The following is a 125,058-nucleotide window of genomic DNA, read 5'->3' on the forward strand; positions in this document are numbered from 1 at the left end:
ACAGGGTGAACAGGACCGGAGAGAGTACGGTTCCCTGTGGCGCTCCTGTGCTGCTGACCACCGTGTCAGACCTACAGTCTCCCAACCACACATACTGAGGTCTATCTGTCAAGTAGTCCACTATCCAATCCACCATGTGAGAGTCTACTCCCATCTCCGTTAGTTTGTGCCTTAAGATCTTGGGCTGGATGGTGTTAAAGGCACTAGAGAAGTCAAGGAATGTAATCCTCACAGCACAACTGACCCCCTCTAGGTGAGAGAGTGATTTGTGCAGCAAATACGTGATAGCATCCTCCACTCCCACCTTCTCCTTATACGCAAACTGAAGAGGATCCTGGGCATGCCTGGTTTGTGGCCTCAGATTCTGTATTATCAGCCACTCCATGGTCTTCATCACGTGCAACGTCAAGTTTGCACATCTCTCTGTAACCGTGTGAGCTCCTTCCAAATTTACCACTGAAGACCTGCGTATTTCTAGGTTAATTGGTGTGAATAGTAGTATTTGGGAGAGTTAATAGGAAACTGGGGAGAATAGATCTCTGGAAAAATAAGTGGTAAGTAAAATTGATCTTGAGCCAGCATAGACTCAACGGGCCGTCTCGGCCCAAAACGTCAACAGTGCTTTTCCTTATAGATGCTGCCTGGCCTGCTGTGTTCCACCAGCATGTTGTGTGTGTTGTTGTTTGAATTTCCAGCATCTGCAGATTTCCTCGTGTGGGCCAAAATGGCTTCCATTTATGTTGTAAGGCAGTGGTTCCCAACCTTTTCTATGCCCCACACCCCTAGGAAATGTTTGATTAATGTTCGCACCCCCTACAAAAGTAATATCACATTTGAAGATGAAGAAGTCTAATTTCTAATTTTTGAACCACAAATTGAACTACATACAATACTGCGGGTGAATAAATTGAACTTAAAAAAAATAAGCTTTCAACTCAGCGCTTAAAATGCAAATATAAATCAAGCAATTAGATTCTAATTTATTCAGAAAAAATTGTAAACAGTAAAATCAATCCCAATTGTGAACATAAAATTCAATGACTTCTTTGCTCCTGCTTCTCATTCATGATTTTGTCAAAACGTGGAACTTTCTTGCTGACTGCGATCCGCAGGTCTGCCTGTGGATTCAGGCGATTCCTAGATTTTGTCTTGATGGACAAAAGAGAACTGAATCCAGATTCACACAAGTATGTTGTTGCAAATGGAATAAGGACACGGAGTGCTTTTCCACCAAGTCTTGGGAACATATCCAGTGCTGCACACCAAAACTCCTCCAAAGTCTTGCTTTCAAATTGCATTTCAAAAGCTTGATTTGTCCACAAATCAATAAGATCTTCCTTCAGCTCTTCATCATCTGACATTTTCATCAAATTGTAGCAATATGGATTCATGATCCATTCTTCTGAAATCTTCAGGTCTCCAGCAGCAAAATATCCATCAAACGATTCTGACAGCATTTCCAAATGAGCCACTTTTTTTGAAGATCATATACTTTTTAACTGATATCCCTGATTCTAACTGGTTGAGAAAAATGCTTGCCATTATTATATGAAAATAAATTGCAGGCTCATTAATCATTGACAGAGCTGATTGTGGATGAGAGCATGCTAATCGTCACTCTGTTCGGATATGGCTCAAGTGTGGAGTGAGAGACACCGAAGCAAGTTGATAGCTCACAGACTTTAATGCAAACAGAGTTAGAGGGAAAAGTGTTACGTACCCGTGACACGTGACAGTGGAACCCTTGTCCCATGACTGGGGTTGAAGTTATACTGGACTTGAGGTAATGGTCTTGTGATGGTGGAGTGATGTCATTTTCCCGCCAGTAGAGATCATGTGACAGGATTTTTTTTACAGGGTATAAAAGGAGGACCCCTCCCTGTGAGGAGGGGCAGTTTGTGGCTGGATTTGCCATGTTGACTTCATGCCACTGCGTGATTTAATGTGATGACGCAGTTTAGTTGAAAGATGAAGTTTTATCTAATGCCTAAAGTTTAAAAGGTCATTGCCAGCAGTTTCTTTACAATACTGCTAGTTGAGAATCAGTGGAGAGTGAAGATCGGAGTTCGGGAGTTAAAGATCGAGGAGAATCGATTTTGACAGTGAAACGGGTTCGACCTTGTTTGATCCTTATTCAGAAGGAATTTGTTGACTGTTCTCGTGTTAATCTCTGGGAAATACCAGAAAAGATTGAGGACAGTGTGATAAAGGAAAGGTCAGTGCCTTTAAGCCGTTTCGTTTCGTAAAATTCTTCGTGGGAAGAGTTCGACTTTGGAAACTGAAACAAAACGACGTGAAAGAGAATTTAAATCGTCTTAAAAAGTCTCTCCTTTTAAATGGACTGTGAGCATTTTGAACTTTTGGCAATACCACTTTAAAGAACTGTTCTTGCAACATCGCTTTAAGAACTGTTAAGCTGCCGCACAGCAGCTGATTTCCGGTTACGTTAGTGTTTGTTTACTTTTGGGGGGTTTGTTTTCAGTGTTTAATAAACGTGTTATTTGTTATAAATACCCTTGCCTAACTCATATATTTATTGTTGCCTGAAAACATAACAAAAGAAAACAATAAACATTAGGCCAAACAGGGCTGTTAACTAAAACACCCAAATGTAAAACAAAGTCAACACTGTCCAAACTGAAAGCCCAAAGCTGCTGAGATCATTCTTCAGGGCCATTTGCATTTTCTACTTGTACTATTCAGCAGTCTTCCACTAGACAGGGCACAAACACTGGAGTATAAATGTCCTGGAGCAGGAGGATAGATAAAGGTGGTTCAATAACGCAGCTGACAGTGCCTGCATCCTGGGTTCAATCCTGGCCCCCGGTGCTTCCTTTGTGTAGCTTACACATCCACCCAGTGATTCTCCCATTGTTTCATTTGGTTGCTCAGACTTCCTTGTGCATCCCACAAATTTACAGGTTGGCCCGTTAGTTGGTCTGCTTTCCTACTTTAGGATTCATATACCAACACACTGAATCTAAATGTAAATAAATATAGCAATTTTTTTAGTAAGTTTTTATTAGTTTGTAGCATTTATATTAGTAAGCAGTGAAGTGAAAAATTTCCTCTACTGTATATTATTAATCCTTGAATTATGAGCATTGCTGTTGATGCAGAAATTTACTGACCAAATCTAGTTTCTGTAATAGCTTTTAAGGGACAGTTCAATTAACATAGTGATGTGGAATTTGAGTCACATACAGTCAAACCTTGGTATCTGTAGTCAGTTGCTTTCCCAGAAGGATTTAAGAGAACCTGGTAGGTTCTTAAGATATCCAACAGTTTTGTGGAAACTGTTTCCTCTAAGCTGTGCGAGTGCACATCCGCGCAGTAACAGAAATCCTCTTGCACACATAGTCCTTGTTACCAGGCAGCTGGAGTAAAGACAGATGAGAAAAAGTTGATGAAACATGAAAGATTTACGGTATTTCATTATGCCCTTCAATTAATAAATAAAATCAAAAAATATATGAATTTTTCATTTTCATTCTAAATATTAATAAATGCATGTTATAAAAATAAAATCTGAAGTTCTGCGCAGTTTTCAAGCCATGTAAAAACTTCCTGCTCTGGTCTGCGCACCTGTAAAAAAAATTGGAGGCAATGTTGTTCGTGAGTCACATTTGCTGATACTATTTTTTAAACATTAAATTAAACTCTTCATACCACCAGAGAGGGATTTCAACTGGCTTCCCCAGGGTCAATATATCTAGCTTGTTTTCTCTAGGAAAGCAGAAATTGGTTCAATTAATCAATTGCCACATTCATGAACGATGCATATTTATACATATCAGCATTCAATCATGTTTTTATGCAATTCTTTTTTTCTTAAAGTTGAATACTACCTTTAACTTTTTTTGGTAACCACCTAATAAATTTCATTTCTATAATGTATTTTTGTGTGTATTCCCTGCATTTTGATTGACTCACCTAAATGAATCACAAGTTCTCTTACCCACTTTTCCTTTACAGTATATGGTCTCTTTCATGACCCTAGGATATTCCAAGCACTTAAAATTACTTAGAATCCTTTGTTTTAAAATATACTGTTTTTCACCCTGTAGGAGGGAGAGCATTTTTCAGGAAATCAATCCTAGCTCAATGTGCTAGTTGACCTCATTATACACTGTTAAAATATTAGGCAGGTCAGCTAGAGAATTTGCCTTTGTCAAGCAGTGCATGAAATTTTTAATTATGAGAGATGAATCAGACACACCATGACATCTCTTGCATCTTCTTTTCTATTAACAGTACTCACATAAATAGGTAAATGGGATTTTGCCCAGTCTTTTGACAGGAACTGACAATTTAGACAGGTCTGATAATTAATTCTTGTCACAGAATGCAGAGGAGGCTTGACCCAGAGCAGCGGAGATGATTTATCAGTAAATGGTTCTTTACTAATGAACTGCAAACTAACAAGCTACAAGGGGCCACAAAACAAGAGAGAAAATATACTTGACGCAACAAGACAGCAAAGTAAAGAAAGGCTAGGAGCAACTGGTTGAGGCTGGCTGTTCCGATGGGTGAACTAGTTGATGCTGGCTGCTCTGATGGGTGAATAATGATTGAGGATGAGAGCTGGATTTAAATAGGCTCCAGATGATGAATTGGAAATGGGTGGCAGGCGACCCTTGTTAGCTGGGCGGAGACTGTGAGGTGCCTGCCTGCACAAACCTGACAGGGTTGACATCTTGCCTGACAAGGGGGATCATTCTGCTTGATAGGTGAGACCTATGGCTACAAAACAATCTCAGCTTCTGGGGTCTTGATGCACCATCAATAACTCTCGGAGACGTGAGGCGAGATATAGGCTTTTATTGGCTCGAAGAAAGAACAAGCAGCAATTGACCATCACACTACATCCTGGAGACTGAGGCCGATGCTGTGTCTCCAATCGCCTTTATACCGGGGTCCGTGGGAGGAGCCACAGGAGCAGTCAGCGGGGGGGCGTGTCCAGACAGGTATATGTAGTTCACCACAGGTCTCCTCCATGGTTGTTGTAGGAGTTGACTAAGTGGTTCTGACAACTCTGAACACCTTTCTTCTCTACAATCGCCTCTGCTCCTCTCAACTGATTGATGTGTCGTCTACAGATGATATCTGATGCAAGCTCCGCTGTGTGGGAGAGTGGTCCAGTTTTGTCCTTAATATTACCAAGTACCCACTTTTCATCGCGTCTGTAGTCCCTTGCCAGTGTTGCTTGTCCAGAAGTGAAAAATCAAATCTCCCTGTCTGAGGTGCCTTCAGTTTGTCTCAGCCGTTTGTCTTATGTACTCATTCTGAGATTGGGTTTGAGGAGGTCCGAGCTCTAATGCAGCGAACATCCCAGGAACAGTGCTGCTGGTGAGCTGTTGTTTGCAGAATGTGCTGCATTGCGATATGGAAAGAGGAAAATGGTGAGCTTCTGATTCAGTGTCAGTGTAGTGTGTTCTGCTGATGCTGCTCGCAGTGCATATGGCCTCTCCTACACTACTGTGCCCACAGCTACACCTTCATGTGGCGTCCCTTTTCTTACTGAGTTTGCTATGTCATGCCGCGACCGAGGGTCCAGCGGTTTCACTGGGTGGGCAGGCTGGGCTCAACAGCCTTGGCTGGCAGCCAGCTTAGGAGAAGGACAACTCCAATTCCAAACCTGGGTGGATGGGATTTGTTGGCCTTGCCAGACAGTCTGTCCAGGAGAAGGAAATCTCTGACACTTTGTGGTTGCCGCAGTCATCACAGCTTTTTGTGCCATTGTGGATCGTGCCCCAGCCTAAAGAGTGGAAGTCCACACACACTGATCCTCACTATAAATCTACGCAGCGTAGGCGGGAGGAGAAGTCCTACAATAGTGGTCACCAATCCGTCAATCGCGATCAACTGGTTGATCTTTGAGACTTTCCCAGTAGATCCCGAAAAAAACTGAAAAATAAATACACAAACACTGTTGAGAGATTGTTTCCGGGTTGCAGGGTTTTAGTTCCGTTCTTTCTGCGCAGTGCGCATGCATGTAGCTCCCCCGCACTACACAGTGTACTTCAGTGGTCCCCAACCACCGGGCCGCGGGGAAACGATATGAGTCAGCTGCACCTTTCCTCATTCCCTGTCACACCCACTGTTGAACTTGAATGTACGCGAGGTCATCAGTCGCCTAAACGCAGTGACACCCTCACGCCAGGGATCACTGGTTGGCCTGACGTGGCTGGCAAGAAGTGCCGTTGCTACTGGCCAGAAGTGCGGACAGATGGGTGCCGCCTCTAAATCTGTTCAGCACACCGAATGTTCGTGGGGAACCCGGTGCTAAAATATTCGCAGACGACCTAATTCAGGCTCAGCGTTTTGTAAGTAGCAGAGCAGCTAACTCGCTGAAATCTACTGAAAGTCATCCCTCGAGACAAACTTCTGTCGGCCGATAGATCCTACAAGGGGGTCGGGCACACACCCCGTCACACTCCTCAGTCAGTCGCTCGCTCTCTCTGGACTGCGACCGCCATGGCCCCGGCACGGGGACCTCTGGGCCTGACCTTGTCCTCTCACCCACCCATGACCAGCCGCACCTGGCCAAAGCGTCTGGGGGGCGCAGGCGGGTTGCTGGATTTCAGGCCTGGAGGCTGTCTGATGAGGCAATGAAGCCCTCAAAACTGCTTCGGTACCCTGAGTCCAAGCACCCTGCACTTAAAGACAAACCCATTGAGTTTTTTCAGTGGAAAAAAATACAAGCAAGCAGGACAGAAGCTAAGTGCTGAGAACCACGTAAACTAAATTGTGGAATAGACTGGACATAAAGAACCTGCTTCGAGTATCGCTGTATTCCCGTCATGTTTAACTCCCCCCCCCCCCCCCCCCCCCGTCGGCCGGTCCGCAAGGATATTGTCAATATTAAACCAGTCCACTGTGCAAAAAAGGTTGGTGACCCCTGGTATTCATACATTATTTCTTCTTCCGGGTTGTGGGGTTTTACTTCCGGTCTTCTCTGCCCGGTGTGCATGTGTGTGACTAATCGATTTAATAGGTCAATCTTGCCTTTCACTAAGGCTGAGGTAGGGGATCTTGGGCTTAAAAAGGTTAATGACCACTATCCTACAGCAATGGAGTTCTCCCCTGATCTTTGCAAGCAAAGAACCAGCTATCGCTTTATGTTTGATATGTTTAAGTTTTCCAATGCCATCATTGAAAACTGCAGTGGCATCATATAGAACCTTTCAGCTGACTCTATTGCAGGGGATGTGGCATGTAAATGGTGGATGGATCTCCAATCAAGTTGTAGTTGTGTCAGCCACTCACAGCCCCATAATGCTGGCCCTTCTGTTTTTACCACCTAGCAAGCTCAATGTGGCTTGTTGGTTGTTATGAATGTCATTCCCACGGAAATAATCTTTTCTCCAGCTTAAGTTCTTAGTTGGATATCTGCAAGCTTCAGCTCAGTATCTTTGAAATGGCATTCAAACTTATTTTGTGGAATGACTGAAACAGCCCAACCAGTGCCCAATTCAATAGTAATTAATTTGCTGTTCATTTCTGGTTTAAGCCACACTGCTTTTCTTAAGTCAGTTTTCACATCATAAATCTCAAGGTTACTCAGTCCTGTGTCACTGTCATCATTTTCAAATTTTTCATCAATAGCATGCACTTCAGTGCTTATTTTGGAACTACAACTTGAATTTTTAACTTTACTCTTCTCTGTACAGACCACTTACTTCCCCTTTCTGAAATCCACAGTCAATTCCTTAGTCTGATATGTTTGAGTGCAAGGTTATTGTTACGACACCACTCAAACAGCAGATTTATCTCTCACCTGTACGCCTCCTCGTCACCATCTGAAATTCTGACAATAGTTGTGAATTAGCAAATTTATAGGTGGCATTTGTGCTGTGTCTAGTCACGCAGTCATGGGTGTAGAGAGAGTAGAGCAGTGGGCTAAACATGCATCCTTGAAGTGCTCCAGTACTGATTGTCAGTGAAGAGGAGATGTTATTTCCAATCCACACAGACTAAGGTCTCCCGGTGAGAAAGTAAAGGATCCAATTGCAGAGGGAGGTACAGAGGCTCATGTTTTGGAGCTTGTTGATTAGAACTAAGGGTTTTATTGTACTGAACGGTGAGTTGTAGTATTGCTAATGCCCAGGTGGTCCAAGGCCGAGTAGATAGTCAATGAGATTGCATCCACTGTAGACGTACTGTGGTGATAAGCAACTTGCAGTGGGTTGAGGTCCTTGCTTAGGCAGGAGTTGGTTCTCACCTTGACCATCCTCTGAAAGCACTTCATCACAGCAGATGTGAATGCAACTGGGTGATAGTCATCGAGGCAGCTACCCTGCTCTTCCTGGGTGCTGGTATAATTATCGACCTTTAGAAGCATGTGGGAACCTCCAAATGCAGCAGTGAGTAGGCATAGTTGGCTGCTAGGATGGCCCTCTGTGACCTTTTCTAAGCATTCTGGCATCAGCGAACCAGGGCCCTGGTGGACTGAACCTTTTCTGTTGACTCCTCTGTGGGGAACAATGGGGGTTGGTGGCCAAGAAGCACTTCCAAGGGTGACATACCTATAGCAGAGGAGGTGTGTAAATTCTTGGGCAGTTTAGCCCAGACCATGTGGAAGGGTTAGAGGCAGTGAAGCATGGCAGAAACATCTCCGTTTGCTGTTTAGCTCTATCCGATTGACCGTCAGTCTGTGAATGATAGCCAGAGGACAAACTCACTGAGGTGTGGAGAAGGAGGAAGCAGAAAGCTCACAAGAAACAGGAGATGACTTGTGTGCCCAGGCTCAACACAATGTCCTGAGGGAAACTGAGGAGGTGAACTACATGTTAGAGAACCAGGTCCTCCATCTCAGCAGCTGATGGAAGTTTGGGAAGTGCAATGAAGTGGGCTGTCTTGGAGAAGTAGTCCAGCACTGTCCATGGCAAGGTGGGACCACGAGTATCAGGGGCCAGCTAAAAGCTTTGCCTGGTGGCCTGAGATAGATCAGCAGATCAAGCAGCTTGCCATGCACTGTGTGGGATGCTAACACGTACAGAAGCTACCCAGAGCAACGCTTCTCCATCCCTAGGAATGGCTGCATTGCCCAGGCAGAGGATTCATGTGGATTTTGCCGGAATATTTATGGGCACAAATTTCTTAGTAGTAGTGGATGCAGCTACAAAATGGCCAGAAGTGGTCCCAATAACTTCCACTACAGCCTTGCACATAGTTGATGTGTTGAGAAGACTCTTCTGAAGGACTGGTGTTCCTGAACACTTAGTCAGTGACCATGAATCACAGTTTGTGGTGGAACAGTTTCACTCATTCTAAAAATGAATGAAATAAGACATATTACATCTGCACTGTACCACCCAGCTACAAATGGCTTGGCAGGAAGGTTTGTCCAGAGTCTACAGAATACACTGCTATCAACATCGGCAGAACACACTATTAATGAACCAGAAGCTCGTCAATTTCTTCCTTACATATCACAATGCAACACATTCTGTAACAACAACTCACCAGCCATGCTGTTCCTGGGTCATCCCTTGTACTCCTGGTTGGATCTTCTCCAACCCAATCTCAGAAGGAGTATGCAGGGCAAACAGCTGAGACAAACTGAGGGCTCCTCAAACAAGGAGTCTTGATGTTTTACTCCCAGGCAAGTAGTCCTGGCAAGGGACTACAGAGGTGATCAAGAGTGGGTACTCGGAAGGATTACGGACAGAACTGGACCACTCTCCTTGTCATCAATGTCATCTGGAGATGACACATTGACCAGTTGAGGGGAGCAGAGGCAATTGTTAAAGAAGAAATTTGGCTCCCACTGTCAGAACCATTTCCTGCAATCTCAGAGTCGACTCTTACAATCAACATGGAGGAGGCCCCAGAACTTGATTTTGTTTCACAGCCACAAATCTCACCTGCCAAATGGAATGAACCCCTTTGTCAGGAAAGTTGTTATCCCATAAGTATAAAAAATCCTCCACAGTGATTAAATCTTCCGGCCTGAATGAAACAATTTAAATTTAATTGTGCTGTGGATGTTAGTATATTGTAGTTGTATGATATAATATACTGTGTATATAGTTGAGGTGCTTTCTCTATTGAGCTGAAGTTTATAGCTAAGCAAGGGGGAGTGTCATGTATTTAATATTTCAATAATGTTTGAATAATCTTGTATATATTGGTTGACTAAGCATTCTTGTTCTTTTAAATAATTAATTACGTGTTATATGTAAAAATACATTAATTGCATACATCATCACGCTACCACGAGATATATGCGTGCTTCGCTTTAAGTAATGTTACGTACCCCGTAACTGGGTCACTTACCAGCAAAGATAGAGAGGTCCGTTGAAGTCTGATGGTACTATTTTTAACAGTATTTATTGATAAAATACACAAAAATAATATCAATGCAAACATACAGATAATATACGTCGTCAATACTAAATCTAAAAGCGCGGGTATAATAATAATCAATAAGAAATAGCTCTATCGTTGTCTAGGGGATAATGTATTGTCCGATGGAAATATAAAAGTCACTTTAGTTCAGTCAAGCTGTAGGCTGCAGCCTTTTTGGTTGGAGAGAAAGATGGAGGTTTAACTTGCCCATTCCTTTTATGATGTCAATCCTTCGAGAGTCGTTGGGGGACTGATTTCCCCTTCGAGGTTAGCTAAAGCCGTGCTTCCGTGGCAAGACCCACCAATTCCGGGGCAAATGGAAAAGGACGCACGTGGGCTGGTTCCACCGGCTTTCGCTGTTACGCTGTTACAGGAGTTCTAGCATTTCTTCTGGTGCATCTCAAGGGGCTGTTCCCTGGACCCTCTTTTATCCTGACTCACAGGGTCTCAGATGTCAATCAGGTTGGGATGATGCAATCCCTCCACCAACCCCCCCCCCTCGGTTCATTGCCTGGGGGGCTTCGATGCATCGTACAGGATTCAATACACAATTCCGTCTCCAAGAGACAATAGCCGTTATCAATGGTTCCGCCTTTCGGAGGCCAGGACACATTCCAAACTCTTTGTGGATTCTGCATGTCTTTCTCTCATTTCCTGGGTCTCCTGAACTGACTTAATAGTGATCTTGCGATTCTCAAAAGGAGGGGGCTACTTTGTACCCTTTGGCCCCTCAGAGTTGTGGTACATTCGTAACAGTAAACACAAAGTCTGACCCACATTTCTGGACTCCCAGGTCTTCCTTCGAATTAGTTTAATATTTTGAAGCTACAAAATGTAACACATCTGACAATAATAAAGCAATTCCAATTCTGTTTTGAAAACTGAGTTTGGATTATGTATTCCCTCTTCACTTAATTAGACTGACCTGCTGTGCATGTCATACAATCTGTAATGCAGACAGAGAAGCATAATTACCCATAACTCACATGAGCTGGGCTCACCCTATCACAGATATTCCCTCTAGCTTATCCACTCCTGCCACCTTTACTGAAACTTAGAGGAATGAAGAACCAATAATTACGTGAAGACCATGGAAGCCTGTGGCAACGAAGAAGGTGGTTCCGTAAATGCCGTCAGCAAAATTACATTTTTTCACCATTTTCTGAGTTTCATCAATTTTTGTCCCGATTTCTACTTCCGAGATCTAATGAAAAATTTCCAACCTGAAAGACTAACTCTATGTCTCTTTCCGGACATGCTGCCTGATGTGCTGAGTGTTTACAGCATTTTCTGCTGTTGCTTCTGATTTGCAGGATCTCCAGTCTTCGTTCTAGGCGTTTGCAGGCTCAGCCACATTGGTCGTTTGTTCCACAATGCTATTAATAATCTTTAGAAAAATACTTGCTTAACTACCTCCCATTGCACTTTTTGGTGATAGTTATAACTTGTGCACACTAAAATCTGAATGGTGAGCAAAATAAACTAATGGACAATGACCTCCTTAAACATTTCAAGCCTTTTAGAATGTTTTTTTCTGTGTGGGTGGGAGTGGTGAACAGAGGGGTGGGCAGGTGGTAGCAACAAGTATCATAGGGCAGTATTAAAGTCAAAGCAACCAGCAAGCCTATACTTCAATGAGATTATGAATTAAATATTTTAACCTACTGTGACTCCACGATCATCAGCAAATGTTGAGAAGTACGAAGGATCGTTCCGAATTAATTAGCTCCACATGTCAATTTATTTTGTCTAAAAATAAGACTGTTGGATTTTGATCCATAAGTTCCTGAGAAAGATCTCCTGTGGCTGGAGGATTTTTTTTTTTGCCAGATGTTAAGGGAGGAGAGGGAAAGGAATGATTATATTGCATGTTGTCTAAAATTCTACATTTGAACTACATTTTATTTTTCAATTACATAAGACAGAAGACATTTTGCAATTTTTGAATTTTGCAAGCTTCGGTACACATCAACAGTGAGGAAGCCTGTAAACAGCAAAGTGAGATCTCATGTAGAATCATTAACTAAGGCTAAGTTTTCTGCTAAGATTGTGCTGGGAACCAAGATTTGGAGGATAGCTAAAAGGACAATTATTTCTTAAATTGCTGTCTAAGTCCCATAAAGAATCCAAAGCATTTTGACAATGGTATTTGATTAATACCTTCTCCTGACAATGGACAGCGGATTGGGAGTAAACTAGTCACTGTAGAATATCTCAAGTACCACATAATCATTTATCATAATTTACTACTGGAGCAATTCCAACTTCCAGTGTAGTCCATTGGAATTTGAATGTTCTCTCTCACTGCATAAGCTTCTCATGGGTGTTTCAGTTACTTCCCACATCCCAAGGATGTCCTAGACGGTACGTTATTTCACTATTCTTCAAATTCTCCAGAGTATGTAAGCACCTGAAAAATCAGGAAGGAGATGACTCTGCTTGGTCTGTGGAGCATTTTCTGTTCTTTCCAGCGATATAGCACTTCCAACGTACAAAAGTATCCTGAAGTGTTCGTAAGTAAATGATCGAGCAAAAACCAGACTGCACTAAGCTACATAAGATGATTTTGGGGTAAGAAGTTAAAGATATAGTCATGGACAATTTTTTAAATAACATTTATCATATATTATAATGTCATAAAGAAGAACACAACAAATTCCTAATTAAATGTATATGGAGAATAAAGTTGATCCTTCAGGGAAGGAAGGAGCTAAATTGGTATTGAGAAGGAGTACTTGAGCTTAATGACAGAGCAGAGGATTAAATTTGGAATGCACAAGAGTCCAATGCATGCAAATATCCTTGGTATTTATACAAGGTGAGAATTTTCTGACATAAAGCAGGTTTTGTTCAGTTTCTGACGGTTTTCAAAGAGAAAGATGAACCAGACAGTACAGACAAAGGAGAGTCAGTGGATATTGTTTATTTGAATTTTCCGAGGCCTTTGACAAGGTGCCGCACATGAGGCTGTTTAACAAGATAAGAGCCTATGGTATTACAGGAAAAGTATGAGCAAAAACAGAAGTTTGGCAGAAGTAGGAGGAAAGAGTTGGAATAAAAGGCACCTATTCTGGTCGGCTGCTGGTAACTAGTGGTGTTCTGCAAGGTTCAGTATTCCGATCGCTTCTATTCTTATTATATGTCAATGACTTGCATGATAGGATTGATGACTTTGTGGCCAAGCTTGGGATGATATGAAGATAGGTGGAGGGGCAGGTAGTGTTGAGGAAGCAGGGAGTCTACATAAGGACTTAGACATATTGGGAGAATGGGCAAGAAGTGGCAGATGGAATAGAGTGTAGGGAAGTATATGGTCATCCACAATGGTGCAAGGAATAAAGGAATGGAGTACTTTCTAAGTGAGGAGAAATTTCAAAAATCAGAGGTGCAAAGTGACTTGGGAGCCCTTGTTCAAGATTTTTTGAGGCTTTAATGAATACTTTATTGGATTTCCCATTACTTTTCATTCAGTCCGGGGTTAAATACAGTTTTCACCTTCCCTGGCTTATTAAACTCTATATCAAAACTGATATTTTCATGCACAGATCCCTTCACTTCTACTTCACACACACACAGAGCAAATGCTTTCAGACCCTCATGAATAAGGTTAAATATCTACCAGGTCTTTTAATACATAAAAACATCACAAGGCAGGTAAAGGAGCCAGAGGAGACTGGAAGAAGGGTCATTAGCAGCTTAGGGCCCTCCCTGCTGAATGCTTCCCATCAATGTTAGGGCAAAAGGAACTCTTGATGTGCGTTCAACAGAAGTTAGATGAACGCAGTTTTCGGGGAGAGATAACAAGGGCAGGAAGGTTTGAAGCAGTTATGCAAGCTGATTTTGATTCAATGAGCCAATGTAGTTCAAGGTCTGGATTGGAGAGGATGCTTCCAGTAGTAGAAGAGTCTAAGACCAGAACGGACAGCTTCAGAATAAAAGGACACCCCTTTAGAACAGAGATGAAAAGGAATTTTTTTAGCTAGAGGGTGCTGAATCTGTGAAATTCATTGCCACAGATGGCTATGGAAGCCAAGTCATTTGGTATACTTAATATGACAGTTGTTAAGCTCATGATTATTAACGGTGACAAGTTTATGGAGGGGGATGGCAGGAGTAAGGAACTCAGGGGAAAAATAAGACAGCCATTATTGAATGGCAGAGCAGGCCTGATGGATCAAATGGCCCCTTTCTGCTCCAATACCTTATGGTCTTATAATGTAAGAGTGATGGGTCTGGAGATTTTGTGAGCTGAAATTCTTAAAAAAGATCAAAGGTTTCAGTGGGATGTGTGTGATAGGAGCATGATCAGGATAATCTGCATATTTAAGTCTAAAGACATCTACGATCTTAATAAAAACTGAAAATATTGGGCATATTCTGCAGGACAAACAACAGTGGAAAGAGAGAAACCGAGTTCACGTTTCAGGTTGAAGGTCTTTTATCTGAGCTGCAGGGCATGTATTCAAGCTGCATAATTTCAGAGTACGTATGAAGGCTGACATTAAATTTTTAAAAGGTCAGAATTAAAAGGGGCTCAAGAACTCAGATTGTGTGGAGAAGTGCCTGAAGATGCTTCTCCACCAATGACTGGTTTGTCGAACTGCGATCAGGGCAGTATTCTAAGGGAAGATGACAGGTTTACAATGTGCGGGAAGGTCAAGAAGACTGAAGGGATCACATTTTCAGATTACTTTAGAAGAAGGTGGTATTTTTATATTAGAGTCATAGACATCTACAGCACAGAAACAGGCCCTTTGGCCCATCTAGACCATGCAAAACTTTTATTTTGCCTAGTCCCATTGACCTGCACCTGGACCATAGCCGTCTGTACCCTTCCCATCCATGTACTTAACCAGACTTCTTTTAAATGTTGCATTCAAACTTCCATCAATCACTTCTGCTGATAGCTCGTTCTATACCTGCACCACCCTGTGAGTGAAGGTTCCCCTCAGATACCACTTAAACACTTCACTTTTCATCTTTAACGTATGACCTCTAGTTCTATTCTCACCCCAACCTCAGTAGAAAAAACCTGCTTGCATTCACCCTATTAAAACCTCTCACAATTTTATAAACTTCTCTCAAATCTCCCTTCATTCTCCTATACCTCAGGGAACAAAGTCCTAACCTATTCAGCCTTTCTTTATAACTCAAATCCTGGCGACATAATTGTCGATTTTCTTTGTACTCTTTTAATCTAGTTGATATGTTTTCTGTTAGTAGGGGACCAGAATTGCAAATGATACTCCAAATTTGGCCTCACCAATGTTTTATACAACTTCAGCATAACATCCCAACTCTTGTGCTCAATACTTAATTTGCCGAAAGCTCTCTCTTTATTACCCTATCTGCCTGTGACAACTCTTTCAAGGAATTATGTATTGGTACTCCCTGATCCCTCTGTCCTGCTGCACTCTTTAGTGGCCTACTGTTCACGGTGTAAGTCTACCTTGGTTGGTCCTCCCAAAGTGCAATACCTCACACTTGTCTGCATTAAACTCTATCTGCTATTTTCCAGCCGGTTCAGATCATGTTGCAATATTTGACAGCCTTTCCCTACTACTCACAATGCCCCAAACCTTGGTGTCATCTGTAAGTTTATCGTGCGTTGATTACGATTGAAATTGTGTAATACTTTGGTAAAGCCTAATTTGGAGTATTGTTTGCAGTTTGGATCTCCTAACTACAGGTAAAATGTCAGTAAGATTAAAAGAGTGCAGAAAAAATTTACAAGGATGGTGCCAGGACTTGAGGACCTGAGTTATAGGGAAAGGTTGAATAGGTTAAGACTTTATTCCCTAGATAGTAGAAAATGGAAAGGAGATTTGGTAGAGGTATGCAAAATTATGAGGTGTATAGATAGGGTATATGCAAGCAGGCTTTTGGTAGGTTAGACTGAAAACAGAGGTCATGATTTAAGGGGGAAAGGTGAAATGTTTACAGGGAAAATAAGGGGAAACCTCTTCACTCAGAAGGTGGTGAGAGTGTGATACGAATGACCAGTGCATGTGGTGAATGCAGGTTCGATTTCAACATTTAAGAGGAATTTGGGTAGGTACATGGATGGCAGGAATATAGAGAGCTACGGACCAGGTGCAGTTTAAAAGGGACTAGACATATTAATCATTTGGCATGGACTAGATGGGCCAGAGGACCTGCTCTTATGCTATATATTTCTATGACTCTATGATTCTATAAATTTGATGATTAATGATTACCACATCATCATTTAAATCATTAACAGAGCTGACAAACCCCTACCATCGACCCTTGCGACACACCACAAGTAACTTGCTTCCAGTCGGAGAGGTAACTATCTAGTGACCACTCTCTGGCTTCTCCCACTAAGCCTTTATGGAATCTAATTACTACCTCATCCTGAATGCTAAGCGACCAAAACTTCTGGGCCAGCCTCCCATGCAGGACTTTGTCAAAGGCCTTGCTAAAGTGCATGTAGACTATGCCCACTGCCTTTCCTTCAACTTTCCTAATGACCTCCTCAATGGTTAGACATGACCTACTACACACAACACCATGATATTTATTCCTGACTATCGAATATTTATATAACCTTAGAATACCTCCCAATAATTTAGCCACTACTGATATCAGGCTGTAATTTTCCCACTTATTCGTAGAGACTTTATTGAACAATGCAACATTAACTATCCCCCAGTCCTCTGGCATCTCACCTGTGGCTAAGGATGTTTCAAATAGCTCTGCCAGGACTCTTGCAATTTCTCAATGACCTCCCACATGGTCCAGGGGACATCTTGTCAGGCCTTGGGGGCTTATCCACTCTAATTTGCCTCAATATAGAATGTTTCATTCATTAAATACAATTTTAACTATTTTAAGAGTTTTAATGCTTTAATTATTAATGTTTTAAAATTGATTTAATTAATAGTTCTTAGTTTTTCTTAAATGTTTCTGAGCATCATTAATATTCTACATGGTTTTTGACTGTATGACAATTCAATAAAATAGAAATTAGTTTAGCCAGTTATTGAAGGTTTCGTGTGTTACCAGTGGACAAGGCTTGCTCTGACACTGATTCAATGATAGAGTGTTATATCAGGGAGAACCCTGTTTGCCAAGGTGCTGATTACATGGCTTCCATCCTTTCGTTGCTAACTTGGAGATGTAAATTGGACCATTTTGTGTAGTCATTGGCAAATACAGACTTCTTCCTGATGACTCTGGTCCACTAATTCAGGAATTACTAATCAATCTGGAGTTAAACACTAGAGTATATTTCATATCAGGACTATAATGTGCAGGAATTCTAAGCTACAAATTCTGAATCTGTCAATACGCTGAAGTTTTACTTTTCCCAATGCTAAATACCTTGGCCTGGTACTAAGCCATTCAAACATTGTGAAAACAGAACGATACAGCACAATGGCGCAATTCATCCCAATGATACTGAAATTGGATAAAAGGTACAGTGGTAGGAGATTGGCTACAAGTTAATAAGTCCCCATGGACTTGTGTGATCAAACATTTCCCCTGACATGTGAAATATCATAGATCTGTGGGCTGCACAAATGATGGGCTTCTTTTATTCTAAAGTAGAAGCTCATTATCTATTCTTGAATGCAGTCTATGGCTGACCATTGAATACCCCTCTCACCACCAATTTTCCTGTCACCTGCACACTTACTAATCAATCCTTCTACAGTCCAGGGGTGTCAAACTCATTTTAGGTCACAGGCCGGATTGAGCAAAATGCAGCTTCATGCGGGCCAGATCAGTCGGACGCGTGCGAACGCAGCTTTCGTTGCCTCCGTTTTTTCAGCCTGCTCTCATGTGTCTCAGTCTCTGCTATAACTACAAAGTGTTTCACTTTACAAATTCCTTTTCTTATGAAGAAGACTGCCGAGCAAGACTGCCGAATAAACACTAAAAACCCTGAAAACCTGGTACCTGAATAAACTCAGCATTAGCCATATCATACGCCATAGGCGCTTCGATTACTGGGGCCAGCTTTAATAGTAATTAGATATTATCTCGCGGGCCAAAGATAATTCCACCGCGGGCTGGATTTGGCCTGCGGGCCTTGAGTTTGACATATATGTTCTACACCCATATCCAGATCACTCAGGTATAAAACAAACAGCAAGGCCCCCAGCACTGATCCCTGCAATACAACACTACCTGCAAGTTTCTAATCACAAAAAGCAACACTTGACAATCACCAAGCTCATTTTAGATCCAATTTGCCAAATTGTTTTGAATCTTGTGGACCTTTTGGACCATAATATTCTGAACCATAATCAGCAGGACCAGCATGGGAAGCGGATCTCATGTGGACTGTGCCAATTAAAGGAAGGTAAAATAAAACAATTTGAGAGCTATGTAAAATATATGTTGGCCTTTATGATACCAGCATGTCTCCACTTTTAAAAGACAGTCACCATTGCCATGTGGAGACTACACAGTCCACAAACTATGATGACTTCTAATTTAATTTATTTTCTTGCTAATGTTATTCATATTAAGAGTTTGTTCCAGATATAGGGAGACACATATTATATTTTTATTAATGTTCATCCAAGATATATACATCCCTCTATATGCTGTCTTGTTTAGTTTATATTCCTGGCCTGAGGCTTAATACATAACCTGCTGACAATGTCAAGGTTGAAACCAAATAAATTTGAATGCAGTTATGATACTTTTAATACTATTGAAATAACCCTAAAGTCTGAAAGAAGTATGTTAAAGACGGTGTTACTGGCATTTAATAAATTGCTTGTACAGTTACTCACATATTTATCTGCTATTGATTCCCAGTAAAGTTTAGAATCCTGACTTATACTGAGTGAATAGATTACATTAGGTCATCAATATTTTGTGGAGGAATATTAATATCATTTTCAAATTTAATGGTCATATTTGGATGTGTGGAACTCTAAAATGATTTCAATTGTTTGATACTCAACAACCTTATCAGACTAAAAATTGAAAGCTTTGACTGTAACTAAATTAAAAGTACACTTCTTCTACCCTGCCCAACAGTACAATAAAATACCTCAACCGTATCCATGATCAGATCAGGACAAAAGAGAGATTGATAGATAGATAGATAGATAGATAGATACTTTATTCATCCCCATGGGGAAATTCAACATTTTTTCCAATGTCCCATACACTTGTTGTAGCAAAAACTCATTACATACAATACTTAACTCAGTAATAATATGATATGCATCTAAATCACTAACTCAAAAAGCATTAATAATAGCTTTAAAAAAAGTTCTTAAGTCCTGGCAGTTGAATTGTAAAGCCTAATGGCATTGGGGAGTATTGACCTCTTCATCCTGTCTGAGGGCCAGTGTTTGGAGTCTTGATCAGGGCTAGGTACTGGAGAACAAGATCCAATCTCTCCACAAGGGGATTTGTGCATGGGAATTGAGTGGTGGGATTGGTGACATCATTCAAGGGTCTGGCCATCATGGCCAGAGCCAAGTGTGGTCAGTGTGCTTCTTCTGGCTATCAAATGCTCAAGCCAGTTGACTGGAAGATTGCCACCTTAAGGGCACTTAGTATGAAAACTTGGAAAACAGGGTCAGCATCAGAGTGTCAGGTTCCCAGGCTTAGAAGGGCTAAGGCCTCAAAGGACGCCTTGGCCTCAAAGACAGGGAATCAGAAGGTCTGGGCAGTGGGAGAATCAACATATCAGTGAATGAGATTGGAGACAAAGGGGTCAGCAATAAATATATCAGAGAAAGACTGGATGGTCACTGATCAGAGAACTGGAAGCTTGTAACTGTCAGAGGGTTGAGGTAGGTGAAACCGGAAAGTCAGGGACCTTGGGCGCCACTTTTGGGACCATCATGGTATTGGATGTTTGCCATCCTTGGGGACTGGAAAGACTGGGACCAGAAGATCAGGTGACAGGAGAGCAGAAGCAATGAGACTCAGTGTGAGCAGGAGAAGTAAATTGTTCCTGTTTAGCAGGTGGTTGCTGTGAGAAAAGAATGGTACCAAAAAAAAAACATTTCAAAGGGAATGACATCACTTAACAGACATCTGATATACGAATACCTGTAAAAATCAATGTTCCTCTGACGATGAAATTCTGATCAGAATGCGTTCTGTCGTTAAGGAAATCAATGATAAAGGGATCAATGGCAGTAAATGGAGTTCGTCTAATTGGCGAGGCTCCGGGACTGAAGAACCTGCTCCTGTTTCCAAGTTCCTATATTCCCCAGCTCTTCACCCCAGAGCACACAGAATGAAACAAGACTTACCTGTAAGCTAACTCTCGAAATACTCCCATGTAAACAGCACAGGTTGATGCAAAATAAGAATGCTGTGAAAACAGAAACTTGGTTGTTTTAGTACTAAAGGAATCTGCCAACGCTCTTTGCTTTGTTGATTGTTGTTGGTCTGCAGTCTGTGTGTAAAAGGAGACGTGTTTAATTAATTAATGATTTCCCCAAGGTGCAGTGCAGGCCCTCTGTTCCGTGAAGCTGCAAGAGGCAGGCGACTCAGGGACAGATGTGAATTCTGTCAACCCGGCTTCAGTTCATCAATCACACAGCTCCCTCATGGTGTGTGTATGTGTGCGTGTGTCTGTTTGTGGATGAACGCACACCGTGACCGGCTGTGGCTCAAGGGGAGTGTCCGAGGGGATGGCGTATTCTGAAGACCAGCGCTGGTGCATTTCCATCCTCGGCATTATCAGCTCCATCAATGTTCGGCTCTCTCTGTTTATCTCAGCAACATCTTCCCAGTTTTTGGACCCAGACGTGAGTTGTCCTCTGATTTCTCTGACTACCTTCTGCATTTTTGTTTGACTGAGCTGCCTTGATGCTGTTGGTAACCATAGATTGTGCTGTAACTACCAGCAGAGGCCTGGATACATCATAAGAGAAGCAAATTCTTGGTACAGAGAAACTCCAGGGGGTCATAGAGTCTGCATTGCTCACATTGAGTCAGATGCTGGAAACGGTTTCTGCTTTTGCTTCAGCTCATTGCTGCTGCATAGGAAGATTTATTCTCCCCTCTATTGTTATTCTTTGCCTCGTTGTTTAAAAGCATCTTACACTTGGCAGCTTATTCAACTTACTTTTGTACTGGTGGAGAAAGATAAGTTAGAAAAATGGTGCTGGGGAAGAGTATACAGGAGAGTGGAAGGTCCAGAATTTTTCAGCAGTTTATATCAAATGACAACTTAAGCCAGCAAAGGATATGTTAATAAAATATTATCATAGCTGATATGAGAAAAGTAACAGAGAGATTGAAAAGCATCCAAAACATGAAAGGCTTTGACAATAAATAATGAAACTTTCCACCAGCAGCAGAGTTGGTAGGCAGGGAATTCAAAACGTAAGGGAATTGGTAAAAGAGCAAGTGAGGGATATTCGATCATACATCTGACTTGTTGAAGGGTGAAAGGCTTTGGGGAATCAGGTGTGAGTCAATTTTACATTTAATCCTTCTTTTGCTTTCTACTTCATTTGCGCAGAGATGGTAGGTGGCAATTTCAATGTTCCAGTAACTGGCAAATAATGCTTGGCTCTCACCTAAACCACAGTTCTCCATTTCTCCATTACAGAACAAATCTTCACCTACCCAGGCTTGATGAAATGATTTGCTTTTACACAGTGAACAGATGGCAGAAATTGATTCTTTAGTTACTCTGAAAAGGGGGACACAAGACAGCAGATGACAGAAACTGGAACAATAGTGTAGTGTCTAAGGCCATGCAAGTAAACGCAACTGATATAGTTAAACATTGTTCAACAACTGTTTCCTGTCCCAATTAAGTAGCATAGTGTCCCAAATAAATGAAGAAAACCCCAGCTAATCCCTCAATTTGATTTTGTTCTTTAAGAGTTCTCTCAAATAATTGAAACAAATAAGTGGAGAAGCATAATATGATTAGGAATAGTCAGCACGGCTTTGTCAAAGGCAAGTCATGCTTTACGAGCCTGATTGAATTTTTTGAGGATGTGATTAAACACATTGATGAAGATAGAGCAGTAGCTGTAGTGTATATGGATTCCAGCGAGGCATTTGACAAGTTACCCCATGCAAGGCTTACTGAGAAAGTAAGGAGGCATGTAGACAGGTCATATTCCGCATGGATGTCGGTGACCAGTGGTGTGCCTCAGGGGTCTGTTCTGGGACCCCTTCTCTTTGTGATTTTTATAAATGACCTGGATGAGGAAGTGGAGGGATGGGTTAGTAAATTTGCTGATGACACAAAAATTGGTGGTGTTGTGGATAGTGTGGAGGGCCGTCAGAGGTTACAACGGGACATTGATAGGATGCAAAATGGGCTGAGAAGTGGCAGATGGAGTTCAACCCAGATAAGTGTGAGGTGGTTCATTTTGGTAGGTCAAATATGATAGCAGAGTATAGAACTAATGGTAAGACTCTTGGCTCTTGGAGGATTAGAGGGATCTTGGGGTCTGAGTCCATAGGACACTCAAAGCTGTTACGCAGGTTGACTCTGTAGTTAAGCAAGCATTGGCATTCATCAACTGGGCATTGAGTTTAAGAGCTGAGAGGTAATGTTACAGCTTAATAGGACCCTGGTCAGATGCCACTTGGAGTTCTGTGCTCTGTTCTGGTCACCTCACTACAGGAAGGATGTGGAAACTATAGAAAGGGTGCAGAGGAGATTTACAAGGATGTTGCCTGGTGAACGTTGAGTGAACTTTTCTCCTTGGAGTGACGGAGGATGAGAGGTGACCTGATAGAGGTGTATGAGATGATGAGAGGCATTGATCATGTGGATAGTCAGCAGCTTTTTCCCAAAGCTGAAATGGCTATCAAGAGAGGACACAGTTTTAAGGTGCTCGGAAGTAGGTACAGAGGAGATGTCAGGGGTAAGTTTTTTTACACAGAGAGTAGTGAGTGCGTGGAATGGGCTGCTGGCGATGATAGTGGAGATGGATACGACAAGAGACAACTGGATAGGTACATGGAGCTCAGAAAAAAAGAGAGCTATGGGTAAGCCTAGGTAATTTCTAAAGTAAGTACATGTTAGGGACAGTTTTGTGGGTCGAAGGGCCAGTATTGTGCTGTAGTTTTTCTATGTTTCTAAGTACTTAGGCACATACGGTAGCTAGGATGTATAGAAATTACTCTATTTGTTCATGTGGAGCAGAGAGCGAGTTTGTAAATCTGGTGGGAGCAAAGAGTGTTTGGAATGGTGAGGGTGGATTGCTGTGGGAGTGGTGTGGAACAGGTGGCAGAGAAGGAATGCCATGGGCTGGGGGGGTGGCGTGTGTGCAGACACACCCAGCCCTGAGACACAAGGCAAGGTCATTTGATTCCAAACAATTGGTTTATTGATCATTACAGATGTCTTTATGGTGTCTCCCACTCCCTCCCCTTTCCTTGTCCCCTGCCCACTCTCAGTCCACAACAGAGACCCATATCAGAATTAGGTTTATCATCACTCACATATGTCATGTTGTTTTTTTAACGTGGTAGCAGTACAGTGCATAGTAGCAGGGTTTAAAATGCAGGCAGGGACAGGATACTCTGAATGGCACAACCAACTTGCAAAATCGTGTACAGGAACATCTGTGCTGAGTATGGATTGGACACTCCCACGTTCAAATGGGAAATACCCGAGAAGGTAGTGGAGAATGACAGAGCCAAGATCCTGGGGACTGATAAGCAGGTACTGGCCAGCCAACCAGACATGGTAATTCTGGACAAGAAAGAGAAGAATGACAGTAACATCAGGAAGAGAGAATGTGAGAAGCTGGAGAAAAGAGCTTGAAAGAGCAGGCAGAAAGGATGAGGAAGGTAAAAGCCAGAGTAATCCCGGTGGTGATAGGAGCATTTGGATCTGTGACATCTGTACTAGGAGAATGGCTCCAACAAATCCTGGGAACAACATCTGAGATCTCAGTCCAGACAAGTGCACTACGAGGTACAGTAAAGATACTGTGCCAAACCCTCAAGCTCCCTGGTCTCTGGTGGTGGACCCGAGATTGGGGGAAAAATACACATACTCACCAACTATAAGACTTTGTTTGCAGTGTCAGCAAGAGAAAGGAATCCCCATTCTATGTGGGATTTTGCAATAAGTTGTACAAAGGTCAGGAGCACAGAGACAGACATCCAAGAATGAGATAGGGATAATCTGTCTGAAAGAATGGTGATGCAACAGAAGAACTCTAGTTGTTTTCATTTCTTTCAAGGTGTGATGGACATTGAGGGATGAAGTTTTATTCTTTATTGAAGACATGGATGACAGTAGCCTAAGGGGGAGCCAAGCATATTGCTGGAACATTGAGCTTTGAGTTGAAAATGGCCCCTACCATCCCGCTGCAAAAAAAAAGGATTGATTGTATTGTGTGACTCCTCCTGATTCCCCAGTGCCTTTCCACCTTCTACACATCAGACATCTGATAGAATATTCTTCACTTGCCTAGATTTGTGCAGCATCAACACTCAAGACCAAGCAAGATGTTTAGCACCCAGCCTAACAACCATTCCTTCAGCACTGGTTGCAAAAGCTGCAATAAGCACCGCTTACAAGAATAATCTTCAGTTACTTGTCCAGGTTACTTCAATTGCCTTTTGCAAACCCACGACCACTACCACCAAGGACAAAGGCACCAGGGTATGGAAACACCATCATGTCCAGGTTCCTCACCAGGTTGCATACCATCTGGACTTTGAAATATATTGTCACTCCGAAGCTATAGAAGTCCCTATCTGGACAGAGTGTGCAAAATACCTTTACCTGGAGGACTGCTAAGGTTCAAAAAACTAGCTCACCGCCATTTTCTCAAGCGTAGTTGGGGATGGGCAATAAATGTTGGCATTAGAAGCGACGCCTACAAGCAGTAAATGAATTAAAAAGGAGATACTGTTCATTACTGTCTTTGCTGGTTCATGGTCATAAGTCTAGTTTTGCAATAAGTATTGAAGTAATAACACATAGTTTGGATAACAAGCTTTGAATTTAAATGGAAGTTGTGAATTGCTCACGGGCAAAATAGATGCTGTCAATGACACATGAGAAGTTTGGTGTTGTGAGAATGCAGCTTCAGCAGTTCCACAGCTGTTCCACAGTGCTCCCCAATCTTCCATAGCTATATACTCCTGTCTCTGTGATCCTTTCCAAGCCTCCAGTACTTCTGTATTACCTCCCTACCTACCTCAGCAATGCCTACGGTTTGCTGGTTCTCTACGGCTTTCCCTTGTGGATCCTAGATCCTGCCGAAGGGTCTTGGCCTGAAACGTCAAGTGTACTTTTTTCCATAGATGCTGCCAGGCCTGCCAAGTTCCTCCAGCATTTTGTCTGTTTTGCTTGGATTTCCAGCACCTGCAGATTTCCTCTTGTTTGAGATTCTGGAAGTATCTGGTCTCCCTCCTGAAGACATTTCTTAATGCCTACCTATTTGACCCAGCTTGTACTGATCTACTCTAACGTCACATTTTGGTTAATGGCCTCTGAAGAGTGTTGAATTTTTCTTCTTTTCAAAGGAAGTATGACGCATTTCACAATTTCTAGCCAAATGACACAGAACTAGTAAATCTGATCCCAGGATTAATAGAAATTAAAAGCCATTTAAAATCCAAGGACGAGACTTTTCAAAACAGGATTGGGAGCATTTTAGATTTCAATTAAAGGAGACTGAGAAACAGATTAAAGAGGATAGAATATGAAAATAAATTGGTAAGAAATATAAATACAGTACTGACTTTGAGAGCATCTATAATTATACAGAAGAGTGTGGTAATTGTGGGGCTCTAATGGGAAGTGATGTGAAAATTTATAACAGGGGATAGGGAAATTGCAGAGAAATTAAAAAATTATTTTTTGTTTGTGTTCAAGGAAGAAACACAATAAACCCACTGCAGGTTTGAGAGAATTAAGGGTTTAGAGAATATGAGGGACTGAAGTGTGTAGCAGTAAAAATTAACATGAAAAATTGGTGAAACTAAAAGCTGATAAATCACAAGTAATAATATCAAAAGAGGTGGTTATCAAACTTTCAATATTTTATAGATTCCACAATTTGTTCCTGAAGATTAAGGAGCAGAAAATATGACTATACTACGAAATAAAGGAGGAAGTAAGAAGGAAAATGCCGGGATTTATAATGACCTCAATAAAAACAGAACATAATAACACCTAGAGCTACAGCACTGAGTAGACCTTTTGGCTACGCTGGCCAGCAACCCATCTATTTAACCCTAGCTTAATCACAGGACAATTTACAATTACCAATTAACCTACTAACTGATATGTCTTTGGACTGTGGGAGGAAACCAGAGCACCCGGAGGAAACCCAAGCAATCATGAGAAGAATATACAAACTTCTTTTAGATAGTGCTGAAATTGCTCTGAAGTCCAACACCTCGAGCTGTTATAACCTTGCCCTAACCATTACACTGCTGCGGTGTTCTTGCCATAAAGAGTCTACAATGACAAATCACTCGTCCAGGATTGATGGGTTTTCCATATGAAGAAAGATTGTATAGAATTGGCCTTGATGCTCTTGAGTTTTGAAGAATAATAGTTTGCATTGAAGCTGATGATATTTTTCTGAATGCAGTTAGGATGTTTCCCCTGGCTAAGGAGTCTAGAACCAGGAGTCACAGAAAAAGGATAGGATGCTTATGATTTAGATGGGAAGAAATTTCACCATTAGAGAGTGGTGGGTGGCCTTTGGAGTTCTCTGCTCCATAGGGTCATGGATATTGTTATTTAGTTCATTCAAAACAAAAAAAACAATGCATGGATTAAAAATATGGCTATGGTGCAGAAAAATGATGTTGAGATAGAAGAATAGCCATGAGCTTTATGAATGACTAGCAGGCACAAAAGGCCAAGTGGCCTATTCCTGCTTCTATTTCTAATACACTTAGTCTTGTTAGGATTGTTCAGGACAATCAGGATTCTGAACTCAATCTCAAATACTTAGGACCAAAGTAACGATTGTTGCAAAAGTCCAACTAATAGCCGTTAGGCACTGTGACCTGCCTTCAGTACTTTGTCCAGGATGCACCATCAATAACTCTCAGAGACGGGAGGCAAACGATAGGCTTTTATTAGCTGCAAGAGACCACCACACAACATCCTGGAGACTGAGGGAGGAGCAGTGCCTCCAATTGCCTTTATACAGGGGTCTGTGGGAGGAGCCACAGGAGCAGTCAGCAGAGGGGCGTGTCCAGACAGGTATATGTAGTTCATCACAGTCCACGCTTCACATTATTTCTGGCTTAAGGCAAGCCTGGTACCTTTTACTTGACTCTGCAGCAGTTGAGTGAGCCTCCCAGTTATATCAATGATTCAGGAAGAAGGCCGACCATCATAGCCAGAAATGGACAACAATTGCCCACTTTAACAACAATTCCAAGAACAGATATTTACCCAAAAATTCAAACACAAATAAATGAGCAAAAGTAAGGTGACTAAGACAATTTGTAAACCACATTTATGCACAGAATGAAAGAGGCTTCCGGTAAAGTGACTGATCTCATGGTAATGCGATGACAAGGCAAAAGGACAGATGGCTCCTATAATGTACCAGAGTACTTCTCCCAACACTTGGACTGGCACATTTACATGAGTCACTAATGGTTTTGATATCACTCTAATTGCATTGCAAAAGAGGTAACTTCCAATTAATTGTTCAAAAAAAGCAACCTGATTCCCGTGGGGCAGCCACAGTAATGGATGTAATTTTGCTTAACGAAAGTAATTAGCAATTGTCTCCAATTCTGTCGTTGTAAACAAAAAGCATTTAAAAAAGTGACACACACAAAATGCTGGTGGAAGGCAGCAGGCCAGGCAGCATCTATAGGAAGAAGCACAGTTGATGTTTCGGGCTGAGACCCTTCATCAGGACTAACTGAAAGGAAAGATAGTAAGAGATTTGAAAGTGGGAGGGGGAGGGGGAGATCCAAAATGATAAGAGAAGACAGGAGGGGGAGTGATGAAGCTAAGAGCTGGAAAGTTGATTGGCAAAAGGGATTCAGATCTGGAGAAGGGAAAGGATCATGGGACGGGAGGCCAAGAGAGGAAGAAAGGGGGAGGGGAGCAACAGAGGGAGATGGAGAACAGGCAAGGATTGATTGCGAGAGGGACAGAGAGAGAAAAAAAGAGGGGGAAAAGGGAGAGAAAAGGGGAAAATAATAAATAGGTAGATAAATAAATAAATAAATAAATAAGGGGTGGGGTAACAAGGGGAGGGGGGCATTAACAGAAGTTAGAGAAACCAATGTTCATGCCATCCGGTTAGAGGCCACCCAGACGGAATATAAGGTGCTGTTCCTCCAACCTGAGTGTGGCTTTATCTTGACATAGAGGAGGCCATGGATAGACATATCAGAATGGGAATGGGACATGCAATTAAAATGTGTGGCCACTCTGGTGGACAGAGTGTAGGTGTTCAGCAAAACGGTCTCCCCGTCTGCGTCGGGTCTCACCAATATATAAAAGGCCACACTGGGAGCACCGGACGCAGTATACCACACCAGCCGACTCACAGGTGAAGTGTCGCCTCACCTGGAAGGACTGTCTGGGGTCCTGAATGGTGGCGAGGGAGGAAGTGTAAGGGCAGGTGTAGCACTTGTTCCGCTTACAAGAATAAGTGCCAGGAGGGAGATCAGTGGGAAGGAAGGGAGGAGGGGGAACGAATGGACAAGGGAGTCACGTAGGGAGCAATCCCTGTGGAAAGCAGAAATGGAGCAGGAGGGAAAGATGTGCTTGGTGGTGGGATCCCGTTGGAGGTGGCGGAAGTTATGGAGGATTATATGTTGGACCCAGAGGCTGGTGGGGTGGTAGGTGAAGATAAGGGGAGCCCTATCCCGAGTGGGGTGGCGGGAGGATGGGGTGAGAGCAGATGTGCGTGAAATGGGAGAGATGCGTTTGAGAGCAGAGTTAATGGTGGAGGAAGGGAAGCCCCTTTCTTTAAAAAAGGAAGATATCCCCTTCGTCCTGGAATGAAAAGCCTCATCCTGAGAGCAGATGCAGCAGAGAAAGAGGAATTGCGAGAAGGGGATCGCATTTTTTGCAAGAGACAGGGTGGGAAGAGGAATAGCCCAGGTAGCTGTGAAAAAACAGTAGATGCCAAGAGTCTGAAATAAAAACAGGAAAAGCTCCAGCAGGTCAGGCAGCAGGTGTTGAAGGGGAAAAAACTTAAATGTTCAGCTTGATGACCTTTCATCAGAACTAGGACATTAAAATTCAGCTTATGTAGGTGAACACACCTTTCTTAGTGTCATCAACAAACTCCACTTCAGCCCAAGTCCTGATGAAGGGCCTGGGCTAAAATGTTGACTGTTTACTCTTTTCCATAAGGTTCCTGGCCTGCTGAGTTCCTCCAGCATTTACTGTGTGTTGCTCGGATTTGTAGCATCTGCAGATTTTCTGTTTGTTTACTACAGCAGACTGGGATCCTTTATGTATATCAGTAATGTGAATAGTTGAGTGAGTGTATTGCCCTCAACATCATGTAATTTTCCTTTACATAACCTTTTACCTTATTGGATGCCTTCTGGAAATCCAAACACATGACATCTTCTGGTTCCTCTTTATCCACCTGTTAGTTATGTCTCCAAAGAAGTCGAGCACGTTTGTCAAAGAGAATTTATTTTTTATAAAACCATGATGCTATAGCGATGAGCACGATGCAATTGCAGCTTGGGGCATTGGAATTGGGAATTCAACTCTGTAAGGAATTTGTACGCTCTCACTGTGATCACATGGGTTTCCTCCGAGTACTCCAGTTTCCTCCCACAGCCCAAAGTAAGTTCATTGGTCATTGTAAATTGTCCATAAGGCACAGGAACAGAACTAGACCATTCAGCCCATCCTATCTGCACTGCCATTTGTTCGTGGCTGATCACTTCCCTCTCAACACCATTCTCCAGACTTCTCTTCATAACCTTTCACACCCTGACTAATCAAGAACCTATCAACCTCAAACATAAATATACCCAATGACTTGACCTCCACAGCTGCCTGTGGCAATGAATTCCGTAAATTCACTACCCTCTGGCTAAAGAAATTCCTCCTCATCTCTGTTCTAAATGGATGTCCCTCTATTCTAAGTTTCTGCACTTTGGTCCTAGAACCCTTTCCAATTTCAGCATATCGTTTCTTAGATAAGGGGCCCAAAACTGCTCACAATCCTCCAAGTGCAGCTTTACATAGTCTCAACATTACATCCCTGTCTTTATATTCTAGTCCTTTCAAAATGAATGCTAGCATTGCATTTGCTCACTTCACCACCAATTCAACCTGGAAACTAACCTGCGTGAGGACTCCCAAGTCCCTTTGTACCTGAGAGTTTTGAGTTTTCTTCCCGTTAAGAAAATAGTCTACACTTCTATTCCTTCTACCAAAGGCATGACCGTGCAATTCCTGACATGGTATCCATCTGCCAGATCTTTGCCCATTCTCCTAATCCATCTCAGTCTTTTTGCAGCTTCCCTGCTACCCGCCCGTCCACCTATCTTTGTATCATCCACAAACTTGGCCAAAAAGCCATCAATAGCATTATCCAAATCATTGACATACAACATAAAAAGAAGTGGTCCCAACACCAATGCCTGCAGAACCCTAGTCACCGGAAGCCAATCAGAAAAGGCTCTCTTTATTCATTGGCCTCCTGCCAAGCAGCTAATGCTCTATCCACGCTTTCTTGTAATAAAATTTCTCAACTTGCTAAGCAGCCTCATATGCAGTACCTTGTCAGAAGCCTTCTTATAATCCAAATACAGAAAATCTATCAATTATCCTTTGTCTATCCTTCTTGTTATTTCCTCAAAGAATTCCAACAAATCTGTCAGGCAAGATTTTCCCTTAAGATAACCATGCTGACTTTGGCCTATTTTATCAGGTGCCTCAAAACCTTGCCCTTAACAATCAACTCCAATATCTTCCCAACCACTAACGTCAGGCTAACTGGCCTATAATTTCCTTTCTTCTGCCTCCCTCCCTTCTTGAAGAATGGAGTGACATTTGCAATCTTCCCATCCTCTGGATCCATGATTCAATTGATTCTTGAAAGATCATTACTAATGCCTCCTCAATTTCTTCAGCTACCTCTTTCAGAAACATGGATGAAGTCCATCTCGTCCAGGTGACTTATCTACCTTCAGAACTTACAGCTTCCTAAGCACCTTCTCCTTAGTACAGTAATAGGAATTACACTCACTTCTGGCCCCGGACTCTCTTGAACTTCTGGCATACCGTTGGTGTCTTCCATGGTGAAGACTGATGCAAAATATTTATTCAGTTCATCCGCCATTTCCTTGTCCCCCATTACTACCTCTCCAGCATCATTTTTCAGTAGTCCACTCTTCTCTCTTTATATACCTGAAAAAAATGTTTGGTATCCTCTTTGATATTATTGGCTGGCTTGTCTACAAATTTCACCTTTTCCTTCCTTATAGCTTTCTTCAGTTGCCTCCTGTTGGTTTTCAAAAGTTTCCGAATCCTCTAACTCCGACAAATTTTTGCTCTTTTATATATCCTCTCTTTAGCTTTTATGTTGACTTTGACACCCCTTGTCAGCCACAGTTGCGTCATCCTGCCTTTAGATTTCTTCTTTAGAATGTTTCTATCTTGCACCTTCCAAATTGCTTCCAGAAATTTCAGCCATGCTGCTCAGCCGTCATCTCTGCTAGTGTTCCCTTCCAATCAACTTTGTCCAGCTCCTCTCTCATGCCTCTGTGATTTGGTTTACTCCACTGTAATACTGATACATCTATCTTTAGCTTCTCTGTCTCTCAAATTGAATGAATTATATGAATTCTATCATATTATTATTATTCATGCTTCCTAGGGGTTCCTTTACCTTGAACTCCCTAATCAACTCTGGTACATTACACAACACTCAATCCAGAATAGCTGATCCTCCAGTGGACTCAACCCACAAGTTGCTCTAAAAAATCTCATTGGCATGCTACAAATTCTCTCTCTTGGGATCCAAAATTAGCACCAACCTGATTTTCCCAATCTAACTGTATATAAAAAACCCCATGACTATCGTAACATTGCCCTTTTGACATGCATTTTTTATCTCCCATTTTAATTAGTAGCCCACATGCTGGTTACTGTTCAGAAGCTTGTATATAACTCCTGTCAAAGTCTTTTTACTCTTGCAGTTCCTTAACTCTACCCACGACAATTCTACATCTTCTGATCCTAGGTCACCTCTTTCTAAGGATTTGATTTCACTTTTTTTTTAACCAACAGAGCTATGCCACCCTGTCTGCCTACCTGCCTGTCTTTTTGATACAACATGTATCTTTGGATGTTAAGTTCCCAACTATAATCTTCTTTCAGCCACATCTCAGTGATGCCCACAATGTCATACCTGCCTATCTCTAACTGCGTCACAAGATCATCTACCTTATTCCATATACTCGTGCATTCAAATATAACACCTTCAGCCTGTATTCATCATCCTTTTTGATTTTGGCCCTCTGTTCCATCGCAACTCATCCCACTGAATGCAATCTTGCCCTATCATCTGCCAGTCCTTCCTGACAATCTCACTACACACTGTCTCTGCTTGTGTACCAACTGCACCATCTTCAGCCCTATCACTCAGTTTACCATCCCTCTGCCAAATCAGTTTAAACCCTCCCCAACTGTTCTTGCAAACCTGCCCACAAGGATATTGGCCTTGGGTTTAGGTGTCCCTGTCCCTTTTGCACAGGTCAGAGATTGTCCTGTGGTTAGTCTAGTGTTAAATAGATGGATTTTGGGTGTTGCAGCTTGTTGGGCTGGAAGAGCCCGTTCCATAGTGTATCTCCAAGTAAAAAGATAGATAGGTAGGTAGGTAGATACATAGAAATAAAACCATTTTAACTCTGCTTGATTACTTTGATCGAGCTGCTAATACTTTCACAATAATGGATCCCAGCATTTTTCCAAAGGCTATTGTTAGGCTGCTTGGCCTGTGGTTGTCGGCTTTCTATCTCTATCTTTTCTAGAATAGTGCCATTACATTTGCAGTGTCCAAGAAGTATCGGTAGATTCTACCCCATGTACTGGATGCACGACACCTGCAGTCATGTCCATTAAGGTCTGCCAATGCAAGTCATCAGGTCCAGCAAACATGTTGGTCTTTTGCCACTTTACTCTGCTAAGTTGATCTTTACAGCATTTGTTTTAAGTTTCTTCCTTCTTAAATAATCTGATTTTCTATATTTAGGACTATTTTCTGATCTCTATCATGAGGACTGATCCAAAATAATTAATTAAGCTCTCTGCCATTTCCTAATTTCTCCTAATTAATTCCCCATTTCCTCTGAGTGATCAACTTTATCTACAACCTTTGTTTTTAAATAGCACTCTCATTGCCTTTTTTCACCTGGTTTACTGATTTACTCTCATTCTTGGTCTTTTTCTTTGTTATAGATTTTTTTATTATCCTTTCCTGTTTCTAATTTTTTTTAATCTTCTGGCTTACTACTAATCTGCACAGCATCACTTCCTTCCTCTCTCAGTTTAATACCTTGCTTAATTTCCTTGGTTATCAGCAAATGATCCATCCTTATCAAAGAGTATTTCATATTTTGAAATGGATGACGTATTTCCTTGAAGGTTCACCATTGAGTTGTAACATCTTACCAGTGTATTTTTCCAGTTACTTTTGCTACCTCTGTACTCAAATGATACTTTTATTTGCACTTAAGACACCACTTTAAGATCTAATTATACTCACTATGAAACAGAATTTGAAATTCTACCACGATATGGTTTCTAAGAGAACCTTCCCCACAAATTTCTTAATTAGTTACATCCATGGCACAATGACAGATTCCTGGTGATCCTGACTCACATCTTCCTCTCACCTCCTTTAACTGCCCATTTCCCTTCTATGTTCTCAGTCCTCATGCAGAGATTTGATTCAGAACATCTCATCCTTTGCCTCCACAGATGCTGCCTGATCCACTATATTCTTCCAGCAGTTTGTTTTTCACTCCGTGTTACTGCAGCTGCAGTCTCTTGCTGTCACGGTCCCAACTGAGCAAGTTTTAGTGCTCCACTTCCCCAGAGAATGGCTAGCTGCTGCTTCCCCTTTAAGACTCAGACTGCCATTTATTTCCTGCCACATTCCTTCACGGAGATGTTGTACTTAAAGGCCTCATGCTGAGCACTTAGTTCTCAATTGTAGGAGTTCATTTCTAATAGCTACTGTTTGTGATTGAATCTTTGTTTATTTTGAGTCTGAGTTAATTCTAGACCTTACTCTGCACTTGGGTACATCACCATCCACAGCTCTCTTGTTACAGTTCTGTCTCCAAATTCACCTCAACATTTTGTCCTAAGAAGTCATCCCAGAGAAAATCTATGTACTTCTCCTCAAGGCAATCCCTGCCAGTGTGATTTGTCCAGTTTAGTGTATATAATGATAAACGTCACTCAGGATCATTGGAGAACTTCTCTTCCTAATTCCCATTATTTCTTGATTTAGACTTTGTCCTACAGTATAGTTACTACTAGTGGAGGTATCTCGGTGTGACTGTGATCAAAGTCACTGGAGAGATACGGAAGCTGGTGATGTGGACGTCTTTATTCAGCCCAGCAAGTAGGCATCATTCTGGAGGTGCTTAAGTCAAAGGTAATAGGTGGTTCAAAAGTTACAATGATATTGTTTACTTCAATACTTTGGGTAGACAAAATGGTTCCTTTGAGATAGATATTGTAATTGATAAGGCACCTTTGAAAGTTCACTTAGGAAAGGAGAAACTAACTAACACAAATATACTAAAAACCTCCGATGACAGAGAGCCAGACATCCAAAATTAATGTTGTCAGCGTTGTCTCTAGGTACACAAATATAATTACACAAAAACTATTGATTGTCTATCCCTGTGACTATTGTCTATCCATTTGGTCTGCCAGTTTGAACTCAAGTCACTTGAAAACAGAGGAAGTAAAAATCCTAAAAACTGCAGAATGAGCGGTCTCAAGAGTTTAAACACAGTGCGAACAGAGCCCCTGAGGCCCCGAGAGTTTAAACACAGTGGGAAGAGAGGCCCCGAGAATGTAAACACAGTGGGAAGAGAGGCCCCGAGAATTTAAACACAGTGGAAATAGAGACCCCGAGTGTTTAAACACACAGGAAATAGAGACCCCGAGAGTTTAAACACAGTAGAAGTAGAGACCCCGTGAGTTTAAACACAGCGGAAGTAGAGACCCCGAGTGTTTAAACACAGTGGAAGTAGAGACCCCGAGAGTTTAAACACAGTGGAAGTAGAGACCCCGAGTGTTTAAACACAGTGGAAATAAAGCCCCCGAGAGTTTAAACACAGTGGAAGTAGAGACCCTGAGAGTTTAAACACAGTGGACAGAGAGACCCCGAGAGTTTAAACACAGTGGACAGAGAGACCCCGAGAGTTTAAACACAGTGGAAGTATAGACCCCGAGAGTTTAAACACAGTGGAAGTAGAGACCCCGAGAGTTTAAACACAGTGGAAGTAGAGACCCCGAGAGTTTAAACACGGAGGAAATAGAGACCCTGAGAATTTAAACACTGTTGGAAGTAGGGACCCTGTGAGTTTAAACAGTGGAAACAAAAGTGCCAAGCATTTAAACTCAGCTGGATTACAGACCCTAAAGGTTTAAATACTGCTGAAAAAGAGATGTCAAGAGTTATTAAATACTGTGGGAACAGAAGCTGTGAAAGTTTAAACACACTCGCCAAAGAGAAACTGAAGATCCAAACCCAACATGAACAGAGCACTGGAAGTCTAAGCACAGCAGGAAGAGAGATCCAAAGAGTTTAAGCATAGCAGGAGAAAAGAGTGAGAGCTTAGATACAGTGGGAACAAAGGCCACAGGAGTTTAAAAACAGTCCTGATAGTCTAAGCAGAGCACTGAGAGAGTTTGAACACAACAAGAATAGAAAATGCAATAGTTGAAACACAACATGGATCTGGAAGTGGTTTGAGGGTCTGATATGAGTGAAGTGGGCAGAATAGGAGTCTTAGCTTGGTGACTGGACGGTAAATAACCTCTGCTTCACAAATTATAAACTGTAAAGTTAGGAATGACAGAGCCGCTCAGGAGAGTGCAATGAACATCATGTGCAATGTGGGAAAGCTGTAGATAGCTCCATTGACCTAGGAAACCACAAGAGCAGGAAGTGTCTGCAGATGCAGCAGTTTAAACTCTGGTTTTCAGAGTTACCATCAGGACAGGTCAACAGCAGTTCCATTCCATGGGCTTTTCACTCTATCCTGGAACATCTGGTCGGAGAGTTGCATGCATCAGGATGCTATTCATTGTCTACAGCTCGTCATTCAATACTCTCATTCCCTCAAAACTAATATAGGCCTCCTTAGCTCCTTGTGCAACTGGATCCTCGATTTCCTCCCTTGCAGACCCCATTCAGTTCAGATTGGCAACAACATCTCCTCCATACTCTCCATCAGCACAGGAGCACCACAAGGCTTTATAATTATGCCCGTGAGGCTAAGCACAACTCCAATGCCATACTTGAGTTTACTGACACCACTGTTGTTGGCCAAATCAAGGGTGGTGACAAATCATCATATAGGAAGGGAATTGAAAATCCGCCTGAGCGGTGCCACAACACAACTTCTCATTCAATGACAGCAGGACCAAGGAGATAACTATTGACTTCAGGAGGAGGAAACCAGGTTGCCCGCAAGAAAATTAATCTCAGGATTGTATGTGGTGACATGTACTTTATCAATTTTAAAAGCTGATCTGATTTATCAACTTCACTTTGGCATTTGAAAGTATGACAGGATTTACTGTGGTTAAAATGTTTAAGAGTGAGCGGACAAAGAGGGAGTGGGTTAGTACCAGGTCAAAGTGACGAAGTAGGTAGGTGGCCATTCAGCCCATCTTGCTCATAAACAGTCTCCCTTTGAGTATAGCTGAGGGTGATCATTCCTTAGGGAGTCACGTCTGTGACATCACAGTGACTCAGCAGCACAGGACAGAATGAAGAAGAGAGCAATAGTTGTCACCTCTGTGCTCATAAGTGCAAGTCTAGAATGGGGTGTTGTCTCCCTGGATTTCAGAGAGTCCTGACGAGACTTATCTCCATAGATTTGTATTCCCTGGTTATTCTGTCAAAAGTACTTCCAAATTTTAACATCTTTCAAATCTCTGAAACTTAGGCTGCAGATTCTTTGTTTCCCTGCCTTCAATGTCAGTGACATACTGAAATAATAAAATAAGTCATATTAATTTTTAAACTTCAAATATATAAAAGTACTCTGTAACTTTTTTCATCTTTAAAAGCTGCTCTTTATGGCATGGATTCCTTTCATAACAGATGTTAGTATTTATAATGTTAGTTTATATTTAGTCAATAACTGTCTTCCCGTACTTCTTTCCATTCTTACCTAGTTTGTACCCAGCTATCAGTTCATGTACCATCAAAGTGTAATACAGCATAGAAACAGACCCCTGGAACCAATAGAAACAGCTCATTGAATCCACGCTGACCATCAAGTACCCATCTATACCAACCCATTGACCAGCATGTGTGAAGTCACAGAGTTTTAAAGCATAAAAGCCACTCTTTGGTCCTCCATACCATGCTGCTATTACACCATCCATCTGAATTCCATTTCCTCACATAAGTACTTGGATACTTTTTCTGGATCACTATTAAGTTAATTACTTCAGTTTATTTTCCACACTTAGTGTATTATTACCTGTTTCCTTTCCAAGCCCATTTCATGCTGTATAGGTTCATTCATCTCTACAGGTCTTGTTTCTATTTATAACTCATCCATTTAAATTCATTTAATTACACTGACACTCATTACTTAATTGACCTTTACTGGTTTTGCTACCTTGGCCTCAAGCACTTTAATTACTTTCACCTAGAAATCTAATAGTCCCAGGAAGTTCATGACAACTGGACAAAGTCTATCAAACATGTTGTTGGTTGCAACTGCATCCAGTGCACAGAAGACCCAAAAGGAAAATTGCAGACTGCCTCCTATTTCCCAATTCACTCTCTCTGACACTGTAAAGGTGTGCCCATCTCACTTCGCCAGTTCTTGTAGGCTTATAACAATTTCTTGTACATTTATTTTTGTTGCCTTTCTGTTATTGGGAATTGAGTTCAACTTCTTGTGCTCGTGAGTCTCTGCACAAGACTGCTCATTGGTCATTGAATTCCAGTATGGCCGAAGGGTGAGATGCTCAGATAGGATGATGATTCTCAGTTAGCCTTCTTCAATGCTTCCTTTTCCTTTTCAGTCTTGCCTTTACTCCAAGAAAGTGACACTATAATCAAACTGGCAGTCCTTTAGGAGCCTCACAAAGTTGTCTGCGATAAATTCTGATCAGCGCTTCAGAGACTAACGATCTAGCAAACTAGCAGTTGATTTTCTGAATGTTCTATCACTCAGATATTTGAAATATTTCTGGTTATACATTCCCCTCTGGATGAAGCTGGTCCAGTCTGTTGTTTACCCAGCGGTAACTGGTAGGAAAGATATGTTTCCTTTGCTGATTCCTTTCTAGGGATCTTCAAGACTCAACTTTTGCATTTGATCACAGGCCAGTAGACAACTTCTCCCTGTTCCTGGTTGTGTGTAAATAATTGTTAAATATTAATTGCTTTATTACCAGCAGGTGTAAAGTGTGATAGGACTCATAACTGATCTCCTTGGGTGTCATTTGAAGGCTTTATTGTCCAGTGTAATTCTTCATCTTTGTAACCAGTGAGATAACCTTTACTTTCGCATGCTCATCTTCATCTGCTGTAAACATTTCAATGTACAATGTAAAGCCTTCCTTCCTCACTCTCTGTTCATAGCCATAAAATTCACTGGTTTGGGCAGAGTTATTCATCTCAGTTAAACCATTCAACTTGCTGTCTCTCAGTAAACATCCAGAACAGGTGAGGGCATGAGAGGCAACACAAGTGAATCTGCAGATGATGGAAATAAATAAAAACACAAAATGCTGGCAGAACTCAGTAGGCCAGACAGCATCTATGGGAGGAGGTAGTGACGACGCTTCAGACTGAAACCCTTCATCAGGAGTCATGAGAGGGCATGAGAGAGTTGTGAGTGGATAACCTGGAATTTCCTATTTTAATTCAGGCAATGCAGCTAAACACAATATTTTCATCAAAAGTCACTGCAAAACCGTGAATCGCTGGAAATGTGATTAAAACACATGGCAAAAATCTTTATGTTAAAAAAAGCAGCATACTGAGCCAATTGACATTATTAAAGTTTTGACTCAGTATGGAGCTTGCTTTTTTCATTGTTGAACCATAAGAAGTAGTTAATAAACAAACTTTAAAGGGATGACATCATTGAGGCAGTACAGTAGCGTAGTGGTGAGCACAACGCTTTACAGTACAGCTGACCCGGGTTCAATTCCTGTCACTGCCTGTAAGGAGTTTGTACATTCTCCCCGTGACCGTGTGGGTTTCCTCCCACAATCCAAAGATGTACTGGCCAGTAGGTTGATTGAACATTGTAAATTGTCCCATGATTTAGGCTAGGACTAAATAGGGGGATTACTGGGTGGCGTATCTCGAAGGGCCGGAAAGGCCTATTCCACGCTGTATATTAAAAAATTACATGAATGCTATTGTCCGCAGACCAATATTCATTCCAGAATTGTATGCAATTCCAGTTGGGCCATGCCCTGGTCATCGCATTACAGAAAACATACAGCTGGACTGGAGAGGAATTAAAGGGTGCAGAGAAAAAGTTTTACTAGGAAGGTGCAAGATTGGAAATATGTAGTTACACTGAAAGATTCGGTAAGATTGGTTTACCTTCTTTGAAACAGGAGGCTTTGGAACTTCATTGCAATTAGACAAGGACAACACCTTGACACGCTATGTGTGTCAGCGTCATTGTAGAGAATGTTGTTAAGAAAACCTTGAGTCTGCAAGTTTCTGAGTGAGAAGCAGGCTAGAATGAGCCGAACAATCAACAGATAGTTGGACCAATTGAAACAAGTGATCGCAAAATCACCAAAGTTCTCATTGTGAAGCACGCCTAAGTTAAAATTCTGAAAAAAAGGAACTTTTTCAACTAAGTGAATATCAAAATATCTGCAGATGCTGGGAATCTGAAATACAAACAGAAATAACTGGAAAAACTCAGCAAGTAGGACAGCATCTGTGGCAAGAAAAACAGATACCGTTCCAGTTCTGGGACCTTTCACCAAAACTGAGAGAGAAACTGATATTCAATCACAGAAAAGTTTGGAATGGATGAGTAGAACTAAGGTAAATAGGGTGAGACCACATGACTTACTTTGGCAGTTAATGCTTCTTTGTGTAATGTGTTGCTAATAATAAGACTGTGGGACATTCCTACCAGCTAGGCTATAAAAATAGAAAAATGAATAAACAGAATAAAAACAACAGAAATAGCCAATTCTGAATCTGTCACAAAATGTAGCTATATAAAGTTTGAAAGTGTTATATTGCAACTTTCAAAGCTGCATTCTGCTCAAAGTGGGGAGCAATTGTTCCTCAATTGTCCAAGCGTTAATTCAAGGTTTAAATGTCAGCATTAATAAATGGGATGTAGCATCATCTACTGAAGCAAGCTCACTCTGTTGCATCATAGTGGGTATTGGTGATACCACACACCTAATCCATAGTATAGAAATTTACTCACCTCTCTTAAGAAAATACACTAGGCAAAGTGAGAGTGCTGTAAAAATTATTCAGAGTTCTGGTATGCCAGGAGCTTGAGGAGCTATTGAGCAGATTAGGCCCTTTATCTTAGAAAGGATGTGCTGAAAGTAGAGAGGGTTCAAAGGAGGTTCACAAAAAATATTCCTGGGTTGAATGGCATGTCATATGAAGAGAGTTTGATGGCTCTGGGTCTGTATTCACTGGAATTCAGAAGAATGAAGGGTGACCTCATTAAAATCTATCAAATGTGAAAGGCCTTGATAGAGTGGATGTGGAGAGGATCTCTCCTATGGTAGGAGAGTCCAAGACCAGAGGATGCAGCCTCAGAATAGAGATGCGTCTTTTATAACAGAGATGTGGAGGAATTTCTTTAGCCACAGAGTGGTGAATCTGTGTAACTCTTTGCCACAGGCAGCTGTGGAGGCCAAGTCTTTATGTATATTTAAGGCCGAGGATGATAGATTCTTGATTGGTCAGGGCATGAAGAGATACAGGGAGATGGCAGGAGACTGGGGTTAAGAAGAAAATTGGATCGGCCATGATGAAATTGTCGAATGGAGTTGATGGACCAAATGACCTAATTCTGCTCCTATATCTTATGTCTTTATGGTATGGCTTATACTCTTCAGAGTTTTGAGCACTGGCAGCCAACCTCATTGAAACATATACACTTCTTGGTGGTCACAATAAGGTAGTTATAAGAATCTTTCTCTTGGCTGAGAGTCTAGCAGCAATGGTCTCAAATTTGGAATGAAATGAAGAGAAGCATTTCCATTCAGTATTGATGAATCTCTGAACTTCTTCACCAGGGAATTGTGGAGTCTCAATGATTGATTGCATTCACAAGAAGGTTGATAGACTTCTGAATACTAGATGAATCAAAGTTTGTGGAGATAGTCAACCACAACCTCATTGAATGTCAGAGCACTTGAAGGTCAAGTAGTCTATCCCTTCTTCTATTCTTTATGACAAAATTTAAATACAATATTATAAAAGCAGCCAAAATATTTTTGGATTCTGTTTGCAGAAGATTGCAGTGAATCCTCACAAGGCATCAGGCTCCAGTACTATACCTGGTTGGGCACTGAAAATCTGTGCCAACCATCTGGTGGGAGTGTTCAAAGACACCTTCAGTCTCTCATTGCTGCAGTCAGAGGTTCCCACCTGCTTCAAAAGGGCAACAATCATACCAGTGCTCAAGAAAATTAGAGTGAGCTGCCTCAGTTACATTCACATCTACAGTGAGAAAGTGCTTTCAGAGGTTCATCAAATCCGAGGTCAACTCCTGCCTAAGCAAGGACCTGGAGCCGCTGGAATTCTCCTATTGCCAGATTAGGTCTACAGCGGATGCAGTCTCTCTGGCTCTCCACTTGTTCTTGGACCACTGGGTCTATAGCAATGTCTAAGTCAGGGTTCTATTTATTGATTACAGCTCAGCATTTAACACCATCATACCCTCAGTACTAATCAACAAGCTCTGAATCCTGAACCTTTGTATCTCCCTCTGCAAGTGGATCCTTGAATTCCTCATTGAGAGGCAAAAGTCTGTGTGAATCGGAAATAACATCTCCTTCTCGCTGACAATCAACACTGGCAGAGCTCAAGGATGGATGCTTAGCCCACTGCTCTAATGTCTCAACACCCATGACTGTGTGCCTAGGCACAGCTCAAACACCATTCATAAATAATCCTGTGAATGAAAGGGTTAATGTATGAGAAGCATCTGATGATTCTGGGCCTGTGCTCGCTTGACTTTAACAGAATCAGGGGGGAATCTCATTGAAGCCTTATATTGAAAAGCCTAGATAGAGTGAATGTGGAGAGGATGTTTCCTGTAGTGGGGGAAGTCTAGGACTGACAGTACAGCCTCAGAATACAAGAGCATCCCTTTATAACAGAGATGAAGATTTTTTTTGTTAGAGGGTGGTGAATCTGTGGAACTCATTGTCAGCGACGCCTGTGGAGGCCAGGTCATTGGATATATTTTAAGCAGAGGCTGATAGGTTTTCGATTTGTAAGTGTGTCAAAGGTTAGGGAGAGTGGGTTGAGAGGGTTAATATATCAGGCAGGACTCGCTTGCCTGAATGACCTAATTCTGCCTCTATGTCTTATGGTATTTTAATCTAGCTTTAGCTATATAACACTGCTGTTAAACTCAACACAGGCCTTATCCTTTCTCAAAAGATAACTGTCAATCAAAGTAACCTAACCAAAGCTCTGACCAAAATGTAACTGAATCACAGGCTTTGACCTTATCCAACATAGTACCAAGGGATCAAAGATAATGGCACCTTCCTTCCAATATGGAAATTTTTGCTCACATACTGCCACCTTCAATTTACTTATTTATTATGACACACAGGGGGTCCATTGATCTGATTAGGTCCATACAGACCGTCAGCAGAATAATCCCATTATTCCCATTCCCCTTCTTATTTCCCTGTCCCCCTGGGACTCTCTCTCTCTCTCTCATGCCCATCAGCTCCCCTTAGATTTCTATTTACCTGCACAAAGGGGTAACAAGAGTGGAAACCCAAGACTTGGCAGGGAGATGGCATGTGATGGAATTGAGTGCTGTCATTTAGCTTGTAAAAATATGCACTTTCAGAAAACATCACCATTGTCTGGAATGTAGTTGAGAAATTAGAGAGGTAATTCAGATATATTAATTAGCAATATCATTCTAATTTGAGGAATTAATTAAAACAATCTTAACTATATCCCACAGCTGTATTTCCACGAACGGTGGTTAATTGGGAGTGAAAGCAAAATGGAAGTGACAAAGGTCAACAGTGACATTTATTAGTAGGATTCAAGGCAAATAAATACCAGAGAGGGGAAGGTTTGCCTTTTATTCTAATTTAATCGTCTTTGTCTTTGGGTATATTTCATTAAATGCTCTAAGTACTTCTTCCTTACGTGACAGATCCAGTGTTGATGGGCACTAAGAGATCTTATTAGTAAGCTGAATGTGCTCCCATCAGAGAGAACAGCAAAGAAGAGCTCTCACTCAGCCACTTAGCTGCTTACCATCGACTTAATCAGTGACTGGTTTGAAGGGTCCTTCCTCTGCAGCCCTTTACCTTTCCTACCCACCTGGCCACTCTCCTCTCCTTTCAGATTCCTATCAAATTTCTAGATCCTATTTATATAGCACTTTTCACCTAAAGATTTCTCCAATTCCTTTATCATTGATTCTGTATCTTTGAATTGTAATCACTCATGAAATGCATGGTGTACAACAGGAATGAATCAAAGGAGCAAACCATTAGTGTAAGTGAATCTAGCTGAAGGACAATGTTGTTGAAGGGTACAAAGGGAATATCCTGCTCTTCTTGAAACAATACCAGAGGATACTGTTATCCCGTAAGTGCTCTATGCACCTCGTGCTCTGTATGTATGTCGGTACAGTGTTTTGGACTTCGGCCTTGGACTAAAATTGTTTCATTTGACTGTGTTCATGGGTATTCATGTATGGTTGAATGACAATTGAACTTTGAACTTTGAACCTGAGATTGTGACAGCCAGCTGTGAGGTCAAGGAGGCTTTTCAGCTTATCATCTCGTCTGACAGTGGGTAAATCAGCCATTTGAGCATCCACTCACCACTGCACTTACATCAGAATAGAGCTTGTGCTCAGGTCTGCAGTAGGACTCTGAATTGCCCACAATTGTGAGTGCCTGGACTCCCCTTGCACCATACACCTCTCTCTTTTACACTTGCATCGTTTCATAGAGTCCATCAGGAAACATACACTGTATAAGCCACAGTTAAATGAAAGCATCTACTGCTACAACAATCTTGCAGCTTCAAGATGATGTAGTGATAATCTAAATCCAGATAAGCTTAAATATTGTTATTACAAGTGGAACATAACCCATTGATAAGCTGTTCTAAAACTTCCTGTACTGATCTCCTTTATTAGTTTGCTCTGACTGTGACGTGAAGAGATTTTTATCATGGAAAGTGAAATTATCCACATCAGCTATGGTCTGATATGACCTGCCTAAAAGGAAAAAAAATCACACTTTGACTTAGGAATTCATTGATGCTGTGGCCATTTTATAAACTGTGTGAGGACATCAGAAATGTTCTGCCAGCTACATCTGAAGTACAGGAGTCCAGGCCTTGCCTCTGAAACAAATAACGAATTCCTTGCACTTCCTAGTAAGGGAGGCTAAGCCTTAAGTAGGCCTGACTATGTGTATACTCGCGTAGCTCTGAAAGTTGCTAATGAATTGGAGTTGGAATGAGTTTATTACTGTAATATATACCAAGATAATGTTAAAAACCTCTCTTGCATACTGTTCATTCAGTTCAAATCATTACACAGTGGTTTGAGGGACTACAAGCTAAAACAATAATAGAGTGCAAAATAAAGTGTAATAGAGAAAGTGCTGTGCCAGTAAACAATAAGATGCAAGATCATAATAAGACTGTAAAATCAAGAGTCCATCTTATCATTCTAGCCAAGCATTCAATAGTTTTATAACAGCGGTGTAGGAACTTTCCTTGAGCCTGTGGTATGTGCTTTCACAGGGTTTGTGTATCTTCTGCTGAGCGGGAGAGGAGACTAACTTGTCTCCTGAAGAAACAGAGGCATTAATGAGCTTTCTTGGCCATGGTATTAATGTATTTGATAGTTACTAAGCTAATTTTTAAATGTATTACTAAATGTAAAACCAAAGGTCCTCTCCGGCATGAATCCTGTTTTTTCTGGGCCGCACGGTAGCCGAGCGAGCAGAGCTGTTGTCTGTAAGGTTCAATCCTGACCACCGTTGCCTGTAGGGAGTTTGCACGAATACACGGGGTGCCACAGGGCACGAACACACGGGGTGCCACAGGGCACGAATACACGGGGTGCCACAGGGCACGAACACACGGGGTGCCACAGGGCACGAATACAGGGGGTGCCACAGGGCACGAACACACGGGGTGCCACAGGGCACGAACACACGGGGTGCCACTGGGTTTTCCTGTTTCTCCCACACCTAAACACCTACAGTTTGGTAGGTTGATTGCTGACTGTAAAATGCTCCATGAATAGGTAAATTGTGGAATCCAGCCGGATTTGTAGCAAAATAACATGAGATTAGTATAAATAGTTGCTTGACTTTTTTTAGCGTGTTGCACCAGACAGTCATCATTCTTGTCAGGATTGGTGTCCTTTCGGATTAATCGGGGCATAATATGAACGTTCCTGACTCGACCCTTGGTTTTTTTTTACGAGGCCGAGAGGCTCAACGCTCAACCCGGTACGGATGGAAAGCGTGCTCGGGGGTGACCCGACTTGGATTCGAACTCGGGAGCCTTCGCTCGGGAGTCCGGCGCTAATGCCATTGTGCCACCAGCCGGCCTAGTTGCCTGATGCTTAGCATGGACTCAGGGTCATGGGGCCTGCTTCTTTCCTGTAGAAAATCAGGATCAGGTTTCTAATCACTGACGTACTGTATGTTGTGAAAATTGTTACCTAGCAGCAGCAGTACAGTGTAATATATAAAATGGACTATAAGTTACAATAAGAAATATTAATAACAATAAACAAACAAACAAACAAATAAATAAATAAATAAACAGAGCAAAAAGAGAGAAAATTTGTGAGGCAGTGTTCTTAGGTTCATGGGCAGTTCAGAAATCTGATGATGGAGGGAAAGAAGCTGTTTCTAAAACGTTGAGCTCGTGTTTCAGCTCCAGCTGAAGCCCTCGACTCTGGTTTAACCTGAGGCCTTCGGACAGAGTTGCAGCCTTACACTTGTTTACCTGGAGAGTTGTCAGAAATCCAAAGTACCACAATCGCACTTCTTTAAATGAGGCACAAACCTCAGTCCACCTCAAACCCCCATGTCCCATAAAAAGTGTCATTTTGCTAACCTGGAGCAGGAGCTGGCCTACTCTCGCACCTGAATGGGTACTAACTGATCAAACTACAGGATGGATGCTAGAAGAGGCAAGGCTCTATGGCAGTGACCCAGCTAAATAAGATAACACAAACACGAGGAAATCTGCAGATGCTGGAAATTCAAGCAACACACACAAAATGCTGGTGGAACGCAGCAGTCCAGGCAGCATCTATAGGAAGAAGCACTGTCGACGTTTTGGGCCGAGACCCTTCATCAGGACTAACTGAAAGAAAAGATAGTAAGAGATTTGAAAGTAGGAGGGAGAGGGGGAAATCCAAAATGATAGGAGAAGACAGGAGGGGGTGGAAAGAGCTGGAAAGGTGATAAAGAGTTATAGATGTCCGTAGTACTATTCTTGGCCAACAGGTGGCAGGAGCAGAACATTTGCTAAAGGTGGTTGAACATTTTTAAACAATCTCATCCATGAGATGATTATCAAGAAACTGTCCATGCTGAAAATCCATAACAGTCAGCAGGTCAGGCAGAAAGAAGTTCTGCTTGGGAGAACTTTATCGGAAGATGAAGACAAGGGGTTCTTAAACTGAAACAACAACACTGCTTCTTTCAACAAATGCTGCCTGCCTCCCTGAGGGTTCCAGCATTTTCTGTTTTTATTTCTTTGTCTTTTTTAGTTCAAAGTTTTACTGTTTTTCCTTTCCCATTTCCTTTTGCATCTTAAAATATTGCGAGTAATTACTACCTTCCACTTCCCTCCCCTTGCTATCTTCTTGTCTTCCCTCAGTTGTTTAAGTCCCCTCACATCATAGCTTCACCATCCTTTTCCTCCCCTCTCTGACCCTCTTAGTCTCCTCCAGCCTCTGCCTTATATCTCTCCCTCAACAGCTCTTTAGCACCTGCCTTTGTTTTCCCTTTCAACGTTCCATTTTCCATAAAGTTCTACACAGGAGGGGAGAGCACCCAAGACGGGGGAAGATTTCTGATCTGGGCTGAGAATTGAAGAAGAAGAACAAAAGAGTAGAAATAAAGAGATCTATCTAAAATACTTGTGGGATACTGCATCAATTAGTCCTGAGGCCTCGACTCTTCACAATCTAAATTGTCTAAGGGGATGAAATGGCATTTTCCAAGCTTCTGGAGAATACAAAACCATTTAGGATTGTGGGTAGTGAAAAGGGTGTGAAGAAATATCAAGGGATAAGTGAGTGATTGAAGACATGGCACATGCAGTACAGAAAGGAGGGGTGCGGGATGATGCACAGCATAGGTAAGCAGGGTATTTTTTCAATGTTGAGTGATAGAACTGTGCCGATTAGGCAGGACCTGGGTGTTGTATACAAGTCACCGAAAGCCAACAGGCAGAGGCATTGCAAATAATTAGGAAGGTAAATGGTGCGGTTGTCTTTAGTGTGAGAGGATGTAAGCGCAGGATTTTTCCATATTATATAGTCTTGGTGGAACTGTATTTGAAATATTCGAAACATAGAAAACCTACAGCACAATACAAGCCTTTTGGCCCACAATTTGTGCCAAACATGTCCTTACCTTAGAAATTACTAGGGTTACTCATAGCCCTCTATTTTTCTAAGCTCCATGTACCTATCCAAAAGTCTCTTAAAAGACTCTATCTTATCCGCCTCCACCACTGCTGCCGTCAGCCCATTCCATGCACTCACCACTCTCCGAGTAAAAAACTTACCCCTAACATCTCCTCTGTACCTACTCCCCAGCACCTTAAACCTATGCACTCTTGTGGCAGCCATTTCAGCCCTAGGAAAAAGCCTCTGACTATCCACACAATCAATGCCTCTCATCATCGTATACACCTCTATCAGACCACCTCTCATCCTCCGTCGTTCCAAGGAGAAAAGGCCAAGTTCAATCAACCTGTTTCCATAAAGCATGCTCCCCAATCCAGGTAACATCCTTGTAAATCTCCTCTGCACCCTTTCTATGGTTTCCACATCCTTCCTGTAGTGAGGCAACAAGAACTAAGCACGGTACTCCAAGTGGGGTCTGACCAGGGTCCTATATAGCTGCAACATTACCTCTCAGCTCCTAAATTCAATTCCACGATTGATGAAGGCCAGTACACTGTATGCCTTCTTAACCACAGAGTCAATCTGCGCAGTTGCTTTGAGTGTCCTATGGACTCGGACCCCAAGATTCCTCTGATCCTCCACACTGCCAAGAGTCTTGCCGTTAATACTATATTCTGCCATCATATTTGACCTTCCAAAATGAACCACTTCACACTTATCTGGGTTGAACTCCATCAGCCCAGATTTGTAACCTATCAATGTCCCGCTGTAACCTCTGACAGCCCTCTACACTATCCACAACACCCCCAACCGTTCTGTTATCAGCAAACTTACCAACCCATCCCTCCACTTCCTCATCCAGGTCATTTATTAAAATCACGAAGAGTAAGGGTCCCAGAACTGATCCCTGAGGCACACCACTGGTCACCGACCTCCATGCAGAATACGACCCGTCTACAACCACTCTTTGCCTTCTGTGGGCAAGCCAGTTCCCGATCCACAAAGCAATGTCCCCTTGGATCCGTTCTGTATATATTGTATTCAGTTTTTATCCCCTGATCTAAGGAAGAATTTACTGGCCATAGTAGGAGTACAGGAAAGTTTTATTACACAGGTTCAAGGCACAGCAGGTTTGCCTTATAAGGAAAGATTGTCTAAACTAGGCCTGTTTTACAATTCAAATGAATAACAGGGGTTCCCATTAAACCTTATAAAATTCCTGCATGGTTTGACAGGGTGTATGTTACCCCTAACTGACGAGATTTGAGGTCATCGTCTCAAAATAAAGGGAAGGACAGTTAGCAGAGAGGAAAACAACATTTCTTCACAGAGAAGGTAACAAACCTTCAGAATATTCTTCTCCAGAGGTTCAGTCACTGGGTTCATAAAAACAGACATTGTTCAATGTGATTGAGATACATCAGATATGAAGTTGATAAATGGTGGAGATGGCTCAGTGAGCCAGGTGCTTACTGCTTCTCTTTTCACATTTTGTCATTTCCCACCCTACCTTTCTGTCTGTCACTCTATCTGTCTGTCTCCCCCTCTTTATAATTTCCCACCCCTCTCATCATTCTGCTACTTACCTGAAGTCTCCGCATTGAAGAACAGCTATTTTGATTAGGAGGCATCTTGTAGGAGAGCCAAATGTTCTGTGCACAGCCCAACATTCCTTCCCTCAGCCAATGCTGCCAACAACAAACTTAAGGATCCGTTTTCTCACCAGGTTATCTCAATGCATGCATTACTGCTGTGTTCACTCAGGTAGAACTGTGAACACTCTAAAGTTCTTTTGGAGTCAAGAACACAAGGGACACAATAAAAAGCATTATAAACATTGCCCCTCTGCCCTTCTATGAACTGTTAAGTTACTGAAGGCTATTGGCTATGGAGAGTAATCAGGCAAACTTGTTTGCTACAGGCATCTAGACTCATTCATTTGCACATTAAAGCTGAAGAACACGAGGAAATCTGCAGATACTGGAAATCCAAGCAACACACACAAAATGCTGGTGGAACACAGCAGGCCAGGCAGCATCTATAAGGAGACGCACTGTCGACGTTTCGGGCCGAGACCCTTTGTCAGGACTAACTGAAAGGAAAGATAGTAAGAGATTTGAAAGTAGCAGGGAGAGGGGAAAATGCGAAATGATAGGAGAAGACCGGAGGGGGTGGGGTGAAGCTGAGAACCGGAAAGATGATTGGCAAAAGGGATACAGAGCTGGAGAAGGGAAAGGATCATGGGATGGGAGGTCTAGGGAGAAAGAAAGGGGGAGGGGAGAACCAGAGGGAGATGGAGAACAGGCAGAGTGATGGGCAGAAAGAGAGATAAAAAAGGAGGGGGAGAAAAAAACTAAATATATCAGGGATGGGGTCATTAACAGAAGTTAGAGAAGTCAATGTTCATGCCATCAGGTTGGAGGCTACCCAGCCAGTATATAAGGTGTTGTTCCTCCAACCTGAGTGCGGCTTCATCTTGACAGTAGAGGAGGCCATGGATAGACATATCAGAACAGGAATGGGAGTGCCACTGGGAGATTTCTCTGGCGGATAGAGCGTAGTCCTGCTTTCTCTGGTGGACCATGAGACCATGAGATATAGGAGCAGAATTAGGCCATTTGGCCTATTGAATCTGCTCCACCATTTCATCATGGCTGATCCAGTTTTCCTCTCAGCCCCAATCTCCTGCCTTCTCCCTATATCCCTTCATGCCCTGACCAATCAAGAATCTATCAACCTCTGCCTCAAATATACATAAAGACTTGGCCTCCACAGCTGCCTGTGGCAAAGAATTCCACTGACTCTTGGCTAAAGTTCCTCCTCATTTCCATTTTAAAAGGATGCCCCTCTAATCTGAGGCTGTGTCATCTGCTCTGAGATTCTACCACCATAGAAAACATTCTCTCCACATCCACTCTACCAGGGCCTTTCATCGTTCAATGAATTTCAGTAAGATCACCCTGTACAGTCTCTCGTCTGTCCTCCCCCCTCGAATAGAAAATTACAAAAAAGCCTGAAAGAGAATTCCACCAGGCTCAAGGACAGATTCTATCCTGCTGTTACAAAACTATTGAAAGAAGATCTTGTACAATTAGATGGACCCTTGACCTCACATTCTACCTTGTACCTTATTGTCTTCCTACTATGCACTTCCTCTGTATAACTGTAACACGGTATTCTGCATTCTGGTTTTGCTTTGTACTGCTTTGATGTACAGATGTTGTGAAGTGATCTGTCTGGATGGCATAGTCAGCTTCGGTATACGTGACACCAATAAATCAATTCCTAATCGCCATTGAGCAGAACGAGGCTGTTCGGCCTGCAGGGTACAGGTCAGCTTCCTGCAGAGAAACCCCATCAGTCCTAAAACATTCCCTCTCACATGCTCATCAACTACCCCTCGGTTCTTTTGCCACTTCCCTATATTAAAGGATAATTTCCAGCCGCCAGTTAACATAACAGCACGCCTTTGGATTGTGGAGGAAACCTATACGGTCTCACGGAGAATGTATAGAATCCACACAGATAGGACCTGAGGTCAGAACTGAACCCAGGTCCCTGGAGTTGTGAGGTAGGAGCACTAATGACCAATCCCCTCCAAAGAATCTTCTGATGTGTTCATGCAGTAACCTGGTGATCAGACCTTGATTAAGGTCCAATCAATGCTTCAGGAGAAATTTCAAATGAGCACTCTATGACAGCCAATATCACTGCTATATGCCCACCATCCCCCATGTGTACACATGTCATGCAGGTGAAAGCATCGAATTATCAGTTAAGTGCACTAGGAATTTTGATTTTACTCTTCATTTGGCTAGGGAACAGAAAAATGTCCAACCTAGTCAAGTTTCCAGTCCCACGTCCCAATATTATTGGAATAGCAGTCATTAAATCAGTAGTCATAGAGTTATACCATGCAAGCAGTTCCTTCAGCACACCGAATCTCCACCATCCATCGAGCATCCAGCCAGACTAATTATGTACTAATCACATTTTATCCTCTTCATGTTCCTATCAACTTTCCATAGATTCTATCACTCACCTACAGTACATGCACCTGCAGCCATTTATAGTGACCAATTAACCACCCAGACAATGTGTCTTTAGGATGTGAGCTGACACTAGAGCACTTGGAGGAAACCTTGGCAAACACATACAGAGAGACTATGGAGAACTGGAGACCGGGAGTGAACTTGTGTCACTGGAACAGTAACGCAGCAACTCTTCTGGCTAAGCACTGCTGTCGGAGGAAACTTCAATAGTTAAATACAAAATAGAGGAAGAACTTGTAACCAAGAAGAAGGAGAATTGAAAGAACCAGAATAATAATTTCACCATTAAGTGTTCAAGTTCAGACTATGCTCAGCAATAACTGGCTAAAAGCATCTTAATTATACACCACACTCTTAAATTGGCACTTCTATCATACATTTCTTGTATTTAAGTTGTTTTCTTCTATTGAAACTTTAAACATTTATTATCTATGATTAAAACAATTAACATTTATACTTTTCCAAATATGTTATTATATATTATCACATGCAATAATTGTCAGATTGTCTCACTTTGATAGCATGTGTAATTATCCACAACAACTCGTGCATTTTTCATGAAAAGCAGAGGAGCATGCTAAAAGCAAAAGTGACTGGAGGAACACCAGGGAGGAAAAAAATCTAGTCACAGGGATAAAAGAGCAGTCAAAAAAAGCAGGCAAGAAGAGCAAGCAGAAAGGGAAAATAACTACATAAGAGAGATATATTTAGCAAGTGTGTGCCCAGATTTTACATCTGTAATCCCAATTGTACAAGTTCTCCAGTCACTGTTCATAGTCAATAGCTTGTAGATAAAAGTCCTTTTGTTGATCGCAGCCATTCATATCAAAAAGCATAATGTTGCATCTCACTTCCAACAATCTTCCTGTGAGAATGGAGCTGATCTTTGGAATGACAGTTCAACCTCCATTCTGTGTACTGCAGAACCAGGTTTATCTTGATTTCAGTAGTGAAGTTCATATGTTGCATGAGCTTGTGTGTGCTCAGAGGCTGAGCTTCAAGACATCTACTTGATCATAAAACAGACAAGAGGACAGAGCTTGCACACAATATTCACCAAGACCAAAAGTCCTCTACCAACATCACTGCTTTTCCCAATACGAAAGATTCATGTAAAAACAATGAAAAATGTGGACCACCTCTCAACAAAGACAGACCACAAGATATAGGAGCAGAATTAGGCCATTTGGCCTATCATGTCTGTTCCACCATTTAATCATGGCTGATCCAATTTTGCTCTCAGCCCCAGTCTCCTGCCTTCTCCCCATATCCCTTCATGCCCTGAGCAATTAACAATCTATCAACCTCTCCTTTAAATATACATAAAGACTTGGCCCCCATATCTTCCTATAGCAAAGAATTCCACAGATTCACCATTTTCTGGCTAAAGAAATTCCTCCTCATCTCTGTTCTAAAAGGATGCCCCTATATTCTGAGGCTGTGTCCTCTGGTCTTAGACTCTCCCATTATAGGAAACATCCTCTCCATATTCACTCTATCAAGGCCTTTCTCACCATTTGATAGGTTTCAATGAGATCATCCCTCATTCTTCTGAATTCCAGTGAATTCAGGCCCGGAGTCCATCAAATGCTTTTCACATGACAAGCCATTCAACTCCAGAATCAACCTCTTTGAACCCTCTCCAGTTTCAGCACATCCTTTCTAAGATAAGGGGCCCAAAACTGCTCACAATACTCCTTGTGAGGCCTCTCCAGTGCTTTATAACATCACACCCTTGCTTTTATGGTCTGGTCCTCTTGAAATTAATGCTAACATTGCATTTGCCTTCCTCACCACAGACTCAACCTACAAATTAACCTTTAGAGAATCCTGCACAAGAACTCCCACGTCCCTTTGCACCTCAGTCTTTTATGTATTTTCTCTCCATTTAGAAAAAAAAGTCAACCCTTTCATTTCTTCAACCAAAGTGCATGACCATATACTTCCCAATACTGTATTCCAATACATCTGCCATGTATTGCCCATTCTCCTAATCTGTCAAAGCCCTTCTTAGCCTCTCTACTTACTATAAAAAACTACAGATGTAAGTGATCATTTTTTTAAGATGATGCCATTCATGTGCAAACACATCTTTTGGCCATTTGAGGGAAAGGTATTTGAAGATCAAGATCTCAGACCTAACAATGAGTCCACTTTCAAGAGTGATCCCTGCCCTCTTATATCATTCTGAGACTTGGACTACCTCCTGCAAAGCACATCAAGGCACTGGGGGATAAAACCACCAGCGATGCCTCCACAAAACTCTCCCAAATGCACTGAAGGGATAAACAAACCAACATGAGCCAAGCCAGTATCCACATAATTGAGGTCCTCATTACTCCCAAACATTGAGCAGTGTTATGAATGTACCACAGCTCGAAGGGGCCGAAGGGTGCGGGGTAGCCCCCTCCTTTGTGAGAATCGCAAGATCACTATTGAGTCCATTCAGGAGACCCTGGAAATGAGGGAAATACATGCAGAATCCACAAGTCGTTGGAATGTGTCTTGGCCTCCGAGAGGCGGACCCATTGATGCCGGCTATTGTCTCTTGGAGACGGACTTGTGTATTGCATCCTGTACGATGCATTGACGCCCCAGGCAATGAAACGAGGGGGAGGTTGGTGGAGGGATTGCCTCATCCCAACCTAATTGACATCTGAGACCCTGTGAGTCAGGATAAAAAGAGGGTCTGTGGGAACAGCCCCGCAGACGCACCAGAAGAAACGCAAATGATCCCGTAATAGCAAGAAACCAGGGGAAACGCCACGTGCATCCGGTTCCATTTGCCCTGGAATCGGTGGGCCCTTTTCCACGGCCGAAAGGTTTTAGCTAACAACGGGGAAACCAACTCCCAACAACTCTCAAAGGATTGACATCATAAAAGGACTGGGCAAGTTTTAAACCCGTCTTTCTCTACAACCCCAAAAGCTGCAGCTTGAATGAACTGAGTGACTTTTATATTTCCATCGGACAATACATTATCCCCTAGACAACGATAGAGCTATTGCTTATTGATTATTATTATACCCGCGCTTTTAGATTTAGTATTGACGATGTATATTATCTGCATGTTTGCATTGACATTATTTTGTGTATTTTTTTTTATCAATAAATACTGTTAAAAATAGTACCATCAGACTTCAACGGACCTCTCTATCTTTGCTGGTAAGTGACCCAGTTACGGGGTACGTAACAATTGGGGTTCTCGTCCCAGGATTTGACACCAAATTGGGGAGCCAGTGAATCGGGCTTGTAAGTCCAAACTTGGATCTGGTTGCGCGGGTAGCCAGATGGGAAACCAGCAAAGATGGACGTGGGGGAATTTATAGAAAACCCGACTCTGGAGGCGCTGGAGGCGGCCACCAAATCAGACTTGATAAATTTGGCGAAGGGTTTAAACCCTCGCAGAGGGTTGTCAATGAAAAAGCGGGAGGTGCGAAGGGCAATAACTCAGTATTATATTGGGAAGAATGTGTTTACAGCTGAGGTATTGGAAAATATCCCTGAAAAGGTACCAGCTGGTGGGACGGCTCAGTTAGAGTTGGAGAAATTAAGGTTGGAACATGAAATTAGGGTAAAGCAGCTGGAAGCAGCTGAGAAGGAGAAAGAAAGAGCCGACAAACAAAGGGAGCATGAGCTCCAGCTAAAGGAGTTAGAGGTGAAACGGGAGCAGGACAGAGCTGAGAAGCAAAGAGAGCATGAACTTCAGTTAAAACAGCTGGAAGCAGCTGAGAAGGAGAAAGAAAGAGCTGAGAAAGAGAAGAAAAGGGCCAAGAATGAGAAGGAAAGGGCCAAGAAGGAGAGAGTGGCAGAGAAACAGAGGAAACATGACTTGGAGATGGAGAAGTTAAGGCAAGAGCAACGAGTTCAGGGGTCAGACCAAGAGGAGTGGTTTAATGTTAGTCGGGAGTTGAGGTTAGTATCTCCGTTCGAGGAGACGGATGTTGATTGTTATTTCTTGCTTTTTGAAAAGGTGGCAGTGAATCAGAAGTGGCCCAGAGATCAATGGGTGGCGTTGTTACAAAGTATGTTAAAAGGGAAGGCACAGCGGGCATATACGGTGTTGTCCATGGAGGAGGAAGAGGAGGAGAGTTATGACAAAGTAAAGGCGGCCATTCTCCGGAGTTATGAGCTAGTACCTGAAGCGTATAGACAAAAGTTCAGAAATTTAAAGAAAGGGTGGAATCAGGCGTATACCGAGTTTGCCTATGAGAAGGGTGTGCTCTTGGACCATTGGTGCACAGCAGAGATAGTGGAAGAGGATTATTGGCATCTCAGGGAGTTAATTCTGATTGAGAAATTTAAAGGTTGTGTTTTGGAGGATATCCGGATGTATTTGAATGAGAAGCCGAAAAGTCCATCTCAGAATTTGCTAGGTTCGCAGATGAATATGCCCTAACCCACAAGACAAAGTTTTCCTCGAATAAAAGTTCCCAGAGAGACCGTGGGAACGATCGAGAAAGCCCGCCGGCTGAGGCAGACGTCCCGCCGGGAGCTAGTGGTAAGATGGAGGGGGAAAGGCAAGACGGCCAGAGATTTCCGGGCTTGACCTGTTTTAATTGTGGAAAGGGGGGGCATATTGCATCTCGGTGCTTTGCTCCGAGGAAGGAGACAGGAAAAGGGAAAGCAGCCGTCCCTATCGGATGTGCCGTGGTAATCAGTAAATCGACAAGAGAGCCCCGGGTAGACAGAGTACGAGAAGGGTCTGAGACTTGTATGTCAAACAGAACCATGTCTGTGCGGGAGGGAGGCACCCCAGTTCCAGTACGGATCTGGAGAGACACGGGGGCAGAACTATTATTGATCAGCAGTAAGGTACTAGATTTTGGTTGCAAGACGGGAATGGTAGCTGTGAAAGGAATAGGCAAAGGGACGGAAATGGTGTCCTTGCATAAAATCATTATGAATTGTGAGCTAGTCTCTGGACCAGTTGAAATGGGGGTACGATCAGAATTCCCGAGAACTGACGCGGACGTCCTTCTGGGTAACGATTTAGCCGGTGGTAGGGTTTGGTCGGCAATGACGCTGACAAAACAGCCTGTGAGCGTTGAGGCTCCACCCCTAGATTCTAAGAGTTATCCCGCATGCGCGGTCACTCGCAGCATGTCGAGAAAGGCAGCTGAGAACGAGAGCAGTTTAAATCAGGCCAGTATCGATTTGGCCGAGACGTTTTTACCGACTCTGTACCACGAGGGTTTGGAGGGTGGTAAAACAGAGGGTAGTAAAGTGAAAGAGAGTAAGGGAGAGGAGATAGACCTGCCCTTAGCGAGGAATGAAGTGCTAGAGGCACGAAATGGAGATGAGAAACAGATAGAGCTGTTAAAAGGTCCAGAGGTGGACATGGATGATCTGTCTGGTATGGCAGAACTGTTTGAAGAAGTTGAAAATTCTAAAGGTGTTCCCGATAATGAAATGAGGGCAGTCCTAGATGAAAAGGATGCCCTTACCTTGAAGAAGTCTGCTGGGTTGGCAGATGAGTTTGTTACAGCCCGCGGGGTTGAATTTTCTCCAGAAGGGAGTTGCCCAAAGAGCAGCTGGGAGAATCAGGGGAATTTAGAATTTGGACCGGGTACGGGTATTGAAAGCCTGGAAGAGGCAAATGTCCCGTTTGAGTGTGTCCAAGATGTGGATGCACGTGGTACTGAACCTAGTAATGGAGCTCAGAAAAAGTCTGAGGTATTTGATTCAGTTGAAAAGGAATGCAGTCCCTGTGGGTCAGATAGACTTGGTTCAGTGAAGAAAGGGTTAACCTTGGTAATAGTGGGAAGTGAGAGTTCCCAGGTGTTTGTGCTCGAAGGTGTGTTAAAAGTTAATGCGGAGATCAAACGTGGGGAGATGAATATTATCATTGAAGAAAACGGGAAATATGTAGTTCCCAAATCGAATGAAAAAAATTTAAAACCCGCGGATCACTTACAGGTTGAGTTGGAAGATGACGGGGCCCCCCCCCCATGCTATTGTTATTCCAGAGTGTGGTGTGAAAAGGCAGAATTTGAAATGCTGCTTGAACAAAGAGTTCGAACTGAAAACTAATAGCCTGAAGGGTCCTGAAGAGAAAGCTAGCAACTTGCGTAAAATTAAAGAATTGGGTGGAAATTCAGAAGATGGTCTAAGTTTGGGACACAGTGTTGATAAAACAACTCCTATGAAAGAAGCGGGCAACAGCCTATTTCGCCAGGGTACCCAAGCTCCCCACGTGGGAACTAACCGGAAAAGAGGCGAGGGTTAATGGGGACGCCATTTTTAAATAGCAGAAACCGGTTTTAAGGGATTTCGACAAAGCCTGTGAATAATAAAAGACAACCCCCATGGAAGCCTGCCTGTTGAGTTTGAAAGCCACATAAAGATTAGTATTTGCATGAACTGTTGTGGTATACCCGTAAGCTAAGATCACAACTCTTTAGTTTTGTTGGCTAAAGAAAAATAAGACCTAAAAATAGGTGGTTATTCAATTGGAGTCTGATGCTACAAGACTTTAGTAGGGTACAAGATGTTAAGATATTAAAGGAAGTGACAATTGTAATCGGTAACCATCTAGATACTGAATTGAATGTATAACTGTATTACTCTGTAGTGAAGAGAAAAGCTTTTGTATTGTGTTAGATTCTAAAATCCTGTAAGACTCTGTACTACTTCGTTTTCACCGCTGGTGAAAACGCTTTGAAGAAAGGGGGTGTTATGAATGTACCACAGCTCGGAGGGGCCGAAGGGTGCGGGGTAGCCCCCTCCTTTGTGAGAATTGCAAGATCACTATTGAATCCATTCAGGAGACCCAGGAAATGAGAGAAAGACATGCAGAATCCACAAGTCGTTGGAATGTGTCTTGGCCTCCGAGAGGCGGACCCATTGATGCCGGCTATTGTCTCTTGGAGACGGACTTGTGTATTGCATCCTGTACGATGCATCGACGCCCCAGGCAATGAAACGAGGGGGAGGTTGGTGGAGGGATTGCCTCATCCCAACCTGATTGACATCTGAGACCCTGTGAGTCAGGATAAAAGAGGGTCTGTGGGAACAGCCCCGCAGACGCACCAGAAGAAACGCCAGCGATCCCGTAATAGCAAGAAACCAGGGGAAAGGCCACGTGTGTCCGGTTCCATTTGCCCTGGAATTGGTGGGCCCTTTTCCACGGCCGAAAGGTTTTAGCTAACAACGGGGAAACCAACTCCCAACGACTCTCGAAGGATTGACATCATAAAAGGACTGGGCAAGTTTTAAACCCATCTTTCTCTCCAACCCCAAAAGCTGCAGCTTGAATGAACTGAGTGACTTTTATATTTCCATCAGACAATACATTATCCCCTAGACAACGATAGAGCTATTTCTTATTGATTATTATTATACCCGCGCTTTTAGATTTAGTATTGACGATGTATATTATCTGCATGTTTGCATTGACATTATTTTGTGTATTTTTTTAATCAATAAATACTGTTAAAAATAGTACCATCAGACTTCAACGGACCTCTCTATCTTTGCTGGTAAGTGACCCAGTTACGGGGTACGTAACAGCAGTAACCTGTGCTTGCATGTTTGACACCAGACTCTTGAAACACGAGACTCAAGACTGGGTAACTACAATACCCTTGCTTCCTCATGTGTTTCAATGGATGCCACTTACAGATAATGCCCTGATGCCACTGTCTGTAAAATCCTACCACTGAGTGAAGCTCCTTTCCTCTAATTTGTGGATATATAACTACAGAATAATCTATATGTTGGTGTTACTAAATGTACAGGCCAGAAGTATGTGTTGTCAGGTACTGTAAGTGTTCACATATTTTAAAGCTCCAAGCGAGACACAATATTCCATTCGCTCCAAACCATCCCCATCTTTACAGGTTTTCATCACAACTTATGGCACCAACATCCTTGTTTCTTTTTTGTTTTCTTATAACCTATTTGTGTTCTTTCTGCTTATGTTTCTATAGTGGTCTTCTGTTTCTTTAAATCTCCCCTGCATCTCAGTGAAGAAGCCCTCTCTCACAATAGCCATGTGCAAAAACAGAAAGTTACAAAGAAGCATTTGTCCATTTGATATAAATTAATAATCTGGACATAAGGCAGCATTTTGCATTCTGCTGACCATGCAAAAATCAGAATACATCACAGCAAAGGAGATAACAGTTAAGGTACACAAACCTGTGAAATGGTTAGGGTGCAATCTGAAAATTTAATACAGAGGAGTTACACGTTTTGGTTAGAAGAATGAAGAAGGGAGAATTGAACTGGGAGGACAATTTCAGTTTGGGTGCGGTAGCAGGGTATACATGTACTAATCTTTGTATATGAAAAGTTGAGCCAAAAAGGTGTTTCAAAACCACTTACTGATAATGGAGGAAATGAGTACTAAAGCAAACTTTTGCCAACTCTTTGTAAATAATGTGTTAGACCTCAGTTAAAGCAGGAGAAACTGGTTCATATGGTACTGAAGGTACTAAGGATGAAAGGCTTCAGCTATGGAGAGAGAGTGGAAAAGCTAGGACTGTTTCCCTCAGAATTAAAATTAAAATTAAACTTCATACAGTTATTCAGAATTCTGAATGGTTTCAAAATGAAGTAAATAATGAACAAGTAATTCCAGTGGTAGAATGCAAGCTACAATATACAGATTTAAGGACAATTGCATTAAAGGAGTGGGTAATGGAAGGAATTGTAGCAGTAAGATTTTACATTTCCACTCTAGAAAGCATTGCTTTAAAGGGTGGCTGTTAAGAAGTATGGAACTTAATGGGTAAGTTCATTTGTGATTTAGGTCAACCCCTCAAGTAATAGTATTGCAGAATCCGTCCAGTGGGTTGTACTGTAGATTCATATTCCCACATCCATTCCCACATTGCTGTAAAGTTGACATTGCTTCCTGCTAAGTGAATGTATTTGCAGGCCTTCTACATTTTGTAGTGAAAAATGAATGTATTCAAAACTGCATAGTGATATTCTTTCTCTTTCCTAGTCTACTACAATTCCTCCTAAAAAGCCAGACCCGGTGACATCGGAGACCGTGGTTTTCTGGGGTCTGCGACTTTGGCAAGTAGTCGGTGTCTTCTCCATATTCATCTTGGCCGTGAGTAAGTCAGTGTAATTCCAGATATGGCCAGTGCTATGGTGTTCCTGTTTCCCTCTTATCTGTTATTAAATTTGCTGTATCGCAGAACTTCAAGCCCATTGACATATTTAAAAGAGGGGTGTGGGATCCCACTGATTGTGTAATCCAGAGGTTCTTTGCAAGTTGAGAATGAGACATAAAACGTGTTCCTTACGGCCATTTTATTAAGTGTTAAAAGAACAAAAAAAAGCTGAGAGAACAAAGGAAATAGAAAAGGAAAAAGGCACCATGGGTATCTGATACTCAGTCCAGAGATAACCAAATTCCAGTGATAATCATTAACCTATAAAATAGCCAGATTTAAGTGGTGTGATATCTACTACAGAAAACTAAAAAAACTAAAAACTTCAAAAAATACAGAAACAACTGCATTGTAATTGCTGAAAAACTCACTGAACAATTACATGTGTGTGGGTGTGTATAGGTGATTACAAAAAAATGCAAACATAGCAAAGTTAAACTACAAAGACAATATAAGAAAAATAACAATTGTACACCCTAATGCAGCATTCTCCCTTTTGATTCTAAATCATACGTTCAGAATCATTGTATCTGTAAATTAAGAGGCAGTAAATGTGTAAAGTATAAAATAACCAAATAACACCTGAAATTATGAAAACAACAAAGGGGATTGATTCATAGAATTATGTCATTATTATATGGATGTCCTATAGAGTAGGTACATTTACGAGTTTGAGCAGCTTTATTAATGATGGCCCTTTAATAATTAATATGTAAATTATGATAAAGTACCTCAGGGCAAATATTATAACTCATAATATTGAGTAAACTCAGCTTCCTAAATTTAATTTGATCCAGTCAAAGAAATCCTTTGCACTGGAGTCTATTTCTTGTCTATGGCTATTAGGCAAAATCAGCGTAACTGTAACATCCACACTTTAATAATACACTCAACTTTATTTATTATTTTTTTCTGTATTTGCACATTTTGACTTCTTTTTGACATTGATTGTTGTCAGTCTTTGTGTGTAATTTTTCATGATTCTGTTGCAGTTCTTTGTTTTACTGTGAATGTCTGCAAGAAAATGAATCTCAGGGTAGTATATGATGACATATACATACTTTGAAAATAAATTTACTTTGGACTTGAACTTTGAACTTTGTAACAAATTAAAATACATTCATTGTCACACCCATGCCCAACATAACCGTTTCCACTTATCACTCTTCCACCTTTTCACACCTGGACTGACAGCATTTTCTATCGTCTTCTTTGCCTCCCAAAAGATGAAAGGCTTCTATTGAGTTTTGGGAATATGAGGTTCAGTTATAACAGGAGAGAGCGCAGTCTTACATCTTTCTAATGGGCCCTCTCTGAATTTGTTTGGGGCTGTAGAAATTCATAGCGCTGTCTGTGGGGGAGTAAGTGGTGTCCCAGGCAATACTTATCTCTCATCCAACACTCATTTCCCTGGACAAAATTACATAACTTTAATTTCCCACCACACCCTCAAAATTTCTTCATTATCTGTGAGACATTTTGAGATGTTTTGAAGTCATAAAAAGTGCTCCAATTCCGTGGTTTCATTCCAATTATATATCCAGACATGCCTTCAATTTATAACTTTATAAGTTGACTCTGGTTCTTTTCTTATGTAAAACATTTTATTCTACTAATGAAGCTAATTCATGATGACTTGACATTTTCAGAGAACAAGTTCTAAAGCAGCTTATGAATTAATTTTTGGTGTGCAGTGATCATTGTGCATAAATGCTGCAGGTTTTAATCATAGAGCCTTGGAGCAGCAACTTTACAAGAAATGATCAGCATTTTTTTTATATTCACTGGCTAATTCCTACTGAGGCCTAATCTATTTAAACACCTTGCTGTCATGTTAATTTTTATGGTGGCATATATCTAACTTCACATTGTGACACCAGCAGAGTGGAATTTGTCAGTAATGTAACTCAGACAGGTTCATTGAATCTAAGGACGTGGTGTACTGACTGTTGACAATAATTCCTCTTGTACTTTTCCCATGTTAAGTATTTGATAGCACAGACTAGAGAGTGTTTTATTTTATACCGAACCAATTCTCAAACTAAGTAATGACTGTTGATGTGTTCAAAGTTCAAAATTCAAAATAAATTTATTATCAAAGTACATATATGTCACCATATACTACCCTGAGATACATTTTCTTGCAGACATTCACAGTAAAATAAAGAAATACAGTAGATTCAATGAAAAACTGCGCACAAAGACTGACAATCAATGTGCAAAAGAAGACAAATGTACAAATGCAAGTTTGAGGTGAGTGAAGTTATCCACGCTGGTTCAGGAACCTAATGGTTGAAGGGTTGAACCAGGTTCGGTTCCTGAACTTGTTGGTGTGGAATCTAAAGCTCCTGAACCTCCTTCTGGATGGCAGCAGCGAGGTGACCTGGATGGTGGTGGCCATTGCTGATGGGTGCTGCCTTGGCGGAGTGGGAAATTTCCTGTGATGGACTTTACTGTATCCACTTCTTCTTGTGGGCTTTTCCATATTTGGCCATGATGCAACCACTACACGTCTATAGAAGTTTCAGTTACATGCCAAATCTGCGCAACCGTCTAAGATATTAGGGACACTGCCATGCCTTCTTTGTTATGACATTTACAATATGATACCAGGAGAGATCCTCCAAAATGATAGTGCCAAGAAATTTAACGTTACGGAGTCTCACCACTCTGAACCCCTAATGAGACCTGGCTCATGGACCTCTGATTCCTTCCTCCTACAATCAATAATCAGCTCTTTGGTTTTGCTGATGGTGAGTGAGAGGTTGTTGTAGCACCATCCAAGCAGATTTCCAATATGGCGATTTGTCACCACCTCTGATTCAGCCTACAACAGTGTTAGTGTGAAAGGTTAATCCAATGTTGCCTTACTTTTGTACAAGTCTTGAGGATGAGTGGTTAATTGGAAGCACAGGGAAAGTCAAACATTGCATAAGGCCATTCTCTATGTGACCTGGGGTAACTAATAGGCAGTGCACTCCTCAGGAGAACTAATGGAAGGCACCCCCTCCTTTTCCGGCTCCTACTTACTGAAGCTTTGTAGGAGTAGATTCTTTCTGGGTTTCTGTTGAAACTGAATCTTTGAAAATTCAGCACAATTTGATAGATTGTCATTCTGACTTACTGATCAGCCCTGACGCCAGTATGTCTCACTGGAAACATAATTGCTTTGGAAATAAATTACACTTGGCATCTCCCTTCTCTGGCAGAGACTGGTTGGGAGAAAGCAGGCAGTGCCCTGGGCTCTCATCACGAACATGAGTCTTTGAATCAGACTAGACCTTGTCGAGGTGGTAGGATATCGAAGTGAAGCTCAAACATGCGGTGACAGATATCACTCCACAGCACAGCATTAAGAATGATTACGGCAGGAATACAAGAGGACAACTCATTACTGCTTCCCCTTCTACAGTTAAGCTCGGGGACAGGGTGACAGCATGCTCCCTGGAAGATCACTTATCAGTATTCCCAGGATAGCTAGATCACTGACTCGTTACAAACAAAAATTATGTTTTCCTTTCTCTGTTGTGACAACAGAGCCTTAAATTTTGAAGTAAAGTTGGTCTGTGTGACAGACTGTGCTTCATTGAAACTTCACTGCCACTGGTATACTGTGTGTAATTAGGATTGAGACGTGTTTTACCCTATTTGAACCTGTTCTATCCCTAAATTGGATACTGGCATTTTAATCCTACTTGCTCATCTTTTTCATTGATACCCTCAGATAATAAAATCTAATGACCTTGTTATTGAATACTTCAACAGAAGCATCTATCCTTCTCTTGAAGCAGAGTTTTGGGTTTCTGCTAACATTTGTGGGTTAGGGTGTTAGTTTGTGGGCAGTGGGAAAATGATCCCTCTTGTATTTATCAGTCTCATTACTGGAGATTCAGTGTTGCTAGACCTTGACATTTTGAACTGACCCATGCCTTCATTAACCTAGTCCAACTCCATTTATTCATTGCACACAAAATGCTGGAGGAACTCAGCAGGCCAGGCAGCATCAATGGAAAAAATAAACAGTTGATGCTCACTTAATTCATTATTTATATTATCCAGAGTGGGAGAGGATGAGGGCTAGGATTCCCTGATTTCTCCTTGAGATTTGTCTTGGTGGCCTAAGTCTTACTTTTAAATGTCTCCTGTTTTGTGTTTCATTGGAGATGGGTTTTTTTTCTATATCTCCCCATCAAATTCTTTAATTATTTAAAAGCCTCAATCAAATAATTCATCTTATGTACCCAAGAGCATTTAAGCCAATTTAGGAAAAATGTCATCATCATTTATTCCTTTCGTAAAAAGGAATGTGAAACAACATGAAACTACATTAAACTTCAGACCTACGTAGGACTACATAAAGTGCACAAAACAGTGCAAGACAATACAATAATTAATAAAGAAGACAATAGGCACAGTAAAGGGGAAATTACAATATAATAATAAATGATGTAAATGTAAACAATGTTTTAGCAGGAATTGAAAAAGAAATGAGCAAAAATTGCAAAGGGAGTGGTGTGTGTGTGTGTGTGTGTGTGTGTGTGTGTGTGTGTGTGTGTGTGTGTGTGTGTGTGTGTGTGTGTGTGTGTGTGTGTGTGTGTGTGTGTGTGTGTGTGTGTGTGTGTGTGTGTGTGAGAGAGAGAGACTAGACTCTGGGAATTAAGGAGTCTAATGGCTTGGGGGAAGAAACTGTTGCACAGTCTGGTCGTGAGAGCCCAAATGCTTCGGTACCTTTTGCCAGATGTCAGGAGGGAGAAGAATTTGTATGAGGGGTTTGTATAAAACTATTGGACTAAGAAAACTGCTGTAATTCTCTGCCAACAATCTAAAGTCTGGAGATCCCATCAGAATTCAGCTTTAGTTTACAATTCATACCCTTTCTAGTCCTCCTAAATCTGTTCCAGTCAGAAAGATGAAAGAGCAATCTATATTGCTGGGATGATGATAGAAAAGGCACTTCTGCTGGTGGAATGTAAGGATCCGATTTCAGAATTAGAACTAGGTCACTCAAGAGTGAATTGAGGAAATGTGATTTCCATGCAAAGGCAACTGAAAATCTGGAATCACTCTCCATGTCAGCTGTCAGCTTAGGAACTTCTGAAATTCAAGGTTAAGTCCTCTTTAAGATAGAATAAACTTAAAGTTAAAAGTTTGGCTATGTATAATAATCAGTGGATTGTTGCAAATGCTACAAAAGTAAGAAAACAGATGAAAAGCTGCAAAGTGGTAGTCTGCTAAATGGAATAGAGAAGACACTCCTACAGGAAAATGAGGCCTATTCACAACAGGATTGTTAACATTGGAGCACTTCAAACCTGTTCTTGACACACAGTACATTCTTGATTTATTTGTTTTCATTCAGTTCTTCGACTGTAGCCAAAGGTATGATGTCAACATGAATTCAAATCAGTAGAGGGAAATTAGGTTCTTATTTTGGGAAGTCAATGATTCATGGGAATTACTGGGAACTAGGTTCCATCTGAAAGCCTTTGAAAAACTGCCTCAGGCTGGGTGTTGGAATCCCAGAGGAGACACGTGTGGAGAGTTTTTATTTAGTACCAATCTGCTCTCCTTCCATCAGTTTTATTGTTCTGGAAATGCAGTCAGGCACTGAGTGTCATTGCCTGATCCAATCGTCCTAACTCAAAAATGAGGTCCAGTCTTCATAAAGAAAACCTCATTTCACCATTCCAATCGCTATTGGTGAAAGAAGGGACCAACCCTGATATAATCCTGTGTCAATTATGCTGCTGAGAGACAAACTGCCTTTGAGCTAATCAATAATAATGGAAGGGCAAACATACTGTACTTATACACTTCAAAGCATCAGCTGTAACAGAAGCAAAGTATTTCTATCTCTTTAAGTAAGCTGGGTGCAGTTTTTCACCCTCATTCAGTTGTTTGTAAGAGAAAGAAGACTCATTGTGTAAATGTTTTCAGTAGTAGTTATGATGTAACATTAAACTCCATACTGGACGGTGAAAGATCAAAGGGAGCATTAAAAATGCAAGTCCCAACCCTTCCAGAAGAGGTCTGCTGATCTTTTTTATGGAAGCAAATGTCTGCATTGCCTGACTGTAGATATGATCCTTATTAATAGATTTATCTCAAAATTCAACAGGGAAATAAGAGTAAATATCTAATCAAAAATGCCACTTCTGTTTTCACCTAATTCCCTGACTGCTCTATTAATATTTCACAGTGGGTCTGAGCCGGCAATCTGATTTAGGTCTGTTTTGTCACTGTACAGAACAGGATTTCAAATTGGTGCCTTACAGCACCACAGCACAGAAAAAGGTCCATTGACTCATCCAGTCCATCCCAAATTATTGTTATGCGTAGTTTTATCAAAGTTCAAAGTTCTAAAATTCAAGGTAAAATAATATTATCAAAATAGTTACTTGTCACCAAAAACAATCCCAAGCAAATCTATAAAACAGTAACTGTAAAACAGGATGAACGGACAACAAACTGTGCAAATGCAAATATAAACAAATAACAATAAATAACAAGATAAGAGTCCTTAAATGAGTGTAGTTATCGCCTTTAGTTCAAGAGCCTGATGGTTGAGGGGTAGTGACTGTTCTTGAACCTGGTGATGCAAGTCCTGAGGCTCTTGTACCTTCTATCAGATAGCAGCAGCGAGGAAAGAGCATGGCCTGGCTGGTGAGGATCTTTGATGATCGACGCTGCTTTTCTATGTAGATTTGCTTAATGGTTGGGAGGGTTTTACCCATGATGTTCTGGGCTGAATCCACTGTAGGATTTTCCACTCAAAGGTATTGGTATTTCCAACCCAGGCTGCAACGCAGCTAGTCATCGTACTTCCACCACACATCTACAGAATTTGCCAAGCTTGCAAAAGACATGCCAGACCTCTGCTGACTCCTGAGGAAGTGGAGGTGCTGTCGTTCTCTCTTCGCAACTATATTTATATGATGGGTCCAAGACAGGGCCTCTGAGATAATACCACACAGGAATTTAAAGTGTTTCCACACCTGAACTATAGTTCTCCATACCTCTCCCTTCCATGTCCAGTGCATGTCCAAATTTCTTTTAAATGTTGAAATCCAACCCTCATCCATCACTTCCCCTGGTAGCTCCTTCCATATTCTCACCCTTCTCCAGGTGAAGACATTCCTCCTGAAGTTTCCCTTAAACATTTCACCTTTCACACTTAACATATGACCTCTAGTTCTAGTCACACCAGCCCTCAGTTGAAAAAGCCTACTTACATGTATTCTATCTATACCCCTCAAAATTTTGTATACCTCTATCAAATCTCCACTCATTCTCCTACACTCCTTGGAATAAAGACCTAACCTATTCAACGTTTACCTATAACTCAAGTCCTGGCAATATACTTGTAAATTTTATCTGCATTCTTTCAATCTGATTGATAACTGTCCTGTAGGCAGGTATCCAGAACTGCGCACAAAACTCCAAATTAGGCCTCTTATATTGATCTTACCCATACTGGGCAATCACTGAGCATTCCGTATAGCTTGTAATTGCTCTAGATACAAAATCAATAGGCTGAACTGGGCGAAGAGATCTGATATCAGAGGAATAGCAATAAGTTAAATTCATGCGTGTGGCTGAACAGTTTGCAAAGCTGGGAAAAACATCAATGGAATGAGCTTTTGTTCAAGAGTTAATGATAATTAAATTGCAACATTTCTTTGCACCTACTGTGTATGCCAACATGTTCCTGTGCAATTCCTACATATTTTCATGTGAGGCAATTTTGCACTTCCATCCTAGGATAGGAAACAAAGATAAAAGAAAAAAAGATAGCACAAAAAATCATGACGATCAGACATTGGAGCAGAATTAGGCCATTTGGCCCATTGAGTCTGCTCCACCAAACCATCATGGCTGATTTATTATCCCTGTCAACCCCATTCTCCTGCCTTCTCTCCATTACCTTTGATGCCCTGATTAATCAAGAACTTATCAACTCCACCTTAAATATACCCAATGATTTAGCCTCCACAGATATCTACAGCAATGAATTCCACAGGTTCACTACTCTCAGGCTAAAGAAGTTCCTCCTCACCTCTGTCCTAAAGGAACATCCTTCTACTCGGAGGCTGTGTCCTCTGGCCTTAGACTCCAAAACTACAGAAAACATCCTCTTCATATCCACTCTTGTAGGCCTTTTAATATTCAATAGGTTTCAAAGCAATTTCCCCCTCATTCATTTAAACACCAGCGAATACAGGCCAGAACCTTCAAGCACTCCCTATACATTAACCCTTTCATTCCTGGGATAATTCTTGTGAACTTCCTCTGTACCCACACCAATGTCAGCACATCCTTCCTTTGAGAAGGAGCCCAAAACTGCTCATATTACTCTAAGTGCAGTCTGACCAATGTCTTATAAAGCCTCAGCATTACATCCTTGCTTTTATATTTGAGTCCTCTTAAAATGAATGCCAGCATTGCCTGACAAATCTGTTTGAATATTTTGAGGAAATAACACGCAAAATAGACAAAGGAGTGTCAGTGGATGTTGCCATCCTTATCATTGACTTAACCAGTATGTTAACCTTTAGGGAATCATGCACTAAGATTCCCAGCACCTATGATTTCTGAATTTTCTGCCCATTTAGAAAAATAGTCCACACCTTTATTCCTTCTACCAGAGTGTCGGACCATACACTTCCCTTTATTCCATCTGCCACTTCTTTGCCCATTCTCCTAATCTGATGAAGTCCTTCTGCAGTCTCCCTGCTTCTTCAACACTACCTGTCCCTCTACCTACCTTTGTATCATCTGGAAACTTAGCTACAAAGCCAGGAATTTTGTTATTCAAATATAAATATAACATATAAAGAAGTGGTCCCAACACCAACCCCCACGAAACACCACTAGTCACCGGCAGCCAACCAGACAAGCCACCCTGTATCCCCACTCTTTGCCTTCTGCAAGGTAGTCAATCCTCTATCCATGCTGGTATCTTTCCCGTAAACCATGGGCTCTTGCCTTGTTCAGCAGCCTCATGTGCAGCACCTTGTCAAAGACCTACTGAAAACCAAATAAACGACATCCACTGACTGTCCTTTGTCTATCCTGCTTGTTATTTCTTCAAAGATGTTGAGCTGACTTAGGCCTATTTTATCATGTGCCTTCATGTATCCCAAAGCCTCATCGTTAATAATGAACTCCAACATCTTCCAAACCATTGAACTCAGTCTAACTGACCCACAATTTCCTGTTTTTGATCTCCCACCATTCTTAAAGAGTTTGCAATTTTCCAGTCTTCTGGAACCATTGCAGTTACCCAGTGATTCTTGAAAGATCATTAGTAATGCCCCACAATCTTTTCAGCTACCTTCTTCAGAACCCTGGGGTGTAGTCCGTCTGGTCCAGGTATTGATAAAGTGGTGAATCTGTGGAAGGCTCTGCCACAGACTGCGGTGAAGGCCAAGTCCATGGGTATACTTAAAGTGGAAGTTGATAGATTCCTGATGTTCAAGGGATATGGTGAGAGGGCAGGTGTATGGGGTTGAATGGGATCTGGGATCAGCCATGATGAAGTGGCAGAGCAGACTCGAAGGGCTGAATGGCCTAATTCTGCTCCTATGTCTTATGGTCTTATGGTCTAACTATTAACTCATTTAACTGGAGCCATGGCAAGTGACAAAGGAAATGGGGACCAGAGCCCTAGTTAATGGCAATGGAGCACGTGGACCATGTGCTGGTGAATGGAAGGACGATGAGAATTAAGCCCCTGGTATCTGGCACCAAACTAGCCACCTGGCAAGTGGAAGGGACTGCAGAAAACAGTATCCTAGGAAGAGGAAAGCGAGTATCACAAACATGAGCCAGATTTCAAACCACAGGGACTTGGATAGCAGATTATTAGAGTAACTGGTCTGTGATGTGAAGAAGATCCTAAAGATACAAACATTACTGGTGGATTTTTGCCACCCTCTTGGGAATACAATTAGGACCTCTGTAGTCCAAAGGAGGGTCAGCTTAGAGTTCATGCTTATGTCTAGATAAGGACTTGGTTCGATGCATTTATGTCAAGGGCAAATGCTGCAACCTTTCAATAACCAGCAAATTTCTTTATTCAAAAGATCTTGAGATATTTCTGTTTCTTTTCAGTAATTGTTCTATGTTGCATCTTCAAGTGTCGGATACCTAGGACAAAGAAGGAAATTGAAGCCCGTTATGCCCAGCGCCAGGCTGCCAAGAAGTATGCCAACACTTTGGATAACGTCCCTCCGCTAAATGAGCTGACAGAGATGCCGGGAGGTGAGCTAGCTATTCACAATCCACAAAACTCAAATCACTGTGTCTTTTCAATTAACATTCGAGTCATGGTCTTTGATAGTTGGAGCATCAACTGCTCATCACCAGCAGTTTATGAAAATTAAGTGTAAGTTTGGATAATATGAAATATTTTAATTAAAGAAACAAAACAGTGCAAGGCAAAAAAAAGAATAGTCGATGCTAAATATACATAAGAAAGTAGAAAATGGAGCACAGAAGATTTACATTGATAAGTCTTTGAAAGAGACAGGAACAGAGAAGGAAGCCATTGCTATTACTGGATGGTTAAAGACCCATTGTTGAAAGCCAAAAAGAAAATTTGGGAAAAGGATAGAAAGGGAATTTCTTTGCATTCATTTTTATTTTCCCAATCATGATGCTTCAGGCAAGGCCAATATTCATTGTTTATACCAACTTGCTCTTGAGAATTTGACCTTCACTCCATCTGCTACAATAGGCAGGACTTTTTGGTAGCCACCCATTTAATTCTCATTCCTACTCCGACATATCGGTCCATGGCCTCTTTCACTGCCATGAAGAAGCCACTCTCTGGTTGATGGAGCAACACCTGATACTTTATCTGAGTAGTCTCCAATCTGGTGGCATGAACATTGATTCCTCTGACCTCTGGTAATTTCTCCTCCTTCGGCCTTCTCTATTTTCCATTCCCCATTAACGTTCCCCCTTACCCTTCTCCTCACCTGCTCCTCCCCTCTCTCTGGTGGCCCCTCCTCCTTCCCTTTCTCCCATGATCCTATCAGATTCCTTCTTCTTCAGCCCTTTACCTCTTCCACCTATCATGTCCCAGCTTCTCACTTCATCACCCCCCCAACCCCACCAGCCCACCTTTCCGCTCGCCTTGTCTAACCTATCACCTGCCAGCCTGTACTTCTTCTCTTCCCCCATTTCTTCTTATTTTAGCTTCTGCCCCCTTTCTTTCCAGGCCTGATGAATGAACTCAGCCTGAAACATTGACTGTTTATTCCCTTCCATAGATACAGCTTGACCTACTGAGTTCCCACAGCAAGTTGAGTGTGTTGCTCTGGATTTCCAGCATCTGAAAACTCTCTTCTGCATATGCTCTCTTAACCTGATGCAATCCTTTTGGTGAAGTTACTCCCAAATTGCCATTGAGTCGAGGATTTTGGGATTTAGACCCAGTGACATTGATTGAATCACAGCAGACAGCATTTCCAAGATAAGAGGGGATGTTGCTTGGAGGGGAACCTGCAGTCTATATGCCTGTTGCCTCTGTCATTCCTGATGTTAAAGACTGCGAATTTACGAAGGGTGATTGATAAGTTCGTGCCCTAGGGCAGAAGGAGATGAGTTATACAGCTCTCATTACATGCACATGCAGTTCAACTCTTTAAGTGATTATGCAGGAAGTTTGAAGTTAATAGCTCATCAGTTAATAACTCATCGGGGTGATTGATAAGTTCGTGGCCTACAGTAGAAGATGAGTCATTAACTTCAAACTTTCTGCATAATCACTCAACGAGTTGAACTGCATGTGCATGTAACGAGAGCTGTATAACTCATCTCCTACCTTAGGCCACGAACTTATCAATCACCCCTCATAAGCACTGTCCTGGTACCTTAGATGAAAATGGTGTGGATGGCAGCAGTGATGTGCCAGTGGTGGGACGAATGAACAGTCCAAGCCATACCATCACTGAGTATGGGGATGGTCTTAGACTCTCCTTTTCACATTAGCTAATTAATTTTACATCAACACTTACAGAGCTTTTATCTGATCTCTTGGTTTAGTTTTATCAATGGCTTGTTCTGTTTGCTCTTCAGCACACATAGCAATGTGCTGCAGCCTCACCAGGTTGGTACCCCATCTTTAGGTAGGACGAATGTTGCTCCAAGCATCGTCTCATTGAACCAGGAATGATTCCTTGGCTTGCTTACAAAGGTTATGAGTCACAGGTGTGTACTGATGCTGCTGCAGAAAGTCAGGAGCACCACAGAGGCGTCTGTTTCTAGCGTCAGATACGTCTGAGTCTTCCCCATTTAGCACAATTGTAGTTCCACACAACATAATGATGTCCTTGGTAAGAAGACAGGACTTTGCCCCTACAAGGACCACGTGGTCATCATTGCTGCCTCAGCTGCCAGGGACAGTGCATCCGCCACAGGTAGGCTGGTTAGCAGAAGGTCAGATAGGACAATCCCAGGTGCTGGTTGGCTCGCTAGCTGTCAAAGACCCAGTTAGATGGAGCGGCACGGTAGTGTAGCAGTCAGCGCAACAATTCACAGCAGCCAGCTGTAAGATCAGGGTTTAATTCCAGCCACTTTCTGCATGTTCTCCTTGTGACTGTGAGGGTGCCTCTGGGTAGTCCTGTTTCCTCCCACGTTCTAAAGATGTAAGGTTAGGGTTAATAATTTGTGAGCGTGCTGTATTGGCATCAGAAGTGTGGCGACACTTGCAAGCTGCCCAGTGACTCGAAAACTTGATGTGCCTCAAATGACACGTTTCACTCTGTTCTGATGTACATCTGACAAATAAAGCTAACCTTGTTTTCTTTGAAATCTTCTAGGCAGTCATGTTTTTCAGCTTTCCGCTCAGTCAGTACAATGCTACCAAGTCATTCTTGGTGAAATCCTCTAGTCAAAGTGCATGCTTTGGACTAGCTACTTCAGCGCTTACTGCAAGTGTTTCGTCAAGGTGAAGTAATACTGATTCATCAGCTGAGAGAGAATGATAGGTAATAATTCAGGGGAAGTTTCCTTGCCATATTTAACCTGCTGCCATGAGACTTCATGAGCTCTGTCAGCAATGACAAAGGCTCACAAAGTTACTCCCTCTCACCTGCTTACTGCTCTGCTGCTCTCTCTGCTGAGCCTTGCTTATAGGTGATGGTGAAGAAGTCTGGCAGATTGATTGTAAGCTATGATTCTGTGTATACAACTCTAACTGAATGCTGCCTGACCAACAATGGGGCATTTTATAACTTCAAAACATTAAATTAATTCAAAGGAAGACATGGGAGTCCCAAGTGTGGGTCTAAATTTGTGTTTACTTTAAGTGAGGCATATGTCCATCATGTGGTAGCATGATGGCATATACAATTCACATATTCTTACACATAACCCATAATGATTATTTAACCAAAACAAGAAGTGTAATCTTGTGTGTGTGTGTGTGTGTGTGTGTGTGTGTACATATATACACACACACACAAGATTACACAAATACTACTGAAATATTAAATACACAACAGGGCTGATCTCTATTTGGATTGATGTTGGACAGACTTCTTACTCTTATTCTTCTTCTCTTTGACATGCTCTTATTCTACAACAGAGTTTTTCACAAAGTTGCTTAACAGTCAACCAATTTGCTGCAAGTCCGAAGTCACACATAGGACAGACTGGGTAAGAACAGAAGGGCATTTGTGAACCAGACAGCTTTTTATGACAATCCAGCAGTTTTATGGTCATCATTTCTGAAGCTAGTTGCGTTTTGTTTACTTCCAGATTATCAATTTAATATTGAAGTAGCATCTTACACTATAGAATGTGAATTTATGCCTGTGAATGTTTAATTCTGGGCTTTGTAGTTTTAGTGTGGTAACGTAGCACACCACCACCATTGTATGTGAGGAAATGGGGATTTTCATGCAGGCTGTTGTTACAATCTGGAACTTATTGACTGTAAGGTTGGTAGAAATAGTCAATCAGGGCTTTCAAAAGAGGGTTGGGTAGGTTCATAAAGAAGAATAACGTTCAAAGCTAGGGGGAAAGAGTTGGGAAATAGGATGACTGTTCTACCTGGGATAGACACAGACATCCTCTAAAAGGATCGCAACCTTGTGATGGTTTGGAGGCTTGCATGCCTCAATGACCCAGAGAACTACACTGGTTGGAGTCAGGGCTTTATCTTTTGGCTCTTGGTAGAGTCACCCATGCCAAACAGGTCAAAGGGTAGAGGCTGCACTACGAATGTTCCACCGGTCCTCCAGGTTCGGGCATCCAAATCAGGGCTAACAACACTGACTGTTCTTACAGAAACAGCAATGAAGAATCCTCCTACTTCTGAGTGTGATGGAATTCCTGGGTCTATACCCGGGACTTGCATGAATGACAGTGGTGAAAACAGAGAGGAATCTACTGACATGATGAAGGAAGCCTTGAACACCACCAGAGATGGAAGGCCTTCATTGCTGCCTTAAACGGCAGCAGTGTATTAGGCAGTAACACAGACACAGACATGATGGGTTGAAGGACCTGCTTATGTGCCATATTGATTTTATTATAATACAGCTCTAGTGCTACAGAATCTGCCTGGTGGCTCGTATATATAAACAGGGAAATTAGCCTGTCATATGCTAAAGATTAAATCAGATTTTATCAGATGTTTCATTTCATTACTTCACCATCTAATTAAGCGTGACTGCTTGCATGTTTCCCTTACTCTGGTTTATGTACTTCACTATCAGATCACCGTCACATCAGCGCTTACCTTCTTTCTCTGCTGCTGTAGCTAATTGAAATGCTTCTGTTTGAGGTGCCCTGGGGTCAAAATTCTTGTGGAGTCTTTAAGGTTTGAACAGTTCATGTGTAGCAAGCTGATCACAGCTGAATCAGCAGTTGAAACAACTGGATTTGATATTCTGGGTTGGAGATGAAGACAGTTTATAAAATAACACAGGCAGTATTTCTATTCAGGGTTGCTTAGCCGAAACATGAACTGGAGATACTGTGTACTGTACTGGTCCCCTTATTTAAGGGAGCTTATAAGTTATACATTGAAAACAGTTCAGAGAGGGTTTACTAGATTAACACCTAGAGTAGAAGGATTGTCTTATGAGGAAAGATTGAGCAGGTTTAGCTGGAATCCACTGGAGTTTAGAGGAGTGAGAAGGAAAATGATGGAATGCATAAAATCCCAAGAGTTCTTGCCAGGATGGGTGAGGATATTTCTTCTTGTGGAAAATTTAGAACTAAAGTTCTCTGTAAAAATGAGGGATCAACTATTTATAATTTTTTTTTAAATGATCTTTTTTCAAAGAAGTTGGTATGCCTTTGGAATTCTTTTCTACAAAGAATCAGACAAACAAAGTCTTGTAAGACAGAAGTAGACAAGATGCTTGATCAGAAACAGGATGAAAGATTATGAGGAATGTGGTTGCACTCAAATTAGCAATAATTCCATTGGATGGCTGAGCAGGTCAGAAGGGCTAGTCCTGCTCTTAATCTGTGTGTTTCCATGGAAAGTGTGTTTTAGCATACATATAGTGTCATATTTATGTATGCAAATACCGTACTGTACAGGTGGATCTGTGTCCATGTATATTGTAGATGAGTTTTTTGTGTGGGTACCTCTGCAAACTTTCATGAGTTTGTGTCTGCATGTATGTGTATGAAATTGTATGAGTATTGCACGTTCTTGAGTATTTCATCTGGGTATGGCCATCTGAAAATGTTTTAATTAATTCATATGTACTGTATGTGTGCCAAGAGTTTAGAAAAGACAGGATCCAGCCAGGTTATGACACTCTTCAGAAAGATGTAACAGGTTTGGTTGATCTGCATTTTGGCTCCAGAACTTAATCAGAATCAGAATCAGGTTTAATATCACAGGCATATGTCAAGAAATTTGTTGTAATATGGCAGCTATACTTTCTAATACACAATAATAACAACTGTAAACTACAGCAAGTGAGAGGTACAGTCAAGAGGGAGATTTGGGTTGCCAAAGGGCAGGTTGAGAGGGATACTGCTCATGATGCTAAGATTGACCCTAAGAGATTTTTTCAACACTTTAGTAGTGAAAGTCAAGGAGGAAGTTAAGTGTATTAGGAATAATAATGAAATGTTAAATTATGCAGAAAAGTACATAACAGATATTCTTAACTCATATTTTGCCGAAGTATTCACCTGCAAAGATATTAACGGTATCCCAGTATTTGTAGAGAAAACTAAGGTTGTTTTAAGTGATTTAGTGATCTTAGAAAGTGAGGTTCAGCTTCAGCTGAAAAGGCTGAAAGTTAATAAATCTCCAGGGTCAGACAACATATATCCAATGGGTACTTAAAGAGGTCTGTGGTTATATATACACACGCTAATATGTATTTTTCAAAAGTCATGGAGGACTGGTGAAATCTTGAAGAATCAGAAATGGGCTAATGTTGTCCCAGTGTATAAGAAGGGTGACTGTACTGACCCTGGTAACTATAGACCAGTAAGCTTAACCTGTATTGCAGGCATGATAATGGAAACAAGAATAAAGAATGAGAAGCAAAATCAGCTGATAAGAACAGGCATGTTATCAGATAGCCAGCATGGGTTCAGAAAGGGCAAATCATGTTTTACTCATCTGCTGGAGTTGTATGAAGAGGCAACTAAAATTTATGATAACAATACAGTGGTTGATATCATTTACTTGGACTATCAGAAGGCTTTTGACATGACTTTTGAAGGGTTCAACCTCTTATTAATAAGAACAGAAATTTATGTGGAAAAAATAAACACCAGAAAAAAAACAAAATGTTTTAGATTCCTAGTTCTGATCATCACTCTTTTTTTAACCTCTTCCTCTGTTTCTTTTCCCTGAATCTTAGATTCTTCTGACATTATCCCTCTACAAACTGTCTCTGGCCAACTCCAGCACAGATCTGTTCGCTCTCTACCAGTCCTTCAAGAAGAAGATGAAATGGCTCCTCTCTGAAATTAAGACCACTACTTGTTTGGCCTCTCTTCTGTCCTTTTATTATAATCTTTCCACTAATAGGGATCTCTAGTAGACACTACAGCCTCTCCACCTGTTCTAGCCCCAAATTTTCCAGCTTTACATGAAGGACTTTCAGTGAACTGCCTTTTAATTGAAATGTATTTATCCAAGGTTTCATTGGGTGCATGCTGTAAATGTCTAAAAGGCAAATTTTTTTTGGTAAAAGAATCTTCTATTCAGTCCTAAGTTTGAGATAAGGAGGACTGTTGTGGGCTGATGTGCAGAGGCAATGATCTTACCTCCATGTCAGTTCAGGTGCTCGATTTCTAAACTTCATCAACAAGTACGGTAGCTTATTGGTTATGTGATGTGGACGCAATAAATTGCCATTTCTTGCTTCTCAAGCCCTCTGTTAGTAATTTCCCTTTGTCCTTAATATTCAATAATGGGATTCACCTTCCCACATTACCTGTATATTTCTTTATCTTTTGGAGTTAAAAAGTCTTTAGATCTTTGTTTTAAACAGACAGTGATAGAGCATGTTACAAGGATCTCTTAGTAATAATGATCAGAGAGGCACAGGGAGAATCTGTAATTACTGACAATTACCTTTATTGACTCTACAGAAGAGCATGTGAATTTATAAAACCGAATACCTGTGTGCACATCTACTAAGTTTTCCTGACACTCCATAAACAGTCAAAGAAAAGAAAAGGTAATACCAGTAAAAGGAGTCAATGCTGCCATGTGTTCCTTGTGGTCTCACTCCGATCTCCACGTGTCCACATCTGCGATGGCTGGTCTCTGGAGAGAGTTATTGCTATATTTGCATTTGAAGTGTATTCTTTAATATTCATTCCTTAGCAGTTCAAATGCACTTCAGCGTTATTGGCTATGGGTTATCTGACTGACCTAGAACACCTTCTTATCGGCTTTGGTCCAAACCAACATCCATTTATTGCATTTCTGCCGCAAGTGACAACTGGTAATTTATGTCTCTTTATTCTCTTTGACTCTGGTTCAACCCAGTCAAACCAGCTCACTCAGACACTAGACCATGATAGTGAGATCATTTCTGCAAACCTACCATTGTACACACCAGACAGTTTATCTGAGAATGATCTGAGGATTAGCAGGTCAATAGCAGAAACTCCTTTGTACACATCCAATTGTTCTGATTAGATTGTCCCAGAGCAAGAATCGATTCTCAAACGTTTCACAAGATGGAGGCCTTTCTGGCCAACAGTACGTTATATACAGCCCCCCTACGGTGAAGAATATCAAATATTTAGAACTCATGGATTGAAGAAATTTCTTCTCACCTCATCTTCAACAGAAAATCTCAGATGATTTCTAATCTAACCTGATTTATAATGATTGTTTAAACCAAAACCTCACTCCTGCTGATCAATTGAATACCTGCAATTTTCCTCACATCTAAGGCAAGTATATCCTTATGTAAAAAGATGGGAAAACTACGTAATATCCATCATAAAGCATATAAAATTTCATCAAGGCCCTATTCTGGTAGTTGAATTCCATTGTAATAAAGAGTAATTTATGCTTTAGATTTTGAGTTACCTACTATACATACGTGTTCACGTTCTACTTTTTCTTTCATTTGAGGGATTACATGGAAAAGATCCATGGAGAACAGGTTTATACAGTCATTAAAAGGACAGCACCAGAAACAGGACCTTCAGCCCATCTAGTCCATGCTGAACCATTTAAACTGCCTACTCCCATTGACCTGCACCTAGATCATAGCCCTTTATATGCCTAGCACCCATGTACCTATCCAAACTTCTCTTAAACTTTGAAATTGAGCTTGTATGCACCACTTGAGCTAGCAGCTCATCCCATACTCTCACAACCCTCTGCGTGAAGAAGTTTCCCCTCAAGTTCCCCTTAAACTTTTCACCTTTTAACCTTACCCTATGACCTCTAGTTGTAATCCCATCCAATCTCAGTATAAAACACCTGCTTGCATTTCCCCCTATCTATATCCATCATAATTTTGTATACCTCTATCAAATCTCATCTCTATCTTCTATGTTCTGAAAGATATTGTCTAATCTATCCAATCTCTCCTTTTAACTTACGTCCTCCAGTCCCAACAATATCCTTGTAAATGTTCTCTGCACTCTTTCAACCTTGTTTATATCTTTCCTGTAGGTATGTGACCAAAACTGCACACAATACCCCAAACTAGGCCTCACCAATGTCTAATACAACTTCATCTTAACATCCTATCTTTTGTACTCAATACATTGATTTATAAATGCCAATGTGCCAAAAGCTTTCTTTAGGATCCTATGTACCAGTGATGCCACTTTCAATGAATTATGTGCCTGTATTCCCAGATCCCTCTGTTCTACCAGACTCCTCAGTGCCCCACTGTTCACTGTGTAAGACCCACCCTGGTTGATCTACTGAAGTGCCACACCTTGCACTTGTCTGAATTAAATTCCATCTGGAATCTTTCAGCCCATTTTTCCAGCTGGTCCGGATCCACAATTTTTAAGTTGCTCTGTATTTTAAGCGGAACTTTATTCTCTTAATAAATTGTCAATATAATAAATTACAGAGATTTGAAACAAAGATGATGAAATATTCATGGGAAATTTTAATCTTCATACACCCTAAGCAAGTCAAATTAGCAAGGGTAGTCATGAAGTCAAGTTCACAGGATAGTTTTCCGGAACAAAATTTGTGGACTTCATGGGAAAACAAGTTATTTCAGATCTAGTCATGTGTAATAAGAAAAGATTAATTAGTAAAACTATAATAAAAGACCCAAGAGGAGCAATGATCATAATCTGATAATATTTCAAATTCAGTTTGAAAGCAAGAAACTTAAATCTAAGCCTAAAGTAAATAAAGGCAATTAAATATGGAAGGGGAGGGTGGGTTAGCTAAAGTATGTTGGGAAACTAGACTCAAAGCTTTGATGATAGATAAGTGGTAGGAAACATTTACACTAAATAAATAAAGCATTTCTTAATTCCGTTCAGAAATAAAAACATGATAGGAAAAGCAATCCATTCAAATTAAATATATTATATTGAAATAAAGGGTTTTGAATTTTGCAGAGAATACACTGTATTTTTAAAACAGTATTCTGTATTCTGTACACTGAATTGGAAGAATTTTGGAATGTAGCAAAGGATAAAACTAACATCGAGGGAGAAATATAATAAACTGGCAATAAATTTAAAAACAGATTGTAAAAGCTTCTATAAGTACAAAAAATGCAAACGATTATATAATGTTTTATTTCAGCAGTTGCGGCAGGTGAATTAGTAATAAAAATAGCTTAAAGTCACAGGTGTTAAACAAAGACTTTGTATCTGTTTCACAGTAATAAACACAAAAAGTGAGCAAGGATCAAGAAGTTAGGAATTTAAAATTATAATATCAATTCAGCAAATGTACTATAAATACAACTGATTCTGCAGATGCTGGAAATCTTGAGCAAGACGGAGAAATTTCTAGAGCAACACAGCATTTCACGTAGCACCTATGGAGGGAAATAAACAGTTGCCGTTTCAGCCTGAGCCCCTTCAGTAGTCCTCAAGATCTAAAAGACATGAAAACTATAGCGGTAGTCAGAGAAAGTTGTTGTCTTACAAAGATATCACAATTTTAAAAATATTCCTCCAGACTGGAAAGTAGCAATTGAAATAATTCTATCCAATAAAGAATGGAGAGGAAAACATGATATTTCAAGCTTATTAAACCTCCTATGTATCATTGGAAAATATCATCCATTATTACAGAAGTGATATCAGACCACTTAGAAGAGCAAATATGATTAGGAAGAGTCAGCAAGATTTCATGAAATCATGTTTAACATATCTATAAAAAAATCTTTGAGATTATATCTAGTTGTGTAGAATAAACTGAGCTTAAATGTTTAACTCCTGACATAGGGTCGCTACCCTAAATGTTGGCTATCCCTCTGCCTCCACAGATAACACCAAGCCTGCAAAGTTCCTCAAGCACTTTTTTTTTGCTTCAGAATAACGGAAGAGTGGATTTCCAAAAGGGATTTAATAAGCTGTCACATAAATGATTAATAAGAGCTCATAGCGAAGCAGATAACACATAACACTGTGGACAGAGGATTGGTTAACAGATGGAAAATGGGTCACTCTGAAAAATTATAACTGTTTCAGTGGTGTGTTGCTTCAGGTATTTAGGTTTGTATAAATAACTTAGATGAAGGAGCCAAGTGTAATGGATTGTGTTTTCCTATTGAGATAAAGATAAATAGAAGAGTAAGTTTTGAAGAAAAGACAAAATGTATGCAGGTGGAATATAATGAGTGGAAAATGAAGTTATCCATTTTGATTGAAAGATAGAACAACAATATATTATTTAAATAGTATGAGACTATTGGGATACAGTGAGATCTGTATGACTTTATAAGAGCCAAAGAAAGTTTGTACCGGTAATTAAGGAGACAAAAAGGACATTGGATTTTATTGCCAAGAGGCATAAACAAAATAGGAAAGTGCTGCAGCAGCTGTACGGTGCTTTGATGAGACCATGTCTATAATGTTTATTACAGTTTTACTTTTCTTAATTTAAGGAATTTTAAACGTTCCTTAGAGAAGGTGAAGTGAAGGTTACCAGATAGACTTTGGAAGTAAAGCTAATGAGGGAAGATTAAACAACATTGTCCCGTACTCCTTGGAGTTTAGATGATGGAGAGAGATTTTAAAGAGTTTACTGAGAGAAGATTGATCCTAGTTTGGGAATCGAGAACTCAGGTGGGATAAGTCATTCAAGACAGCAATGAAGAGAACATTATTTTTTTAGTGGGTTGTGAAACATTTATGTTCTCTATTGCCAAGGAGCTGCTGAGCATGAAGTAGATAGATGCCGAAACAACAGAAATCTAGAGTGATTAGGCTAGGAAATGCAGTCAATCCCTGATCATATTAAATAGTGCAGTAGAATCAAGAGCCCATAGACCTCCTCGTGACTCCTATTCTCTCAAATAGTATATATTTTACTTACAAAGTATTTGTCTGTGTAAGTATACTTCTAAACTACTATGCAAAAAAAATCTGGTGCAATCATCTGCTTAATTCATTTCTAAAATTTCAATGTCAGTAAAAAATGACTATAATACTGTCAGATTTCTGTAATGGGTGCCTTTAGGGAAGAAAAGATGCCTCAGATTGTTTGGTTCACATGTGGCTTCAGATCAACATCAACGTGGTGACTGACTATCAGTTGCCTACAGAAGTGGTATTCAGTGTCACTAAATCATTAACTCCTCATAGGACGGTCAGGGATGATGATCATAGTGACCTTCACATAGCAAGAATGAATAACAAATAAAATCAAAGTATGGTCTTAATCACTATTAGAGATCTCATCACAGATTTTGAATAATAAGGATAATAGGGTACTTGTCCCATTATCCCTCGCACAACCTACACAAGATGAAGGAAAATGTGAAATTGCATAGTTCTATTCACCAGGTTCAATTCTGACTTCCTGTGCTCTCTATGTGGAGCTCACACATTCTCTCTGAGAGTGTGAGTTTCTCCTGGGTTTCATGTCACAAAAACATGTGGGTTGTGACTTTAGTTGACAACTGCTAATTACCTCAAGCGTTGGTGGCTGTTGAGAAATTATTGGGCTGGTGTGAGATGGATTCAAAGGGAAATAATTTAAGGAGTGTGATGGCTCTGAACATCATCATTGAATCAATGGTCCAAATGGACTTCTCTATGTTAAAAGAAGTTCCTGGCCTACAAACCAAATGTGCAAGGTGAAGTGGGCTGTTGAAGGGTATGCCCGTTCCAGCAGTGATCACCCAATGTACATTTTAATTTATGCTTTGTTTATGAAGAGAACAATTTAATTGAATTTAACATTGCTATGACATTGATACTGCATAACCTTTTCTCTTTTCTTGTATACAGTATATTCTTTCTTCTGTATGTTTCATGGATCATAGAAACAGCATAGTTGCCTTGAAATTAGCTTTCACCCTTTAAACACTAAGCATGGATCATCCATCTGAGAGATCTGCAAAAAAAAGGGAACTATTGCATACCCCACCGAGAAAATTGTTTAGATTTTTTTTATTGTGGGTAATGAGCAAACACTTTGTATGTACATTTTCAAAAGGAATTGCCTGTATTGCTCTGTTGGATGTTGGAAGAGCTTCAGGGCTTAAATAACATAGTTCAGGCTGAGACTGACTGAGTTCCTTGGCCTGACATGTTGATTATTTATCCCCTCCACCATCACTCTGATTGATTCATACCTGTTTAAATAAATTAACTGGAAGCTATAAAATGCTTCTCTCACCATCAGAACGTCAAAGTAATGGGCCACTTTGCACAGAGATGGTTTCATAAACAGCACTGAGATTAGATGATGAAACTAATGACAGAAAAAATGCCAGAAGTAGTCAGTAAACCAAGCAGCATTGAAACAGGATCAGAAACTAATTCAGCTGCTTCTTGTGCTATTGCTTGAGGAGTGACTGCTGATTGAATTATCTTTCATAATTAGCTTCAAACTATGTCATAAGATCTTTTACAATCAACTGAATGGAGTTTAGTTTCTCACCTAAAATGATAGTTCAGTACTTTTTATAGAAGGCTTAGGGTATATACAGCAGGTACCACAATGGTAGCTCCATAAAAACTTCCAAAATTCAGTGGAAACACAAGTGAATGAATGTCAGGGTCCTCTCCCAGGGCAACATACCTAATTATATTCAATCGTCATTTACATTCCCACCATCAGACTCGAGCAAAACCACTCAATTCCGAACACTGTGATTAGAGGGGATGATAAGGCAAGTAAAGGAAAAGGTTTAAGGATGTGCTTAGGGCCTTGTAAAAATCGTCCCAGTTAACTCCTGGGAACATCTGCCCATGACAACAATGTGTGGAGAAGCAGCATTTAGGATGGTATTGAGAATTTTGAGGCCATGCAACCGGAAGACATAAAGGGCTCACCTAAATGTTGGAATGAGCACACAACAACTCAAACCACCCACCCACTTAACCAGACAGACACCCCTTCCTCTATCTGTGAAAGAATCTTCACGTCCTATCATTCACTCAGAAACTGTAAATCAGAGTGAAATTAAGTCACATTTTAGGTTATCCCTTATCTGGCAGACTTTTTCTTTTACAAACCAAGGTGAAACTACCTGACTGAACTAAGCTCAGGTAGGATGACGATGTGACTGAATCTGGGGTGAAATGATCAGTGTGGGCAGACCACAGTATCAGACCACCTTTATGGGCTAACTGCAGCATTAGACCATTTGACTGAAAGAGAGACAGGAACAGGTTGTTAGGTTGGACTGACCATAAAGGTCAAACGATCTGGACAGACTAACACCAAGGTCAGACTGTCTAACTGGACTAAATGCAGGCTTAGTCAGTCTGGCCAAGGTCAGATTGTCTGATTGATTCTCTTAGTCCTTGTGTCAAAGTGTCACCTAGTGATGACTGTTGATTGTCAGCATGGATCTGTTTTATTTCTTTGGGGAAAATGCTCATTGATCACACATATATATATTGTGGGGATGTTATTTGTTGTCCCTGGGCAGGATGAATCTCACAGTGGGAATGCATTGCGGCATCATCAGTGGCATTAACACAAATAAAATAAAAATCTGCTAAAATTAGTGCACAGAAGAAACTAAACAGAAAATGTCAACAAGCCTGAGGTGATCCAATCTCCTGTGATAGACTGCTGTGCTTGCAAGTTCCCCACTAACATACAGCAGTGTTAAAACCAGCCCAAGTATTATATCAACAAAACCACTCAGGGACTGGCAGCTTTGCAACAGCCTGGCCCCAGAAAGTTATTTTACATCAATATTTAAAATACTTTAAATGTGCTTACCTTCTTAAGCTTCCAGGGTTAGTGTTGTATTTTGGAAAGCATGCAACACAGACTTGCTAGGATTACATCAGGAATGAAGGACGTCAGATATGTGTTAAATTTAAAGAAGATGTTATTGATCCCCTTGGAGCAGCGAAGGTCGAAGGGAGATTCAGTAGCAAGTTTCAAAGTCATAAAATGTTTCCATAGGGTTCATGGAAAGAAGTCCTGGCAATATTGTCAGTTATCTGGGAACACATATTTAAGAAAGTTAGCAAGAAAAAAGCATGATGGAAAATTAAATAAATAATGAGTTTTTATGATTCAAAAGGGTAGTTTTCAAAGTAGATTTTAAATGAGGATTGGGAGCAAACTTGAAAAGTTGCAAAGTGTTGAGGAAAGATTGAGTCTGACGTAAACACAAAATACACTGCAGCTACGAGGAAATCTGCAGATGCTGGAAATTCAAGCAACACACACAAAGTGTTGGTGGAACGCAGCAGGCCAGGGGACATCTATAGGAAGAAGCACAGTCGACATTTCGGGCCGAGACCCTTCGTCAGGACTGAAGAGGGAGGGGGCAGGGGCCCTATAAAGAAGGTGGGGGGAGGGTGGGAAGGAGAAGGCTGGTAGGTGCCAGGTGAAAAACCAGTAAGGGGTAAGAACAAGGAGTGGGAGAAGGGAAGCAGGGAGGAGATAGGCAGGAAAGGTGAAGAAGGAATGTATTGGGAAAGCACTATGAGTAGTAGAAGAAGGCGGAACCATGAGGGAGGTGATGGGCAGCTGGAGGAGGAGGCAGAGTGAAACTGGGATGGGGGAAGGGAGGGGGAGGGAATTACCAGAAGTTGGAGAATTCAATGACTTGCTTTGTGTCCACTCTAGCTGTGATCTAACCAGGGTTTTACAGAGCTGCAACATTACTCGTGGCTCTTGAACTCAGTCCTCTGACTAATGAAGGCCAGTACATAATACGCCTTCTGAACAACCCTATCAACTTAAAAATGATGGCTGCCATTCCATTAATGAATGGACAACAATGTATCTAGTGGCAGCATAGATAGAACCAGTGGTCACACGTTCATCAGTCAGAGGAAGCACTAGAAGATTCAACTTCATTGGAAGCTATCCTACCTCAGTGGAAAAGGCCCGCTTGGATTTATTCTATCTATACCCTTCATAATTTTGTATATCTCTATCAAGTCCCTCCTGAATCATTTATGCTCCAAGGAATAAAGTCCTAACCTATTCAATTTTTCCATATAACTCAGGTTCCCCAGTGCCAGGAACATCCTTGTAAATTTTCTCTACTCTTTTTCAATTTTATTTACATTTTTCTTACAAGTAAGTGACCAAAACTGCACACTCTACTCCAAATTAGGCCTCAGCATTCTCTCATATAACTTCAACAAAACACCCCATCTCCTATACTCAATACTTTGACTAATGAAGGCCAAGGTGGCAACACCTGTCCCACAACTTTCAATGAATTATGGACCAAAATTCCCTAATCCCTTTGTTCTACCGCATTCCTCACTACCCTACCATTCACTGTGCAAGACCTAGCCTGGCTGGTCTACTAAAGTGCAACACCTCGGGCTTGACCACATTAAATTCCATCTGCCATTCTTCAGCCCATTTTTCCAGCTGCTGCAAGCTCTGATAGTCTTCTTCACTGTCCACTACACCCCAATCTCAGTTAACCCAATTATCATCGATTATCATCATTGACGTAGATGACAAAGAACAATGGACCCAGCATCAAACCCTGTGGCACTCCACTATTAACAGCCCTCCAGTCTGAAGGGCAATCATCTACTACCACTCTCTGGCTTCCCCTACAAAGCCAATGTCTAATACAGTTTACTACCTCATCTTGAATGCCAAGCGACTGACCATTTTTGACCATCTTCCCATGTGGGGCCTTGTCAAATGCCTTGCTAAAGTCCATGTAGACAACATCTACTGTCTTAACTTCATCCTTTCCTGGTAACTTCCCAGAAAAACTCTATAAGATTGCTTAGACACGCCACACCACGCATAAAGCCAATCAGTCCTTGTCTGTCCAAATACTCACATATCCAATCCCTTAGAATACCTTCCAATGACTTTCTCACTACTGATGTCATGCTCAGCTGCCTAGAATTTCCTGGTTTATCTTTAGAGCCTTTCTTAAACAGCCGAAAAACATTATCTATCCTCCAACCCTCCGGTACTTCATCTGTCACTAAAGGTGATTCAAATATTTCTGCTAGGACCCCAGCAATTTCTGCACTTGCCTCCCACAGGGTCTGAGGGAACACCTTGTTAGGCCCTGGGAATTTATCCACTCTAACTTGCCTCAAGAGCAAACACCTCCTCCTCTGTAACCTGTATAGGGTCCATGACCTCATTGCTGCTTTGCCTCACTTTCTAAAGACTCTGTGCCCGTCTCCCGAGTAAAAGCAAATGCCAAAATTCACTTTACGATCTTCCCCAGCTCTCTTGGCTCCAAGCATAGATGACCATTCTGACCTTCAAGAGGGCCAATTTTGTCCCGTGAAATCCTTTTGCATTTAACACATCAGTCAGAATCCCTTCGGATTCTCCATCACTTTGTCTGCTCAGACCACCTCAACCTTTTGATTCTTGAGTTTATCTGAGAACTTAAAAGCATCTGTCTCCACAACTTCTCCACTATCTGTTGTGGCACTCTGGCTCCCATCCCTCTGCAGCTCTAATTTAAACCCCTTTCGCACACCCTGCAGCACTAGTGAATCTTCTTGCCAGGATATTAGTCCCCATCCAGTTCAGGTGCAAGTTGTCTCTTCTGTACAGGTCCCAGCTCCCTGGAAGAGAGAATCAGAATCTGAATCATGTTTAATATGATTCATATGTCATGAAATTTGTTAACTTTGCGGCAGCCCTATGATCCAATGAATCAGTGCGAGCACTGGCAATTATGGCAGCAGAAGATGGTGCGGAACTCTAGATTAACATCTATGAATGAGAGCAAGGAAGCTGGTAGCAGAACATTCACAACAAGGTTGAATTTCCATGGAGTTAACCGATGCAAGTAGAGTTAGGAATAACTATTCAGGGTACCAGTTCCCAGAGCCCCAATATTTTGTGCTAGTTGCAACAATGAAACCAGCCAGCCCCTAATGTTGATATTCATGGAAGGAAAACCTATGGCAAAGCTGCTGAATCAATACCACATATCTGTGAGAAGACAATGCCTTCAGGAAAGATATTGTGCAAAATGAGGAAGTAGTTATATTATTCATATAAGGTTCAACAAAAACCTGTAGAGAGACGTGAAATAAGTAAGAAAAGAATTTGATAGCATCTTTTGTAGTCAGCAATGGTAGAATGGCTGTGCAGTGCTCTACTGTATACACCTATAAAAAGTATTCATGCCACCACCCCCCCTTGGAATTTTTTAATGTTTTATTGTTTTACAATATTGAATCACAGTGGATTTAATTTGGCTTTTTTGACACATCAACAGAAGACTCTTTCATGTCAAAGTGAAAGCAGATCTCTACAAAGTGATCTAAATTAATTAGTTATAAATAGGAAACAGAAAATACAAACTTTGCAATTGAATTCATCCCCTTCAAGTCAGTATTTAGAAGATGAACCTTTGTCAGAATTTACAGCCTCGAATCTGTGTGGATAGGTCTCTATCAGCTTTGCATATCTGGACACTGCAAGTTTTCCCCATTCTTCTTTGCAAAACTGCTCAGGCTCTGTCAGATTGCATAGGGATTGTGAGTGAGCCAACCTTTTCAAGTCTAGCCACAAATTCTCAATTGGATTGAGGTCTGGACTCTGACTTGGCCACTCCAGGACATTAACTTTGTTGTTTTTAAGCCATTCCTATGTAGCTTTGGCTTTATGCTTGGGGTCACTGTCTTGCTAGAAAAAAAACTTCTTCTAGCTCGCTGTTCTCTTGCAGACTGCATCAGGTTTTCCTCCAGGATTTCCTTATATTTTGCTGCAGTCATTTTACCCTCTACCTTCACAAGCCTTCCAGAGCCTCCTGAGGTGAAGCATCCCCACAGCACGATGCAGCCACCACCATGCTTTACGGTAGGGATGGTATGTTTCTGATGATGTGTGGTGTTTGGCTTAATTTTTAAGCTTAAAATCTCAATTTTTGTTTCATCAGACAATAGTACCTTCTTCCAGTTGATTTCGGGGTCTCCCACATGTCTTCTGGCAAACTCTAGCTGAGATTTCAACAGTGGCTTTCTCTTTGGCACTGTCCCATAAAGCTGCAACTGGTGAAGCACCTGGGCAACAGTTGTTGCACATGCAGTCTCTCCCATTTCAGCCACTGAAGCTTGTAATTCATCCAGAGTTGTCAGAGGTCTCTTGGTGGCCTCCCCTCACTGGTCCCCTTCTTGCAGGGTTGCTCAATTTTTGAGGTCGGCTTACTCTAGGCAGATTTACAGTTCTGCCATATTCTTTACATTTCTTGATGTTTGACTTAGCTGTACTCCAAGAGATATTCAGTGACTTGGAAACGTTCTTGCATCCAACCCAGACTTGTGCTTTCAAATAACCTTTTCACGGAGTTGCTTGGAGTCTTCTTTTGTCTTCATGGTGTTGTTTTTGCCAGGATACTGACTCACCTGCAGTTGGACCATCTAGTTAACAGGTGTATTTTTACTACAATCAATTGAAACAATTTGACTGCACACAGATCTCCATTTAACTAATTATGTGACTGCTAAAACCAAGTGGCTGTGCCAGTCATGGTTTGATATTAAAGGGAGGTGAATACTTATGCAATCAATTATTTTGTGTTTTATATTTGTAATTAATTTAGACAGTTTGTAGAGATCAGTTTTCATTTTGACACGAAAGAATCTTTTACTGTGGATCAGTGTCACAAATGCCAAATTAATTCCATTGTGATTCAATGTTGTAAAACAATAAAATATGAAAACTTCCACGGGGGGGGGTGCATAATTTTTATAGGCACTGTATACATTTTTTTAAATCTTTCTATATAATAATAAGAGAAAAGGAGGTAACATTTATGTAGCGTTTATCAAATTTATGTGTCCACTTTGAGTCAGATGCAGATTGATTTGAGCTTCTTTCCAGGCATTAATTCTCTACAGATTGATGCTAGTTATGTCTAAAGAGAGTGCTATTGAAGGCATATGACATACTAGCCTTTATTAGTAAGGTACTGAGTATAAAAGTTAACAAGTATGAAACCTTGGCAGTCAGCACTTGGAGTACTGTGTGCATTTCGGGTCACCACATTACAGGGAGACTGTGGAGGCATTGCAGAGGTGCATCAGGGCATTGGTAGGAGTAGTGAGCATTAGGTATAAAGGGAGGTTGGACAAAATGGATTGCTTTCTCTAGAGAGGAGGAGTGATTTTGGAGATGTATATAAAATTATGAGGGACATAAATAGGATAGTCAGAGCCTATTTCCAAGAGTGGAAATGACAAATTTCAAAGGGCATAGTTTTAAGGTGAGATGCAGAAAGTTTAAAGATTTGCAAGGCATGATTTTCACACAGAGTGCGAAGGCTTATATCTAGGCCTTCCAATATTTGATAGGTTTCAATGCAATTCCACCCTACCCCAAATTCTTCTAAATTCCAGTGAGTACAGGCCCAGAGCCATCAAACACTCCTCTTATATTAACTCTTGCACTCCCAAGATCATTCTCATAAACCTCCTCTGGACCCTCTCCAATGCCAGCACATCTGCTCTTAGATCCGGGGCCCAAAGCTGCTCATAATACTCCAAATGTGGCCTGACCAGTGCCTTATAAAGCTTCAGCATTACTTCCTTGCTTTTATATTCTAATCCTCTCAAAATAAATGCAAACATTGCATCTACCTTCCTTATCACTGACTCAACCTGGAAGTTAATCTTTAGAGAATCCTGCACCTGTCACTGGTTAAGATAGTGGATAATGGACTGTTTTGTCTTGATTGACTTCTTGGGTGTTTTTTGGAGCTGTACTCTTCCAGATAAATGGATGGGATTCTATTGTGCTTTGTTAATGATAAAAATTAATTTGGAAGGAGAAGAGCTGAATTATTTGCTACAGAATGTTAAGCCCCTTCTCTTTTTGTGTAGCCACAGTATTCCTGGAGCTGGTGATGTTACTGGTCGGTGGTGACAATGGGGCAGTTGATGGTGATATTGCCACTGAAACTATACAGACATAGTTATCTCATCTCCTTTTAGAAACAGTCAATAAATGGTACTTTTTTTGATATAAATGGCACTTGCTACATCAGCCTGTGCATGAATGGTATCCAGATTTTCAGCACAGTTTTCTTCATTATCAGAGGAATTGCAAATAGAATGGAATGACAAAATAAAAAGTGAACATTATCATTTTTTTATTCAAATGAAGAAATGACTCCGCCCATCCTGATGAAGGGTCTTGGCCCGAAACGCCGATTGTATTCTTTTTGACAGATGCCTGGTAAGCTCCTCCAGCATTTTTGTGTGTGTTGCTTGGATTTCCAGTATCTGCAGATGTTATTTTGCTTGTGGAAGCAACAAATCCTATTTTTGTGTCCCAGTGGCCCTTGCTATTCCCCTAGCAGGTAGCAATCAGAATATGACCAGAATAATTATGCAGAACACCAGCTATTCATAATGTGTTAAAGGCGATCTGATCATGGAATAATGACTCAAGCTCTCTATACCCAAAACCCATACTGTATACTGTACTATCTGTCAAAAATTAGCAAATAATTGGCAAAGGCAAAATGACTTCCTATATTCTCCTTTTCCTTTCTGGTAATTATAACATTCAGGAGCCTGGTAAGTGCAGCTGAGTCAGTACAAACTATGAATGAAGCCATTTGAAAATGGCAGACTGCAATTAAATCAAAGGAAATGTTTTCTGTGCATCCACTGGGAAAGACTCATTGATTTACAATGGTCTGCTGTGTAAAGAAGCTCTAACTGAAAATGGGTTGACACTTAACTCCAAGCTTGAAGCTCAGAAAAGATGTCAGATTTTCAAATTCTCGGCACTTATCATGTAGATCAGTCTTTGTACTGTTATATAAAACACTCTGCTCATTAAGGGGCATGAATAATTCATCAATTATTTTATGGTACAATTGGAGATGGGAAAACAGAGATAACCAATATGTCAGCTTTTTTCTCTTAGCTCATGTATAGCTTGATGCTGTACTGTGGTCCAGCCTTTAGCATTTTCGTACTGTTGTCGCTATCTGGCAAATCATGCTTTTCCTTAAGGATACTCTGATAATTCAATAACTTTAACAAGATCGATAGTTTGGGATAATCCTCAAAATATTTAATTCATTTCTTCCTGCAAAATACCACCATGTGAATTCACAGATTTACTATTTAAATGGCATGATAAAGGAGCCTGTGCAGCCTTACATATAACCACGGTATCTGACAAACAGAAATGGATTTCAAATAAATTTGGGATTAGAGTTTGCTATTTTAAGCCTTCACAAATCAAACACATCTGGAGCACAGTTTTAATACACTTGCCTAACTCTTGTGTGAAATTACACACATTTCTGCACTTGATAAACTTAGTTCATAGTTAAAGTATAATTCTACATTAGTGAAAATTTAATATTAAAATAAAATAGTGCAGATCCTGGAACTCTGAAAAATAAAAGTAATGTAAAGGCTATACAATTTAATTGGCATCCCCGTTCAGTAACATAAGTTTTCCTTGCTTAATATACTTTCTCTTCCTGTATCTGTCACCTGGCATTCACTGAGTCAGACAGTTCTGGTTTCAAGTTCTGCTCTGAAGAATTTGATCACTAAATCTAGGCTGACATTTCACTGTATTATGCAAGGATAGGTAATGTCATCTTTTGGATAGGACTGGGCAGCTTTAGAATGCACAGTTCATTTTAAATATCCAAACACACTACTTTAACAAGCTAGAAGTTTCTCCCAATATATAGCCAAGATTTATCCCAGCCAATCAAAATCATTTAATCAGATTATCTGGTCATTAGCACATTGAGATTCTGCAGATGCTAGAAATATTCAGCAACATTCACAAAATGTTCAAAGTTCAAAGTACATTTATGATTAAAGTGTGTATACATTATCCAACCTTGAGATTCATCTCCTTACAGGCAGCCACTAAACAAAGAAACCCAAAAAAAAACCTTCAAAAAAAAAGACCATCAAACACCCAATGGGCGGAGAGGAAAAAAAACAAATAGAGCAAACAATAAAAGTGAACAAGTAGTATTTAAAACTGGAGTTTTACAAAAGTGAGTCCGCAGACATGAAGCCAAACATCACTGCAGCTGGAGCAGACCACAGCCTCAGTTCAGTGCAGAGCTGAGTAAATGTGGCAGAGCAGCAAATGGAACTGTTCCATTCCTTGCCTCCAGTCCCGACATCCTGATTTTTTTTTCAATCTGGCCAGACGCTTAAACCATCCAGACATCATTTCATTCCTCACTCTGGAGCCTGGATGCCGACACCATGAATTAGCTCGTAACCAAGCTTTCTGTTTCAGCCCTGAACTTAAACCTCGGGACTTCCTTCACTCTCGTGGACGGGCTCAGGCCTTAACTCTGCCTTGCTTCCGCTGGAGGAAATCAGCAAGTCAGGAGCCCTGATGAAGCATCTCGACCAGAAACTTCAATTGTTTATTCCCCTCCGTAGATGCTTCCTAACTTTCCGAGTTTTTCAGCATTTCGCTTGTGTTGATTATTAATACTTTGAAAATGTATTTGAGTAGCACTAAGTACAGTGTGTGCTGCTTCAAAACTCCAGTGACCCAGGCTCAAACCCGATCTCAAGTTCTGTTTGTGCAGAGTTTGTACTTCTCCCTTAACCCACAGCCAGGTGGTTTGATAAGTTAATTGGCCACTGTGTTTTACCCTCATTGTCGGTGGGTAGAAAATGGTATTGCACTGTGAGTTGGCATAGACTCAGCTGGCTGAAATGGGGTTCTTCTTTGGTGCAAATATGGCTGCAACTCTCTCCATATATAAGAGTGACAACAGTTCAAAGATAATTCAGTGGCTGTAAAACATCTTGAAATAGGTAGAGGATATTAAAGCTACTACATGAAATGCAACACTGACTGTTTCGGATCAGTACAGCTTTACTTTGTTATGAATTTTGTAATTTGTACCTTGGAACATAAAGTTGATATTCCCCTGGGGAAACATTTAATTATAACTCTGGAGTTTAGAAGAATGAGAGGGGTTTGAATTGAAACCTACCAAATATTGAAGGGCCTAGAGTGGAAGAGAATGCTTCCAATATTGAGAGAGCATAGGACCAGATGGCACAGCCTCAGATTAGAAGGCTGTCAGATTCAGAATCTGGTTTAATATCACTGACATATGTAGAGAAATTTATTGTTCCGCAGCAGCAGTATGGTGCAATACAGCGCAGGTTTCTGTTGTGGACTGAAGGTGTGAACAGAAAGGGAGAGGGCTGAGATTGAGAAGCACCAGAGAGGCATTCTGTAATGATCAATAAACCAATTATTTGGAATTAAATTACTCTGCCTGGTCCTTCGTTAGCCCTGCACCCCCACTTCCCGGGCACTCATTCTCTGCCACCTGTCCTGTGAAACTCCACCCTCGCCAGTCACAACATCTCTTGTTCCCATCAGATTTACAAACCTACTCTGTGCTCCAAGTGGACGAATACAGCGCCGTGCAAAAGCCTGGGGCACCCTCGCTGTAGATATGTGCCTAAGACTTTTGCACAGTATTGCTTATATATGAATTAAATAAGTAGTTCAAAAAGAGAACAAAAATAGTAAGGTAATGTACACAAGATGATTCAGAAATCTGATGGAAGAAAGGAAGAAGCTGTTCCTAGAACACTGAGTGTGCCTGTTCAAGCTCCTGTACCTCCCTCTGACAGTCATAATAAGATAACAGCGTGTCCTGGGTGGGTGATGAGGGTTCGTAATGATGGATGTTGCCTTTTTGAGGCATCACCTTTTGAAGACGTTCTCGATGCTGGTGAGGCTAGTGCCCTTGATGAAGCTAGTGGAGTTTGCAAACCTTTGCAGCTTTTTCCAATCCTGTCATACCAGGCGGTGAGGCAAGTAGTTAGAAGGATTTCCATGGAACATCTGCAGAAATATTTTAGTCTTTAGTGACATGCCAAATCTCCTCAAACTCCCTTTAGAACAGAGATGAGGTGGAGTTTCTTTAGCCAGAGGCTGATGAATTTACGGAATTCATTGCCACAGGCAGATGTGGATGCCAAGTCATTGGGTATATTTAAAGTGGATGTTGATATGTTCTTGAGTTGTAAATGTAGCAAAGGTTATGGGGATGAGATGGAAAATAAATCAGCCATGATCAAGTGGTAGAGGAGACTCAATGGGCCAAATGGCCTAATTCTGCTCCCACGTCTCATGGTCTTAAAACTCTTTCAGTTTCATTAATGCTTTGTACTAAACTGCTGCTTCTACAGAATTATCAATTAGGTATCTGCATTTATACAGCAACTTTCACAATCTCACATACCACCAAGGTGTTATATGCCTAGTACAGCAATTCTAGCCAAAGATTTGACTTTCTATGTGCAATTCAAACATTGAAAAAATTTACTTGGAATAGATTGTTCTAGTAATATAGGAAATTATTTTGAGCACTTCTGTGCTGAATTCACTTCAGAAGGTCTCCTGGAGCCAGACATGTCCTTATTGCCGTCTCTGCTTGTGAACCACACATCTGTTCTGTATACCTTTTGGATTTGTGTCTGTTGAAAGGAACCTCTGCAGAAACTGGTAAATTTGGTACTCATGATGTCCTGTGAGTCATCATTAGCAGCAGGAATAAATATTACAAACTCAATCTATACTCAGTGGCCACTTTATTAGGTACACCTGTACACGTGCTCATTAATGCAAATATATCTTCAACCAATCATGTGGCAGCATCTCAGTGCATAAAAGCATGCAGACATGGTCAAGAGATTCAGTGGTTGTTAAGACCAAGCATCAGAATGGGGAAGAAACGTGACTTTGATTGTGGAATGATTGTTGGTGCCCGACAGGTTGGTTTAAGTATCTCAGAAACAGCTGATCTCCTGGGATTTTCACATACAACACTCTCTAGCATTGACAGAGAAAAACCAAAAAAAAAACATCCAGTGAGTGGCAGTTCTGTGGGCAAAAGTTGCCTTGTTAATGAGAGAGGTCAGAGGATAATGGCCAGACTGGTTAAAGCAGACAGGAAGGCGACAGTAACTCTAATAGCTATGTATTACAACAGTGGTGTGCAGAAGAGCATCTCTGAATGCACGACATGTCAGTCCTTGAAGTGGATGGGTTACAGCAGCAGACGACCACAAACATACACACAGTGGTCAATTTATTAGGAAAAGAAGGTACCTAATAAAGTGGCCACTGAGTGTGTAATCTCATGGCCTAGCATATCTCCCACTCCACCATTCCAATCAAGACGTGCAATCAAACTGTTAAATTGAAAAGGTAAAGAAACATACATATCTAAAAATGAGGTGCCGATCTAGTGGAGATGCAAAATAGGACTACAGGCATAAACAGCAGAAATATTTTGTAATAGATAGACGTAATTGATCTCATAAATAGCAGATCAGATCTAAGTTCTGCAAAGGATATACGGGATCCACAGAGTACCAATTACCTCAGCTACACAAACAGGAAGTGGACTAGTAATGACATAAGGGATGAAGTGAGAGTGACATTTAGCAGAACATTCTTGATTAGTGTATTCCTGGCCCAGTGAGGAAGGCAAAATTGCTGGGCCAGAAATGAGTCAGACCACATGAAGCGAGTTTCCATGGTTAAACTACTGGAATAAAATCCATCGTAATATCATACTTTCCTAACAGTGAAGGTAAAGGCCAGAGTAGTTACATGGTGAATGAGAACTGATCTTATATTAGAAAACTGGAATCAAGGCTTGACAGACAAAACTGTAGTTGAACACTGAGAGGCCTTAAAAGTGGAACACTTATGTTGCTGCGTACATACGTTCCCATTCACGAGAAGGACAAGGAAATTATAGTGTGTCCTGCAGAACTAAAACGAGAAAGAGTGAAGTTAAGCTGATAAAGAAGAATATGAATTGAGTTTGTTACTTACATCCTTCATATACATGAGGAGTAAAAATCTTAACGTTACATCTCCTTCTAAATGTGCAATGTGCAATTTATAGTAATTTGTAATAAATAGTATGTAAAATAGGAAAGTCAGTGAAACATAGAAATACAATGATAACTTATGATAAATGCCAGTTTGATCACCAGGCTGATTACATATAAACAGAGCTGACACGAAAAATTGAACATAAGCCAAGACTGGCAGAAAACATTAGAGCAAATCTGGAAGTAGGCTATAGGTTGTAAGAGCAAGGGTTATGATTAAGAGACAAGAAGGAAAGTTACTCATGGAGGCAGAAAGCATGACTGAAGAATAAATGAGTATTTTACAAAAGTCTTCAGCAAGGAAGAAGGTACCACCTGCACTGAAGTGAACACCAGGTACAAATGCTGTAACGGCACATCTCAAAATGATTCTCTCTATGACCATTATGCAGTGGATCCATTGGATTACCCCCAACTACAGATTTCTCTCCATGTTCTGACTTGAAAAGATTTCACTTTTTCTTTGCTATCACTAAATCCAAACTCTTGAAACCAATCCTCAGGATCCTCATTTCCTCAGTACCTTCACCTGAAGCAGTTCAAGAAGGTGGCTCACCACCTCCTCCTCAAGGGCAATTAAGGATAGCATTGACTGTTGCTCTACACGCTGAAAGATTGCTGAGTATCAAAAGCTTGATTAGCAACTCCAGAACTGTGCAGGTTGCTCGAACAGCTCACAAAAAAAATGCACCTTGAGGTATAGAGGGGCTGTCACCTTAATGGTGGAAGCTTAGATGGTAAGGACAGAGATTGTTGGGGATCAAATCAAAGTGGATGCATTGATCATAATGAAATATTACTAATGATGATACCTGACAAACGTGTGCATGTGCGTATGCGTGTGCAACAGTAGTACACCTTGCACTACGTTTTTCTCTGGCTTGTATGAGATCATGATCATTCCATCAGGGCTTGCTTCAATGTGTTGGAAAAATCTACTAAAACCACCACCTAGCATGCTATTTAATGGTGGTCCCAGTAGGTTCCCAATTATTACTCTTAACCCCACGTACTCCCAAACACCAAATTGCAGTACTGGCTACTATCTCGGCCACTAGGCTTTTGATGTTTGTCCTTACAATTATGAAACCTTCACCATCTATTATGTAGCCTCTCTGCAATGTGTGTGACTGAGGACAGATTACCATGGGCAGGTTGCCTTTAAGGGCTGACATCCTCTTCAGATTTTAGTGCAGTGAAGGGTCTTGAGCTGTGCCAGCTTAGATGAAATTCCACTTGGTACCCTGCAGTTTCCTTCTTAATGCATGATCTTGAGAGCATAACAGCACTAAATTCTAACCCAGTTTTGCAAGGGATCTAATTAGTCATAGCTGCAATATGCAGTACAGATTTAACATATCAAAAAGCAGTAAAATTCAGTTTATAGCAATTAATTAATAGAATGAATCTATACAATTAAAAAGGATGATGTAACCTCTGAATTTCTGAGAAGTCATCTTCTTAATTCTTTGTTTACTGTTAACGGACTGGATTTAGAAATATCACTGTGGTCTGACCCCTTTGAAGACCCCAGACAATAGGCAAAGGCTAGAGATTATATTACTGTAATGAAGCAAAATTAAGGACAACACTAACAGCCCTCAAGATAACATTTTCCTTCCCGCCTCAGCTTCTGTTTACTTTTGCAATTAGTATTCTGCTCTTGAGAGACCAGCCTCAATAAAAATAGCTTCACTAACAGCAGGATTAATACATTGTGCATTGCATGGAATAATACTCATATGCAATAAAAATACTGAAAATAAAGATCATTGTCTCTTCAGGAAACCTCATCTCTTGAATGTAAGGCAGAAAGGGAAGGCAAACTAATTTGTGCTAATTACCGAAAATGCCAGAAATTGTAAATGTCCTCTGACTGACTGCATAATCCCTTAAAAAGAGCGACTCTTACAGCAGAATATTACTTTTCCTTTAAGCAATAAAACTATTTTTGCCTAGAAATTTATCTCCTGATATTAATTCTAAGCACACAATGTACACAGTCTACACTTTTGTTTCAAGTCATAGGAAATCAAAGAACATAAACATTTGCAACCATTATATTTTTGTCAAAGCTATTCAAAACTATTTCCATATCTATAGTCTTATCCAATGCCCTGCATCTTGCTTGCTTCAAATAAGTATTTGCATTTTATCTCTGTGTTGAGCACTTACTGGGACTCTTTAATTCACTAGTTCATAACAACTACTCCTACCCAATTCAAGTTTCAAAGGTTTCCATGGAATCTGTCTGCTGGTCACTTCTATTAAACATACCAGATTGGAGCTTTTGTCCCCATCAGGGACTTAGATTCCAAGTGCAGTTTCTCAGTTAGATAGGTGTTATGAAAGGAATAATGTTCAACAAAAATACACGTGTTAATGTACAACCTACAAAACAAGACTTCCATCCGCTACTTAAAAACATAGCATTGTCCCAAATCCCAAGGCAATATTGATTGATGTTTGAGGATGAACACGTTTGTTTGTGATGATTCATATCATACTGAAATTGCTTTGTTAAATCTCAATCAAGCCTGAAATAGAGTCATTTGTTAGATTTCCCAAAGGGAATATAGATTTGCTTGATTAAAGTAATACCTTTTTAGACAAATGAAATATATATTGGAAATGCACAGTATTCATGCAGCATCTGTAATGAAAGAGAAATGGGTATGAGTAACATTTCTAAAGATTAAAGGCAGGGCACAAGAAAACAGTGATCAAACTACAGTTCTTTCAATTTTTATGTTCTATCTTCAATGATCAAAACAGGTCAGCACTTCATTATAGATTAGGTAGCAAAACAGCAGAATCCTTTTTGGTCAGACTACAAACATGCTCACAACCTCCAATTCTCAGTCACTTTAAATCAACCATTCCCCCTGTGATCCTGCTTTCCATTGTTTCAGTGAAAAACAATCTCCAGTAAAACTGTGCCCTTTTCAAGACACATTTTACAAGTTTCAAGACTCAATATTAAAACTCAAAACTCAATATTACCTTATCTACTGACTATATCTTAGGTTAACTGTTGCTGAGAAAAATTCTGCTTTTCCCACTGACAATTCTTATTTCATTTCTTCCATTTCTTCACTAACCCCTTTCCACCCTTCACCCCCGAACCAACCAAGCATCTATTGTTATTTAATCTCTGCTGCTTTCCATCCCAAAACTGGGTTTCTCTTATCTTCCTCTCCTCCCTCTTACCCACCTCTATACTTGTACTTTGCATCCTTAACTTTTCTCATTGCCCTGACATGTTAACTTGCATCCCACCAGATGCCACACAGCCTGCTGCGTACTCTCAACATTTTCTATTTTTAGTGCATTCTTCTACATTCAACTTTGCTTATAAAAATGGTGCAGGGTATAAAAGAACAGAAAGGGGCAGGAAAAAACACGGTAGGAAATCTCAGGGTAGTGAAGCTGGGATGTCAGAGACAGCTAGGAACAATCAGAAGCCATGGGCAGCTGTACATAAATGCAGGTTCTTTCAAGATCTATAAGGAGCTAACCTGGTTCCAACATATTGATGCAGCTATAAAGAAGGCAGGACAGTGACTATACTTCATTAGTTTGAAGAGATTTGGCATGTCAACAAAAACTTCTATAGATGTACTGTGGAGAGCATTCTGGCAGACTGCATCACTATCTGGTATGGTGGGGGGGCTACTGCACAGGACCGAAAGAAGCTGCAGAGGGTCATAAATTTAGTCAGCTCCATCTTGGGTACTAGCCTACAAAGTACCCAGGACATCTTCAAGGAATAGTGTCTCAGAAAGGCAGTGTCCATTATTAAGGACCTCCAGCACCTAGAGCATACCCTTTTCTCACTGTTACCACCAGGTAGGAGGTACAGAAGCCTGAAGGCACACACTCAGCGATTCAGGAACAGCTTCTTCCCCTCTGCCATCTGATTCCTAAATGGACATTGAACCCGTGAACACTAACTCGCTTTTTAAATATATGTTATTTCTGTTTTTGCATGATTTTTAATCTATTCAATATACATATACTGTAATTGATTAACTTATTTATTTTTACTTTTTTTTCTTTCTATATTAAGTATTGCATTGAACTACTGCTGCTGTTAACAAATTTCACGGCACATGCCAGAGATAATAAACCTGATCTGATTCTGATTCTGTTTTCATTTCAAATGACTTCAGCATTTTGCTTTGGTAATCAAAGGCTGCAAGGTAAGAAATGAATGGATTATATTAAATTAAAAGAATAGATTAAAAAACATTAAAAATTCCAGAAATCTGAAATAATAGTAGAGGCCTCTGGTCCAGGGTCTCTGATGTGAATTTTAAATTCTGTGTCTCTTTCACAGATGTTGCTTGACCTACTAAGTGTTTCCAACATTGCTTCTTTTTATTTGAGATGATGTTTGAGACCCTGTGTAGTAGGTAAAATTATGTTTCTTTGTTCCTTCCTGTTTTTCTGTATTTGGGGATATCGCCAGGCTCACAAAGGGACCCTCAGATGATGTAGACCCTTTTGTGGATGTTTCAGATGGGATTCCTGGTACCGCTCCAGGATTGCTCTGTTTCTGCGTTTTGAGATTCGTTGCCTGTCCCATTAATCGGTGTCCTTTTATATTCCACAGCCGCGGCAGAGGCAGAGAAAAAGGATGAGGTTCCCACTGTCTCCGCAAGCGTTTCAGCTAACGGGTCCAAGAAAGAAGTTAAGAAGAAGGACGGGCAGAAGAAGGACAGCACTAAAAACGACAGGGATGAATCAAAGAGCAAAACAAAGGATGGAGAAAATAAAAATGGAACAAGACAGAAAGGGGCAGGACAGAAACAGGCAGGGGCAAAAGGTGGGGGGAGGGCTAATACTAAAGGACCAGGCAATGCCAAAAGTACTGGGAAGGCAGGAGTGAATTCTAGGGGAGGGCCAAAGAAAGCACCTGCAAAAAAGACTTAATAGATTCAAATGGGCAATACAGTCATGGTGAGCCCAAGCTGGAGAGAATGTTGACATGCTGACGTTTCAATCACTAGGCCATAGTTTCTAATCCAATCAGTAAGAACAGGCTTATATGTCACTTCTCTACCTTGACGTGAACTAATGTGGGAAAGTGGTGTAGGAAAGTAGCATATTCACACTAATGAGAAGGATTACGGAGGATACGTTTGGGGTGGAAGCTGAGGGAATTGTCAAGGCAGTGTGCATTTTCTCAAGGTTTTCTGTGAGTGTGATATAGCACAGACGATTTTCCCCATCATCTTCACTCAGCGAGCAGCAGCACAGTGCTGCTGCTGACTCACAACCCCGGGTATCCAGTTCAATTCCGAGCTCCAGTGCCTTTTGGGCAGATATTGCATACTCTCTCAGTGATCACGGGAGTTTGCCCCCACACACCAAAGGTCTGCTAGGAGGTTAATTCATTACTGCAATTTATCCCTTAGTACAGAATTAAAGAGGAGTTAATGGACATCAGTGAGAGAAAACAATGTGCACACAAATTGGGAATTAAGGGAGAGGAAATAGGGTTAATGGGAGCGATCCCCTGGGAACAAGCTTGGACCCAATAAGCTGAAGAGCCTCCTATTGTGTCTTTATGTAAATAAGATGAAAAACTGTCATGATTTCTATACTATTCTTCTTCCTCCAATATTTTCAATGTTATTTTTTATTTCAGCGGCTCCACACTTTATGGGTATTGCTCCTGTTTTAACAGCCACAAAATATCTTGTCCTCCCACGCTTGTCCCATGCTGGAAATGCGCCAATTACATTGGACGCATGAGTGCCCTTACATCTGTTTGTATCTGTGATAGGACATGGGCCCATGGCTTATCATTCTGTCTGTAAGTGTTTTGTGCTCCTGCCCACATAGCAACACAACAGAGGTTGAGCTATAAACAGAACATCCTTCATTAAATGCAGCAGCTCTCAACTAACAGGAGTGACTGGTACAACGATTTTTGAGAAGTACATCCCATAAGGTACATTCAGTTCTTAATGCTGCAGTTAGTCACATAATCTACACTTATATCCATCAGGGTGTTTGTGAACTGGCTTGTGAATGATCTGCTATACAGCCCACAGGATGCAATTTATTTCCCAGGCAATCCATTAAGCCAATTATTCTTAAAGGGAGTGCTGGAGGATGCTTCTGATCCATGCCATTTATTTATTCATAGTGGGGATAACAGAGTAGGTCCTTGACGTGATTCTGTTATTTTCCCCCGGATTGTGAGGTCAAGTTTTGCCTTCTCCAGCACTACACACCATATTCTATCCCCATTCTCAGGATCCTCAAGGCTTATAAATGCTGCCCACAGTTCATGATCCTAACGAGTTGACAGATCAATTGTCCATGGTCCTGTTCCCATTTCTAGCCCCATCATCTACAGCTATTTGGACTTTGATCAGTTTCTACAGCAGGTGAATATTTTTAGATGGTCAGGCTAGATTGGTTTAGTAATGCATTCATGCCCCAATCTACTGAGTTGAAGATGTGAAACTGGCTGTTTTACCCAAGCAACAAGAGGGTGTAAGACCATGAGCGTTTCAGGCAAGAGGCCTGATCGAGACAGCTACAGCAGGTGAAAGCAGGGCGAGAGAGCACTGGGAAGCAAAAACGTGGCTGCAATCATTCTTGGGTTGGGAGAAAATGAAATGAAAAGGGTAACAGAGAATTTCCATTTAAATGTTTATAGAATCATATGGTCATAAAATAAAGAAATGTGCCCCTCAGTCCACCCCATCCCTATTAACTTCTCGATCCCTCCATCTGATCACATTTTCCTTCATTAGGACTGTATTTTTCTATGACTTCCCTATTTCAGTGAAACACAGCAATTGCATCTGATTCCAGGACTTCCTTCTGACAGCACATTCCAGATATCAACCACTTCCTGTGACTGACAGGGAAGATTGATTTAGCAAACTGACACCCCAGTCACAAGATTCAGTAGAACTCCATGTCCCTACTGACAAGCGAGCCTGGTTAATTAATAAATTTGCACTCCATTAAAAGAAATGGATATGAAGGCAGTGAAATTCATTATCCCAATCTGAGTTTGTGGGTGCATGGTAGAATCAAACTTTGTACTTGTCTCAAACTTTCCAGCCAAAAGACATTCTCTATCTTCAATGTAATTTATAAACAACCGTTCATTTGTTGCTTTGTATTTATTTTATGTACAATGATTAATTTTGCATTTAAATGCAGCTGAGATTTTTAGCTCATTTTGCATCTAAGGAATAGCCCCACATCACAGTGAATTCTACAAGTGCACTGATATAAATGTAGAGCCAGGTATAAATAAATATCAGTAAATATTATTGCCATCATTGCATTGTCTTATTACTCTGCAGCATGCATAACATATTCTATAATTGAAATTATGTCTTACCTTCGGATTTAGACTTTATGGACAATTAAAACTGTGCTGGGGAGGATCTGTGTGTCTTTTCCCTATACCTTGATGTGGAACTCAGCCAAACCATAAATAATGTGGAGCAAGTAACATACCTCTTGACTCCCAATGCCTTTCCACTACCAACAAGTTACAAGCAACTGTGTTGTGAAATACTCTCCTCCACCTTGGCTGGGTGCAACTGCAATAACATTCAAGAAGTCCCACAACCATGCAAGAGAAAGCTGGTCACTTGATCCAGCACCATAAACATCCCCACTTCCACTGCCAGCCGCCTGTGAAGGCACCACCTAAACCTTTGATCCTTACCACTGAGCACAAGGCTATCAGACATGCAAGTAAGACAGTGCCTTTCAAATCATCTAGAATTGGATTCTTCCATTGTTGCTAAGTCCAAATCCTCAGGAATCCCTTCCTAGCAGTACTGAGAAAGTACCTTAGCCACTAGACTTCAGGTGTGAAAAATATAAGCTTTCTCAGTCAAGCAGGAATGGGCAATAAATGCTGGTTTTGCCAGCAGTATCCATAGACTGAGAATTAGACTGAGGATTATGTTTTTCACTGGTACATATTGACCTTTGTTTTGGCTCACATCTGTTCTGCCTTCTCACTAATTCTCTCACATTCCCGACAAATTCCACATTGGCTTCTTGAGCGACTGTTTGACGCTGTGGGCTCTTTCTGTAGAGGAATAATGCCCAATTCTTGCCTGTGAACAAGCTTTATACATGTGGGAGCAAATCAGAACGATTCCCCTCCTTTAAATGCAGTGATGTGGATACTGTGAGGAGATGATTTCAACCTGATAGAGACAGTTCAAAAGGCCTAACTGCTATTATGCAAATATTTTACAACGTTCAGTTAAAAACCTGGGCTGGTTCAAATGGGAAGTGTTTGTAGAATGCTTAAAATCCTTTAGATATATAATAAGGCGCCATGATTTCTAGAAGCAAAAGTTCCAATAAATCTCATCTAATGGCTCTATTACATAGAAACATAGAAACATAGAAAATAGGTGCAGGAGTAGGCCATTCGGCCCTTCGAGCCTGCACCGCCATTCAGTATGATCATGGCTGATCATCCAACTCAGAACCCTGTACCTGCTTTCTCTCCATACCCCCGATCCCTTTAGCCACAAGGGCCATATCTAACTTCCTCTTAAGTATAGCCAATGAACCAGCCTCAACTGTTTCCTGTAGCAGAGAATTCCACAGATTCACCACTCTCTGTGTGAAGAAGTTTTTCCTCATCTGGGTCCTAAAAGGCTTCCCCTTTATCCCTAAACAGTGACCCCTCGTTCTGGACTTCCCTAACATTGGAAACAATCTTCCTGCATCTAGCCTGTCCAATCCCTTTAGAATTTTATACGTTTCAATAAGATCCCCCCTCAATCTTCTAAATTCCAGTGAGTATAAGCCTAGTCGATCCAGTCTTTCTTCATATGAAAGTCCTGCCATCCCAGGAATCAATCTGGTGAACCTTCTCTGTACTCTCTCTATGGCAAGAATGTCTTTCCTCAGATTAGGGGACCAAAACTGCACACAATATTCTAGGTGCAGTCTCACCAAGGCCTTGTACAACTGCAGTAGAACCTCCCTGCTCCTGTACTCAAATCCTTTTGCTATGAATGCCAACATACCATTTGCCTTTTTCACCACCTGTTGTACCTGCATGCCCACCTTCAATGGCTGGTGTACAATGACACCCAAGTCTCGTTGCACCTCCCCTTTTCCTAATCGGCCACTGTTCAGATAATAATTTGTTTTCCTATTCTTGCAACCAAAGTGGATAACTTCACATTTATCCACATTAAATTGCATCTGCCATGAATTTGCCCACTCACCTAACCTATCCAAGTCACCCTGCATCCTCTTAGCATCCACCTCACAGCTAACACCACCGCCCAGCTTCGTGTCATCCACAAACTCAGAGATGCTGCATTTAATTCCCTCATCTAAATCATTAATATATATTGTAAACAATTGGGGTCCCAGCACTGAGCCTTGCGGTACCCCACTAGTCACTGCCTGCCATTCTGAAAAGGTCCCGTTTGCTCCCACTCTTTGCATCCTGTCTGCCAATCAATTCTCTATCCACATCAATACCATGTGCTTTAAGTTTGCACACTAATCTCCTGTGTGGGACCTTGTCAAAAGCCTTTTGAAAATCTAAATATACCACATCCACTGGCTCTCCCCATCCACTCTACTAGTTACATCTTCAAAAAATTCTATTAGATTCATCAGACATGATTTTCCTTTCACAAATCCATGCTGACTTTGTCCGATGATTTAATCTCTTTCCAAATGTGCTGTTATCACATCTTTGATAACCAACTCTAGTATTTTCCCCACCACCAATGTCAGACTAACCGGTCTATAATTCCCCGGTTTCTCTCTCCCATCTTTTTTAAAAAGTGGGATTACATTAGCCACCCTCCAATCCTCAGGAACTAATCCAGAATCTAAGGAGTTTTGAAAAATTATCACTAATGCATCCACTATTTCTTGGGCTATTTCCTTAAGCACTCTGGGATGCAGACCATCTGGCCCTGGGGATTTATCTGCCTTTAATCCCTTCAATTTACCTAACACCACTTCCCTACTAACATGTATTTCCCTCAGTTCCTCCATCTCACTAGACCCTCGGTCCCCTACTATTTCCAGAAGATTATTTATGTCCTCCTTAGTGAAGACAGAACCAAAGTAGTTATTCAATTGGTCTGCCATGTCTTTGTTCCCTATGATCAATTCACCTGTTTCGGACTGTAAGGGACCTACATTTGTCTTGACCATTTTTCTTTTCACATTTCTATAAAAGCTTTTACAGTCAGTTTTTATGTTCCCTGCCAGCTTTCTCTCATAATCTTTTTTCCCTTTCCTAATTAAGCCCTTTGTCCTCCTCTGCTGGTCTCTGAACTTCTCCCAGTCCTCAGGTGTGCCGCTTTTTCTGGCTAATTTATATGTTTCTTCTTTGGACTTGATGCTATCCCTAATTTCCATTGTCAGCCATGGGTGCACTACCTTCCCTGATTTATTCTTTTGCCAAACTGGGATGAACAATTGTTGTAGTTCATCCATGCGATCTTTAAATGCTTACCATTGCATATCCACCGTCAACCCTTTAAGTATCATTTGCCAGTCTATCTTAGCTAATTCACGTCTCATACCTTCAAAGTTACCCTACTTTAAGTTCAGAACCTTTGTTTCTGAATTAACTATGTCACTCTCCATCTTAATGAAGAATTCCACCATATTACACAAATAAAGGTAACAAACAAAGGAAGGAAAGAAATACAGGTGTTTACATATCTCCCAAAGCACTTCAATATGGAAAAATAATCTTTCATATTGTAACGTAGAAAGTGTGGCTCATTCCCACAAATATCTAGCTAAGGAATTGCTGTCCAAATTGTCCATAGTCTTTTAGGCGCTGGGCACAAAAGCCTGTGTTTTCCTTCTTATATAACGCCGTGCTGCTGCAAGTAAGTTTTGTTGCACCTGTGCATACATTTACTTGTTCATATGATAATAAACTCCACTTCGACTTTGATTTTGACCATATACTGTAATTGAAGTGTGCAGATGGACACTTGTGTTAATATCCCTTCAAAAAGATGGTAACTGATACATTGTGGAAAACCCTAAGCACTGCAATAAAGTGCGAACTATAATTTTTAAATTCACTTTTCGGGATGTGGGCAGATTTGGCTAGGCCAGCATTTATTGCCCAGCCGTAACTGCCCTTGAGAAGGTAATGACCACCATCTTGAACCATTGCAATTCATTCTGGTGAATATATCCCCACAATGAATTGGGGCAGGAAATATCAGAGTCTTAGACCCAGCATTGATGAAGTGAATGCCAATATTTACCAAAGTCAGAAGGGGATCTGACTTGGAGGATGGTGGTCCTCCAGCCTGTTACCCTTGTAGATCTAGGTCTGGAAGAACCCACCAGAGTAGCTAGCTGTGGTGTATAACAGTGTTGTAACTGTTTTTAAAAAAAATTATCACAGCAGTAAGTACTAAAGATATCTAAAGTGTTACAAGAGTCTTGACCTCCAACACTCTTTCTCAGGGAGTGCACTTCAGATTCCAACCACCCCTAGATGAAAAGATGTTCCTCAGATTCCATCTTAATCTCTTATCCTAAACCTATGCTCTCTGGTTTTAAACACATTGCTATGGAGAAGGAAATTCCTGCTATCCACCTTATTATCCCTCATCAGCCTGCAGTCATGTTCTTCACGTGCTCCCTGTGCTCTAAGGGAAGCCAAAAGGAAGACTAGACGGCCTCTCCTCACACGTGAAAGGAGAGACTGTAATCTGATTGTGACAGGGAGGAAATTTTTAGGGTGTTTAGGATGATGGATCGTACTTTTGAGCAAAATAATGTGAGCTTTTTGAGAGCTGTTAGAACCATTCAAGTCATTTGGACTACTTTCTACAATTTTCTAAAATGGAGCTGATTTGGATCTTACCTGATAAAGTCAAGTCCATTGATGGTATTCCAGTCTTAGATTCTGCCTCAAGTGAGCTGATAATTTGAATATCTCTAATTGTAATTAGAGGGATACACTCTCTAAGCTATTGTATAATTCACACACAGAGACTGAACAAAAAAGCACTATGTATATGCTGGATAATCAGAATACAACAAATAGGTAAATGTTCAAGTGCCAAGGATAAATACATTCAATTAAAAACCACGCTCGAGCAGCAGGGAGCCCGATAATCTTCACAGGTTGAAGTAGGCCGAATGATATAACAAAGCCAGCTAGTCAAACAGATGTAAAGTCTCATGCAACAGCAGACAAAAAGCACAAAAGTACCTGTAAGAGTAGCTTTGGGTTTCAAAATGAGAAGGTGGTACACAGTGGTAGCCACAATTGCAAATAAGTTTTTAGATGCATTAAGGGGCTAAAGATGATTAAGATCTGTAGAGATATCAAGGATATTGTACGATATAAAGTTTGTAAAACAATATTTCGTGCTTTTCCACACAGGAAATTAATTACTTTCGAAATGCAATCTCTGTAATAACATACAAAACATGGCAATTTACTCAGTGCCAAGTTCCACAATATCAATGAAGTAACACTTTACAACGTTGCACTAATAATCCAGTCACTAGAACAATTCTCCCCCCTTCAGATTAGTACTAGCTGATCTTATGCATTGGCTAGAGAGTTTTATCCAAAATATGACACCTTTAGTTATTCCTCTTTGCCATACTGTAGCTCATTACCGTTTACATACTTAAGCCAATGGTGTAGAATTTGAGCTCATTGCACTCTAACGAAGAGGTCAGAATACTGTAACTGACTGTAGCCAACACTTGAGACTATGGAGTCTAGCATGAAGAAGAGGAAGATGCTCTTCTGGTGTCCTAATCTAATATTTTTATTATTGCCACCTTTAAAAGCAAACTAATTTGATATTCAACATATTGGTAATTGGGATGTGTTTGCTCTTTTCAAAACACCAGCTTCATTTGCATATTGGTGAGAGAAGTGATGCAAAGGCTTTCTATCGAATTTCTTAACCCGTTTTCCATCAGCTCAACTCAGGTAGGATAGGGAAGGAACAACTGCTGTTCCGGGCACGTGGATTCAGCCAGCTGTTTGGTGTAGATGGCCATTAGAATTCTGATCATGTAGTATTTGGATTCAGGTTGAACCTGGTCAGTCCACAAAGCAAAACCGTGAACCCAGAGTGAGTGACTGTACATGAATTTGTTGGAGGCAGTGACAAATCATCCTCCAACACCAAAAAAACTTACAAGTAGACCAAACATGAAGGAAGCGCATGTACCCGCCAACAATTGTTTCTTTGAAGTCTCCATGATGCTAAGTTACTATGGCAGGATGTCAGCTTCTGTGGTGTTCCTCAGGAAAGAAACCCAGAGTCAAAATACATCTGCGGGCAGTTTCTCAAGGTTACGCATGTGGTTGCCCTTTGAGGTTATTTGAACCAAGGCCCAGTAAAACATTGCATCAGATTTCTTCTTGCAACCAGAAATGCGGGACAAATGTGGTTTGAGTGCATGGTAACAAAGATATTCATCTGCATCAAAATATTCAGTGAGGGACAAGGTGGATTGTATTTTTGCAAAGAAACGAGCGGTCTACACCTGGGATCATTATAGTGAACCTTCACTGAATGGCCTCCTATTAAAACAAACATCCTTCCTTAAATAAGGTCACTAAACCTATTCAGAGTACCGGTACTTCAGATATGGTGTCACTGGTGTTCCGTATGGTTGTAGTAGACTTCCCTACTTTAATACACCAACCCCTTTAAAATAAGAAAAAAAAAACAAATATTTTTTGATGTTGAGTATCAAAAATAAAAACAATTCTGAAAGCACTCAGCAGATCAGACACTATTTTTAGTAAAGGAAGCAGGTTAATATTTCCGGTCAGAGAATTAAAATATTTTGCTAACCTTTCCTAGTACCTGTATTGTGCTGGCTTTCAGTCAAAGGTCCACAAAACCCTTTGTGTTGTCGTTTTCTCCAGTTAAATAATCCTATTCCTTCCAAAATGAACAACTTCATTTTTTGTACAATCTGCTCTAGTCACCTACTTTCAGCCCCCATTATATTAACCCATCAATCTTGCTCTGTAAACTGTTTGCAATAAAACTTCAATAATCCACCGTAAGAAAATTCAGAAGTGATAGTTCAGCATTTGGTTAAACCGGTAATATTTGCAGCCCTCCCCTCCATGTCTGTACTTCACAGCCCCCATGTACTTGAAATCCCCACCCACTCACCTGAACCCTCGTTCCCACAGTCCCTTCAAATTCGTATTGTTCTGTTGGCTGCACTGTCTCAAAATTTACATCATTCAAATCCATATGTTCCTTTTAAATTTAACAAAGTCTTGATTCCCATGCTGCTTTTAAATTTGTGTTACTGTATTGTTCTATTATGTAAAATTGAATTTGTAAAGCACTGAAGTATTAAAAGAATTACATAGAACATTGAACAGTGCTGCACAATGCATACCCTTCATCTCATTTTGTTCCTGACATTTTAACCTTCGCCAAGATCAATCTAACCCTTCTCTCCCACATAACCCTCTACTTTTCATTCATCCCTGTGTGTATCTAAGAGTCTCATAAATGTCTCTAAAGTATCTGCCTCTACCATCAGCCCAGGCAGTGCATCCCATACACCCATGACACTGTGCAAAAACCCACCTCCGACATCCCCCTTATAATTTCCTCCAATCACCTGAAAGGTATCTATATTAGCTATTGCCTGGGAAAAAGGTATCTGACTGTTCACTCTATCTATGCCTCTAATCATCCTATACACCTCTATCAAGTCTCATCCTCATCCTCCTTACTCTGAAGAGAAAAACCCTAATTTGTCCAACTTTTCCCCATAAGACATTTTCTCTAATCCAGGAAGCATACCAGAAAATCTCCTCTGCACTCTCTCTAAAACTTCCATATCTTTCCTCTATAGGTGCAACCAGAACTGAACACAACTACTTCTTATAGTGTTGAAAATCTTCCAGTCTAGAGCCAAAAAAAGTATTGTGAAACCCAGATCAATTCATCTTAATCCAATGTCCTTTTCACAATTTGCCTCGCACCAAGTTTTGTGTTTTCTACAAATTTAGATGAAATACATTTGTTTCCTTTCATTCAAGTGATTAGGTTGTCCAGCCCGGCTTTGTGCATGGGAAATTGTGTCTCACAAGTTTGATTGTGTTTTTATTTGAAGAGGTGACCAAGAGGATTGGCAAAGGCAGGCCAGCAGACATTGTCTACATATCCGTTCACAATGCCTTTGACAAGGTCCCTCATAGTAGCCTAGAAGGGCTAAAAGATGAGTTCACTGGCCAAGTGGGCACAAAATTGGTTTGCTCAGAGGAGTCAGTGGGTAGTAGTGGAGGGTTGTTTTTCAGATTGGAGGTCTGCGATCATTACGTGCCACTGAGAGCAGTGTGATCCCGTCATTTGTCATATATATAGATTTGGATGAGCACATGGGTGGCATGTTCAATAAGTTTACAGATATCACTACACTGGATAGTGAGAAAGGTTGTCTAAGGTTACAATAGGAACCTGATCAAGTGAGAAAGTGGGACAATGAATGGCAGATGGAATTTAATTCAGACAGGTATGAAGTGTTGAATTTTGGTCAGGTGAACCATGGCAGGAACTACACAGTAAATGGCAGCGCTCTGGAAAATGTTGTAGAACAGAGAAATCGTGGAGTACCCTCAAAGTAGTAACACAGTTGGACAAAGTAGTGAAAAAGTTGTATGTTATGTTTTCCTTCATTTGCCAGAGCACTCTGGGAAAGAATTGGGACCTCGCTATAGATGAGACCGCTCTTGGAGTATTGTATGCAAATCTCATCACACGCTGCAGGACAGATGTGATTGAACAGTAAAGATTCACAGAATCTGAAAGGTTCAAAGGTTCATTTATTGTTAAAGTATACAACTCTGAAATACTTCTCTAGATAGCCACGAAACAAAGAAAGAAAAGAATGGCAGCACGATCATCAATGCCCAAATCCCCCTCCCCATACAAATAAATGAACAAAAATGGAACAGGTAGATCAACGCCCAAGTCCCCCTCCCCTGCACACACAAAAGAGAGAAAGACTGAGCCAAAAAACACAGGATATAAGAAAATGTCTGTAGTCCAAGTCCATACCTAAAATGCAGAAAATGGGTAACGTTCTCTGGGCGTAACGGCAGGCCTTTCCTTCTCCGTAGCAGAGCGATCTAACCAGCAATAAAAAGGCAGTCACCCCCGTGCGTAGCAGAGTGATCCCCCTGCGATAAAAAGGCAGTCACCCCCGTGCGTAGCAGAGTGATCCCCCTGCGATAAAAAGGCAGGTTGCTTTTCTCACTTTGATGGCTAGAAGATCTATTTTGTTGAATTGGAAGGAAATTAATCCCCCCACTGTATTTCATTGGCTTTCTCAAACTATGTTATGTTTAAATTTAGAAAAAATTAGAAGTGGTGTATTCGATACTTCTATTAAATTTGAAAAGATATGGAGACCATTTATTCAATATTTTCATATGATGCAATACGACCCTGTTCCAAGCTTATTGGTTTTTTCAGCTTTAATCGTATTTATGTTGAGAGGATCGGAGTTGACGACATTGATGTTTATGTATTCTTGTGAGATATTATAAACAGCCCTTTTTTTCTCTTTTTTAGCTTTTCTTTTTTTTTCTTTTTTTGCTTCCTTTTTTCCTTAGATATTAGATTAGTAGGTTAGTCAATTTTGCATATATTTTTTTCCTTTTTTATATTATATATTATGAAATATCTAGATTTACCTTGTTCATACATACACTATATGGTTTATGTTTTGGGAAAACTTATTTATACTGTATTCATTACTTATGTATTCTTTCATGTGTAATGGGAATTTGTATGTTTGTAATCCCTTTATTAATATATCAATTGTATTTTGTTCATAATATTATTAATACTAATAAAAAGATTGAAAAAGAAAAAAAAGGCAGGCTGTTGGTGCTCATCACCTCGATGCTTCAATCTCCCTTGTCGTTTTATTTGGCAAACATTGGAAGCTTTAATAGGTGAAATGGAGATGGATATCAGCTCGTGCCCCATCCCACAGGCTTTTCACCACAAAGTTCCCACAGTCTGTCTCTGCCTCCCGGAATCCTCTCAGAGACTGCAGGGTGCTGATCTCCGAATCACAGACTCCAACAGTTCTAGAGTCGCATTCGAGATGGAAAACAAGCATAAAAGATATAGAGTAAAAGAAGTAAAATATTTGGTTTCATGATCTATCCAGAAGAAGTTGACTGAAGGAGCATTGGACCAGATGCCATCTTGACCGGAAGTATTTGAATCCTGACTGTGCTTGAGTTAAAAAGTCAGCCTTGATAGGCTGAGAAAATGGAGGCTGAACAATGGCCTTGTAGAAGTTTACCAACTCTTGAGAGGCAGAAATAAGATGGTGGTCACAGTCTTTTCCCCAGAAAAGAGAGTGCAAAACTAGAGAGCATTAATTTAAAGTGAGATAGGAACGATTTAAAAGGGGTCCAAAGGGCCAATATGTCAAATATGGAACAAAGTACTCATTGCCTTAGTGGATTTAAAGGTAGATAAATCCCGAGGGCTGAACAGGATATATACCAAGCTACTCTGGCAAGCAGGAAAGAGATTGCTAGTGTGTTAACAGACTTGGTGCGATTCAGAGAATAGGAATTGGCCAGACTTGGTTTGTTCTCCCTGCTGCAGTGGAGGTTAAAAGGGACCATTGTTGACATATTTAGAATTGAGGGATATAGATAAATAAATTGCAGGAAACCTTTCACCACATCAAAGACAGACAAAGCAAGAGGATGTAGATTTAGGGCAAGGGGAAGTGTTGTGGGGGAGTTGAGAAGGACCTCTTTCATGAGCTGTGAATGCATCGAATGTACCGTCCAAGATAGTGGTTGAAGCAGGATTGCTGACAGAATTAACAAGTCTCTAGGTGCACAGTTGTCACATCCCCTAGCACTTAGCCCACTTCTTCTGGGAGACGGGACTAGTGCAGAAGGATCCGCTATTGTTTGAATGAAGTCATTGGAGAAAGCTACTGATAGATATGAAGCAGCCTCTTTATTCAACAAAATAAGATACAGCAGGCATCTTATTGAGGTGATTCAGTTGGAAAAAGGTTGGCCCACACTACCCTATATTTTATGTGTTATACATCAAAGGACAATCCCATATTTACAATGCATTCACAATGCTTTCTTTGAAACTACACTCAAACTTCACACCTCCTGATTCACATCCATACCATGGCCATCTAAATGAATTTTAATCAGCATTATCTGGTCTGTGATTCAAGGTCTTTAGGAGCCTGTTGTTCAAAGCTGTATTTTAAATTAAATCTACAGTCTATATCCAGATTTGAAGATTGGTGGCTGAAGTCATTTGCTTGATGTGCTAAAATTGCTCTAACATCCCTAACATTGGCTTGGATATGGTGGGCCACTTGGCCTGTTTCCATTCTCTATCTTTGTGCCTCTGTGAACTTAAAACAAATTTCTGAAATTTGTCGGGCATAATTTCTCCTCCATGAAACCCTGCCAAATGTGCTTGAATGGATAATGATTTTTTCAACCATGTTGCTGTAGCTTCCTTAATAGTAGAGAAACATTTCCAACAATAGATGCTAGGCTGTAGTTACCCACGAGGCAGTTGGCAGTTTTCCAGTCCTCTGGCACATATCCAGAACCTAAGCAGTTTCATCCTATATCTTAGCAACTACTTCTTTTAGGATCCTTGGGTGCAAGCTATCCAGACCAAGGGTCTTAGGAGCTCGCCACCCCACTAGCTGGCCTAATGCCAATTCTCTGGTAACAGTGTGGGTTTAATTCCTCCCTGATAATGTTTGATATTAACGAGATGTTCAAAGTATCTTCTACTGTAAACATAAATATAAAATACCTTCTTTAACTCCTCTGCCATTTCTTTGTTCCCCAAAAGTATTTCACTTTCTCGCCCTCCAATGGGTCAATGTCTACCTGGTTCTTTTCTTGTAGTTGAAGGCCAATCTGATAGCCAAGAGAGCCTGCAGATGCTGAAGTCCAACCTTTGCATTCCTGCTTAACTCCCTCTAGTGGTTGTTTCCAATATTCACATTCCCTTCTCTCCACCATGTTCCATCTGCCTCTCTCTATTTTCTCTCTCTCTCTCTTTGTCTGCCTCCACCATCATTTGCCTGCCATTCTCTCTCAGCTCCAACCTGGCACTCTCTGTCTGTTACCTTACATCTCTCCTTGGTCAGACCCCACTTGCAATACTGTGACAGTTCTGGTCAGCTCACTACAGGAAGGATGTGGATGCTGCAGAGAGAGTGCAGAGGAGATTTACAAGGATGTTGCCTGGATTGGAGAACGTGTCTTATGAGACTAGGTTGAGTGTACTTGGCTTTTTCTCCTTGGAGCAACAGAGGATGAGAAGTGACCTGATAGAGGTGTATAAGACAATGAGAGGCATTGACCATGTGTATAGCCAGAGGCTTTTTCCCAGGGCTGAAATGGCTAACATGAGAGGCATAGCTTTCAGGTGCTTGGAAGTAGGTACAGAGGGGATGTCAGGGGTGAGTTTTTCACACAGAGAGTGGTGGGTGCCAGTGATGGTAGGAGAGGTGGTTACAACAGGGTCTTTTAAGAGACTCTTAGATTGTACATGGAGCTTAGAAAAATAGAGGGCTATGCGGTAAAGTAATTTTAGGCAGCTTCTAGAGTAGTTTGCATGGTCAGCACAACATTGTGGGCTGAAGGGCCTGTAATGTGCTGTAGATTTCTATATTCTATATTCCCCTCAGTCCACCAGTCACCTCAGACTCCTTTGTCACCACTGGCCATCTCACCTCTCCACTCTCAGCCTGATGCAGCATTTTGAACCAAAATAACAATAATTACATTTCTCCCACAGTTGCTGCTCAACCTTTTGAGTTCCTTCAGCCGATGCTTGTTGTAATAGCTATAGACATTTCCACAGAAGGGGCAGGAGGTGGCTGATAGCATGGGAGATGGATTTTTTTGCTGTACCCAGATCTCCCTGTGCTCCCAATGCTTAATATTATCAATACCTTTCTAAATGCTTGCTCTCCATTTTGAGCGGGAATTCCCAGAAATTGGTGGAGATTTGCACTTTTCAAGGAAGCTCTGAACGCATCCTTGTATTTCTTTTTCTTTACCCCTCTTTTCAGTAAAAGCGCTCAAGTAAGAGTGTCTGCTTTAAGAAGTCTGATGTAGCACACCAACACTGAAGTGTGCACAAAGAGGCTGAATAAGGTTAACTAGGGGCTTAGTGGCTGAGATGTTGACCCTAGAGTGAATATTTTCATTGGTCAATATTTTTTGGTTTCAGGTGCCATCCAATTAAGGATGGCGTTATACGACTAATTGGCTTTCTGCGTTGCCATAAAATGTACAGAAAGTTCCAGAGATTGTGAAGAGTCTTTGTATAAATCACACACATCTTGTCTGAATTTACATGCTTCAGTCTGTACACTCTGAGATAGACTTCATTAGAGGTTAAGAACTCATTGAATATGCATATTTTGCATGACTGGAATATTTTCCCAGCTGTGGGTGAGAGGAAATGGTCTATGCTAAAGGCCTGTTTTCCCATCCTCCATCTTCTCGTCCAGCAGCATTGCTGCACTGTTGATGAAACAGAGATAATTATTTCAGGTTGTTATTCCCCATCCATACTTTATAACGTTAAAGATCACTTCATCCAGCTGCAGTCTCTAAAGACGTCTGCCTCTGGCAATCACACAGCTTGCGCTTCAGCTTTAACAAGCAGGTTGAAAGTCACCCTAGTGATTATTTAAATAGTGACATTTTCCCAATTGCTTCTTTATTTTTTTGATGTCCCTTGACTGGTGGTTAGGGTTAAAAGCAGCAGGCATTTAGTGCAATAAATGAGGGTTAAATCTAGTTTCTAGCTAAGGCAATGCTGCTAGCGTATGTGAGTACGCTAGATAGGGTAGATACTATAAGGACATTTCCCACAATTGGGATTTCTACACCAGGAGCATCATGTCAGATTGAGGGATGGGTCACTTGAAACTTACAAAATGAAGAACTTCTCTTAGAGAATCGGGAATAATTTGAATTTTCCACTAAAGGATGCTGCATCACTGGGCCAGATTGATGCCTGAATCAGCCAGCTGGCCCCACCATCAGACTCTTGTCTTGCTGAATCTTTTAATCATTTTGCTGCATATTGTGTGGCATGGATGGGCTGGCACAGTTCTGAGACACCATTGGTTGTAATGGTATTATTGGGTAAAGATTTCATGGAAAAATGAGCTAATCTTTAAAAAAAATTGTTTAATTACTTTATTATTTTTCATTTGTTCAAGTTTTATAGATTTAGTTTTAGCTATTAATTAATAAATTGGTGTTTCTTAAATATATGCTTCACTTTTAATAACTTACAAATATATTTGAACAAAGCCAGAAAATAATATAGCAGTTAACCTATGCACTTTGGTATAATGACATTATTTTCTCATTAAACTCAGTCAAATACAATATTTAAACAAATTCTGAAATATTGCTGCAAAAGTGAAAATCAATGAACATCTACAAGAACTTATTTGGAGGAAGACTTTCTTTGATCAACTTTCATGTTTGGCAGGTTTGTGTCTGGGTCCTTTTGTGACCCTCTGAGCAAGGAACATAACAGACTCATTCATCACATCACAGCCACTTATTCCTAAGGCCTCTCTGCGGACAGGTCCAGAAAGCCCTGCTACAAGCCAGGGATTGTTCTACTAAATAACACAGCACTTATCGAGTAAGCCAACCTACAATCGCAGTCACTCTTTAACAGCCGATAATAAAATCCACTTTAGCAGGTATATTTCATAGTTGGGAGTGTTGTGGATAGTGCGGAGGGCTGTCAGAAGTTACAGTAGGACATCAATATGATGCAAAACTGGGCTGAGAAGTGGCAGATTAAGTTCAACCCAGATAAGTGTGAGGTGGTTCATTTTGGTAGGTCAAATATGATGGTAGAATATAGTATTAATGGTAAGACTCTTGGCAGTGTGGAGGATCAAAGGGATCTTAGGGTCTCTCTCCACAGGACACTCAAAGCTGCTGTACAGGTTGACTCTGTGGTTAAGAAGGCATACAGTGTATTGGCCTTCATCAACCATGGGATTGAGTTCAAAAGCCGAGAGGTAATGTTGCAGCTATATAGGACCCTGGTCAGACCCCACTTAGAGTACTGTGCTCAGTTCTGGTTGCCTCACTACAGGAAGTTATGTGGAATCTGTAGAAAGGGTGCAGAGGAGATTTACAAGGATGTTGCCTGGATTGGGGAGCATGCTTTACAAGAATAGATTGAGTGAACTCGGCCTTTTCTCCTTGGAGTGATGGAGGATGAGAGGTGACCTGATAGAGGTGTATAAGATGATGAGAAGCATTGATCATGTGGATAGTCGGAGGCTTTTTCGCAGGGATGAAATGGCTAACACAAGAGGGCATAGTTTTAAGGTGCTTGGAAGAAGGTACAAAGGGGATGTCAGGGGTAAGTTTTTTACGCAGAGTGGTGAGTGCGTGGAATGGGCTGCCGGCAACAGTGCTGGAAGCGGATACAATAGGATCGTTTAAGAGACTCTTTGATAGGTACATGGAGCTTAGAAAAATAGAGAGCTAGGGGTAAACCTAGGTAATTTCTAAAGTAAGTACACACCGCATTGTGGGCTGAAGGGCCTGTATTGTGCTGTAGGTTTTCTATGTTTCTATGTACGGATGATAAAACTTGTTTATCTGCAGTTGAAAATTAACAAATTGCAAATGTTAGAAATCTGAAATATAAAGAATGCCAGACACACTCAGCAGGTTAGGCAGCACTTCTGCAAAGACAAACAGCGTGAATATGTCAGTTCCAAGACCCTTCATGGTCTCAAACTGAAGTGTTAACCTTGTTCTCTGTACTTTGGCAGAGGAGCCTACAATCTTTTCACCATTCTGCTGTTTTGTGCCCATCACTTTATTGATTGGTGTGATTGTATTTATTATTAGAATGTCTCTGAGTCTCTCTGGATAAGCACATTGATGGGAGGAGTATGGAGAGCTATGGTCCAGCTGCAGGTCGATGGGACGAGGCAATTTAAGTGGTTTGGCATGGAATAGATGGGCTGAAAGGCCTGCTTCTGTGCTGTACTTCTCTATGACTCAAAATTCCTAGATAAACATGTAGATGAAAGAAAAAGATGAAAAAAACACAAGTGAATGGAAGGACAAACAATCGACTTAAGAAACTCAGCATTTTGCGGGGGGAACGGAATAGTTATCGTTTTGGGTCAAACCCCTGCATTAGGACACGTTGACCCAAAATGTCGACAACTCATTTCCCCTCACAGTTTCTCCAGCTGATTATAGACACAAGAAGTTCTGCAGAAGCTGGACACACATGAACTGCTGGAATAAAGTCAAGTCAAGTCACTTTTATTGTCATTTCAACCATAACTGCTGGTACAGTGCATTGTAAAAATGAGACAATGTTTTTCAGGACCATGGTGTTACATGACACAGTACAAAAACTAGACTGGACTACGTAAAAAAAAACAACACAGAGAAAGCTACACTAGACTACAGACCTACACAGGACTACATAAATTGCACAACAACAGTGCAGGCATTACAATAAATAATAAACAGGACAATAGGGCAAGGTGTCAGTCCAGGCTTCGGGTACTGAGGAGTCTGATAGTTTGGGGGAAGAAACTGTTACATAGTCTGGTCGTGAGAGCCCGAATGCTTTGGAGCCTTTTTGCAGACGGCAGGAGGGAGAAGAGATTATATGAGGGGTGCACGGGGTCCTTCATAATGCTGTTTCCTTTGCGGATGCAGCATGTAGTGTAAAAGTCTGTGATGACGGGAAGAGAGATCCCGATGATCTTCTCAGCTGATCTCACTATCCGCTGCAGGGTCTTGCGATCTGAGATGGTGCAATTTCCGAACCAGGCAGTGATGCAGCTGTTCAGGATGCTCTCAATACAACCCCTGTAGAATGTGATGAGGATGGGACGGGGTGGGACATGGACTTTCCTCATCCTTCGCAAAAAGTAGAGACACTGCTGGGCTTTCTTTGCTATGGATCTGGTGCTGAGGGACCAGGTGAGATTCTCCGTCAGGTAAACACCAAGAAATTTGGTGCTCTTCACGATCTCTATCAAGGAGCCGTCGATGTTCAGCGGGGAGTGGTCGCTCTGTGCCCTCCTGAAGTCAACAACCATCTCTTTTGTTTTGTTCACATTCAGAGACAGGCTGTTGGCTCTGCACCAGTCCGTTAGCCGCTGCACCTCCTCTCTGTAAGCTGACTCGTCGTTCTTGCTGATGAGACCCAGCACAGTCATGTCATCGGTGAACTTGATGATATGGTTCGAGCTGTGTGTTGCAGCACAGTCGTGGGTCAGCAGAGTGAACAGCAGTGGACTGAGCACGCAACCCTGGGGAGCCCCCGTGCTCAGTGTGATGGTGTTGGAGATGCTGCTCCCGATCCGGACTGACTGAAGTCTCCCAGTCAGGAAGTCTAGGATCCAGTTGCAGAGGGAGATGTTCAGGCCCAGTAGGCTCAGCTTTCCAATCAGTTTCTGAGGGATGATTGTGTTGAATGCTGAACTGAAGTCTATGAACAGAATCCGAACGTATGCAATAAGTCAACCACATTTACGAATAAACTGGAAGGCGATTATCTCTTCCTCCTATCACTTAGCAGCAGCTCGCTTCATTCCTCTTCCCCACCCTCCCACCTTCCCCTTTACCTTGTTTCACCCATATCCTGCTAGCTTGTACCCCTCACCCTCCTCCCACTTTCTTATTCAGGCTTCTGCCCTCTTCCTCTCCAAAGCTCAAAGTAAACTTATTATCAAAGTACGTGCATATGCCACTATATAAAATACTGAGATTCATTTTCTTGTGGCCATTCACAGTGACTACAAGAAATACTATAGATTCAGTGAAAGACCCCACCCAACAGGACAGACAAGCAACCAAGGTGCAAAAGGCAACAAACTGTGTAAGTTCAAAGAAAACAATAAGAATAATGATAAAAATAAATATTGAGAACATGAGTCCTTCAAAGTGAGTCCATTGGTTGTGGGAACAGTTCAGTGATGGGGAGACTGAAATTGAGTGAAGTGGTTCAAGAGCCTGATGGTTGAGGGGTAATAACTGTTCCTGAATGTGGAGGTGTGTGTTATGAAGCTCCTATACCTCCTTCCTGAGAAGAGAGCATGGCCTGGATGGTGGAGGTCCGTGATGATGCTTTCCTACAACAGCAGTCCATGTAGGTGTGCTCAATAGTGAGGAGGACTTTACCGTGATGGAATGGGTGGTACCCACTACTTTTTGTAGGATTGGTGTTTCCATATCAGACTGTGATGCCCCTTTGTCCTGTCTTAATCAATCTATTTGCAAAGATCCCAAAGACTATCCCAAAGTTGCATCCAATTGCTTCATTAATCAGCATCAGGTACTTGTGCTCTACTAATAGGGATTTTCCTATTAGTAGTGACGACATTACCCTTTTCTTTTATGAATCTTGTTCCACCAGTTCAACAGCACTGGTTTATTTTAAGTAGCACACGAAATGCTGGAGGAATTCAGCAGGTCAGGCAGCATCTATGGAGGAGTTCTGGGCCTAGACCCTTCTTCAGGACTAGGCCCTGCATCACAGCCTGGTATGTTCTCTATGTTAATTACTTATATATTGTTATTATTTTATTTTTTTTTTAACTTGCATAGCTGGTTGGTCTTTCCACATAGGTTGTTTGACGGTTTGTTGTGTGCGGTCTTTCATTGTCCCTTTGTATTTACTGTGAATGCCCATAAGAAAATGAGTTATATATGGTGACATATAAGCTCTTTGATCATAAATTTACTTTCAACTTTGAACTTGTCCATGGCTATCAAATGACCTCACTGCCCTAAATTAATTATTCACTAATACTTTTACTGGAATTTTCTTATCAGTAAATGTTATACCCTTGCATAAAGATGATGTCATTATTTCTCTGTTGTTAAGTGGAATTAATTCCCACTCTTATGGCTCTCATGATTATTTTTTTATGTTCCTATGGTAGCAAATTATGCTGGTATTTGCTATGACTTGAGAACTTAATTAGATTGATCTATCACCAAGAGAGAATTATTTGTGTTGGAAAGGTGAGTGGTGTCATTCCTGGAGAAGTAATTATGATTATTAACGTCCCTGTTCTAGTGTTTTAGGAGAAATAAGAAAAAGTGGTATTAATGTGTCAATTTTCACAACTTTCTGCCCTTTTAATTTAGGAAACACAACACCCAATTGACTCATGTCAAGCTTCCACAATCTTTATAAGGTGACTCCTGTAGAAGAAACATAGAAACACAGAAAACCTACAGCACAATACAGGCCCTTCGGCCCACAAAGTTGTGTCGAACATGTCCCTACCTTAGAAATTTCTAGACTTCCCATAGCCCTCTATTTTTCTAAGCTCCATGTACCTATCTAAAAGTCTCTTAAAAGACCCTATCGTATCCGCCTCCACCACTGTTGCCGGTAGCCCATTCCACGCACTCACCACTCTCTGAG

The 125,058-nt window shown here is 41.1% G+C and overlaps 1 protein-coding gene across 2 annotated transcripts; it reads left to right on the forward strand.

The window, feature by feature from the left end:
* The first annotated feature begins 20,832 nt into the window (after positions 1-20,832).
* On the forward strand, positions 20,833-105,812 carry tmie (transmembrane inner ear). Of its 2 annotated transcripts, none has more exons than XM_073049107.1 (4): positions 20,833-21,110; positions 61,378-61,492; positions 71,666-71,815; positions 103,155-105,812. In XM_073049107.1, the coding sequence occupies exons 1-4, from the start codon at positions 20,994-20,996 to the stop codon at positions 103,472-103,474; spliced, it is 702 nt and encodes a 233-aa protein (XP_072905208.1). In that variant the 5' UTR covers positions 20,833-20,993; the 3' UTR covers positions 103,475-105,812. The 2 variants fall into 2 exon arrangements, with proteins under 2 accessions (XP_072905208.1, XP_072905215.1); XM_073049114.1 differs by lacking the exon at positions 103,155-105,812 and adding an exon at positions 78,406-78,878.
* The last annotated feature ends 19,246 nt before the right edge of the window (positions 105,813-125,058 follow it).

Source organism: Hemitrygon akajei, chromosome 1 (assembly GCF_048418815.1).
Source record: "Hemitrygon akajei chromosome 1, sHemAka1.3, whole genome shotgun sequence".
Classification (NCBI taxonomy): Eukaryota; Metazoa; Chordata; class Chondrichthyes; order Myliobatiformes; family Dasyatidae; genus Hemitrygon; species Hemitrygon akajei.

Coding starts and splice junctions, on each gene's coding strand:
- tmie (XM_073049107.1), top strand. CDS start 20,994: ATGGCGTATTCTGAAGACCAGCGCTGGTGCATTTCCATCCTCGGCATT. Junction 61,493..71,665: donor CATATTCATCTTGGCCGTGA/GTAAGTCAGTGT, acceptor GTTTCTTTTCAG/TAATTGTTCTATGTTGCATC. Junction 71,816..103,154: donor GCTGACAGAGATGCCGGGAG/GTGAGCTAGCTA, acceptor TATATTCCACAG/CCGCGGCAGAGGCAGAGAAA.